Consider the following 144179-nt stretch of genomic DNA (forward strand, 5'->3'; position numbering starts at 1 on the left):
CTTTACTTAAAACAAATGCACCCTATACCAGTAAACCTGCGCCAACTACTTCGCAACACTACACTTTATGCCACTATACTCTACAACATTCTACTCTATACCACTGCACTCTATGCCACTGCACGTTACGTCACTCTGTTATACTCTGCATCACTGTACTCTACGTCACTGCTCTCTGCACCACTCTACTCTCCACCCCTACACACCACTTCACTCTACTCTGAAACAATCTACTCTACGTCACAGCACTCTATGGCACTGCACTCTACACCACTCTACTCCACTTTGCTCCACTCCACTCTACGCTACTGCAATCAATGCTGTGCCACTCTACAGTACACCACTCTATGTCACTGCGCTCTACCATGCACCACTACACTATACCTTGCACCACTTCACTCTGATCTGAAACGATCAACTCTATCCCACTGAACTCTACACCTCTCTACTCCACGATATGCTATTGCACTATACTCCATTCTACGCCACTGCTCTATTCACCTTTGTAGTCTACATTATACCATTGTACTCTAAACCATTGCACCCTATACCACTACACATACACCACCAAATTTGCACCACTGCACTTTATGCCACTATACTCTACAGCAGGGGTCTTCAAACTGTGGGGCGCGACCCCCAGAAGGGACGTGGAGTGATACAAAGGGGGTCGTGCATTCCCAGGCACACTTCTGCCCAGGCCCATAGAACTACAAAGACTTCAGCCCCCCTCCTCCCCGTCGTGTGTCTCAGCCCGGGCTGCTGCAGCTGTAGGCTGGGTAGTGTCTGGAGTCTTATCTCCGGCACGCCCGGGTTTTTGACAGGTCGTTAAAGACCATTTGCATATTTACATGCCTTTGTAAACTGGTTACCGAGGCTTAGTGTTTTTTCTGGTTCCAGCACCCCCTGGGCCCCCACTCTGCCTATTACTTTCATTAAAACAGTTCTATCACACAAAGTTGTGAATAAAACTCCATGAAGTTAAGAATGCCACAGTTCAACAACAAATGAAATTAACCAATAACATAAAAAACATTCATACATCTTCAAAGGTTTTTTTCTGTACACAAATTGTTTTTCAGTTTTGCCAATTTCTATTAGAATAATAATTTATCTTATAACAACATTATATACAAGTACCATTGCATCTCGGCATCTCATGAGAATTTGGTCCTGTGGATGTGCTGGAGTTGTAAAAATGTTAAAGCAATGAGTATGTAGGCTTAGGGAACCGGCCATGAATCCAGGCTTTTTGCCCACTCCTGCTCTGGGACCAAAACCTGTTGTTCTGCTGGACCAGAGCTGGAGTTTGATGAAAATGCAGATTTAGATTTAGATGTAGATAAAGTCCTGGAATAATTGGATAATGCATTTCATAAAAAGGAATGTAAAGTAAGGTTGCCAAAAGAAAATGCCTGTTGTGTGTTGTTTAGAGAGCCTGCAAAGACCTCCTCTTGACACTAATTAGAGTTATTAATAAAAAAGTATGTATTCATTTGTTATATGACTTTTCTGTCTTTGTTCTCTTTAATTATCAGTCATGGATCATTGAGGCAGCCCTAGAACACAATAAAAGTGATTTCTATTTCTATTTGCTGTTCTAAGTATGCACAGATAAATGCTGAAAATACGGCTTTAGGTGACTGCTTATTCTTGTACCGTCTGGGCCATCAAAATAATGAGCTGGCAACCCTAACCATAGGACTGAAAGTTTGTTGCAGGGTCAGAATATTATTTATTTACTCCACACTCGATCCCTGATTAATGCCATAATAGCAATAGTTTAACTTATATCGTAAGCCCTACGCCACCGTCAATAACATGCTGAGTTACTTCAAGTGTCTGGGAATGCACCCTGCATTCAGACAACTCACTCCTTATTCTCGCCCTTCACTTTCACGCTCACCCTGCACGCACAGCGATCACAATGCACTCACACTGATGACCATGCACTCACACCATTCACCCGCTCACCCTGCACTCACAGTGATCACTCTGCACTCACAATTCACTTGCGCTGTTCACCCTATACCTCTCCCTGCAGTCACACGAGCACACAACTCCCCCTGCACTCATGTGACACTTCACTCACCTGTCCACCTCTTACTCAATCTGCAACTCACTCAAAGAAGCCCATCACTAACCATGCATTATTTCATCCCAGACTGCACTTACATCCGCACCGAAATACATATGGAAACCCAGGAAGTGAGTGTGAGAGAAAGGTGAGGGCTACCGTTAAACTGTATGAGAAGATAGCTGAGAGATGATCTGTGAACTAAAAAGATAATTTGATGCGACCTGGGTGAGCGACAGCAGCGATAGGGGAAGAGAGGGAGAAGTGGGGTGGGTGCTGAGCAGTGTTAATTTGTAATAAAACCTATGCCAGGGCCCTCACCAGTAGGTCACTGCAACTTCAACCACCCGCCCATTGCCTTGCCTGTGCGGCCAGTGACAATACCTATGCAACTACCAATCATAACACTTGTACAAGTGTGACTATTCAGACTATTTCAAGCCCCCAAAGCTATAAGAATGGCATGGGTGTCAGGGGTGTATCTGCTCATCTCTAGATTACACAGACAGAGCCACTATGTGGAAGTCTGTCATAGTGCCAGTGTGCACAGTTAGGTGCCAGTGAGGAGCACCGGAAACCACCTGCTCAAATTAGGCACTGGTGCTGAGATAATGGGGGGGGGAGGGACGTTGGTTCAAGAAGGTGTGGAAGAATAACAGGGATATGTGAAAGATGAATAGGGGGACTGGAGAGGTGTAAGATACAAACAGACAAACATTTGAATGGAGAGACTTGAGGTGAATGAGAAGTGCTGAGGGGCGCGGGAGGTGACGGGCCAGAGAGGCCATGCGATAAATGCGAGAGTCTGTTAGAAATGAGGGCAGAGAAAAGACAGAATGGCAAGAGGTGATTAAATGTGAAGTGAGAGGTTGCATGGGGAGAGTTCAGAAGTTGTGAACAGGGGTGAAAGAAAATAGCCTGCAAAGTGAGAGAGGGATCCAGGGTTGGGAGACGAGAGAAGAGGGATGGAAGGGAGGGGGTGAAAGGAAAGCGGCATGGGTAAGCTGCTGAACTCTGCACAAGACCGCCAGGGTTTTAAGGGACCTCTGCTGCTCCCGGCCAGGGCCAGGTGAGCGTCAAATGTGGCAGCACGTATTCCTGCGGAGTGGAAGGCCCTTCACAAAGGTTGACTAGACATCTTTCTGATGTTAATTGCTGTACTTTGGTTATAAGCTGGTACTGATGGGGTGAAATCTTTCGTCAGTGTTACTGTGTGTAAAAAATGTCAAAATAATGAAGCAATGCTATCCCAAAATACGTGGCATAACATAACATTATTTACATTTTCTTCCCACACAATTTAGTCAAGCCTGTCGCGTAATTTGGTCCTCATCTGCCTCATAATTCTAGTAGCCCTGCCTACAGGTTTAGAAATTTTTGTCAGGAGGGGGTCCTTACGCCTGAAAATGTTGACAGGGGGTCTCGGCATCCAAAAGTTTGAAGACCTCTGCTCTACAGCATTCTACTCTATACCACTGCACTCTATTCCCCTGTCCTCTACTCCACTGCACGCTACGTCACTCTACACCATTGCACTCTATGTCACTGCACTATAAGTCAATGCCCTCTTTGCCACTTTATTCTAATTTGCACCACTGTACTCTACATCACTGCTCTTTGCACCACCTTACTCTGCACAATGCTACCCCCGCACTCTGACACGCTACTCTGCATAACTTCATTCTGCAAATTCACTCCATGCCACTGTATTCTACACTGCACCTCTCAACTCTGCACCACTCACCTCTATGCCACTCTACTGCACTCTACGCCAATGCACTCTACGCCACTGCACTCTATGCCATTGCACTCTAGGTAGGCCACTACACTCTACCCTGCACCACTTAAATCTACGCCACTCTACTCCACTCTGTGCCACTCCACTCTACACCATTGCAATCTAAGCCACTGTAATCTAGTCACTCTATGACAGTGCTCTCTACGCTACTCTGCAGCACAGCACTGCTCTCCACACCAATGCACTATACACCACTTTACTCAAAACCAGTGCACTCTACGCCACTACGCTCTAGGCCAATCTACTCTACACCACTGTACTTTACCCCACTTCACTCTAGGCCACTCTACTTCACCTTACTACACAACACTCCATGATACTCCACTCTATGATGCTCTACTCCATTAAACTCTGCTCCACTATGTGCCGCTCCTCCCTACAGCACTCTACTTCACTGTGCCATTCTACAACACTACTCCACTCTACAACACTCCACGCAACCCCCTCTGTGCCATTCCATTCCACTTTACTCTACTCTATTCTGTGACACACTACTCCACTCTACTCCATATGACACCATTCTATTATGATCTACTCCACTCTATGCCGCTCTACTCTACAGCACTCTACTGCATTCTATGCAACACCCTCTACACCACTCAACTTTGCTCTACACCACTCCACGACACTCTATGCCACTCCATTTTATGGCACTCTGCTCAGCTCTGATACTGTACTCCACTCTACGCCACTCAACTCCACGCCCGTCCACTCTAAGAAATAGTTGGACAGAGAGAGTAGGCAATCAATAAATAAAATATAAGAAAAATAATACAACAAATACGCAAGAAAGGACAGAACAGGGAAATGGGTAAAGAAAGTAAAAAGCTATCTTGGCAAGAAAAGAGGATGTAGTGGAAGAAGAAAATAGGAAAATAATTAAATATTAGCAGTGAAAAAAAAATTCTAAAAGAATGGAAATGTGGAAAATACAAAGACTATGAATTAAAGCACGAAAGAACCAATATTAGAAAGAAAGAAAGGGATGTTAGCTAAAAAAAAAAAAAAAGAAGCAATAGAAAAACGTAGCTCATAGAGAGAATTTAATAACCAGGAGAAATAAACAGAAAAGTGTATAGAATGTGTGTCCGTGCGTTGTGTCCTTACGTTGTGTAACTCACACAGATTTTGCGGCGTGGGACTTTTTTTAGCGATTAGGTTTATTTAACAGTTTATTAACCGATTGTTTGTCTTGGACAGATTATGGATTTGAAGCGAGGCCTCGACCGCTGTAATCCCCACACAAGACAGCTCCAGGCTCCCGCAGCTGGACTTTGTCTCGCCTGCGTGGGTGGTGGACACCGGGCCCGTTATAAATGGACCTCGAGCCGATCAGTGGCCAGAGCTGCAGCGGAGCCCCCCTGTGCCGCCTTCGCTATGTGGAAGCCCACGCTGCCCCACCTGTGCCTCGTCCTGGGCCTGTTCCATGTCTGTGGGACATCTCCACCACAGCCGTAAGTGCGCCCTCCTTCCACCTTAACGCGGCGCTCCTGTGCGTCTCCAGCCATCAGCCCACCCTCCGCATTACGCAGATGCGGCCGCATCGGCCCCGTCGGCGCTCGCCCCCCTGGGTTTACGGTTCTAACCCCTCCAGCCCCTCCTTGACCCGTTTCTTCTCCATGACTAGTCTCCTGCTGCAGGTACGGGCTGGCCCTTGCCCCAAACAGCGCCCCCCCTGGGCATAGAAAAAAATGTGCCACCTCGCTGCTGCTGGGGAATAAAAACAACGATGCCCTCCTCACAGGCCAGGCCTTGGCTGGAGTTGGACGCATCAGGCAGGGCCTTGCCTCAGAGCGCACAATTCTCCACCCCTCCAGCGCTCCTTATCACCCCAGCTTTGCTCCAGACTGGTTCTAAGTTGTTTGTTGGGAGGGGAAGGGGTGTGGTGGCAGGAAGGGAGTGGTGGTGGGCAGGCAAGGTAGGAGGCTGATGGGGTGCTAAAAACCAGTGACTCCATCACTGCAAAAAACATTAAAAGTACCTCCAAAGGAATCACTGGGTCTAGGGTTGGGGCCCTGCTTGTCGCAGGACCTTTAAGTAGACTGTTCTTTTCTCCCTTCTGGTGATTGGCCTGGACCCAGCCCGTCCATATCAAAAACTGGCCCTGGGTGGGGTGTGCGCTCAGTGAGCTGGAAGCCCCTGCAGAGAGCAGGTGTCCCCCTCAAGCTCACTGTAGGGGGGTTCTGTGCAAGGGACTGAATTAGAAAAATCAGGCAGAAGAGTTTGATGTTGTTCTACACAGGAGCAGTTTAATGATTTATTTATAGGCATTGGTTGAAAACAATAGTATAGTCTCATATTTTTCAAGTATTTATCTTATGCCACTAACCATTGACAAAGCCAATAGACCTGGTTTGTTGTAGGTGTAATGTTACTTGCTGTATTATATATCTGGATATAATGACAGACTATGTGAAATACCAGTCGGGAGGCACACTATGCTAAGCACACATTTTTAGCTTAAGTGTTTTTGAGCCATACCCTTAATTAACCCTTAATTACATCAACCATGCCTCTTTGAGAGACCCCCCCAGTGCTTTCATCCCACTTGAAGTCCTGTGTGCAACAAAAATCCATCTGGGTTTTTACAAACTCAGACCTCAGAAGCATCTGTATTTGGTGTTTTGGGCAGCGATCGAAGTGCATAAAAAAAAGTGTAGGAACTGATGATGCTGCAAGCAATGGGGGCGGGGTAAGTGAGCAGGGGTGGGGTAAAAGGCACAATCAAAAAATAAAAAGCATTTACAATGCAATAGGTCTCGTATTTGCGAGAGTTTAAGCTATTTGCATTGTAAATGACAATGCCTTTTATTTATGTTTTAAAGGCCAGAATTTACAATGCCAATAGTTCCAAGTTGCGCAAATGCGAGGCCAATTGCATTGCCAATGCTTGTTAAAAGAGGCTTCGGATTCAATAGAACGCTTAGTGAGATTCCATGCCTTAGAGCCAAGTAATGCAGAAGACCCCCCCCCCTACCCCCACCCTCCAGATTTCAGTCAAAAAGATGGCGGATTCAGGAGGTTTGCAGCAAGACCTGCTCTAGAATGCTGGCATGTGTGGTTGTGACCGTCATGGTCATCCTTACAGACATGCTGTGTATGAAAGGAAGCAAGCTGCCAAAGTGATGTTAACAATCAGGGAGGTCACCCCAAGGTTAAAGGGACCACAACACCCTCAGGCGTCACTTCAAAGCATCGACGGCTCTCCGCCTGTCCCACATTTCGCCTCAGAGACTGACCAAAAACAAGCAAAGATTAAAAAAGGAAAACTCACCTGGCTTTCACTTGGGATTTTTACATACACATGCAGACAAAAACACTCACACTATTGTCTCTATTTTAAAGGTTTTAGAAATGGTTATTTTATAGAATATTGGGAGTTATATGGTCCCCTCACAATCCGCTCTCCTCTCCCCTCCTACTGCTCCGTAAGCCCCCCTCCCTGCTTCTCGTAAAATGTATTTTATCCCTCGTGATTGTTGGGAAATCTGAAGCTCACATCCCCCCTTCCTACTCCCCCGCATACACTCGCATACTGACCAGGCTACGCCCCTGGTGGAATATTTGCAGTTTAACGAAATGAAAAAAAAAATGGTGAAGCTCACACGTGTGGACTGCGGAGTTGATTATCCTGTTGCGCCAGAACTAATGTGCTCCTATAAAAAAGTATTTGCAGTGCAATATGTCTCGCATTTGTTAAAGTTAGTGCTGTCGGCATTGAAACTGAAAATGTTTTTACTTCTGTTTTTTGTTTACAGTTGAGTAATTATAATTGCATAGCTGCTATATGTCTGTCCAACCCTTTTAATGTACTGATTTTTTAACGTTGCTATCTGTCTATCAATTTGAAGAATCTTAATTATGATATTGTCGTTGCATATTATGCCTTTTTAATGTTGCACACAATTGTAATCTTTTTTACCGGAAGTTCCCTTTAACCAAAGCTTTTATGCACCGTGCTATTAAACAAGAATTGTATTTCTGTTGGTGGTGTTTGAACTGTGCTTTTATGGATAGTTGTATCCGAATAAAGATTATTGAATTGAATATTTGCATAGCGATATTGCAATTGGTATAAAAAAGCAAAAGTAAAATACATTGTCATTTTCAATGCCAGCAGTTCTAACTTTAACAAATGAAAATGCTAGTTTCTTTATACCATTTTGGTCAGTAATACGTAAATCACCACAATCCGGAATATATGAGTAGCTAACTCTGCACTGTACTATCCCTCTTTGTACTTCTGTTGTAGTACTTGGTGTAGCACTCTCTAACCAAGATACAGGTTTTCAGCACTGGGACTTGTGTCTATGAGAGAATGAACAGGTAGCCGGAACTAAGAGTATATAGGTCCTCCCTGAAAGAGTTTATTTCACCCGAATTAATGTGGTTTATCTTCAATTACTGAAAAACAGTTTTCAAATACAAAAAAATGTAAGTTGTTTATGTTTTACATCCCACGTGTTTTAAGCATCTGCACCTTGCGCATTGCACTAATATGTATACATAAGGTATGTTTCTTTGTCTGCTCTAACAATGTTTTTACACGTAAAAAGTATAGACAACTCAACCACATGAGTGAATGCCATGAATCTTAGTTGATGCACATAAAGTATCCCTGAGGCATTGTTTCGTCAATCTTTGGGACTGAGGAAACTCTATATGCCAGGACATACCACAATTGGGAAAGAAAGGGGGAAGAGAAAATAGCTTTTGGCTGATTTCAAGGTCTCGGTTCATTGGACAGGAAGAAATAAAGTGCATAAGGAACATTCAGCATTTAAAAGTCAGAGGTCAGACAGTGTCTGAAGTTTGCTCTGAGTGGAAGATCTGGGTTTTATACAAGCTGATTTTGCCAGAAATTTCACCATACACTGTACTGAAAATCTCGAGGATGGGCAGGAGTTCATGCAAAAATAATAAAATCTAAGTGGAGCGCCATACCACCACCTTCCACAGCACACATTCTCTCGTTCCCTTAAGTAAGGATTTCGTATCTTGCGAACACCGAAGGGCCATGGTAAAGACTTGTGTGGTGCCCTTTCAGTTTCAAAGGGAGCTAAAAGATTTTTCAAAGTAGAAACATTGCAGTTTTGCATGCGAGAGGTGGAAGGGGAGGGCCTAGCTGCTAACTCTTCTTTTGGTTTTTATGCCTCGTGGTTTTAAGACAGGCACTATGCAGTTAAGAACATACTGGTAGGGCATGAATACATTCGACGAATTACCCCAGTCTCTTCAACTCAGCAAATAGATGCTTGTAAAGCGAAAGTAGCCCGTGTGTGTAACAACCTCACACCAGTTACTGAAAAAAACCTAGTTCCACAACTCTTCGCAAAAATTAACCGACTGCTAATTGTTAAAAAAAATGTTGTAAACTTATGTTTTTGAAGTTCCAAAACGCATTTCTCGCAGACACGTGTCCTATTTAGCAGCACTCCTGAGCTGATACACAAAGCGTGAATGCTTGGGGGAGGATTGTCTGAAAAGAAGGCATGGCCCGAAAGCCTGAACACCATTGTGAGGAAGGCGCCTCAGGCAAATGTTTGTGGGGAGAGCGCTAACCTAGCTGAAAGAAGGAGTTCAGTGCCTCTGTTTGTATAAAGAGGTCTACTGTTTTTTTTACCGTATAACTCATTTTAGATTACCTCCAACCTTGCTACTTGTTGACGGCGAGAGCGCGATGGGAACCTCCCACAGTGACCAGCTTGCACTGCATTCCAGTTGCTTAGCTGTTCAAACCTAAAGACTGGTGCCTGAGCACTGCGGCCATCCTGCACAGAAGCAAAGGGGTGGGGCACGCTCTCATCATCAGGTGCCCAGTTCGCGCGCCTTTAAAGCATGCTGCCTGTACACAGAGTGCGTTGCAGCAGCAGCAGCTTTCACAAGAGGAACAAGCCCAATCCTCCTTAAAACAAAGTCCAAAACAAAACTAACATTCTACTAAAAAAAGCCCAAATGACGGTCAACAGCGAAAATTGCTAAAAGACAAAAAAATATAACCAACAAAGAGGGAGGCATGGCGAAAGACATACCCCCAGTACAACTATGGAATTAGGAGGAGGTTGGAGGGAGGAAAACTATATTTAAATGTAATCAGCTATGGCGCCCAAACTACACACAAGCAAACAGAAACACAACAGGAAACCAAGAAAAAAAAGTAGTCCCCCAGAGAACAGATAAAGAACTGTAGTGTGATGAGACAGTACTTAGTCCCTGCTGCATGGTAACAACGGAAGAGAAAAAGGAAGGACAAGGAGGCAGGACCGACCACTGGCAAGCAAGGATTTTTGAAGGATATTGAAACAAACAAATCAAAAGCAGGGGGATGGATTTAAGCCAACATGAGAAATTACAACAGGTCTTGAATGCTCAACTTAACAATAAATTCAGTAACTTGTTCTGGCCTTTCACTTTCAGGTAACTACATATAAAGTAATGCACAGCTTAAATGAACAATTAATGCAAGTTACGTTAATCATTGCGAAATGCCCTATCGTGCAGTATGAATCCTCTATCAGTTAATGCACTGCAAAGGTCTGTGTCTATACCCAGAGAGCCACAACATTGAATCCTGTTTGGTATTGTGGAGAATAGTGACTTGTGTATGTTTAGCGCTACGTGTTCAGTCTGCAACAGAAAGTACTGTGAATATGTAAGTCATTACTTTACACTTGCATTACACACATTGTAAAATAGGCTTCTACAAACTATGTAGAAAGTTTTAAGATAAAAAAGTGCTTCCAAAATGTAGATTTTGGTAAATGTCTTTTAAAAGCACACGCCACAGCTCAGATTGTAACTTCCTTGCAATACCACTAAAAAAGAATAAATCTATGTCATCAGGAAGTTTCAAGTGATTCTGATAATTAAAGGCAATACGGGCTTCCAAACAGACTTTGCATTTGCAGATTGACCATTTGCGCACATTTACATTTCTTTCAGGCAAGCAGGCACCCTGGCAAGAAGGCTTATTTAGCTGTCTGCTCCTCCCTCACTTTCACAGCTCAAGAGTCTCACTACCTTACACTTCAGCTGAAGCATTTCAACTGTCGGAATTAACCTTCCTGGGAAGGTTGTCTTTTCATGAAAAGTAGGGGAACTATTCTTCTTAAATGAAAAATGTATAGGCACGTCATGCCCCTCAGAAACCACATACTTCGACCACTGGTTTTGGGAGACTTGGCAGGGTGGGGTTGCTCAGACTTCAACAATGCAGGACTCTAAACCCTGCCACCTACACTTGCCCCCACCCCAAAACCATCCTACCTACCCATGTACTCTACATGCCAGCCCTCCTATTATATATCCTCTTATTGCTGCAATCTATCAGCCAGCTATCTAGAGTGACAACCATCCATCTCTGTACTCTATCTGGTGGCTCTCTAGAGTGACAGCCCTCTATCTCTGTACTATATCTGGTGGCACTCTAGAGTGGCAACCATCTATCTCGGTACCCTATCTGGTGGCTCTCTAGGGTGACAACCATTTATCTCTGTACTCTGGTGGCACTCTAGAGTGACAGCCATCTACCACTGTACTTTATCTGGTGGCAATCTAAAGTGACAATCATGTCACTGTACTCTATGTTAGCCTTCTATAATGACAGCCATATATCACTGTACTCTTACTGCTGACTCTCTAGGCTAATAGGGATCTATCTCTGTTGGCCTCTATAATGACAGCCACCTATCAATGTACCCTACATGGCAGCCCTGTAGAGTGACAGCTACCTATCACTGTACTCAATATGCCAGCACTCTAGAGTGACAGCCACCTATCACTGTAATCTATCTGCCAGCACTCTAGAGTGACAGCCACCTATCACTGTACTGTATCTGCCAGCACTCTAGAGTGACAGCCACCTATCACTGTGAGCTATGTCACACAGAGCCCGTGCACAGAGCTGTGTCACACAGAGCCCATGCACTGAGCTGTGTCACATAGAGGCTGTGCACTGAGCTGTGTCACATAGAACCTGTGCACTGTGCTGTGTCACATAGAGGCTGTGCACTGAGCTGTGTCATATAGAGCCCGTGCACTGAGCTGTGTCACATAGAGGCTGTGCAGTGAGCTGTGTCATATAGAGCCCGTGCACTGAGCTGTGTCACATAGAGCCCGTGCACTGAGCTGTGTCACATGGATCCCATTCTCTGAACTGTGTCACATAGAGCCCGTGCACTGAGCTGTGTCACATAGAGCCCATGCACTGAGCTGTGTCACATAGAGCCCGTGCAATGAGCTGTGTCACATAGAGCCCGTGCACTGAGTTGTGTCACATAGAGCCCGTGCACTAAGCTGTGTCACATAGAGGCTGTGCACTGAGCTGTGTCACATAGAGCCTGTGCTCTGAGCTGTGTCGCATAGAAGCTCTGCACTGAGCTGTGTCACATAGAGCCCATGCACCGAGTTGTGTCACATAGAGCCCGTGCACTGAGCTGTGTCACATAGAGGCTGTGCACTGAACTGTGTCACATAGAGCCCATGCACTGAGCTGCGTCACATGGATCCCATTCTCTGAACTGTGTCACATAGAGCCCGTGCACTGAGCTGTGTCACATAGAGCCCGTGCACTGAGCTGTGTCACATAGAGCCAGTGCACTGAGCTGTGTCACATAGAGGCTGTGCACTGAGCTGTGTCACATAGAGCCCATGCACTGAGCTCTGTCACATAGATTCCATTCTCTGAACTGTGTCACATAGAGCCCATGCTCTGAGCTCTATCACAGTATCTCTGGATCTGAAAGGGATACAAATGGAATGAGTGGTTGAAGAACGAGGACAGGCTCCCTCAATGGAACCACAGTCTATATTGGGAGTTTGAAGACGGGCTGATTCCTGCTCTAGATGTTTTGTGATTTGCTTGACTCTGCTCCCGCTGCCTGGGAGATTGAGCGGTCCCTGCTCTTCCTAAAGAATGGGTGGCTGGTCTCCTACACCCTCCAGGCTACAATGAAGGATGTAGGAAATGATGTGTAGGTGGCATGTAAAGCTTTCCCAAAATAAAGTCACCATCTTGTATAACAGCCACCCAGACTCCTAAAGGACCCACTAAACTTCCCCATGCAGAGGTAATGATCTTTGTCACAAAGCATCACACATTCACACATTTACAAGTGACAGATAGTGTGATTCCTTCCAAAAGACACTTAATGGCGATAATGTGTGTCACACAGTATTACATATTCAAAAGTGATAGTGTGGTTCCTGGCAACAGACATTTACGGGAGATAATGTGTGTCACACAACATCACACATTCACAAGTGATAGATAGTGTGGTTCCTTGAAACAGACATTTACTGGAGATAATGTGTGTAACACAGCATCACACATTCACAAGTGATAGATTGTATAGATTGTGTGGTTCCTGGCAACAGATGTTTACTGGAGATAATGTGTGAGAAATAGCAGCACACATTCTCAAGTGATAGATAGTGTGGTTCCTAACAAGAGACGTTTAGTGTAGGTAATGTGTGTCGCACATCATACATATTTACAATTGATAGATTTTGTGGTTCTTGGCAACAGACATTTAGTGGAGATAATGCATGTCACACAGCATTATATATGACTAGGTATTGTAAAGCAAACAACACTACTTAAATGCAGTTTTTAAAAGGAACGCACAGTATCACATATTCACGTTATAGTTAAGATTATAGCATCACATATTTATTCCATCGCTGATTTGAACATATTGGGTCTCATTTAAATCCCGCCGGGCAGCCAGCCAGTTCAGGTCAGCAAAGACTGGGACCTCTGCTGTCCTGGCGGACACTGCCCTCCTACTTTAAAGACCCCCAGCTACCCAGTGCGGATACTTGTGCTTTCAGTGTTGAGGACCATGCGGCACCATGGAAGGAACTGACCCTATGCCAGGTGAGTGCTATGTTTGATGGTCCTGCTCCGCAGAACAAAGTAATGATTGTCTTGCTGAGCTGATAGCTTTCTTGCTGTACATGGATGGGTTCCATTGTAGGATTTCTGTAACCCAGGCTGCCACATTTTACATGTTGGTTGCCTCTCCCTACATATAGTGAGAAACTGCCTTTGTGATGTGGAGGTTCTGCAGTGGATGGACTGTTGGGTCAAGGTTTCCCCCGGTATGGTAGGACGCTGGGGCGGAGGCACTGTGAGTTTGGTAAAACTCTGCATGAGCTGTTTATGGTGAATGCCCCACTCAGCCAACCTCTAAATTGCTTCCATGTGTTTTATGTAGAAAACAAATCTGAGATTGCCTCTGTCTTTTTAAAAGAGCACCTGTACTCATAGCCCCTACCTGAGAGTACTCATGTGAGACCTCTCTGCAGCCTCTCCCAGTCTGGCCTTCTTCTCCTATCTCACATCACCTGCCCACACAGGACATATCACTGCCAGCCCCAGCCCACCTGACCACAGGTTTGGCCAAAGCCACTGTGAAGCAACATTTGCTTTGGCTAAGAGTGGAGGACATGGATTTTGCATGAGAGCAGAGGAGTCTGCACTCCCCTTACCTCCTGCTGGAAATGCTAGTCTTAGTTCAAGCAAAGGCTGGTGGTTGGGAACTAAGGAGTGGCACTAGTGAGGGGGAGGGCGAGGGCGAGGAGTGGCTACGTTTTAGGGGCCAAGGGGCGTTAGGGACACAGTGTGGCATTGGGCTCAGGACAAAGCGGTTTCAGCTAAACTAAAGATCTAACCAATAAGGACATTTGTTCGCAAGCTCATAGGGCTGCAGCGGGGGCACTCACAAGTCTCCTGAAGCACTTCATTCATCTCAATCCATATTAGGCTTTCGATGTGGGCCACCTTGACTTAGCTGTTGTTAATTTGCATGTCTTCATTCTTAGCCTCCTAGGTGGCATCTCCAGCAGGAAGGGGCTGGTTCATTGGCCCGTAAGGCAGCCGAAAAGTAGGATCCCTTCCTGGTAATGTCACAGCAGTAGAGTACAATCGTCAGCATTGCCTGGCATAGTGCTTATCCTCCAAGCAGTACTCAACAGAAATGATCATCCTCTTTCTTCACTTTCCATAATGAGAAAACTTTGCTTCAATCAAGATTCTATATTGGGTTTCAAACCATCAAAGGTACAAAACCTCCATATAATACATATATCAAATTTTGGTTCGTTCAGTAACTTGATACATAAGTATAATGAATGAAACAATAAGATTCAATCATAAAACCCAGCCACAGCAACCTTACGCAGCACAATTTCATTACCGATGTTACTCTCAACTAACAAGATAATCCCTCATGTTATAATCTTATCTCTGCAATAGTTTAAAAATTCTCCCCAGTTCCTAGTGGATAAAACTCATTGTGTATTAAAAGGTGCAATGTTCAGAAAAGTGTTTTTAGAGAAAAATAGCCAATAAATAATAACTACAAAAACATGTGTACATGGCGCACAAAAACTTAAGTTGTTTCCTCAGAACAGCCCATGCACTAAAAATGTTAAAATGTACAATACTTTCAAAAAATTCTCCCACTTAATCCAGATGTAAACAAGAACCGGCTTGCAGAAAAAACAACCGGACCAGATGTATCAGTCATTAATATTCTCTTCCTCTCTCTAAAACGTAGTACCCCCAAGGACAAACAGATCGGGTGCAACCATTTTCTGCACACACCACGATATTCAGCTCATACAAACATGACATGATCAAGGGTCTCAGGATTCATGACACAAGCTGGGCATGAATCAGACGAGGAGTTATTGTTCCAGTTTTTACTGAACGATCGAAGGGTCAAACAACCTATTCTAAATCTGATAAACAAGCTCTTGGCCAGCAGTGGTCTAAGGTCCATATAGTTGTCAAAAACTGGAATAGGCTTAAATGCCAAGAACTGCTCGGTACGCTAGTCCAGAGAGCCTCCACTTATTTCTTGCCATATTAGGGACCAATAGGTCAATTTTACAATGTGCGTAACTGCCCTACAAAGTAATTCAGATTAATCCCACATTCTGATTAAACCCAATTTTTTGCATCAGTCACGTAAAAACCTTAACCAAGGGATTACCATGGCGCAATCCATTATTCTTTAAATCACTCAAGGAATCCCTATAATTGCCTAATTCAGGAGTAGTCCATATACGAATCCAGAATAGTAGTGGTTTTTAGTGTGCCTGATCAGATACTCTTTTCATCCCCATATCAAAATAGAGTGGGACCAGGGGCTATTTGCAGGGACCGAGAGCAATGCTATGACAAAATGAATTCTCCATCACTGCGAGCATCGTGGTATTAGTGTAACCCCAAACTTTAGCGCCACACGGGCCTTCTCTCGATAGGCTTTCAAGGCCGGGGAGATAGAACGAAAATATGTGTTCTTCTGAAAGCGTAGCATGGCCTTAGATCTATGTGATATCGTGAGGGTGCCTTTATTTATTTGGTGGACCCACCTAAATGTGTCTGACAGGGTCACCCCCAAATAATCAAAGCTAAAAATCCTTCCCAAACGATCATTCCCTACAAAACTTGACAGCTTTTGCTAACATTCTTGCCAAAGACCATGAATTTGTTTTTTGCAGCTTTAAAGTCTAAACCGCTGTGACCACAGAACTCCCAAAATTATTTAGCAGATTCTGTATCCCCATCGGAGAGAGACTTGGGGGCATATTATCAAGGACGGCGTTAAAAATTATCGCCAGTTTAGTGGCAGAAAACTGTTGCTAAAGCGGCGATAATAGGCTACATCCGCCAGCACCAGCTGCAGGTTTCTGAGGAAAACTTTGGACATCTGCACTTACTATTTTACAGATTATGAACTAAATTGAAACTTCCTCTATTCACTTCTTCTCAAAGGTCAATTGTTCACAAGTAGCTTGGATCACCCCTAGCCCACAGGAAGCCGCTCACTGTACCGGTGCACACTGGTTCTTGAATACAGTTATCAGACAACACCAAAATAGCTAGTTGACTGATCCAACTAAACTTACTTTAAGAAGAAATAGTTACTTCCAAATTCAATGACCAGTCATTGGTCACATTTCTAGGGCAAATGGAGCCACTTGGCCACTGGAGTCGCTGGCTCTCATAAAGTTAGAGGTTAAGAAGATGTGAGACACAAATTCATCTACTTGTCCTTTAGCATACATTTTATGGTACTACCTCAGGGCACAGAGCATCACCCACAGACATGGCTGACCTGGAGGCCCCAGGGTTAATATCCATAGAAAAGTAAGAGCACCCTAGTAGGAGGAAGTCCAGTCCAATGGGAAGGGTTTGCCAACCTTTTAGTTTTTGCCTATCCTGACATTGCTATCCCAATATTTGATCTAAGTGCTGTAAATGACAGGGGTTACTATTATCCAATTTGAGGGCACTCAGTTTCTTGACCATGGAGAGGTGAATGGCATAGAAGGCAGGCTTCAGACTCATGTCCTCCAGTTCATAGCAGTGATTGATTAACTAATTCAGTTAACTTGGCAAATGTAGGAATGGTTTTCATATCAGTTGTTTTGAAGGCAAACACACACAAACATTAATTTCCATTGATCTGAAGCACAAACGTAATAAAAAAAAAACCAAATAATAGTAATAGGTGTATTGCCTAATAATGCAAATCTTGTTTGTGATACCAAGATAGTGCTACTCCTAGTATTAATGTTAACATTAATAAGGATAACACTTATTATAATATTATTATTGATGATCATTTTAATGCTGTCTCCCCGGCATCCCCTTCAGGCATTACATTCTGCTGGTCCCCACCGTGCTCCATGGCACGCACACTGAGAAGGCGTGTGTGGTCCTCACGCACCTGAACGAGTCACTCACGCTGAGCGTCACTCTGGAGCACCCGACGCAGAACGTCAGCCTTGTTCGTGACTTTGCGGCAGAGAAGGACTTAGAGCACTGCTGGGATTTGAAGGTACGTGTGAGCCTGTGGGGCACGTGGGAGCCCCTTGTCGTAGACTAGAGTGGAGAACAAAAGTGGGTTACTCCCTTACAATTTATATGCCTTGACCCCCTGCTTTGGCCTTGAATCTGGGATTAAATACCCTTCGTAAAGATGTGCTCTTGGCAATAATCTATGTCACATTATATGACGTGTCTCAGATGACAAACATGGCCCCATCACTCCTAACTAATGAAACCTGAGAGTTGTACTAGTTCATCAATCCACTCATCAGGCCTCGTCCCATCCTCTCTGGGATGCCGCCCTCAAGCACTTTGAACTGAACGTCTTTCCAGGGATGTCACAACTGGTCCCACTTGATCCACAGTCCTCTGAGTCTTCTGTCTCTTCAGCCTCCTCATGAGGACTCTGCAGACTGAAAGACCTTCATCCAACATGAAGTCTGCAGCCAGTGCCACATGGTACACCCTTCTAAATACCACACCTATCCTTCCATGTTCAGTGATATTCCGGCCCTCAAAGAGAATCCTCACCATGTGGACCCAGTTCCCCCTTCCTGGTCCACTGCTTCTCATCCTTTCCCATTCTGCCAGCCTCCTTTTCATCTATGGTGCATTAGCCAACAGGGTCCCTAAAGAAGTATAATTTAGGAATGCTATCACCTCTATAAATGCTGTAAAAATGTCACTGTGCTCACACCCAATGCAAAAACCCTTAAAATCTCTGGTCGCATTCTTTTCAGCTTAATCCCTGGCTGCTGGCTTGAATTACCACCCCTAAACATGTCTCAGAAGTAGGGGTATCTGTACCTCTGTCTACTGAACACCCACCTGCTCCAAAGCCACCTCTCCTGTTTCATTCAGTGCACACCCAATCCATGCAGTAGATTATGTTGTCTAAATGAATAAAGCACAGGTGCTGGACTCCCATCTCTTATCTCTAACCAAAGACACTGAGTTTATTCAGCAATGAACTGCCAGAGGTGTCAGCATGGTGGACAAAATGATGTGCCAAGAAAAGGCCAATTATGAGACATAATGCAGCACAATCTGTGAGGTTATTATCGCTTCATTTTGTCATTACAATATCTATTAATTTTATCTGGGCAAAGACACACCTCATTAGTGCTGTTATAGCACCTCAACAGAAACATAAAATTCATGAGATAACGTTTGTGAAGGGTCTGCCATTGCCACATTGTGGTGTTTTTTCAATTTAATTTTTGAACCATTTGAGCTTGAAAGAAATGTCTATTTGCAATAGCACACGGTTCTCCAAAGTTGGTCCTGAAAGGCCAGATTCTATGCCAGATATTTAGCATATCCCCATTTAGATAAATATAGTAAAGGGTAATGGAGGCGGCCCTCGAGGACTGACTTTGGAGACCCCTGCTCTAGCAGATCAAACACCTAAACAAGCAAAATAATAATAGCATAAAGTTAAGGTGCCAAACTAAAAATTGCATTTTGTAGAAATATTCCTGCAGTGAGACTGCTCATGTACTATGGAATGCAAATCAATAATCCCCGGGCAGAGATCACCGCCTCTACTATCTTTTCAGTGCAGAGGTCTCAGCCATGGTAAATGAGAGCTCCACACTTTTAAACCTAAGTTTTAGTAGTAAATATGGAAGGGACAAGGTGAAGTGGATGGAAAATGGGAAATACTTGTTACTTACCACTTCTACTTACTTACTACAAAATGGGAGAGGTTTTGGGAAACAGAAGAAGGAGTTTAGGGAATAATATTTACAAATTAAATTTCTAAAATATATATCTATATTTATAAATGCACAGACACAGACATATGCATATATATGTGTGTGTATACTATATATATGTATATATATATATATAGAGAGAGAGATAGAGAGAGAAAGAGAGCGAGAGAGAGAGATATTAGAACTAGAACTATTTAAATAAAATGTTACAGCACATTAACTCATTTAAATGTGTATTCATTCATAAATTAAAATATATACACATTTAATTTAATGAGTTAGTGTAACATTTTATTTTAATAGTTCTAGATTTGCAATAAATATTTACATTATTTAATATTTCTATTTGATATTAAAGTATATTCTGAATTTTTAGGAATAATAAATGTTAATATATTTCACTATACTTTCACAAAGGGAGATCCTCGCAAAGGTGGCAGATGTCTCTACATACATGAGAAAAGTGATTAGTAGCAACTTTACATTTGTAAATCCTGTTGTAGGCAACTCTTTCAGGGAGTCCAGATATGTCAATCTACACTTGAAAATGGAGAAAAGCAAAAAGTCAAGATTTAAACCTAGATAGAGTATTATTTATACATGTAAGCAAATCTTCTCATGTAAATTTATCTTTGTAATCAGGCCTTAAATCTAAATGGGCATTCAATCTGGAAAACCATAAGCGTCAATTGCAGACTCCTGTCCCCTCAAAGCTATCACTATCAGAATTTCCCTCAAAGGACACAACTGCCTTATAGTCCCACTGAACCCACGTCTCCACTAAGAGGGTGAAATGTGAGACAGAAGTGCTGAAGCCCATCTTCAGCCATCTGGTCGGCCAATCCTTTGTGCACTACTGACCATTACTGAACATCCCTAAACACCCTGAGCCAGCAGCATCTGAGAAGTTCTGTATAATCCACCCTAGGGGGTCTCCAAACAGCATCATTGGGCATTCATTTATTGTGCTCCACTGACACCACTGGCACCCTAAGTCCTAATGCCAATGTGCAGCAGTCTGGTACACAAACTGGAAGTCCAAGACTCAGACAATCAGGATGTCATCTAAGTAATGTGCACTTTATGTGACCCCATCTGAAATATGCATTGCCAGAATGTGTTGCAGTTCCCAAACACTGTTTACATCACTAAGCAGCCAGTAGACAAACTTTATCTGCAAACATATACATATGATGTGACAGTCTCCAGGGTCTCCTCCCACAGTGAGTCCGAGACAATCTGTCTCTGAGGAACACCCATGCATGATAAGGATTCAGAGCGGTACAAAAGGGGGTGGTGATGGACAGAGCATCAGAACCAATCAAACACTCACACCCAGTCAACAGATCTGGGTTTAATCCATCACCGTTCTTTAGCCCACTCAGCCACCCCAGCTCAGACATGTCCATATGCAAATCAGTCTGACCCTGTGCCTCATGGGAACAGTCCAGCCCGAACTGCCAAGCCATGCCTTCCCTGGACCGGAAACAAGCTTCCTGGGACTGGTTTCTGGCATTTCAGTGGTCTTCAGCCAGGCTTGCTTGTATCCAGTGGCAAAGTGAGCAAGGGACTCACGTCTGAGCATACCCTGCCAACTTATGACTTATGAGTGCTTGCAATGTTCAACACTCCGTCCATCATTTCCTTTGGTTTTTGCTTTGTTCGCCATAAGTTGGCAGGGCATGCTCAGACGTGAGTCTCTTGCTCACTTTGCCACTGGATTCAAGCAAGCCTGGCTGAAGACGGCTGAAATGCCAGAAACCGGACCTAGGAAGCTTGTTTCCGGTCCAGGGAAGACATGGCTTGGCAGATTGGGCTGGACTGTTCCCATGAGGCACAGGGTCAGACTGATTTGCATATGGCCATGTCTGAACTGGGGTGGCAGAGTGGGCTAAAGAACGGTGATGGATTAAACCCAGATCAGTTGACTGGGGGTGAGTGCTTGCAATGTTCAACACTCCGTCCATCATTTCCTTTGGTTTTGATAAGGATTCAGGGCTTTGTCTTTTGCTGCTGTAGAACAGGGACAGAAATAATGCCCTTACTTACCTTTGAGTTTAAGATAAACAGTTAAACAAGTGATATTTCTTATTGTCACAGGTCCCTGAGACAGAAACTTCCCAGGTAGCCTATGTCACTCTGCACGGGAAGGGAGACACCATGGAGTTCCACGGGAGGAGATCCGTCCTGCTCCAGCCCTCGGAGAACCTGGTCTTCGTACAGACAGATAAGCCCATCTACAAGCCAGGGCAGACAGGTGAGAACAGAGACCAACACATATGTGGCAGAGAGTCCCACACCGGAACTCTAGAAGTCCACAAAAAGCATCATGGAGGAGTAGTATCACTCAGTTAAAGCCCAGTGATGTGTGAAGGGTCAAGGTATGTTATAACATTCTGCCCACTCCTCAGGCGAACCAAGAGAATCGGACATGTGGGTGTGGATTTGGGAGAGAGGGTGTTCACTATGAGTTCTTGTGCAGAGGAGAGCTATGTGCATGTCTGATGCTATACCTAGGCAGTTAGGAGCCTTTCTACCCTCCATGATACACAAAGGATGCAAATGGTGTTTGCTTAGACCAGGTAGGGAAATTCAACTTCCCATCATCTCATGAGGGTGTTAGAGATAGTAACACTCCAGCCCACACAGAAATAAAATCCCCAAAGCCCACAAAAGATGGTAGACAGGACTCATTGGGGCAGATGTACGACAGCTTTTTGCGGTTACAAATGGGAATTCGGTCCTTTTGCGACAGTAAAATAGGTCGCCACATGTACAAACCCTATTTTGTAAGTCGGTAAACAATTACCGACTCGCAAAATGAAATTGGAGAGTTTCATTTTTCTTTTTTAAATGTGTCCCGTTTTCCTTTAAAAAAAAAAACTGCTTTATTTAAAAAGCATTTACAGACATGGTGGTCTGCTGACCCCAGCAGGCCACCATCCCTGGGAGTGCTAACCATTCCCAATGGGGTGGCAAATTGCGCTTGCCTCATGAATATTAATGAGGCATGCAACTTGCGACCCCATTGGGAATCGCAAACAGTGTCTGAGACACGGTTGTGCATTCACTTTTGTGAGTCGCAAATTGCGAGTCGCAATTTGATGCAATTTGCTACTCGCAAAAGTGAATAGTTGTACATCTGGCCCTCAGCCCCATTTGTTTTGATGAATGTAGCTAAGCTCCCCAGTGGCTCCATCACAGAGGGATAACTCCACAATGGCAAGTGGTTTTCCCTATCTATGTTGTACAATTTGCACTGTTTGTCAGTGAGAAAGAATGAACTTAATCGCCAGGGGAGGGTATAGCTGACCTCCTCCAAAGGTCCACCTGGGTATCTCTGGTGAAGGACACTCATCTCTCTGGCTATCCCTACCCCAGCCTTTTTGATGTAGCGCAGGCCCTCTAAAGGGGTATGCATTTCTCTCTGGAACCTACCATGAATGCTGGGAAAGTGGGGGTGAACATACTAACAGTGTGCTGCATGCTCACTCTACCCTAAATCTGTATACAACCATGACTTTTGTTAAGCAATGAGGCACCCGCGCCAGGAGGCATAACACAAGGAACAAAAGTAATGTGTATTCTCGAATTAAGAAATGGTGTTCTCCGTATTTGCTAAGGACTAGAGGTTTATTCTAGATATGGATATCTTTACTGTAACAACATGCACTAATGCTCTCCTTTCTCCATTTCAGTCCAGTTCCGTATTGTGTCACTGCATGATGACTTCCGTCCAGAGAAAGAGACGGTAGGTCTACTCACTAATGAAAGATGATAAACCATTACTGTTCCACTAGTGGCAAATCCTTTCCATTTGCAACACGGAGCCTGGATCCACGAGAGTCCAAGTTCAATTGTCTCTACAAGCTATTAAAGCATGGCATGACTCTTATATTCCCTTGAAACTCCACAGCAATGAACTAAGGCTAGAACAAGCAGAAGCTGCTCCACAGGCTATGGTAGTGATGCAGAAAGTCTTGACCTTGCACTACTTGTGAACAATGTGACCCTGCAGCCTCAAAAGCCTTAAGAAATGTCATTGTGTCAAGCAAACCTAATAAGGCATTGCAATGGGCCTACCTAGTTTCTGAGCAGATCTTCAGGTCTCGATTCATGATACCGTCATTGAAGGAAATTTGATGGCCATTCAGATTGATAAGCATGGCACAATCACAGCTGTAGTTCTTCCTGTGCAATATAATATCATCATTTGCTAGGTACTAGGCTCTCAAAATATCCTTATATAGTTGGTTGCAGTAGAACCTCTACCTTGCCCTGAATGTGGACAACTGTACCATGGGTGTAAAATCTATGGCTGCATCCAAACCACAGAATATTCTCTGTACAAGAACATATTCCAGGCAGCCATAGATAAGGAGCAAATGGAAAGTGAAAGTCCATTAGCCTATTTCAAATTGAGGTAAAGGAACTGAATATCCTCTGCTCACTGTCATTTACACGTGCTACCTGTGAAATAGCGTATCTCTTTCAAGGTTCCAAGCATACGTAAGCGCCTTTATCCTCAGGCCCGAGATAGCTGACAGAAAATCCGACAAGTGTCCTGTTGGTTGCGCCTTAGCTCTTATCAAGTAAAATTCCAGTTTCCTAAAATTAAACTGATCTTCCGCAGTGACTGTTGTTTTTCACTGTCACTATGGGAACTCTGGGAGAACTGTAGGGAAAGTGAAGCACTGTGTGATAGGGTATCTGGCAGAATTTGGACTCTTCTCAAATTTGTCAGATGTTTGTTTCTGTACTGGATTTTACATCAGGAACAAGGGAGAGAAGAGAGGACACCATCATTATGGGGTCGGGGGCCAGTGATGAGTGAAACTGATTGTGAAAGGTCAGTGAGACTTCTTAGAGTAAGAGGACCACAGATGGAGGAATGAGTGACACGTGTGGAAAGGGCAAGGGCAGTAACCTGAGTGATTGGATGAATGGTGTATGTATTAGTGTAACTCCATTCTAGTGTGAGCGGTCCAGTTTGTACAGAATGCCAGTGAATACTTGAGTACAGTGAGGTGGAAATGAGTGTAGCAGCATGGAAGGGTACAATGCCCAGCTCCACCGAAGTGTATAGTGCATGTGTTGTGTAGATGAGTGAGAACCCATTCATATTTACTACTTCCTCCCAATTTGTGGATTATAACACATGTTTTCCTCTCCCTTTCTTTTTTGATTTCCAGTTCCCTGTGGTATATATTGAGGTAAGATGTTACTATTTCATTTATTTCATCCAGCTGTGTCAATCTTTGCAGTGATTTATCTAAAGACAGGGATGCCTTTGCCCTGAGTGGTTGCACCCCACCAATAAACACTCAGGAGCCTCACATACAAAGCATTGGCTGATGCCCATTCCATAGGAGCACAAGATCCAGTCCAGGGTCACTGTAACAATCTGAGAAACTCAATGTGAACTAGTGCAAATCCCAGCAGGGCATGAGCTCCAGGTCAGGACTCATCATGTGTTACACATGTATGGTCTGTTGCACCCTAATCTGCAATGCCCTTCTTTTAGGATCCGCAGAGGAACCGTGTGGGCCAGTGGCGGGACATAGTAACAGCAGGAGGACTCGTCCAACTCTCATTCCCCTTGGCTTCAGAACCTCTACAGGGAACATACAAAGTGGGCGTGCAGAGGAAACGAGGATCTACTGTGGAGCATGTGTTCACTGTGGAAGAATATGGTAAGAAAAGTTTGCTATAAGTGTTTGTGCAAGAACTGTAAGCAAATAGTGAGGTTTATCGAGGACAACAGGATTAGGATAAGAGGTGGTGAGCAAGAACCACAGGAAAACACAGTGGAATGTTGAGGTGAGAGCAGAATAATACGTGAACTGTTAGGGGCAGATTCGCAAGCCCCTAGCAACACTTTTGCACTGCTGTTGCATCACTTTATGTGACGCAGCAGTGGCGTAAACAATGCGCCACATTGAGGCCCATTTACAACGTGATGCATATAGGAAGATCCATCACCTTGGAAAGCCCTGTGCCACATTATACCTGCGTCAGGTATAATGTATGCAGGGTGGGCCTTCCCACACAGGAAAGCCTCGTAGAAGTGATACAGAGAAACCGTTCCTAGGATGCTTGTTTCCAGTCCAGGGAGGACCTGGCCTGGCAGTTCGGGCTGGACTGTTCCCATTGGGCACAGGGTCAAGACTGATTTGCATATGGCTGGGTCCAAACTGGAATGGCATGGTGAGCAAAAAAACAATGGATTTAGGCCCAGATCTCTGTACTGGGGTGAATGCATGACATTGTTCTGCATTCTGTCCATCAATAGTTCTTTTTGTATCGTAAATACGGCACATCCATAGTGGCGCAAGGGTTTCGCAAGGAGGTGCATGGAAACTGATGCATCTGTACCGATGTGTCAGTTTCTTGTAAATCTGCCCCTACTCCTGCTTGGAGCAGGCATAAGGAGTGACGCAGTGTATTGGGAATAGGCCTCCCAATGTATTGCTGGAGTTGCGTTGTGCTTGCGACACGACTCCAGCAATGCATGACTTTTGCACCAACAGATGCGTCAGAACTTTCGACGCATCTGTCAATCCTTGCGCCACCATGGATGCACCGTATTTACAATACGGCGCATCCATGGTGGCGCAAGGGTTTCGCAAGGAGGTGCAGGGAAACTGACGCTTCTGTACAGATGTGTTAGTTTCTTGTAAATCTGCCCCTAAGGAGCATGGCGGTGGGACCAGTATAATAGGAGAACTCTTAGTTACAAAAGGTGGTGTAAGAACCATAAGAGAACACTAAGGAGCACGGAGGTGGGAAAAGTATATTAAACAAACTCTGAGGTACTGAGAGATGAGCAAGACGCATAAGAGAACACTAACATATATGTAGGTGGAAACATTATGATAGGAAAGTTCTTAGTTACAAAGAGATGAGCAGGAATCAGAACAAAATACTAAAGTATGTATAGGTGCTAGCAATATGATAATAGAACTGAGTTACAGAGAGATGACTAAGAACTACAAGATAACAGAGAAACATTTGGAGTTGGGAGTAGCATGATAAGAGAACTCTGAGTTACAGATAAATGACACTAGGAATATAGAGGTGGGAGGAGCATAGTACAGGTCGGCAAGCATGTTATGAATATGCTAATGCATGTAGATGAAGGAAGAATATGATAACAGAATTCTGAGAGATCAAGAGATAAGAAGAAAATGGTGAGAAAATACTTAGGTAGGTAAACTTTAAATGCATACAATAAGGGAAATCGTGGATGTTGAATAACATAACAGTGAGGAACATAAAGGCAGGAGGAATATTGTTGGATAACTCTGAGTAACAGAGATAAGGGTGAGAACTATACGAGAAAACTAAGGTATATAAAGGCAATTGGAGAACAATAGAAGAACTCTGAGCCACATAGACATGGGCATGACGAATAAGATAACGCTAAGGCGTATTCAACATGAAAGCACATAGTAATAGAACTCTGAGTGATGGAGAGAAACATGAGAATGATAAGAGAACGTTGGGAAAAAGATAGGTGGGGCATATAGTAAGAAACCTTTGGGCTCTAGTGAGAGAGCTGGGTGAGCACCATAGGGAAACTCAGTGGCATAAAGAAGCCAAAGGACTGCAGTGATTGTACCAGGAGTGATACAGATATTAGAAATGGCCTTAAGAGATCCCCAATAAATATAGAGATATAGGGGAGTATAAGGGAGCCCTGAGTTAAAAAGAGATGGGCAGGAGCTGTTTCCGAACGCTGATAGAGGAGGGTGGCATACTGTAACCGAAATGTGAGCTGCTGAGAAAGGATGAGAGCCATAAGAGAAGAGTGAGAGACATGCACAATGGAAATGTATGGTAAGAGAACTCTGATTTAAACAGAAATGAGTGAGAATGTCAGGATAATACTGCGGTTCATAGAGATTGGAGGAGTATGAGAAGAGATTAGGGGTGGGTAGAATATTTTGTTCCACTTGTGCGATTGCTGGAAGTTTGGTCTCTCTGTGTTACACTTTAACGCAGAGTTCTGGCCAAATTGTTCAGTCACCACGTGGCAGAATCTTTCTCCGGCAAGGCTAACAAAGTTCAAGCTGGCAAGAAAGATTGGGTGTCCCTTAGCACGATTTTCCAACATAGGTGGTTGTGGTCATAGAGCTGCTGTTTGGGTAGATTTGCTGCCTGTTGGGATAGATTTTCTTCTTGAGTTGCAGGAAAATCAACTCGAATTGCCGCTCACTCTGGCGGAACACATGATGCCACTCACACTGATTTTCAGCGCTGCTCGCACTACCGGCGCTAAACAGCAGTGCAAGCGCCATACTTTCCACCTGATGGTGGAACTACATGGAATCTCGCTGAGTTTTTATGTAAATCCACTGAATTCCACGGACTGAAACTCCACGAGTTCTGCCCACCGATGGAATAGATGAAGATAGGGGAGAACCAATCGAGAACACTGAGGTAAATGAGACTTGGAGGAGGAACTAAGGGCCACATGCATCAACGAGAAAACTGGTCGCAAACAGGCAGATTAGCAGAATCTGCCCCTTTGCGACCGGTATTTTTGCATTTGGGATGCATCATCCCAAATGCAAAAATCGCAATTTAAGGAATCTCTAAATAGCGATTCCTTAAATTGCGATTGCATTTAAGGAATCCCAAATTGAGATTCCTTAAATGCAATGCATTAAAGTTTAAAAATCAGCGATTTTGCTAATAGGGGGAGCAGATTACCATGAAGTTGAACTTCATGGTAATTTGAAAAAACTTTGAAAAATGCACTAAAGTGCATTTTTCAAAGTTCCATTTTACACACACACATGACCTTGGGGCATGTGTGTGTGCAAGATGTACTCATATGCAGATTTCAGGGGTGCAACAGGGTTTCCTTTTGACACCCTGGCACCCTCGAAATTGCATGAGCAATTTGCGATTCTCTAATTGAGAATCGCAAATTGAGAAAGTCTTCCCATTCATTCCTATGGGCCTCTAGGCCCATAGGAATAAATGGGGAGGTATTCCTTAATTGCGACTCGCAATTTGCGAGTAGCAATTAAGGAATGTTTAGAAATCGCTATTTTGTAAGCGATTTCTACATGCATAGCCTTTTGCTATTCCTTATTAGCGAATCCTTAATTTTCGCTATTAAGGAATAGCAAATGGCATTGTTGATGCATGTGCCAGTATGACACCTCTTGGCAATATAGAGATAAGCAAGAATCATAAGAGAAAATAGAGTTGTACACAGATGGGGCAGTTTGGTAAGAGAATGTTTGGTAGTAGAGAGATGAGTGAGAACCTAAGAGAACTTTGAGGAATATAGAGGCAGGAAAAGCATGTTATAAGAGCACTAGAGTAGAAATAGAATGCAAGAGTACAGTAAGAAAGCTAAGTTATAGCTAACAGTATTGGGTTATAGAACTCACTAAGGAATTAAACTATGCCTCGAGTATGGAAGAGAAATACAATGGTAGAAAGAGCTGAGAAGAACACAGTAAGAGACTTTTAAAGTACATAGAATGTACTGGGACTTGGAAAGAGACCTTTAAGGCAGAAACTGATGGCAAACGAATGGCAAGAGAACCTCAGATTAAAGAGTACAGTTAGCTAAAGGGGAGAGCAAACGTTAGGTAGCAATGAATCTCAGGGGAACCATAAAATACCATTTACACCGAGACAGATGAGAAAGGTATGGTGAGTTCCCTATTAAGAAGAACAAAATTGTGCAGTAAGGGAACTGTGAGGTGGTTTTATACATAAAGGAGAACAGTGCAAGGAGAGAACGCTAAGGTATATAGAAAAGGGGAGTGTCATAAGTGCACACTAAAGTCAATTGGAAGAGACGTAGCATGGATACTAGGGTGCACATGAAAAAAGAAGAGCTAATAGAGAACACTAAGGTCTTTCAGAATAGGATTACTGAGGAAAGAGAACATTATGGTATCAGACTAGGAGGAGTGCTAAATGAGTACATTACAGCATTTAGGGATAGAAGCAGTGCTGAAAGTGAACACTAAGGTGTATTGGAATTGGAGGCATGTAAAGGTGTATAGAAAGGTGGAGTGTTGTAAAAAACCACTAAGGTTGGAGTGTGATAATAAAACGTAAGGTACACAGGAATAGTTGAAGTGCATAAAGAGCATACAATGTTATATTGGAATAGGACGAGTGCAGTGAGAGCACACTAAGGCATATAAGAATTCAGAGCATAAAGAGTACATAAAAGTATCTTGGAATTAGTGGCAAGGAAAAGAGTACACAAAGGTTTCATAGAATGGGAAGAGGGGAGAAAGAGAACACTAAGGCTTGTAGTAAAGAGAGGCATGTAGGAAGGGGACACAAAGGCATAAATGAGTATGAGGTATGGATTGAGTGACCATTATAGTATATGCAAATTGAATGAGTGCATAAACACCTAGATCTCCTAGAATGCAAGGAGCCAGGGAAAAGAACACTAAGGTATGTAGGAATAGGAGAAGTGTGGGAAGAGATATTAAGAGACATAGATTGGTGCAGTAAGAGAGAACTAATGGGTCCATTTAGATCACAGAGGACAGTCTATACTCCATCAGGACAGCAGAGGAAAATAATCCATGCCTCTGATGGAGTACACATCCTCCGAATCTACAGACATTAGCCATTTCAGTGAGCACCGCTTGCATTGGCAGCAACCATCTTCATGATGGTTCCTATCAATGCATTGAAAGATTGACAGACGCTCCATCAACATGACGGAGCTGTATGGAAAATTCTCAATGTTTTTTATCCTTAAAAAAAAAATCCCAAAGTGGGATTTTGTTTAAAAAAAACAAGAAACAAAACAATGATTCCTACACTACGGGAGTTTATCACAATGTCAAGGAGTGAAAATGTGCACTTTGTTTGCCTACTCTAAATAGGGCTGGTGGACAAATGGCGAATCCTCCGATGGCCCTTACTCTATTGGGCCGTCGGAGGTGTATGTCTGCGGCAGAGGTGGAGTAAGTTGTCTTTTCCATTGACATACTGCAGGTGCACATGTCTCTAAATGATGTGGGCTGACTTTCAAATTGGAGGAGAGGGTTCTCTGTCACCTTTGCCACAGACTACTCTCTTAGCCAAACTTTACATTGGGTCCTAAGGTAAATAGGAAAGAGTGGAATGCAGAAAGAGAACACTAAGGTAAATAGGAAAGAGTGGAATGCAGAAAGAGAACACTAAGGTAAATAGGAATCAAAGGAATGGAAAAAGACACCACCAAGGCATATTGGCATGTGACAAGTGCAGTAAAGGCATATTACGGTTTATTAAAAAGGAGGAGGGCAGAAAGTGCATCCAAAGGAATATAGGAGTGGGATGCTAGCAGAAAGAGAACACTTAAGTATTTTGAAATAGGAGTAGTGTAGAAACCGATCACTCACGTATATATGAATGGGAGATATGTGAAAGTGAAAACTATGCTATTAAGTAACGGGAAGAGTAGAGAAAGAGAACACCAAGGTATCCTGGAATGCGATGAGTGAGGAAAGAGAACACTAAAGCACATAGGAATGGGAGGAGCGTGGTATGAGAACACTAATGTAAATGGGAATGTGACAAGTGTGGTAGAGAACACTAAGATGCACAGGAATGGCAGGAGTGAAGGAGGAGAACATTGAGGTAAATAAGAAGAGGTGGTGTGCTGAAAGAAAACACTAAGGTAAATATGATTCAGAGGAGTGTGGGGAGGCAACACCAAGGCATATCAGAATCAGAGGAGTTCACAAAGAAAATACTATGTTTTATCACTAAAGGAGGAGTGCAGAAAACGCCTACAAAGGCATATAGGATTGAAAGTAGAGCAAAAAGAGAGCATTAAAGTAATTTGGAAGGAGTAAGGTGAGGACTTTGTCTTGAACACTGTAGTCATGCATTGGACAGGGTGGTTGCCTGCCAGGGACGCGGAAGAACAAGGGCAGCGCTCAGAACTCATATGGTCAATATCCTTCAACATTCTTCTCTGTTCCTTCTTCCCCCTCCTAGGGCGAATGTGAGCGGCCTCCCACCAGTGACGACTAATCTTGGCTTATGTATGAGAGGACAGACGTAGTGATTCATAACTGTTATCCTATTACCGTGTCGGGGTATATGTTTTCTTTTAATGTTTAATGCATGTTTCAACAATAAGAGAATCCAGGATTTCGGAAGAAAGTATATGATAGTACTTGAATGCAAACCTATGAAAAGGCATTGTACTACTTGGAACATTGTAACTCTGTACCTTAATATATGTTGGTTTTATTACCTTGACTGACTTTCTGTACATGCTGATGCCAATAATTAATTATGATTAAAAAAGTATGCAGGGATTTGACGAATGTGGTAAGAGAACGTTAAGCTACACAGGCTTATTAGATGTCCAATAACAGAATACTAAAGTACATAGGAAAGCTAGAGGGTACTAAGATAACACCAAGGTACAAAAAAATAGATGGAGGGCAGAAAAATACCACAAAGCTATGTTGGAGTATGATGAGTCCAGAAGAAAGCAAATACTAATGTATAAGTACATGGGAATAAGAGCAGTGTAGAAACAGAAGACTAAAATACATAGGAATTGGAAGAGTTTACAAAGAAAACACTAACAAGCACATGCATCAAAAGAAAAATCGGTCGCAAACGGGCAGAATCTCAGAATCTGCCTCTTCGCGACCAGTATTTTTGCATTTGGGATGCATCATCCCAAATGCAAAAATCGCAATTTAAGTAATCTCTAAATTGCGATTACTTAAATTGCAATTGCATTTAAGGAATCCTAAATTGAGATTCCTTAAATGCAATGCATTAAAGTAAAAAAAATTAGCGATTTCGATAATAGGGTGTACAAATTACCATGAAGTTGAACTTCGGGCATGTGTGTGCGCAACATATGTGCAGAGTCCAATTCCAGGGGTGCAACAGGGTGTCCTTTTGACACCCTTGCACCCTGAAATTGCATGCGCAATTTGCGAGTACCTATTGGTACTCGCAAATTGCGCTTGCAATTTCCCATTCATTCCTATATGCCTATAGGCCCACAGGAATGAATGGGAAGCTATTCCTTATTTGCGACTCGTAAGTTGCGAGTAGCAAATAAGGAATGTGTAGGAATCGCTATTATTATAGCGATTCCTACATGAATAGGATTTTGCGAGTCCTTAATTGCGAATCCTTAATATTCGCTATTAAGGACTCGCAAAATCCTAGCTTGATGCATGTGCTAGTATGGAACATAAATATTTAAGGAGAGCAGAAAGAGAACACTAAGGTACAAAGGAAGGGTGAGGAAAGAGAACACCAGGTTCTACTTGGATGGGGAAGTACAGAAAGACAACAGTAAGTTAAATAGATGTGTTGTGCAGAAAACAAAATACTAAGGTAGACAGGAATAAGAGGAGCTCAGAAAGAGAACAATATGGTACATAGGAATAGGAGGAGTGCATAAAAAGAACACTGTGGTACAAAGTAAAAGGGGGAGTGCAGTAAGAAAACAATAAGGTTTGTTTGAACATCAGGAGTGAAGAAAGAGAGCACTAAAGTACCTAAGATTGGAAGAAGTGCAGGAAGTGAACACTACGCACATAGGAATCAGAGGAGTGCAGAAAGATAAAACTAAGGTAAGTGGAAACTTAAGGAGAGCAGAAACAGAACACTAAGATGTATAGAAATAGGCGATGTGTGCAAAGAGTACACAAAGGTACAAAGAAATAGGAGGAGCGAAGAAAAAGAACACTACAGTACATAGGAATGGAAGAAGTGCAGAAAGAGAACACTACAATACATAGAAGCTTAAGGAGCGCACAAAGAGAACCCTAAATTGTATAGACACAGAAGGTGTATGAAAAGAGAACACTAAGGTATATAGAAAAGGGAGGCGTGCAGAATGATAACACTAAGATACATAGGAACGGTATGAGTCCAGAAACAGAACTCTAAGGTACATAATAATAGGAGAAGTACAGAAAGAGACAACTAAGGTGTGTAGCACTAGGAGTGCAGAACGACACAAATATGGTACATAGAAATAAGAGGAGTGCAAAAAGAGAACACTATGGGACATAGGAATAGGAGGAGTGCAGAAGTAAGGTGTGTAGAAGTAAGAGGAGTGCAGAAAGAGAACACTAAGGTGTGTAGAAATAAGAGGAGTGCAGGACAATACTAAGGTACATGGAAACAGTCAGAAGAGTGAAGAAAGAGAACACTAAGATACATAGGAATGAAAGGAGTGCAGAAAGAGAACAGCACAGTACATATGAATAGCAGAACTGCAGAAAGAGAACACTCAGGTGTGTATAAATAAGAGGAATGCAGAAAGAAAACGCTAAGGTGTATAGAAATAAGTGGAGTGAGGAAGTAGAACACACTGTACAATGGAATCAAATGAATGTAGAAAGAAAATACTAATGTGCATGCAAACTGTCAGAAGAGTGTAGAAAGAGAACACTAAAAGCGAACACTATTGTACATAGGAATGGAAGGAGTGCAGAAAGCAAACACTACTGCACATAGGAATGGAAGATGTGCAGAAAGCAAACGCTACTGTACATAGGAATGGAAGGAGTGCCGAAAGCAAACACTAGTGTACCTAGGAATTGAAGGAGTGCAGAAAGCAAACACTACTGTACATACGAATGGAAGGAATGCAGGAAAAGAACACTAAGATATATAGAAATAGGCATCATGTGGAAAGAGTAAACTAAGGTACAAAGGAATAGGGGGATTGGAGAAAGAGAATACTATGGTACATAGTAATGGGTGGTGTGCAGAACGAGAACACTACGGTAGATAGGAATTGGAGGGATGTAGATAGAGAACACTAAAGCACATAGAAACCTAAGGAACACACAAACATAACACTAAAATGTGGAGAAATAGGAGGAGTGTGGCTAGAGAACAATAAGGTATGTTGGAATGGAAAAAGTGCAGAAAGAGAACACTAAGGTATATAAGAAAGGGAGGAGTGCAGAATGAGAATACTAAGGGTCATAGGAATGGGATGAGTTCAGAAAGAGAACTCTAAAGCACATTGGAATAGGACGAGTGCAGAAAGAGAACACTAAGGGGTATAGAAATAGGAGGAGTTCAGAAAGAGAACACTCTGGGACATAGGAAAAGGAGGAGAGCAGAAAGAGAATACTAAGGTGTATAGAAATAAGAGAAATGCAGAAAGAGATACTGTGGTACGATGGAATAGGACGAGTGCAGAAAGAGAACACTGAGGTGTATAGAAATAAGAGGAGGAGTGCAGCGAGAGAACACTACTGTACAGTGGAATAGGAGATGTGCAGAAAGAGAACACTGAGCAATATAGAAATAAGAGGAGTGCAGAAAAAGGGTACAAAGGGATTGAAGAAGTGCAGAAAGGGAACACTAAGGTGTATAGAAATATGACGAATGCAGAAAGATAAGACTACGGTACAATGGAATAGGAGGAGTGCGGAAAGATTAGAGTCTATAGAAGTGGGAAAAAAATCCCTTATAATTGAAGGGAATGTAGGAATTAGTGTAGTGAAGAGGAGCATACTACTCTGTAGTGTAGTGGGAGGATCACGGCAAGAACACTGGAGTACACAGAGGAGGAAACTTAGTCTGAGTGCACTCCGGAGAAGAGGGGCATTGCTCGGTTCATTCATTGATGTAGATGACTTTCTTTTAGAGGCCTCACCAAAAGGACTGACACCTGCATCTCTTTACCATTTCAGTTTTACCCAAATTCGAAGTCGTAGTCAAGATGCCCAAGTCCATCACCATTATGGATGAGCAATTGGAAGTAACTGCCTGTGCAAAGTGAGTGCCTCATATTTTTTTAACATATGTAAATGGCCAAGAAGTGCAGCTCGAGCCTCCTCGACCAGTGAGCTTCCTTGTCCATAGACTGAATACAGTGTAGACTGATGTCAGTGAGCTTCATCACTGCTTAATGATAGAAATGCACATATGATGAGGGTGCTCTCTTCAGATGGATCACCTATAGGATCTTAGGGAGACCTTGGCTTTTCATGGCCTTGTCATTCACCAATTGTCTCTGAAGAGATCACCAATAGAGGTTAGAAACATTTTTTATTTCCACACAGTAAGAAGTTGGGTTAAAGGATGAGGGGGTGAAACACTACTGAAGCAGCAAAACCAAATTCTTTTCAGGGTGAAACACAAGCAAACCACAAATTGACTTGTGCTCAACCCTCTGGTAGCGTGGCACAAGAGCAGTCAGGTTTAACTTAGAGGCAATATGTAAAGTATTTATGCAACACACAAACAGTAATAAAGTAAAAATACAACACAAGAAGAATCCCACACCAATTTAGAAAAATAGAGTACATTATAATCAATTATTTGACACTAAAACTACAAAAATACCATCGAAGGAACCGCAGATATGAAATTCCAAAGATTTACGGTAAGTATAGTGTCTAAAACCTCAAAGCGCCACTCATGATTATCTGATCATGCGAAACCGGGCGAAAGTCACAAGTTCAGGCTGACTGCGATGGAGTGCAGGCCAGATACAGGGATAAGGTAAATCCCACTGAAAACATTATCTTTTCAAGTCCTGTGCAAAGCGCTCAGATCGCAAGTTAGAGGGCCACAAGGATCAGCGAGAGCATTGCGGATGTTCATCACTGTAGCGCGAAGAGCATGCACGGTGTCTTTGGACGATCGTTGCTGTAGTGCGAACAACCTGTTGAGCGTCACTGATGGTCGTTGCTGGAGATTCTCATTTACGGTCACCACAGATTCTCAATGCTGTAGCATGAAGTGCAGGTCTCACATTGCAAGTCGTCGCTGGCAGTCACTTTTAAAGATAAGAGTTGGGTTCACTGGAGCTTCACGCTGGTGGACAGCAAGATCTTGGCACGAGCAGTCCTGTTTGTGGTTGCGAAGAGCCTAGAACTTCAGCATTACTTCTTTTCTTCCAAGAGGAGTTCAACTGATGCCACACCAAGGGTCCAGGACCAGAGGGACACCGCTTGGGGATCAGGAACTCAACCCAGTAGAGGCCAGCAGGGCTTCAGCAGATCCAGTTCTTGGGCCAGGCTGCAGGTCAACTCGGCAGATGCAGGATGGTCCATGGAGCTTATTATGTCCCTGTCAATCAGGGAGTGTTAAGCATGCTACTCACCCGTGAGGGTCTCAAGGCACTATAACTCTAACAGGAGGTCAGTCAGCTCAGCCTTGCAGTTACTTTAGCCCATGATGAAAAGTGCAGATCCGGTCTTCCTTCTCACCAAGCAGGGCAGGCTTCAAGCATCATGGAAGCAAGTTATCCTTCTTCTGTAGTATCCACCGGTCCAGGAGTGTACTGAAGAGTTGGTCTGAGGGTCAACTATTTATACCTTGTGCCCAATTTGAAGTGGGAGAAGCTGCTAGAGTCCTCTCCCTACAGAGGTGTCTAGAATGTCTTGCCCTGGCCCCTGCTTGTCTGGGGGCACAAAAGACTAGGGTGAAACCCTTTGCGAGTGTGCTGAGGCCGCATCTTTGTAATGTGCAAGCGTGATAGGTGACAGTTCGGCCTCCCTATCAATTCAGAGATGGCCCATCATCGCAACACCTATTCCCCCTTTGTCTCACTGTCTGGGAGCACTACACAAAAACCAACTGCCAGCTATACCTAGTCGTGTGACCCAGGATACAGGCTGCAGGCACCAAATAGTTGGGACAAGAAAATGCACATTTTCTGAAAGTGACATTTTCAGAACTGTGACTTAAAATTCAACTTTACCATTAAAGAGGGTTTTAAATTAGAATTCTTTAGAGACCAAACTCAACTTTCGTACTTGCCCCCAATTGACAGCTTTCTCTGATTGAATGTAATAAGGTAACCCACTGTTACCCTACGGGAGAGGTTGATCTTTCAGAAGTGAAAATGCATTTAAGAGATTTTCACTACCAGGCCATGTAAAAGCCAAAAGTACATGTCCAACTTTTTAGATACACTGCACCCTGCCCTATCAGCTGTTTAAGACCAACCCTAGGGGTGACTTATGGGTATTAAAAAGAAAGGTTTAGACCTCACAAAAGGTTTATTTGCCAGGTCGAAATGGTAGTTTAGAACAGAACACACAGGCTACAATGGCAGGCCTGGGACATGTTTTAAAATGCTACTTAAGTGAATGTCACTTCAAGTGCTGCAGGCCCAAAAGTATCATTTAATTTACATGCCCTAGGTACATGTAGTACCATTCTACTAGGGACATACAAGTAACTTAAATGTGCCAATTGGATGTAAAACAATTTCACAGTGTTTAAAGGATGGAGCACAAGCACATTAGCATTCGTTTGTAGTGGTAAAGTGTGCATGGTCCTAAAAGCCAGCAAAAACGGGTTCAGAAAAGGAGGAGGGTGAACCCAATAAGTTTGGGGATGAGCTTGCACAGAGTGCTAAGTGCAACACATACCCATCGAGTCGCTGGCTTCTCTTCAACGTTTTCCACACTTAGGATGACAGAAGAATGTTGGTCCCCATACCTATTCAACTCCTGCTTCTCTATGGAGAGTAACTTTTGAAGGATAGATGGGGAATTTCACATGCCCATAGTCTTCTACCATCTTCAAATGAAGTACCTCCAAGTAGTGAGAGGAGGTTTTTTTTACTGCTCTGTCTGCCCCTGGACTCTCTAGAAGAAGATCACCACGAGGAAATGGGCGATCAGACTCCTTGCAGTCTTTCTATTTTTTGGCTGCCATCTAGATGTGAGATTCAGCTTTTAATCCTGCATACCTGTTAGCTTTCCTATGAGTATGTAATAAGTACTGGCTTCATTGTGTGGAGTCCTCGTGCCCTTTGAGTAATTGACATCTCTGTAGAGAGGGACCTTAACCAGAAGAGAGGTTCGATTACACACTAGCAGCTATTTCAACAGCTTAAAGATGTTCTTTTCTAAAATAGCAAATAATCACCTCCTCACAGATTCGACACCTTCTGACTAGGGTCTTATGTCCAAACTGTGGGCCAGATGCATGAAACGTTTTGTGGCTGCAAACACTCTGATTAAGAGCTATTAATCGCACACGTTTTTAGGTGTATATAAAATCATTTTAGGAGTTCGACTAATAATGATTTGCTACTTGGAAGGTGTGTACTTTCTGCCTCCCTTCCTAATACCAAATTGCTACCAGATGTATCAGTGGTTTCCAACCATATTTCATGTCACAAACCACTGAAAAGTTACAGAATCCCAAGTTGAGGTGGTAAATGATAAAAAAAAGCAGGTTTCCTTTTGGACCCCTTTCTCTGTCTGAAATGAGGTAAACAATTTGAGGGAATACTTAGTGGGCCAGGGGACCGCTGCCAACTTCTATTGAAATTTTACAAAAAGAAAACTTTTTATACAATAAGCTTAATTTCCTTTATGAAAATGTAGTTACTTTAAACAAACGTTTTCTTTACTAAAAAACAATCCCAGGCATGATGGTCTGCTTACCTTTCAGGCTACCATGTCCTTCATTGTGATCAATCACAGCGAGTCACAATTTGTGACCTACCTAATGAATATTAATTTGATAGGTTGGGCTGTGACCCACTCTGATTCCTTAAACAAGTTTCTGGTCACAAAAAGTAGAGTCACAAATTGTGACTACTTTTTAACAACAGAAATTTGTTACATCTGGCCCTATGTATACTGCCCAATGCTTTAGCTCATCTTTGGTGTAGTTTGTTTGCACACACATTGTGCGACAGCAGGCTGGCAGCTCTGTTCATTATGTACCTGCAGTAAATATGATTCCTTGTCTCATGCTGTCTGCCGCCTATTGGGTTGGCATTAGAAACAACGAACATACACCGCACAAGTCCTGCAGTGGAATGTTCTGTGAGTATTTTTCTGCATTATGATTTAGGGTGGTCTGAAGTGCAAATTGTTTTTAATTCTCAACCTTCATCTCAGAAAACATTTGCAATTTCACAGGGTGTCAAAGTTTTACCTACTCTCCACAGATGCCTAGAAATTATGACTTTCATAAGGTAAACTTGCAGAGAATTATTCTGCATGAGTTTCTCATCGTGCAGAGGAATTGTGTATTAAAATTTGGGTTTCCTGTTGTCAGAGATATGCGCCCTGTCCAAGTGTAAGGCAAACCCTAAATTAACCTTAGCTCACCCTCTGGTAGCTTGGCACAGAGCAGTCAGGCTTAATTTAGATGCAAGGTCCAAAGTATTTGAGCAACACTTCAAACAGTTAAACAGTAAAAACACCACACAAAAAGATTCCACACCAGGTTAGAAAAATAGAACTTAATGTAAAAAATAAAAGAACAAAAATCCAATAAGTAGAACTTGAGATACAAATTTTTAAAGAATAAACTGTAAATAGCACTTAGAAGCAATAAGTGCCTATTTGGGATACCTGTTCGTGCGTGCTGGACTGAGGCAAAGTCAAAAGTTCAGGCCAACTGCGAAGGAGCATGGGCCAAATGCAGGGACCCACTTAGGTCCGCTGAACAAAAGTACATTGATCCTGTTTGCGCTGACTAAGATGAAGATGCAGCGGAAGCCATGCGTCGGTTCTGACAAGGAGAGATGCTTCGATTTTCTTCTCACAAAGGCGCTAAAGCATAGGTTCCGATGGTAATGTGCTGGTTCCGAATGCGATGCGTCAGGTCTACCTCTGCAGCAGAGGATGCGTCGATTCCGAGGTCGATGTGCTGGTTCCGAAGGCAATGTGCCGGGTCTGCTTTACACAGCGACGACAATGTGCCCGTTCCGACCACCCTAAAGCTGTCAGTTCTAACACTGTTCAATAGTTTGCAGAGAAAAAGTTCTGTCTACATTCTCCGTTTTGGCTGGGTTTGATTAGAGCGACACTTATCTTGGAGTGTATTGAAAATGATTTCACAATGCACAGAATGCACACAAAAAACTTTGCTTGGGTGAAGGAGAACTTAAACTATGCAACTTTGTGAACTGAACAAATGAAATAAACTGGAAACTTCGATAAATTTGCCAGTGTTAAAATAACGGAAAACGGCTGCAACTGAAGGGCATGAGATGTTAGAATTACGTGAGCAATGCAGATACTGTGGGGTCATGGACGAAGAACTGCCTACGAGGTGCATGAATTATTCATGTTTTGTGGTATGCCAGTCTTACACACAGCGCAACACTGCACGACTCACTGGTGGTCACAATGGCGACATGCATGTAGTAAGAACAAATTGATACCATATAATATACTCTATCATTCATTGAAGTGTCAGCTTGGGGTGGGTAGATCTTGCAGAATTTCACTCCACAGAATATCATCGAAGTTAAATAAAAATTCTGCGAGATTCAGTGGAGTTCCGCCAATGCATTTAAAAAAAGCACATTGCGCTGTTCGCTCTGCGATTTATCTCAAGTAGTGTATTCCTTGCTGAAAAATCATTGTAAACGGCCTCACGTGGGGGCAGATTTACAAGCCCCTTGCGAGACATTTACTCCACCGTTGCGTCACTTCTGTGACACAGCGGCGACGAAAACCATGCGCCATGTTGCGCTTTATTGACAACGCGACGCATCTAGGGAGATGCGTCACGTTGTAAAGCCCTGCGCTACATTAAACCTGCGTCAGGTTTAATGTATGCAGGGTGGGCGTTCCGTCGGAAAAAGCCTCGTAAAAGTGACGCAGTGAAATCTACAAGATTTCACTGAGTCACTTTTCCGACGCTGCTGCATCAAAACCCTGCGCCTGCTTGAAGCAGGCGTAAGGCATGACGCAGCATGTTCGGTATGGACAGCCCCTGAACATTGCTGGAGTTGCGTCGTGCTTGCGACACGACTCCAGCAATGCGCCGCCCTTATGCCATCAGATGCGTCACGCATCCGTTTATCCTTGCGCCATGATGCGCTGCATTGTAAATGCGGCGCATCTGTGGTGGCGCAAGGGTAAACTTGCGTGACGCATCTTTCCTGGCGCATCCCTGCTGATTTGCAGGGATGCGCCAGGAAACATAAATCTGCCCCGTGGTACGCAAGAGCGTGAGGCCATTCAGGTTGATTTTTCTGCCGCTTCAGTGGAAAATCTACTTGAAAAGCTGCCCTCTGACCGCTCATGTTAGAAAATCGCACCATAAGACTTCATATCGACTGGAAATCGTACTAGTGAAAGACAACTCTTGCTTGTGCTCACCAGCTTGCTAGCTGGAGCCTCACATTGTTTTTGTTGTCATCGCATTGCTAGAATGGTAAATAAATTCTGCCACACAGCGTTGGCTGAATTTGTCCAGAACTCTGTGTTAAAACAGTAGCACAGAGGCGCCAAAATCCTCCAATTCCATGATCGGATACACATTTCTGCCCAAGCCAATTTTCAGCACCATGTCTGGAGTTCTAAACGCTATAGAATTGCAATTACAATACAATGTAATAATGGGGATTTGTCAAGATATTTAATTGCAAAACCTATTTTAGTAATTGATGATGTTAGCATGTAACTAAGTAGCGGAGTTAAGTTTATCTACTAACAATGGCTGGTGGTGTGTCAATAAAACACCCTGACAAATGTCATCAGAAAAGGGAATTGGAATGATGGTCATAATATGCTACAAAACCTTTGATGTTCTAATAATATGTTTTTTTGATCAAACTTCAGACTACACATCTGCCATTTTTAAGTACTTTAGTTCATTTTCTCTCTTTTCTTCTCCCACCTCCCCCTTCCACAAACAGTGCAAACAGTGCCAGGCTCCAAGCAATCTGGGTTAAAAAAAATCCGAACGGGAAGCCTCTGAAATGACTACAGCTAGTGCAGGATAATCTGCACCCTCTCCCACCTCTGGGACCCGGTTCACTGCACCCGCTGCATCACTGCGAGTTACCCTCTGCCCACTTTATGATATTCAGGGCCAGATTTTCAAAAAAGACACGCATCGCAGCGCAGCACCCAAAGAGGCTGTGCTGCGTTGCATGACGGGAAGGGAGTAGGAGCGCGCCAGATCTCCAGAGATTTGTCTCTCTCCTCCCCTCTCCCCAGAGCCAGCGCTGATTTCAGCTGGCGTGCACCATGCACACACTCTTTCTGTACAAAATACTATGTCTAGATAAGTTTAAACACATTTCCCACTTTGTATGTGTGTTGCACAGTGCAGCACGCTTGCAAAGTCTGAAAAGAAAGGAGAAATAAAAACATTTCTCCTGTTAACGCCTCCTTTGAAGTGGTGTTAACTTTTGGTGTTAAACCCTGTGTACAATTGTTTGTAGATAGGGTTTTGCGTCAAAAGGCATGGGTGGTTGCATGGGAACGCCCATGTACCACCCATGTACCACACCCCTTGGTGCTAAGTAACACAAAGCAGTGCTTTGCGCTGTTTTGCGTTACTTTTAGAGTACTTACCAGCGCAAAACCAGTTTTGCACTGGAAAGAAAATTAGGAAAGAAAGATTTTGTGCTGGTTAACATCACTTTTGTGGGGCTAACCCAGCGCAAAATGTTTGTAAATCTACCCCTCAGTATATTGACCTTAGAATAATTAAAAGGCGAAGTGTGTGTTGCCAGGATTCAAACTCATGACCTTGAAAGCTCTGTATCTATTAGTGTTTAGCTCACTGAGCCATCCAAGCAGATATATAATGTATCTTCATAATTTTAACAGGCCACAGCGCTGCTGCTGACCAAGAGGCATCTAAAATTACAACATCAATGCCATCACTGTTGACATCACTAATTTAATCAATGCTAATGTCACAAAGGAACTGGAACAACATTCATCACAACCACACATGCTCCATTCAGATCTCATGCACGCAGGGGGCAGATTTCCTGACTACCACGTCAGTCCTCCCTCTTGATTGTTTTCACTTCCTTAGCCATTCCTATGCTTGTTTGCAAGACTCCTAAACTCTCTGCATCTAACACACGAGAGCTCAGCCCCAGTGACTATATGTGTCACTAGCCAGGTGAGGGTTTTATATGTCGCACCCAAAGTCACAGAGTGGCCACAAGGCAGCACGGTTCCTTTCTACAAAGTATTTTAAAACATGGCTACTGCACCTTCCGGTTTCCTGACACGCTGCATCACTCTTGTACTCACCAAATGAAAACTCCTCCCCTTTTCCCAGTTAACTGCAGCACTCACTGGCCCTTAAACAGTCAAGAGTAATATCTTCTAAGGGGTTATCAGGGGGAGGAAATGTCAGTGTTTGGATTCTTGGCAGTGTGTGTAACTGAGCAAGGAGTGGGTGATTGGGTGAGTGAGTAGGCTGAACGCCGAGAGGGTGAGTGCATGGGTGAGTCTGTGTATGAGTGCCTGGGAGAGTAAAGAGTGGGGGAGAGTGGGTTTAGCATTATAGTGCTAATAAAAAACAAAACAAGCATAAGCTAAGTCAACGAATATATAATTATTATGTTAGTGCCTGCAAACACTAGCATGCACACGCACATTTCTGTGATTGCACATTTTACCCCATTAAAATCCAATGAGTCTGGTAATGCTTGTTTGGAAAAATCTTTGTGCAAAAGAGAGGCCCCTGGGATAGAAGCGGCCAATACATCTGAAGCTGCTGTTTGTTGTGAATATGATCTCTACCAGGGTTAAAGCTTTATGTAGCCAGACCTAAAAAGGAGGGGGTTGTTTCTTGCTGTTTATTTCCTGCTGTGCCTCTGTATCTTCATTCATATCTTGTTTGCGGTGCTGTTTCCGGTAGGTATACCTATGGGAAGCCAGTGCAAGGTATCCTGAAAGTCAGTGTCTGCCGGAGGTACCGTCAGAGCCGCAGCAACTGCTACGGCAAAGAGTCAGAAGCTGTGTGTGAGGAGTTCTCGCGAGAGGTGAGTGGAACTGCGAAAGGAAGGGTGCCCCAATAACTCATGCTTCTTTCGAATAGATCCATCCTTAAAGTTCGGATGTAATTACATTTTGGGATGTCTAAATTATTCCATCCTTGCAACACTGGGAGTAGCTAATATCCCTCACAACACAATGGAAGTCAAAGTTTAGATGAGGAGCCAGGCGCAATGATTGTCCTTTTATTGAGTCTGCGAACAAAGCAATGGGGGAGCTGGAGCGGAGGGGAGCCAGTGAGAAAGGTTGCAAGGCCAGTCTGGCCCAAAGAGTTCAGAGAATGACTCAGGAACATGTGTTCAAATGATCAAACAGGACTATGAAATAAAAAGTAAGGGGTTGGGTTGATCTGGGATAGAATGAGGGAACATAAAACGAAAGAAAGGGCAGAGCAAAATGGCAAGTACCCAACTGGAATAAAGAAAACGATTGAAAAACACATAGTGCATGCAACAGTGGGACACACCTTAGAATAAGCTACCACATTTCTATTTGTGATGCTGTGCTTTGAATAATGTGTGTTCAAGGCAAGACTCATTTGATGTGGGGCAGCCTAGCCTTTCTGCAAAGAACATCAAATTAAAGGGTGGGACCATTACACATGTTATCTATTCTTTTAATGTCTACCACACGCATGCCAAGTCCTTGACCTACGGTATTGCTGTGCGGCACTTGTTTCCTCCATCTGGAGAAAAACATCAATGTCGACTATTGACAAACTAGGAGGATCTTTCAGGGCCCCGAGCTTGTCAAGATGGGTGCAAGGGCAGAGAATATGAAAAGCACCATAAGTTTGCCTTTTCATGGGTTTCCTTTCGATGGTACTCATGTCAAATAAACAAAACAGCCTATAGGAAGAGGTGCTTATTAAGCAATATTCTTGTAGGACCAGATTGTGAAACTAGGTTCGAGACATTTTTCGGTCTTGCCGTGACCTGTGCCTGAATTCCCACAGAGATAAAGCAACCTAGCCTAGATGTCAACAGTGATTCCTGAGATGAATCCTGAGATCTTCAGTGGTAGCTTGGCACAAACATTAAGGGCTTCCATGGAGAATATATAAGTGGTGTGAACATCAGAACATAAAAGTATTATTAATGTTAAGAGTAAAAAGTTCCATACAAGTTTAGGTTAAAAAAATAAAATTAAATGACTAAAAGGACATCAGTCAACACAAATTATACAAATCAGCAATGAATGAAATGTATAAAATTGGTATCTGTTATTAGAATTCCATTATTATGAAATATATTAAAATATTGTTAATACAAGCTTGCACTTCTCTTACTTGTCTTTTCTTTTGGAAGAGGGATGATAGGGGTGACCTTCCTGGGCACTCTCACTGCTGTCCACCAGAGCGTCTGGGTGGACAGAGATGGGACACTGAGTAATGGTGCCAAGAAGGAGCTATTGTGCAAGAAGAAGATGGAGCCAAAGAAATTATAGAAGGATGAAAAAGCACATGCCATAAAACACACTCAAAAAAGGCAAAAGAGTCAACAAGCAGGTATAATTCACAAACAAACAAGAACCAGAACACCAAAAATAAAAAAAATGTCTCCTGATGCAAAGAAACAAGTGACTGTCGTGCAGGGCACGATCACCAGGATGAAGATGGGATCCTCAAAGCATTTCAATAAATACCCACTTGCTCCCTGATATAGTGATTTGTGCTGCCAACTCTAGAAACGACCCGGTAGAACATTACCACCATTCTATCATGAGCAAAAAATGGTACTTCCTGGTAGAAATGGTCCTTTCAATATAGACCTCTGATCACCAGGTGTACCTACAGTGAATTAGTCAGATACATTATGCTTTCTACTCATCCACATCCATTTCCCAAAAACAGGGGACCGAAAAAGTAAAGGGCCTCCTGTGAAACAAAGTGTAAGTGGAGTGCACTTTCTCTTATCGTGTCTCGCAAGAGTGCATTCTGTTTGGTTCCATGAAGCCATGAAAGACCCCCAAGTTGTGGCTGAAAGAAACCATGACTTAAAACATGCTGGGAGATGCCCAGCGCAACATCACAACCATTTTCTTCCAGGGTGATAAACTCTGGTGGAGCCCCTCAACTTCAACATTGAACAACAGTGCCAGTGTCAACAGAAGGGTGGTTAAAGGTAAAAGGAAAATAATGAAAACTAAACACTAAAGACATCAACCGGCCATTGAGCGAAGTTGAGTAATGCTAGCAGCTAGCCTCAATCTAAAGACTTACCTTCTGACTTTGTTACTTTTATGGAAGTGAGTTCTTCCAGCCAGGCAAAGTGGTGAGCCTCAGGTGAGAGAGAGAAACTCCCGGAGGCTGTGTATTCTGGTTCCGAGATTCTGGTGAAGGTCCAAGCCTTGATGCAAAAACACCCAATGGAGCAAACCTGGAAATTTCCCACTAATATCGCATCTTTGCCAAGGTACCAGTGAACTTTGTCCCTCTCTTCCAGAGATGCAAACGCTTTGGAAGGTCAAAGTTAGACCTGTCAGCCTTAGGATGGTCTTACCTCAAACTTTGACCTCCGTCCTCCCATTTTTGCGTTCTTGTTTTGTTGGCCTTAGGACTCTGTGCAGTTTACCACCGCTGACCAGTGCTAAAGTGCTTGTGCTCCCTCCTTTAAACAGGGTGAAATTGGCTTACACCCAGCTGGCATATTTAATTTGTTTGTAAGTCCCTAGTAGAGTGGCATCACCCGCACACAGGGCCTGTAAATTAAATGTTACTAGTGGTCCTGCAGCACTCCTTGTACCACCCACTTAAGTAGCCCTTTAAACATGTCTCAGGCCTCCCATGCAGCCTGTGTGTGCAGTTGTAAACTGCCATTTCGACCTGACAAAATAAACCTCTTTCCAGGCCTAAACGTTTCTTTTTAATACAAATGTCACTCCTAGGGTAGGCCCTAATCAGCCTTTAGGGCAGGGTGCGTTGTATTTAAAAAGTTGGTCATATACTCTTAAGTTTTACTTGTCCTGGTAGTGAAAAACTCCTCAATTAAGTAGCCTGGTAAACATGTCTCAGGCCTGCCATTGCGGTCTGTGTGTGCAGTTTTAAACTGCCATTTCAACCTGGCAAAATAAATCTTTTCTCACAGAGTAAACCTTCCTCTTTAATACATGTAAATCACCCTTAGGAAGTGCCCTACACAGCCCAGAGAGCAGAGCAGAGTGCAGTGTATTTAAAAAGATTTAAAAAGAAGGACATGTACTTTTAAGTTTCACGTGTCCTGGTAGTGAAATACTCATATATATCAATTTTTCACTACTGCAAGGCCTACCTCTCCCATATGGTACCATTGGGTTAAGTTATTACGTTTAATAAGTGATAACTTTCAATCAGGAGCAGCTAGGAGTGTTGTGTTTGGTGTATTAGGACTTGCAATTTAAAAAAGCCCCTTTAATGGTAAAGTCGAATTTTAAATCACTATTTTGAAAATGCCACTTTTAGCAAGTTAATGAAAATGAAAGGAATATTTAGCTGACCATTTATTGGGCTGCCAACTATTTAAGCAGACTCAGAACCAAATCATAAATAAGATGGTCTACATCATTTAATTACACATAACCATCAGGGGAAGAGTTCCTATAAAAACATGTATAGCAACTGAGGGAAATAATGTGCTCAAAATGTATATCCTCTGTTGCGCGAGCCTGTTTCACTAAAATTCTTAATGATTGAAATGTGGGTTACCTTATTGTTGTTCTCTTCTGACTGGTAATAGTTTATATTGATTGTCATTTGCAATTTGTTTTGATGTTTTAATTTCTTTAGTTTTGTCTTGCTGTTATGTAATTCTGAAGTGTAGTCCATATCTCTCTTGTGAACTCAAAAAAAGAATAATAATGGAAAACATCGAATAATTTAATGATGTAGACCATCTTATTCATGATTTTGGCATCAGTCTGCTTAAATAGTTGGCAGCCCAAGAAATGGTCAGCTAGATATTTTGTTCATTTTGATTTAGTGGCCCAATCTAGCTGTGCGATATAGGGCCTACCCCTTTTCATAACTAATACTTTTAGAAAGTTGGCATTTTCTTGTCTGAACCATTTGGTGCATGCAGGTTGTATCCTGGGTCACATGGCTAGGTGTAGTGGGCAGTTGGTCTTTGTGTATTACTCAGAGACAGTGAGACAAGGAGGGAACAGGCGTTGGCAGGATAGGTAATGGGGCAGCATTCTTTCTTTTGTTAGGGTCGATGGCTCCCTTGCTATGTCACTGTTCTGTGCATTTAAGTGTGCTAAGTTCGAATGTGTTAGCACATGTTTATAAGAAGTGTGCATATGTGTGCACGTACTATACACAAGCGAGACCTATATGATTTGTAAATAAATATGAACTATCATTAGATATTTTGTTTAATATTAAATTATATTTATTTATAATTGTAATGATTTTCAATAACGTAATTTAATTTGACATTATTTCCAGTTGGGGGTGTTTAATACCCTACCTCCAGCATTGTTGCAGTATCAGTGGTTGTCCATATGTGGTTCTGGGTTACTGCGGTCTCTCTTTTTGGCAGTAGTTACACTTTGGGATGGAGACATGTAATTCTATACTTTCAAGTATCTTTACACTTGGATTTTGTGAATAGCTAATAGTAGTAAAGTTACTCAAAGTGTAATGTAAATTACAAGTATAAATTGCTCACAAGTGTAAGTTACCTTTGCGAATAGCCCAGTGTGTGTGGTCAGGGAAAGGACTTATTTGAAAATACAAATGTATTAAACTTATTTGATCCTTTCTGCATCCAGGTGGATAACAAAGGATGCTTTCATGAAGTGGTGTCAACAAAAATCTTCCAGATGAAGCGTTCAGGTTACGACAATAAAATCCGAGTGACAGCCATCATGGTGGAGGAGGGGACAGGTACAGCAAGCATAAAGTAGAACTGACAATAATAACAGTTGTGAATAGACTACTCACCTCAACCAGCAGAGAAGTTGAAGGAAAGGCACTGTAAACATAATATACAAAGCTAAAACTGAACAATAAATGTACAACACTTAGGGGCTGATTACGATGGCGGACAGACTTCAGTCTGTCTGCCATCATAGCGCAGATTGGGACCGCCTTCCTACAAGGCGGCGGTCCCATAGGGCAAATTACAATGCAACCGCCACTGTGGCGGTTGCACTGCCCATGTTTTGCATTGTGGCGGGTGCTGCACTCTGCAGCACCCACCGCAAGATAAAACATACATCTCACACATATCCCTGCACTACGTGGCAGGCACCATGTGGTGCCTACCACATGATGCAGGGATATGTTGGGGACACCATAGGTGCCCCCCAGTGCCCACAGTTTAGGGCCAGGTGGAAAGGGGGGCCCGCTATGGGCCTCCAATGTCCCTTTTGGCAAGCCATTCCATGGCGCATGAAACGCCATGGAAAGGCTGGCCGGAACGGACATTGTAATCCCTTCGATGGTGCCTGGTTGGCACCGCCACCATTTCTGGGATTGCAGGCCCTCCACCGCACCGGTGTGCTCCAGGACCCCGTTGGATGCATGGCAGTCGGTCTTTCTGACCGCCAGGGATCCGCCCGCCATTGTAATATGGCGGGCGGTGATGCAGTCACAGATGGCGGTGGGACCGCCATCAACGGGGTGACGGTCCCACCACCATAATAATCACCCCCATATTTACCACAGTCAGGACAGACTACAGAAGGAGACAGGTGAGCGTTATGGGGGATTTAGGTAGAGTACTCACCACACCAAGCTAAGAGAGTGAAAAGATACGCACTGTAAAAAATATGTAAAATTCAAATGGATAAAAGTTGCACACTGCTTATTCACCACAGCTTGGAAAGGTGAGAAAGGGGAACAGATGGCAGTAAGGATAAAGTATAACTGACAATAATGAGAGATTCAGATAGAGTACTCACCACAGCCAGCAGAGGGGATGGATGGGCAGGTATTGAAAGCACAATGTAAAGCTAGAAGGAATAAAAGATACCCATTGCTTATTAACACAGCCATGAAAGATGAGAGGAGGCAACAGGTGCAGAAAACCTAAAGTAGAACTTACAATAATGGGGGACTTAGATGGAATACTCACCACACTCAGCAGAGCGGATGGAGGGACAGTCACTGTAAACATAATGTAAAGCTATAATGAATAAAAGGTGTCCATTGCTTATTCACCACAGTCAGAAAGGTGAGAGGTGCTGTAAACATGATGTGAAACTAACAATAGTGAGAGATTTAAATAGTCTACTCACCACAGCTAGCGCAAGGAATAAAGAGACATACACTGTGAATGTGATAGACAAATGACATTAATGTGAGGCATATCTGGTTCATTTGCCCAAACCAGAGCAGCAGAAAAAGGGACTGGTAATGTAAACATACTTTAGATATAGCACTAATGAAAGATGTATATTCAATAAAGCTGTGTTAGAGGAGTATGGGGCAGTTACTATAGTCAGAATATAGAATTGACATAAGTAAAATATATGCATAGTGCTTTGCCACAACAAGGATAGCGGTGACAAGTACTGTCAACATAATGTAAAACTGACATGAATGAAATTTGTTCATATTGTATTCACAACTGACACAGGAGTGATGGAAGTGACTGGTACTATAAGCATAATGCAGCTGTGACATTATTGAAAGATGAATATTTACACAGCTATGTTACAACACCTAGAGACAGTTACAATAGACATAATGTGGAATTGGCATGAATAAAATAAATGCATAGTGCTTTGTCACAACAAGAATAGCGGCGACAAGTACTGTAAACATAATGTAAAACGGACATGAATGAAAGTAGCTCATGGTGTATTAAGATCACCCACATGAGTAAAGAAAGTGACTGGTACAATAAACATAATGCAGCTCTGACATTATTGAAAGATGCATATTCAACACAGTAAGGTCAGAGGAAAAAGGGACATAAACATAAAGTAGGTAAAATAGATTCATTGTGCCTTTCTTACAGACAGGATACAGCAAGAAGTGACAGTTAGTGTAAACATAATGTAGAACTGACATCTATCATATACATGTTTGGAGAGGAAATAACATACTGCTACTGTAAAGAAAAAGAAATGCAGACCTGGCATTAATAACATGTAAACCAATATATTCGCTAAGATTATGAAGTAACCCATATTGTATACACACTGTACCCGGAAGTGAATGATACAGTGCCACAGACTTTGAGCCACATTCAGAATGGTGGATGAGAGGGTGGGCACCACGATGTAGAGTTTGGAGATCAAATCAGATCAATATTGCAAACACCACTGCTGCTGCCTCACCAGATGTACAGCTGAAATCACCGATGGACTGCTTTGCTGCTGCAGGCAGACACCATCGTTAAAATGCTCTTTTTATTTGAATTGCCAGCTGCTGAATACATAAGTGGTTTACTCTGCAGTGCCCTTCAACCACAGCAGGGCTCACTGAGAGCGACAGATATTACCAGGCTGCTTCCAAACAAACATTCACTGTTGCCCATTCTCCAATATCTATTCTCTGTTGCCTAATGTCATTCAGTATGCTCCATTGTCCATTCCTCGTTCTCCATTGCCAATCGTCTATAGTCCATTTTCCATTATACATTGTCTATATTTCATTGTATATTCTCATTCTCCATTCTCTATTTTTGATTAACCATTCTCTAGTCTCCATTTTTGATTTTCATTCACTATTCTCCGTTATCCACTCTTCATTCTTTGTTCTCCATTGCCCATCTTCATTCTCAATTGTCTATTTTCTATTGTATATTCTCATTCTCCTTGCTTCATTATCCATTGTCCATTCTCTGTTCACCATTGTCAATTTTCATTCACTATTCTCCATTGTCCAATCTTATTGTCCATTTTCAATTGTCTATTTTCCATTCTCATTCTCCATTGTCCATTCTCTATTCTCCACTGTCTAATTTCACTCACTGTTCTCTGTTGTCCATCCTCCATTCTTCGTTCTCCATTGCCTATTCTCCATTGTCCATTATCTATTTTCCATTCTTCCCTCGTATTATCTATTCTCCGTTGTATATTCTCCATTTGTCTATTTTTGTTCACTATTCTCCACTGTCTGTTCTTCATTCTTTATAGCTTATTATCCATTCTCCATTATCTATTTTCCATTCTTAGTTGTTAATTGTATATTCTCCATTGTGTGTTCCCATTCTCCATTGTCCTTTCCCTCTACTCATTATCTTCCAGACGTTGAGATCTCTGGGAAAGGCTCCAGTGAGATCAGCACAACCATTACGAAAGTGAGGTTTCTGCACGCCGACCCATACTTCAAGATAGGACTTCCTTTACATGGACAGGTTGGTATCTCAGGTGTACGCATCCTGGTCTAAATGTTAACTTGCATGAAACCCTTCCACATGGGCTGAAGAAGGATGGTTTTACTTGTGTTGCTGTTAGATCTCTGTTATGTATATATTCTTTCTATATACTTGCTTTTTCATCGTTTGAGATAGACGAGCCACAGTGTTGACACATGGAAAACCCACTGGAGATACCAGGGTATCACTTTTTCAAATAGAAATCATAATAAATGCAGTACAATGTTCACAACGTTTGGTACCAGGGGTAATGTGTACTAAGTAATGTGATACCATGGTATGGTTTTCAAAATATTGATGGTCGAAATATGAAGAAGTCAAATATATATATAGGTAAGGATGTATTTATTATATTTAACTCCACATCCAGGTATCTATAACTCTACATCCATTTAATCTAGGTATACATAGATCTGCAAGATACATACATGTGACGTTAAGGATAGTAAATGTATCCCTACCTATACATAGTTAACTTGGCGATATTTTGGTCATCAGTATTTTGTCAGTGGTAATGTGGAATGGTGTGCCGGATAGTTAGATGCAAAAACAACAATTGATGGACAGAATGCAGAACAATGTCATACATTCACCCCAGTACAGAGATCTGGGCCTAAATCCATCGTTTTTTTGCTCACCATGCCATTCCAGTTTGAACCCAGCCATATGCAAATCAGTCTTGACCCTGTGCCCCATGGGAACAGTCCAGCCTGAACTGCCAAGCCAGGTCCTCCCTGGACTGGAAACAAGCATCCTAGGACCGGTTTCGGGCTTTCAGCCCTCGTCAGCCAGGATAGCTTGATTCCAGTGGCATGGAGAGCAAGGGACTCACGTCTGAGCATACCCTTCCCACTCGGGGTGACAAATGCAAAAACAACAATTGATGGACAGAATGCAGAACAATGTCATACATTCACCCCAGTACAGAGATCTGGGCCTAAATCCATCGTTTTTTTGCTCACCATGCCATTCCAGTTTGAACCCAGCCATATGCAAATCAGTCTTGACCCTGTGCCCCATGGGAACAGTCCAGCCTGAACTGCCAAGCCAGGTCCTCCCTGGACTGGAAACAAGCATCCTAGGACCGGTTTCGGGCTTTCAGCCCTCGTCAGCCAGGATAGCTTGATTCCAGTGGCATGGAGAGCAAGGGACTCACGTCTGAGCATACCCTTCCCACTCGGGGTGACAAATGCAAAAACAACAATTGATGGACAGAATGCAGAACAATGTCATACATTCACCCCAGTACAGAGATCTGGGCCTAAATCCATCGTTTTTTTGCTCACCATGCCATTCCAGTTTGAACCCAGCCATATGCAAATCAGTCTTGACCCTGTGCCCCATGGGAACAGTCCAGCCTGAACTGCCAAGCCAGGTCCTCCCTGGACTGGAAACAAGCATCCTAGGACCGGTTTCGGGCTTTCAGCCCTCGTCAGCCAGGATAGCTTGATTCCAGTGGCATGGAGAGCAAGGGACTCACGTCTGAGCATACCCTTCCCACTCGGGGTGACAAATGCAAAAACAACAATTGATGGACAGAATGCAGAACAATGTCATACATTCACCCCAGTACAGAGATCTGGGCCTAAATCCATCGTTTTTTTGCTCACCATGCCATTCCAGTTTGAACCCAGCCATATGCAAATCAGTCTTGACCCTGTGCCCCATGGGAACAGTCCAGCCTGAACTGCCAAGCCAGGTCCTCCCTGGACTGGAAACAAGCATCCTAGGACCGGTTTCGGGCTTTCAGCCCTCGTCAGCCAGGATAGCTTGATTCCAGTGGCATGGAGAGCAAGGGACTCACGTCTGAGCATACCCTTCCCACTCGGGGTGACAAATGCAAAAACAACAATTGATGGACAGAATGCAGAACAATGTCATACATTCACCCCAGTACAGAGATCTGGGCCTAAATCCATCGTTTTTTTGCTCACCATGCCATTCCAGTTTGAACCCAGCCATATGCAAATCAGTCTTGACCCTGTGCCCCATGGGAACAGTCCAGCCTGAACTGCCAAGCCAGGTCCTCCCTGGACTGGAAACAAGCATCCTAGGACCGGTTTCGGGCTTTCAGCCCTCGTCAGCCAGGATAGCTTGATTCCAGTGGCATGGAGAGCAAGGGACTCACGTCTGAGCATACCCTTCCCACTCGGGGTGACAAATGCAAAAACAACAATTGATGGACAGAATGCAGAACAATGTCATACATTCACCCCAGTACAGAGATCTGGGCCTAAATCCATCGTTTTTTTGCTCACCATGCCATTCCAGTTTGAACCCAGCCATATGCAAATCAGTCTTGACCCTGTGCCCCATGGGAACAGTCCAGCCTGAACTGCCAAGCCAGGTCCTCCCTGGACTGGAAACAAGCATCCTAGGACCGGTTTCGGGCTTTCAGCCCTCGTCAGCCAGGATAGCTTGATTCCAGTGGCATGGAGAGCAAGGGACTCACGTCTGAGCATACCCTTCCCACTCGGGGTGACAAATGCAAAAACAACAATTGATGGACAGAATGCAGAACAATGTCATACATTCACCCCAGTACAGAGATCTGGGCCTAAATCCATCGTTTTTTTGCTCACCATGCCATTCCAGTTTGAACCCAGCCATATGCAAATCAGTCTTGACCCTGTGCCCCATGGGAACAGTCCAGCCTGAACTGCCAAGCCAGGTCCTCCCTGGACTGGAAACAAGCATCCTAGGACCGGTTTCGGGCTTTCAGCCCTCGTCAGCCAGGATAGCTTGATTCCAGTGGCATGGAGAGCAAGGGACTCACGTCTGAGCATACCCTTCCCACTCGGGGTGACAAATGCAAAAACAACAATTGATGGACAGAATGCAGAACAATGTCATACATTCACCCCAGTACAGAGATCTGGGCCTAAATCCATCGTTTTTTTGCTCACCATGCCATTCCAGTTTGAACCCAGCCATATGCAAATCAGTCTTGACCCTGTGCCCCATGGGAACAGTCCAGCCTGAACTGCCAAGCTAGGTCCTCCCTGGACTGGAAACAAGCATCCTAGGACCGGTTTCGGGCTTTCAGCCCTCGTCAGCCAGGATAGCTTGATTCCAGTGGCATGGAGAGCAAGGGACTCACGTCTGAGCATACCCTTCCCACTCGGGGTGACAAATGCAAAAACAACAATTGATGGACAGAATGCAGAACAATGTCATACATTCACCCCAGTACAGAGATCTGGGCCTAAATCCATCGTTTTTTTGCTCACCATGCCATTCCAGTTTGAACCCAGCCATATGCAAATCAGTCTTGACCCTGTGCCCCATGGGAACAGTCCAGCCTGAACTGCCAAGCCAGGTCCTCCCTGGACTGGAAACAAGCATCCTAGGACCGGTTTCGGGCTTTCAGCCCTCGTCAGCCAGGATAGCTTGATTCCAGTGGCATGGAGAGCAAGGGACTCACGTCTGAGCATACCCTTCCCACTCGGGGTGACAAATGCAAAAACAACAATTGATGGACAGAATGCAGAACAATGTCATACATTCACCCCAGTACAGAGATCTGGGCCTAAATCCATCGTTTTTTTGCTCACCATGCCATTCCAGTTTGAACCCAGCCATATGCAAATCAGTCTTGACCCTGTGCCCCATGGGAACAGTCCAGCCTGAACTGCCAAGCCAGGTCCTCCCTGGACTGGAAACAAGCATCCTAGGACCGGTTTCGGGCTTTCAGCCCTCGTCAGCCAGGATAGCTTGATTCCAGTGGCATGGAGAGCAAGGGACTCACGTCTGAGCATACCCTTCCCACTCGGGGTGACAAATGCAAAAACAACAATTGATGGACAGAATGCAGAACAATGTCATACATTCACCCCAGTACAGAGATCTGGGCCTAAATCCATCGTTTTTTTGCTCACCATGCCATTCCAGTTTGAACCCAGCCATATGCAAATCAGTCTTGACCCTGTGCCCCATGGGAACAGTCCAGCCTGAACTGCCAAGCCAGGTCCTCCCTGGACTGGAAACAAGCATCCTAGGACCGGTTTCGGGCTTTCAGCCCTCGTCAGCCAGGATAGCTTGATTCCAGTGGCATGGAGAGCAAGGGACTCACGTCTGAGCATACCCTTCCCACTCGGGGTGACAAATGCAAAAACAACAATTGATGGACAGAATGCAGAACAATGTCATACATTCACCCCAGTACAGAGATCTGGGCCTAAATCCATCGTTTTTTTGCTCACCATGCCATTCCAGTTTGAACCCAGCCATATGCAAATCAGTCTTGACCCTGTGCCCCATGGGAACAGTCCAGCCTGAACTGCCAAGCCAGGTCCTCCCTGGACTGGAAACAAGCATCCTAGGACCGGTTTCGGGCTTTCAGCCCTCGTCAGCCAGGATAGCTTGATTCCAGTGGCATGGAGAGCAAGGGACTCACGTCTGAGCATACCCTTCCCACTCGGGGTGACAAATGCAAAAACAACAATTGATGGACAGAATGCAGAACAATGTCATACATTCACCCCAGTACAGAGATCTGGGCCTAAATCCATCGTTTTTTTGCTCACCATGCCATTCCAGTTTGAACCCAGCCATATGCAAATCAGTCTTGACCCTGTGCCCCATGGGAACAGTCCAGCCTGAACTGCCAAGCCAGGTCCTCCCTGGACTGGAAACAAGCATCCTAGGACCGGTTTCGGGCTTTCAGCCCTCGTCAGCCAGGATAGCTTGATTCCAGTGGCATGGAGAGCAAGGGACTCACGTCTGAGCATACCCTTCCCACTCGGGGTGACAAATGCAAAAACAACAATTGATGGACAGAATGCAGAACAATGTCATACATTCACCCCAGTACAGAGATCTGGGCCTAAATCCATCGTTTTTTTGCTCACCATGCCATTCCAGTTTGAACCCAGCCATATGCAAATCAGTCTTGACCCTGTGCCCCATGGGAACAGTCCAGCCTGAACTGCCAAGCCAGGTCCTCCCTGGACTGGAAACAAGCATCCTAGGACCGGTTTCGGGCTTTCAGCCCTCGTCAGCCAGGATAGCTTGATTCCAGTGGCATGGAGAGCAAGGGACTCACGTCTGAGCATACCCTTCCCACTCGGGGTGACAAATGCAAAAACAACAATTGATGGACAGAATGCAGAACAATGTCATACATTCACCCCAGTACAGAGATCTGGGCCTAAATCCATCGTTTTTTTGCTCACCATGCCATTCCAGTTTGAACCCAGCCATATGCAAATCAGTCTTGACCCTGTGCCCCATGGGAACAGTCCAGCCTGAACTGCCAAGCTAGGTCCTCCCTGGACTGGAAACAAGCATCCTAGGACCGGTTTCGGGCTTTCAGCCCTCGTCAGCCAGGATAGCTTGATTCCAGTGGCATGGAGAGCAAGGGACTCACGTCTGAGCATACCCTTCCCACTCGGGGTGACAAATGCAAAAACAACAATTGATGGACAGAATGCAGAACAATGTCATACATTCACCCCAGTACAGAGATCTGGGCCTAAATCCATCGTTTTTTTGCTCACCATGCCATTCCAGTTTGAACCCAGCCATATGCAAATCAGTCTTGACCCTGTGCCCCATGGGAACAGTCCAGCCTGAACTGCCAAGCCAGGTCCTCCCTGGACTGGAAACAAGCATCCTAGGACCGGTTTCGGGCTTTCAGCCCTCGTCAGCCAGGATAGCTTGATTCCAGTGGCATGGAGAGCAAGGGACTCACGTCTGAGCATACCCTTCCCACTCGGGGTGACAAATGCAAAAACAACAATTGATGGACAGAATGCAGAACAATGTCATACATTCACCCCAGTACAGAGATCTGGGCCTAAATCCATCGTTTTTTTGCTCACCATGCCATTCCAGTTTGAACCCAGCCATATGCAAATCAGTCTTGACCCTGTGCCCCATGGGAACAGTCCAGCCTGAACTGCCAAGCCAGGTCCTCCCTGGACTGGAAACAAGCATCCTAGGACCGGTTTCGGGCTTTCAGCCCTCGTCAGCCAGGATAGCTTGATTCCAGTGGCATGGAGAGCAAGGGACTCACGTCTGAGCATACCCTTCCCACTCGGGGTGACAAATGCAAAAACAACAATTGATGGACAGAATGCAGAACAATGTCATACATTCACCCCAGTACAGAGATCTGGGCCTAAATCCATCGTTTTTTTGCTCACCATGCCATTCCAGTTTGAACCCAGCCATATGCAAATCAGTCTTGACCCTGTGCCCCATGGGAACAGTCCAGCCTGAACTGCCAAGCCAGGTCCTCCCTGGACTGGAAACAAGCATCCTAGGACCGGTTTCGGGCTTTCAGCCCTCGTCAGCCAGGATAGCTTGATTCCAGTGGCATGGAGAGCAAGGGACTCACGTCTGAGCATACCCTTCCCACTCGGGGTGACAAATGCAAAAACAACAATTGATGGACAGAATGCAGAACAATGTCATACATTCACCCCAGTACAGAGATCTGGGCCTAAATCCATCGTTTTTTTGCTCACCATGCCATTCCAGTTTGAACCCAGCCATATGCAAATCAGTCTTGACCCTGTGCCCCATGGGAACAGTCCAGCCTGAACTGCCAAGCCAGGTCCTCCCTGGACTGGAAACAAGCATCCTAGGACCGGTTTCGGGCTTTCAGCCCTCGTCAGCCAGGATAGCTTGATTCCAGTGGCATGGAGAGCAAGGGACTCACGTCTGAGCATACCCTTCCCACTCGGGGTGACAAATGCAAAAACAACAATTGATGGACAGAATGCAGAACAATGTCATACATTCACCCCAGTACAGAGATCTGGGCCTAAATCCATCGTTTTTTTGCTCACCATGCCATTCCAGTTTGAACCCAGCCATATGCAAATCAGTCTTGACCCTGTGCCCCATGGGAACAGTCCAGCCTGAACTGCCAAGCCAGGTCCTCCCTGGACTGGAAACAAGCATCCTAGGACCGGTTTCGGTGCTTTCAGCCCTCGTCAGCCAGGATAGCTTGATTCCAGTGGCATGGAGAGCAAGGGACTCACGTCTGAGCATACCCTTCCCACTCGGGGTGACAAATGCAAAGTAGTAGTTAGATGGCCTTCAGGTTCTTCATCCTCTGCAGGACCATAAGTCCCTTCTGTCTCTGCTATCATGTTATAAATGAAAACTGTAAACAATCTAACTAGTTCATGTATAGACCTTTCCTGTTCCTATGGGACATGATGAAGTAGGGACAGGCTTGACTGTCCAGGATGCACTTCTGTCTCTTCTGCACTATACAGGTGGCCACTGTTGACTATTATCAGTGTATGACTCTACAACCCTCTCAACACTGTCTGAAAGGACTGCACTTATCCCAGGAGAAATACAAGAAAGCCCTTAAGTCCCATCTTTTTGTGCTGCATGGTATGTTGCAAGACCGACATGGTCGAATTATGAGGTCCTTCTAACTTCAGCATGTGGATCGGGTATATTTGGTTGACTATGTGTCCACTCTGTCTTCAACGTAGCTTGAGTGGGATCACATTGGATGAGCCAATAATTAATTTGGTCTTTCCAATATTATGTGAGAGAAGGGGCAGGGACCTGAGGTACCTTCTGTTTCAATGTCACATATGTAAGGATGAGTACAATATGATATGATTTATTTCATTTGCTTTGCCTTATAATGTAGCAATGCCCTACACATTGGACCTTGAATCTCTTCCTTAAGCACTATATCATTAAAGGGGATAGGTAGACACTCAATAAAGCATATAAAATATATGGTTCTCACACATGGTCAGAATTTCGTTCTTACATTATGAGTACCTTCTGCCATCATGTACATCTCTCCATTAGTCTGCCTCTATTAGGCAGCGTGATAGTGACAGACCTAATGAACCATAAGATACAGATCCAGGTGAGGAGTAGACACGTCCTGTTGTGGCCTGCCCCCGTCAACGTTCGGAGGGACCGTTCCAGTGGTCCGGTTACTACTCCCTTACCTATGAAGCTTTGAACCCCTCACTCTGAGGCGGAGCCTTTTATTCTGAACCATACTTAGGTCCAGTTGGTATGTGGTTGACCTGTAATACCCCGTTATAAGGAAACTGAGGTATACGAATTCTTTACTGGTCCCACGGTCCTGAAGAAGTGTCGCTCAATCTTGAGCACCGTGACACGAAACATGTTGACCCTTGTCAACTATAGGCTACCCTGATACCTTGCATCACAGAAGTAGCCTCCCTGGTTTTATTTAGTCCCAGCCCTATTTAACCTTATTAAAACTATTGAGGGGCCAGGGCCTATTTTAATTTCTCTTGAATCCCCACATTCTTAGGAGCTATTTCCCTCCATAATCATTTACATGGTCTTCATACAAAACGGCGTACTCAGATCAAAAGACCTCCGAAAAAGAAGCCACCAGGCCCGCCGGACATTGCACCGCCGGTCCGACGAGGAGCACGCCCAATGATGAAGCATGACACCCTAACAGGTGTGTGAGGGCAACAAGATCTGAATTTGAAATTTCCCTTCTCAGATCATAGTAACTACTACTATACTTCCAAATTGGCCAATTAGAGGAACTGCTCTTACCTGTCTTTTCCTACGTGAACCATAAGATACGTCTGTCACTCCATTTGTCTTCTCTTTTAGACGGTGTGATGGTGAGAGACCTCAGTAACCCTAAGTTGTGTCTGTCTCTTTCCTATTTTATCTCTTTTACTCACTGTGTGGATAGACCTAATGGATCCTGAGTTGCATCTTTTTCTCCTTTAGTCTGTGTCTTTTATACAGTGCAATGGGGATAGACCTGATGACCTTGAGTTATGTCTGTCTATTCATTACGTTTTATCAGATTTAGGGTTTGGTTGATGGGTACTCTGTCACAAACGTGACGGATGTCGTGTCTCCTTCATTACAAGTGCATTAGGATATAATGCACTTGTAATAGGGCAGTTTGGATATCCGTCACATTTGTGATGAGTACACATCCGCCCATCTCTAAATCAGGGCCTATGTCTCTCTTGCGCATTGTGTTAGGTGATAGACCTGATGGATATTGAGTTACTTCAGTCTTTACATTACTCTGACTCTTTTACAAAGTGTGATGGGACAAACCTGATGGATCTTGAGTTGCATCTTTCTCTCTATTAGTATGTTTTTTGTAGATAGTATGTTAGTGAAATACATTGTCAAGCTTGATTTGTAGCTGTCTCTCATTTAGTCTCTGTTAGAGTGCAATAGGAATAGTGGTCATGTTTCCCTATATTACTCTGTCTCTATTCCAAAATAAGATTTAAATATTCTCAGTCAACCGTGCGTTGCATCTGTTCTCCATTAGTCTGTGTCTTCTTGACAGTGTGAAGGTGATAGATCTGATGAACTTTGAGTTACCTTTGTCTCTCCATCAGTCTGTCTCTGTAGGCACTGTAGTGAGGGTACATATGTTGGACCTTGAGCCATCTGTGTCTTGCATTAGTCTGTCTCTTTAGACAGTGTAATGGGGATAGAGCTGATCGACCTTTATGTGTGTCATTCTGTCCATGGGACCCAATGTAACATGGATAGACCCAATGAATCTCTTCCTCCATTAACATGTTGAACCGTGTGGTTGGAACATGTAAAAAACAGATACTCCAATGATTGATGGTCCCTTGTGTCTCTCTAAAAATGTTACTACTCACCAAAAGATCAGGCACCCTCTTTTGACTCTGTCATTATGCAGACAATGAGTCTCAAGTGTTTCATTATTACTAATGTCAGAAAGGTGTAATTATTATAGTACGTAATGGGGTGTCAGAAAATAAGGATGTATCGCATCTTTGTCCATGTCTGATGCCAAGTACATGTTACCACAGCAGGAAGTGATGATACTAAAACATCGTCTGTTCAGCCAATAATTTTCTTGCTGCAGGAAGGCAAACCTATAAACATTTCTTTTCACAGCTCCTGTTGGAGGACTCTACTGGGGCCCCTTTGGCCAATGAGACAGTGATCCTTTCTGTGGGCCAAGGAGACACCAAATTCAACTACACAACAGACCAGGAGGGCAAAGCGTACTTTTCTGTTGACACCTCATCTCATACCACTTTGACTCTCTCGATACGGGTAAGCGAGCTCCCAGAATTAGAAATGTGGCAAAATCTAGTCAATCAAGTAAAATCATCATAGTATAAAGGCTCAGTGGATGGGGATGGGGATTTTAAAACGTAATTTGGTTAAACTTTACATGATGGACAAGTTCTTGGGAACTATCACTTAATCTCCCCGTGCCTGAATATGTTATGTAAATACGGTGCTCATGTACAGCGCTCCAACACCTTCGGGTCGAGTTCGCGGTATATAAAAGATGCAAAAAAAACCCACAAAAAAAACCAAACATTGTAAGCTGTCCCAAACTAAATATAGGCTCACTTTCCATGGGGGGCAATTATCTCTTTCTTGAATTTTCTAAATCTCAAATATAAAGTCCATTTTCCTGGTCATCATTTTGGAAAGGGTTATTGCCATTACCACCTGTCACCACATCTAGAATTTAATGATTTTGCTATGTCCTCCCTGAAAGAGGCAGGGCACCCTTATGATTTGTTGGCAGCCAAGAAGTTTAGGTAACATAACAGTGCTTTCATGGACACGGCAGAAAAACTTTCTAAAGTGCAATCAGCTAAACATTGATGTTGCATTAGGGGAAATCACAAAAATATTCCGCATTGCATGACAGACAATCTTTTGCCTTGCTTCCAAGGTCACTAAATGCCCCCATATTGAAATGTCATCTTTGAATGTCCTGGATGTATGTAAAATTACACAAAGGTTTGGATAAAGTCAGTGACACTGATGAGGTTTAGTCAAAATTCACGATTTGCCAACATTAACATTTCCAACCCATTGTCAAATGCACCAGGAGGTCCATGCCCTAACCAAGCTAGTAGAACAGCTGCAATATTGCCACCACTGCTTGTGGATCCATCAAAATGCCATCAAAGCAATATATGACTTACAGGCCATGCTAATCTCTGCATCTAGAGAAGAGGCTGCAGAAAAAATAGTCACCTGCATAGAGTTGGAAATTTAAACATGGTCATATAAGAGGAAAGAAAAGAAAAGTGAAGGTTAGGACTATAATCAAGGGTACACTTTGAACAGCACAAGATGTCCATCATCGCTATGGACTCTTACCTTACTGGTGGTGTCATGTGAAATGCAGTCTCTTTTTATGATCTTCCGATTCTTGTCAGTCAAATAAGTTCACATCAAGAGAATGTCAATAGCTTCACACATGACTACCCGTAACTGTCATTAGTGTAAATCCACACAAATCAAGGTGCATTCCTTCCATTTAGGTCTTGTATGTGGGATTCAAGCCAGATTTGTGCTAGTCAGCATCAACATGGGTCCTCAGGCAGTGCTGTTGATCAATGGAGGGAGACATTTCCTGTCCCCCTGTAGAATCTGGGATGTGCAAAATAGATGCATCTAAAATCCCTGCCCACATTTCTTTTGGGCTTGCATTAATGTGTGGGTATTATTAAGCAGTTGCTTAACTATGATAGTGTGCATTGTTTGTTATACGCCTTTCTACCTGATCTTTACTTTATCCTCTTACTGTTTATTATGTTCTTTTATGTTAATACTGTTCTGGAGCTGCCATTACACTTATCCAAGGAGCTCGTCTGAGGGTGACTCTTAATATTAATGGAGACCCCTCAGCTTAAGGCATGCAGCTGGAAGCTGAAGACATATGGCATTGTTTGTGCTAAAAGAGTAATGAAATAATTACTGAATTTTACCCATTGCTTCCTTCTCTTCACAAGCAATTGTTTCTGAGTTCAGCCTTTTGTCATTTGCAGCAGCCATTTGCTCTTTGTTATTCCAAATTTAATCTGGAGATTGTGGATATTTCTGGTAATACCACCTATTTGGCACAGTATCCATCAGGACAGCTCATGGTAGTTGTACAATTTTATCACTGTCAATTCTGTTTTGCTTTCCATTTTGTCAGGTTTCTTACAAAGACACAACCTACTGCAGAGATTCAGGATGGAGCTACCCTTCTTACAATGGCGACACTCACATGGCAAAGTACTTTTATTCTAAAAGCAACAGTTACGTGCAGATTCAACCCATCTATGACACTTTGGATCCCGACCACACACAGAACATCACTGTGCACTATATTCTGTCTTCTGAGGGCCTGGGAGAGAGCAAGGAAGTTGACTTTCATTACTTGGTAAGTACACTTTGGTGAGTATGGGGTTACTTTGAACAATAGAGTGGCATATGATCAGTTGCCATACCCAACACAAGACACTCCTGATAGAGCCTCTTAAAAGACTGCTGAACAAAGGTGCGTACTTTGTGTGTAAAGAAGGTATAGCAGAAATATTTTAATTGTGTTTCAGGTGTCTCAGATTAGCAGCTACCTGGAAAACTTCAGAATAAAACACGTCTATATTTTTGAAAAATTTTAGTTCATAAAAAACATCTAAACCAGTGGTGCCCAAACTTTTGAGAACCACGACCTACTTTTTAGAACAACAAAGTTCATGACCCACCTACCTTTAATGGACATAAGGGTGATTTTTTTAATGCAACTAAAGTATCATTTGGTATTGCACTGTCATTTACAGACAGCATATTATCCATTAAAATGGCCACTAACTTTGCACAGGCCTACCATTTTACTGATAAGTCTATATTGCCCACAAAAGATAATGTGTAGAAATTAGGTTTCTGTGAATATTTATCAATTGTGCATCATCAATAAAGTGACTTTATTTCTTTTGTTCCTATAAAAATCTCTGTTTCCAAGGCACTTCAGAATTATAAAAAATGTACTTCAGTTTTGCTTTCCTGGCTGCTAAATGCATTCAGTTAATTTACAGGTATTTACAGTTTATTGTGTGTTGCAAAAAAATATGACATCCTAAGATTGTAATATAAATTCCTTTAAACCCTCCTCATTTTGCATTAATTGAAAGAAAAGTAAACACAAATCGCATGTTAAAAGAATATTAGCAACAGCTTGTCAGAAGATATAGCCTGACATTTAGCCGCTATCTCATTTAAGCACCCCAAATGTGACAAGATAAACACAGAATTTAAAGGCATCATGAATTATTGCTTGGACTTTCACGACCCATCAAAAATCATCTTACGACTCACATTGATATTAAATTATATTATGAGAGAAGACTGCCTTTCAATTACAATGTTTTTCAAAATATTTCAACATCATTTACTCTCCTACGGATCACATTGGAATCACTCAGCAGTAATATTCATAAACCTTCTTCCTCCTCTTAATAAAAAAACTCTGCTTTTTAGTGGAGGATAGATCAATCTATTCTTTACCTGATAAATACAATTTTACAATCCAGATTTTACTAATGAAATTTGAGAGCGTCCTGATTAGCTAAATTGTGGGCTACTATTTCTACAAGCCTTTTGAACTAGATGTTCATAAATTCACGTCTCCCTCATGACTAAAGTCATCTAATTTTTTCCAAAACTTATGCAATGCTTTATATGGTTAGGTTTAATTGTTATCACCTGTAATATGGATTCCTTGTCAACTTTTGAAATGACATAGCACCCTCCACCCTTATTTTACATAAAAGGAACTGTGCATGGCAAAAGGTTTAGTCAAATCTCCATCGGCATTAACATCCTGATCCCCATATCATTTTTGTTTAGGACTAATTCTAAACTTCCTAACAGAGCGTTACAGATGGTAAACTATATTGGAGCACAATAATTTAAAGTAGGTAATAACTGAGCACAATAATCTATTTCTTATGGTATTTGAGCACCACAATTTAATGTTGGTAATACCTTATCACAGTATACTATTTTTTAAGGTAGAAAGGAGAAGAAACTTTATGATCAATGATTATTATTATTTATTTAGGAAGATGTCCCTTCCTGCACATAAACGATCATTTAAAAAATGACAATTTGTAACTTCTATGTGTGCTGCACAATACAGCACACATAGAAGTTACAAATCACCATTGCTGATTGTTTATGTGCAGGAAGGGACACCTTCCTAAACATAAATAATCATTCCCGCAACATGGACACCCTTGCACTATGATGCAAGGGTGCCTGCGTTGGTGCTAGGCAGCTAAGTCTGTGCCACCGCAGGGAGAAACGCAGGGGTGCACCGCATTCTTGTGAATACGGTGCATCCCTTGAAAGTGACGGAGCTCAGCATTTGTCTCCTTGGCTTAACGCCGCACTCCGCCACCTTCATTGTAAATACGCCCCATTATTTCTAAAAGTATTTATGAGGAGTCCAAATGTTGATAGTTCTTGTATTTAAAGTGGTAGGAGAATCTTGAGAACAATATTGACCCAGACCGCCCTTCTAGCTACACAATCAAACTCTGATGCAAAATCAATATAATCAACCTACAGTGCATTGATTTTCCTTTTTCTGTACTCTTCTTGGTAAAGTTACAAAAGCTGTGTGTTCATGCAAACTTGAAGCATTTTCCGAGAACCATGTGTGGAGGTGAGTGCATGTGAACAGTTTGGAAAACGGTGACAATGATCTGAGGATTGAGAGATAAGCTTTTAGTGATGGATGGCTTTAGATATGTGTGCTGGACTGATGACACTCAAAGGTCTTGCGATTTCAGACTTGGGCAAGACTGGAGGCATAGATCAAGAATACTACAAGAGCGAGTAAGAGTTGAATATCCACAGTGGTTATCTAGGCAAGCTGTTTTCACTAAAGGGTTCAAAGAAGTACTTTTTTCCATTCCATTCACTTGTGAGGGTGTGTGGGTAAGAGACTCACTAACACAAGGCATGGATCTCCAATTTCTAGGTCTAGGGAAGGATTGCTTCACTTTTGCCACCTTTGTGAAGATGCAGGGCCTGATTCACAAAGGGCCTCTGCACTAGTGGCGGAGGCGCCGCAGTCGAGGGGCAGTTTCTGCACTCGGGGCAGAATCTCCGCCATAAGAATTCTCATGGCAGAGTTTCTGCCCTAAGCACGCAGACTCCTCCATGACTGCGGGACCTCCGTCACTAGTGTGGAGGTCCTTTGTGAATCAGGCCTCAGTGTTGGAGGCAGCTGTCCTTGTCACCTATAAATGTTCTACCCATGCCTGAGCTGTCTGGTCTCTTGGTCGTTGGGTCCAAGGAATGCTTCTGCAGAGCATCGCAGATACATGCTTGAGCTGTTGGATTATCAATATATATGGGTTATCATCATGAATATGAACTAATATTCCACCAGAGTAAATATATTCGCTTCTGAAGCAAGCTTTTGCAGATGAGGGAGTCCACTGGCTCTTGTTACAAATAATATAGTTAAACTTCTTTCTGATGTTCAATGTTGAACATAAAGCCATTGCTTTGTGCAGACTCCAGTCCAATTCGTTAATCAAAAAGGCCAATCAGGCTGTGCTAGAAATTCTATGGTTGGCTTCAGCAACTGAGTTACACAGGTGAACACTTTGCTTGAGAAGAAACAGTGTTTTACAAGATTAGAGAAAAGCAGTCATGTGCCTTTGGGGATATGTCATCCAGTTAGATGATGTGGTGATGTACCCGAGTTTGAGACTCAGGTCCCTTCTCTGTTCCTTTGGCCTTTGAGGATTTAGCAGATTTTGAAGAATGTTATGATGCTGAAGAATAGCCAAGTATGGAAGAAGGGCAAGCATGTTTACAATCTCTTGAGAATGGATACATGGCAGGTTGATTGACTGTGTGCTTTGTATTGTGTTGGTGAGTTTCCCATGATTCTGTATTCCTCTTTTGGTTCGACCCATATCCTGTGTTTGTAAACATGTGGAGTATACTGCCATTTGGCATGTGAAGGTACTGTGCTTTGTATATGGGGTCTGTCATGGCATGTTTTGTGTTGTTATAGAGAACACATTACATTTAAATGTTGTCTTGCTTTCGTTCCAACTCCCTCAATGTTAGCAAGAACCTCTTTTATGTTTTTCCTTTTCTTTCACCAATAAAAAATGTTTATTAAAAAAAAAAAGAGCCACTAACAATTGTGATGTTTGAGAGTTCTATTGTAAACACTTATATTTTACCCTTTGATGGTTTGCAAGCATTAATATCCTACTAAAGTCTACTGAGGCAGACTGGAGATATTCTACTTCCCAAACCATTATTCTCCTGAGACTGAGACACGCGGTGTAGTAGCTGGTCCGCGGCAATAAGATTTCTAAATGCACTTTCAATGTCCCTGATTCATGCTTCTGGCACTTTAATGTTTTCTGGGCCAGCCTTCATTACATAAGAAACTCAATTTTATTTATTCTTCCCACCCATCCCTGCTTCCAGGTAATGTCAAAAGGAGGCATCACTGGACATGGCAAACACACCATTGATGTGGCACACAGGAAACATGGTGAGCCACTGTTGAGCTTCTTCTACCTTTTCCCACCATTGTTCCTTTACTGTCCTTGCCTTCCTGTGGTGTTGGGGTGTAGAATGTCTTTGGTGAGATTGGACCTCTTATTTCAATTTTAAAATACTTCTTCATTTATTTTATATCATGTGAGTTTCATAACATGGTGCATATTTGAACTGTTAAACTCTAATCAACAAGTACAATTGCACAGCATTCGCAAGCCCATGTTTATACCAAATCTTGCATATATAATCTAATTATATTAAACGTGTAGTCTCTATAGATGCCAGCATTTTCCAGTATGGTAATGTCAATGTCTACATTTGGTACTCAGTGATATGAAGAAAGGGTGGACAGTCATCTGATCCAATATGTGTACCTCTGCTGAAGTGTTTTAACTTTTCCATTTGGATGTGATATACATGGCTGCACATATAAGGTTAGCCTCAAATTGACAGGATCTTGCTCATGCATCTCAATGGCACTGCACTCATTCTGTCTGTTAGGATGTGATAAGGCCATAGGAGGGAGCTGGGGCATGTTAAATGTAGTCTATGGATCAACCTTAGCCAGCGCTATCATTATTTAAAGCTTTACCAGATGCAATTTTGATACTCCGGTCAATATTTCCTGGGTTCATCTCTTTACATACAAAGGCTCATTTAAAATTTTTACCATTCTAGAACAAAGTTTATACATTTTCTGAAGAAATCTTCCATTCACCTTCACAGATGTAGTATTGGTCTTTACTGTACCTCTACAGGTGTGCCTGGGACTTTCATGCTCTCACTGCATATTAGCACAGATATTGCTCCTCTGGCCAAGATGTTAATATTCGCATTCCTTCCCTGTGGTGAAGTCATCGCAGACACGGCAAACTTCATAGTTGCGAAGAACTTTGACAACAAGGTAAGAGTTTAGAGTTAGAGTGCAAGTGGGAAGAGGTCGATGGACTTTGAAGTCAGTCAGTACATATAGGGATGATTATTACATCCACAAAGTAAGAATAAAGAGTAAACAGAAGAAAAGAAAATACTGTTAATCTCTCAATTTAAGAGATCTGGTCATAACAGAGATGGTCATAGTAGTTCTGCGGTTAAACCTACAAAATAGCACAGCTCCAGGATTTGAGATAATGGGATGTTGAGCCTTCAGCCTATACCAATGGGTTTCCTTCCAGAAGTGGTCGAGCATTACAGATTCACCTAGTCCTCTATGGTTAGATGTAGCCAGGAGAGTAGCATAGGGATGCATACATGCTCCTATCTATGATTGAAAGAGTGAAAGGGCTGAAACAGGGATGCTTGGCAGATCAGTTTCAAGACTGGGTGGCACAAGGAATTTGTATAGCAAATGCAATCATTTCCATACCTGTGATTGGCTGACTAAGAAGATGAGTAGGAAAGGACATCCCCTTATATATATAGTATTTGTGTAACAAAGCCCAATCCAATCCAAACCTGCTTGTTGATGCCCTTATTTGTTGGCTTTGTTGGGGGAATTTAACACTCATTGACGGTAGGGCCTACAGCCTCTCACTTGTGGTTAAATGGCATTGTATAAAGAGCATTATTCCCAGTATATCTGCAATAAATACCCTAATGGTACAAAGATCAAAAAATAAGAATGATTCTTCAGTGAGATAAAGCTGAAAAAACTGAATTTTGTTTTCTTTTCTTTTTTGTAACTTTTGTATTCACTCTTACATTAGTACTTCATATAGAAATCCAGTATATAATTTTCTTTCTCGATGAGTACAAACAGTTCCAAGTACACAATTTGGTAAATATTAATGTTCCAGTATGTAGTCTCTGCAGATGAAAGAATTCTAGTAAAGGCTTTACAATTGGTGTTTGCAATTCCAGGTGAACCTACACTTCTCTCATGCGGAGGGCTTACCCGCCTCACTTACCAGTTTGAAAGTTGAAGCCTCTCCAGGTTCCCTTTGTGCTCTTCGTGCTGTCGACAAGAGTGTCCTGCTCATGAAACCAGAGAAAGAGCTGACAGTGGAATCGGTGAGACTTCATTTTATGGCTTACCTTTCAACGCATTTAATTGATTCAGAGTTTTGGGATGTACCACGTCATACCTTCTGTGTTTGAGGGAAGGCTACCACAGAAGGGAAGAAGGACCCAGTGGGCGCATGAGCCGGTTTGGAATGGTCTCCACATCTGGAAAAAGAATGTGTAAATGATATAAGCGGCTGCTGAGGCTGAGTAATGGACCCGCAATAATAAAGAAATGGTTCCTGATACATTTTCTCTGGCTTTTTTACAAACCCCTTGCGCCGCCGGTACGTCACTTTTTGTGACGCTGCGGCAGAGCATTTTGCTGCCCCATATTTACGAGGACACGTAAAGCTACCCTGCATGGCTTTTCGTGTCCTGGTAAACACGGCCCCTTTACACGCAACACTTTGCGCGAAAGGGGCGTTCCATGGATGTTGCTGTGGGTGTTCCCAAGCAAAACACCCATGGATGCTTACACATTCCCAGATTTATGAGAAATTGTAAACCTGGGAATGTGTCAGAATGCTATGTCTCGCCAGGGGCAGCATAGGGAGGAGCAACGAGGAAAATGTTTTCATTTTTCCTCTTTCTACGTGTGCTGGATTCTGCAGCACACATAGAAAGAGGAAATCAACTCTCTTGATTGTTTTTGTGCAGGAAGGTGTCCCTCCCGGCACAAAAATATTCGCCCTGCAACGCAGGCACGCTTGCACCGTGGTGCAAGGGTGTCTGCGTCAGCGCATGGCAGCCAATCGTGCGCCAGCGCAGGGGGGAGCACAGGGATCCGTCATATCATTGAAGATATGACGCATCCCTGTACTTTGTAAGTGACTCAGTGCGGTGCAGCAGAATGGCTTGCGGCCCCGCACTGAGTCACTTTGTTGTAAATAAGCCCCTCTGTTCCCAACTTTCGCTGCATCAGCATATGCCTTCTTGTATAGGATTTTATGACTTAAATGCGAAGGACGTCTTATCAATTCACCTATTGAGATATTGTACTAGTGTACAGAGGTTGTATACGTAATTAACTCTGTACTGAGCCTTTCCTGTCTAAGGGCAGTGGGAAAATGCCAATATGTGACATGTAAGTTTATTTGGCATGAAAGTGTGTGCACATGAAACCCTTCTTGGACTTAGTTAACCTCTCTCATGCATTATAAGGTGACTATAAAAAGAATAGTTTTGGTCACTATAGTCACTCTGATGCTCCTGTGCAGAGGAGTTAATAGGAAATTGAATGAGTGAGTATATTTGCACAGTGCATTTATAGGACCAAATCATATCAAGGTGATTTTTACTGCACCAAAGGACATCAATAGCTATAAAAGCGCAGCACATATTATAAACAAGCATTTGCAATGCAATAGGTCTCGCATTTACACGAGCTTGAGCTATTGGCATTGTAAATGACAATGCCTTTTTTAATGTTTTGGTTTTTAAAACATAAATAAAACGCATTATCCTTTACAATGTCAATAGCTTAAACACGCGTAAATGCGAGACCTATTGCATTGCAAATGCTTGTTTCCAGATGTTTCTGGAAAAGTTAGTTTTGTATGTTTCTAGTGGCTACTGTTTGATTAGATTGTATAAAAAAGTAAAGGAAGGAAAGCATAATCATTGCCTCCGAATCCTTAACAGAACTGAAATGCCCAGTTACTCACCGTCCTCTGTTCTTGGCTGCTGGAGATCGCGCGGAGACTCCAGCCACCCTGCACCTCCCATCACCCATTACGCACTACGCATTACAGACTACACAAAACGAACGGGCGCGCGGTCACGAGAACAGCCACGAGACGGTAACGCAGCATTAACGAGCCGCGAGTCTCGTGCTCTTGAAAGTGATTAAATTTAACAGAAAAGCGGACTTTGCTCCCGAGTAGGGCGGCCCGCTGATTGTGGATTCTGGAGGACAGAGCAAGGCCCTTGGGGCCCAACGGCATGAATACTGTGTGTTTTCCTGCTTCGCCTGGCCCCCGTCTGGATGCTTGCATAAAGTGTTTGGCGGTAAAATGAGACGGGAGAGCAGTTTGAGAGCAGTCTGGTAGCTGGCTCAGCTGGGTCCAAGACTGTGCACTTACAAGTTGATGTCCTTGGAATCACCGGCACAGTATTGGCATAGCTGGGGCACATTAGTGGAGCTGTAGCAGCAGGTATACGGTATACGGCAGTGGAGCAGTGGTGGGGAGAGCGCACGGCCATTGGAACAGATGTAAGTAGAACCAAATTACCTTGAGTAAAAAAGTTTAGGCAAGTGTACATGTAAGAGGAAGCACAATCGCCTCAGACCCCAAGCGGAGCCGTTGGTGTTAGCTATAAAGAGTTTTTAAGAGAGAACATGTGAAGCGCGTTCACAGACAGCAATCTGTGAAGCGCGTTCACAGACAGCAATCAACAATCTGCGTGTGCCCCAGTCTGTCTCCCTTGAGAGGCATCTCGGCGACAATAGGTCTCGAGAGCGAGACCTAAAAAAGAGTCATCTTTAGAAACTCTTTTCTGTAGCAGGATAACAGTCAGGAAGAACTTCATTCATACTAGGGAGAAGATCCTAGAACACAAAAGAGATTGTGATCTGCTCTAATTTTGTAGAAGGTACAGGCTTCAATGATCCTAAGACCTTCATTCCGAACCAAGTTAGTATTTCTTCAGTATCGTTTTTAAGGCGACTATGGGTTTTGCTTTCAATACTTTAATGGTCCGACATCCCGTTTGCGAGGACAGGTCATCTGGTTCTTGCAATCTAGTAAAGCAGTGGCATTTGTTTCGGTGATAAGTGCTACTCTCATCGGTTATCTGAATTAATGGTGTTGCAAATTCCTAATCTTAAAAAAGTTCCAAATTAACAGATTTCTTTTAAACAGGTAGGTGGGGACATCACATCTAAACCTCACAATGCCTACATCCACTGGCTCTATGATGAAGTATTTGGATTGTGCTTATGCATATTATTTCTAGAGTACTTGACTCATCCCCATGCCCTGGGTGGAAAAGCTCCCGAAGCGAGGTGCACCCACTAATGTGCTGAAAAATGGGTGTAGGATCACTGTTGTGTTTTGTCTACTGATGCTTGGGTCTCATCTCTGCCTCAGTATGTGCTCAGAAAATTCAAGATAAATTCTGGGGCAGGAGGAGTCTGATGGGAGCAGAAAGTGAGGGTTGTCATCCAATCACGCATTGACATAGAATAATGTCCTCTTTCTCCCTGTAAACATAGGTGTATGACCTGCTCCCAGTGAAAGACCTCACAGGGTATTACCATGGAGGGTGGTACCTGGAGGAAGTAGACTCTACACCCTGTGTGAATCGCAAGCCTCTCTTTCAGAATGGGCTGATCTACTATCCGTCACCCCTGGACACCGAGAAAGATGTTTCTGATCTTCTAGAGGTGAGTCTGATCTTTCCTCATCCTGCATGCTCCATATCCTGCACTGATTAATGCATTGCCTTGCCAGTGTTCTAAGGATTGTGAGCCTTCTAGTTTAGGTTCAGGACTTCTTGGTCTAAGAGAGCTCTTCTGCTGAGCACTACTTCCCTCTTATGATCTGTCCAGTCTCCCTATGAATGTGAATGCTTCAATATTTATTCGTGTACGTATATACACATGTATGTATGCATGTATTTCATGACACAGGAGCAATGTGATGCTTTACATATAGCAAACAGTGCAGTGTAATTTAAGAAAAGAACAATAGTACTAACTGAAAGCAGCAGTACATTTGAATTTTTTGAGAGGGTGATAGTCAGCAGAGGGTTGAGCAGGAGGGGAGAAGGGGATCAAGAGTACGGGGAAGGTATGGGAGTGGGCAGGCAAACTCATTTGTTAGACGGACTTCCGACATGTGAGCCGTATTTCCTGAAAGAGATGAAATTAGAAGTTTGATGGTTTCAGAGAATGGGTTCCATATTCTTGGATCTAAACAAGAGAAGGTCTGTTTTGCAGTTTTGCTTTTCTTTGGTAAATGAATCTCCAGGAGAACTGATTTGTCTTATATCTTCCTCTCTCTCTCTCTCTCTCTTTCTCTCTCTCTCTCTCTCTCAATGGTGTGCAATTAGCCCCTAAGGTATAGCGAAAATGCAGAGTGTGGCGCCCTATGAGATATGGTGGCTGTTTTGAAGTTGCTGCAGGTTTCCAATGGTCACCAGTTGAATTATTCTTTTCTTTTTTTGGGGGGGGCGTGGGCGGAGCATGACTGGACCTTTTAAAAGCACAAATGCTAAACCATGTAGGGTGTCCTTGAGAGGTCGTGATTGTGTTTTTGGATAGGCCAGGAAGGAGGGTCTTACCTCTTTAGAAAATCACTAGGGCTTGGACAGCTGACCTGATTTCTGAGGAGAACTTATGTGCCTTTCTCTTTAGTTTTTCACCTAGTGGGCATGATTAAATTCATGAGTCTCCTTTACAACCTGTGGTTCAAACCTTGCAGCATATTGGTAACCCTTCTCTCTATTATATCCAATCTCTCTTTACCGTTATACATTCGTGGTCACCATAACCAGCAGAATGGTCAATCAAACTTCACTAGTGATGTGCACAGAAATAACACAACTTATTATTTTCCCTGGTTATACCTCCCTCTTTACCTCTAACATTTCTATAGTTTGTTCTTTGACCTCAGCACTTCTAAATAGAGGATGTCAGGTATAGACTGCTTCTGTCCGGTAGGATATATTTCTTCAAATTTTACACTTTAGTAATCCAGGATCTTTCTGCACCAAGTTCCTCATTCTGGGTGACTCTGGCCCTGATTGAACTTTCATGGACCCAGAATTACTGATGCCCATGGTTTTTCCCTAAGAAATTAGGAATTACTGTGGCAGTCAGTGTTTGCACACTTCCCAGCGCTTGGTCATCCTCCACAGAGACCTATTGCTGTGTTTGTGCTATTGAAATGTCAGGGGGAGGGGTATCAAGTGTGTAATTGTATCACAGTAGTTATAACTCTCAATTTAGTGCCAACAATAGGAATTAACAATCAAATATGGAATAGTCTCTCACAATGAGGCCTGTGTCAGACTTTTCTTTTGCTATGTAGAGCTATTAATTGCCACCAGTAATGCCTACTTTATGACTTTCTACGCCATTCCTCATGTTTCTATTGTTTAAGGGAAAGGCCTCTGTAATTATGTGGCAGAAGAGTAACAAATTATGCAGCAGGGTTGATTAAATTATGCAGCAAAGAAAGTCAGATTATGCTGTGTAATGCTGCATATTTTGTGATAGTTTTACTTTTTCCTTATTAATACCAATTTAACGCCCAAATACAACAATAAGCAACTGAATGGTGACCGCCCAGCCAGCCTTAGCAAAAAGCCTTCCAGTGTGAAGGAACATGTGTTACTGCATTTTTAGTAAATTTGATTCATTTGAGCAAGAAACTATTTTTGGGGAATCGATACATAATGCAGCAGACGTTGGACTATGAGGCCAAAAATGCAAATTGAAAATGATGTGAAAAATGCCACAGAGGCAGAATCGCATAATTCCAGTGGCCCTGCCAAGAGTTACACCAATCACCTGTAATTAGCATGAAGCACAGACAGGTATTTTTGCCATCCCACTTGTCATCGCCTTTTCCTCTGAATGGAATCCATTTACCAAACACTCCGTTGCCAATTCTTCATCCACGTCAGTGACTGATGGGTGTGGCCAGAGATATGGGAATCCATGGGGAACACATGTGGGATTCACCTCCTTACTCTAAGGTGGCACCCAGAGACATGAGAATCCACTGAGCGGTCACAACTGGGATTCTCATTGCAGAATTTATGATGTCACCAGAAAAGACAAAAACTAAGCTAAATATGTCACCGCAGCTAATGACATTCATAGGGAGTGCAGAGCTCTGATTCAATTCCCTAAGTGCAAGGTTATGATCATGAGATCATGTTGTCAATGAAGACGTCCCTCCTGGGTGTAGTGTCTGCAGTGTAGATGCTGTAACTTAAATGATATGTCTTCTTTTTTCAGGGAATGGGTTTGAAGGTGGTAACCAACGGTGAATTTCGAAAGCCACATATATGCTCCATCGTCACCAATTCGTATGAACGTAGTTCTCTTGGTAAGGCAACAGAAGCATTTCTTAACAATGCTTGGAGCTCTCAACGGGGTATGGTGGAGGTTAAACTGTAATTTATTATATGTCAAATCTAGACTTCTTGTGGATCAGGAGCATCAAGCATGCATCTTTATATGCACCACAATTATCATTTACAAAACCCTCTACAATATGATCGCAGTCAGCACATAATTAGCTATGACAATGAACCTCAGTCCTGACCTTTAAATGGTGTCTGATAACTCAGTCCTAGGGCTACATACTTAGGGCCTAATTACGATGTCGTTCGGAAAGGCTCCGAATGGCATTCGGTTTGACCAAACCTGTGTAGGAAGCCGAGTTTCCGACTGACTCTGAAACATTTCTGAGCGGCCGATTACGATACCAGGTAGTCGGTCGGTTATTCTGAATCGGTTCCGACCGGCATTCGAGAGTCCGAGCCAAATCGTAGAGCTCTATGGGCCGTGTTTCCAACCGACCGATTACGATGTTGGATTCTGACAACCATTCCGACTCGGTTAGTCTGACATGGATCGGCTGTCGGAAACCGACTTCGGTGGCCCATAGCAGGCCCACTTTACCCGGAGGTCTCCAGTTGGGGCCTGTGGGGGTGCCCATGGGTCCCCTCTTTCCAACCATGCACATTGTGGCAGACACCATGGTGTGCCCGCCAGAGGGTGCAAGGTTTTCCGCACCAACCCCTTTTTTCAATGGGAGCCTGTGTTGTCGGTTGTAACACAGTCTCCCATTGAAGTCAATGAGAGTACGACCGAACGATGTTCGGAAACATCGTAATCGGTCGGTCAGACTCCCCGAACCCGTGTTGGTTGGAAACCATTCTGACACCGAGTCGGTCGGAAAGTACATTGTAATGAGACTCAAAGTTCTAATGAGGGAGCTCAGTACTGACTGGAGGAGTGCAAAATCTTTGTGTGAACTTGGAATGCAGATGCAAAGGGGCTGGTAATCGTGATTGAGGAGCGTTGATGCCATTGTGTGTGATCTCAGAAGTGTATTAGCAGGGGTAGATACTGGGCAGTAGTCGTGCTCATGAGCTAAGCAAAGTCTGAGGTCCACCTTTGGGTCTCACTTCTCCTGAGTTCAGATTCACAATCTATCATATTTTATAGTACATTGCTTGTTATGTAATACTTTACTGATTTGCTCTGCTCAGAGAAAGGCAGACAGTGCCACTATATGATAGACTTTGATAAATAACTGCAGGTGTTGACAAATATGTGCTGGTGTTGGGCACTGGCAAACACCAGCACAAATTAAGAAAAGTCTTGCACTCATACTGCTGGCTGACCTCGCCTTCAGTGCCCGCCCTGATCTAGCTCCAGTGATTGGGTAAGAGCTAGTTTATGTGCTGAACTTTCCAAATAATAGACACAACTCTACCACACAGTTACAGTGCATATGTAAGAAAACAGAAACCACTGAGGTCTTTCAGATGAAGGGGCTTTTACAGTGCACCCAACATGCAGGAAGGCAAACTACTCCAAACTAACAGTCCCACACCTACTCTGAGTAAATCTCTCAATGGAAACCCAATGCAACATTTTCAAGTGACAGGAACACACAGAGAGTTCATGTCACAAAAAGGGCAGAGTGCACCCAGGTCTGATAGGTCCCACTCACAGTCACTTCCCTGTAAAACAGCTCCCTAAGCAGCAGAAATTTGAGCCATGTGCCATCTCAGTTCAACACACAAATAGTTGCCGGACTCCACCATAGGGCATTGGTGATGTTTATAGCTACAAACTGTGTAAAGTTACCGAATGTGCCCTATAATGACAAACTTTGTAGGTACATTTTTAATGGAGGCTGGCTGGACACATGCAAATGGGTGCATCATCAAGTTGGCTGTGTGAGTTAGATCTGTAGTGCTTACATCTGTGTTTAGTGCAGGTCATGAATTGAAATTCTGGTAGGGACAACCTAGTCCTGCTTCCTTCCAAAGTCAAAAAATGAGTAACATGTTAAATTGTGTGATAGTAACACTTGCTCTTCACATTACTGAGAAAAAGGAACAGAGTTATAATAGGCACTTCAAAGTGGACAAAAGCCTGAAATAACTCTATAAACCTAGCTTCAAATCAAGTTGAGGCACTGCAACTCAATTGTAATAAGGAAATGACATCACTATTCTACTGTAAGTTATTACAGTTGAGTTGTGACATCAGATTCTGCTGCCAGAGCAGGCTGATGGTGTAAAGGACAGTCTTTTCTGCTACTTTTTCCTAAACATTTACAGTTTTAGCTAACTATGAGATATTTACAGCAGCACCTTTTTTTAAATTTATCTCGCTTCCAGCACATTCTAAACTACAACTGCTTTGAAAGTATCATATTTAATTGATTCTAATATATTTTATAACTGCTTCCAAGATGACTATAGACATTTTTACTTTCACAGTCCATAATCCACATTTATCGAGAATAACTGCAAATACTGTATCACTTTCATTAGAGGGAGCAAAAAAACACAGATTAAAAGTTGAAAAGGGAAGAAGTGTGAAGACTCAAAAAGTATTAGGAGAAAGATACACCCTTATCATGAGTTCCGCCTTAGTCCCCATTCCTCATTCTTCCTGTTTCTCTGTATAATCACATAACTCTGTAGGGATTTCTAATAAGCTTATTACATATGATAAGGGGTTCTTCATCCCATACATAACCATATTGGAATTAGCTATAAAAAGATGGCATAGAACAGGTCATGACTATATTGAAGTATTGTATGCAATCAGTGATTGCATTTATCAGTGAATTGTGTGTAACAAGATTTCAAAAGCCCAGAGTTACTCTTCTAGGACGAAATATTGTGCGTTTCCAGTTAAAACATGTGATATTGTTTTTTACTCAAATGCGCATCTATGCCAAAATGTATTTGTGTTGTAGGCGTCAGCCCAACGATGTTAACCCGAAAAGCTTTTCCTGGTGGTGCGATCACAGAATCCTCGATAGAGACAGTTCGGAGCTACTTTCCTGAGACCTGGATATGGGATCTGCAGACCACTGAGTAAGCAACATTCCTTCCTCTGTACCAGTCAACTAGAGCCTTACAATATCTCAGGATCCACTTGATCTGTTGAGAGCAAGAAGGTGGTAATGCAAAGTATGTTTTTACTGACCACAAATATTCTGAAGTAAAACAAAAGATGAATAGTCCCACTTCACAGATCAACATCCCTCTTTTCCACCAATCCTTCAGTCAACTCCTTCATATTCATGGTCGAAGAAATGCCCAGCTTCCTCACCTCTTTCTAATTTTTTTCTCTGAACTGCCTGTGCCACGTATGGCCTGGTATAAATGAGCTGAACTTCTGACTTTTGATGAGGAACTATACCCAGGTTTTTAGAATCAAACTATGATACCTTTCTCTTTAAATGTGACCATTTATAAAATGTGCTGAAAGAGAGAATTTGACTCAAAGAGCATCATCCACATGCCTCTTTTCAGCTGGTGCATCTATATCATAGTGGGAGGGAAACCACAAGAACTGCTGATGGAGGTACCTCCTCGCTACACAAAAAAAGAATCAAACTCCCACAGACTCTAAGCATTGTATAAGTCTTGTTAAAAGTAAATCATCAAAGAAATACAACAATAAACATAAAAGTCTTAAAAGCATGTTACCAAGATAAAACCGCACTATGAGCCCTGAATATTGAACGATGAGAGTAAAGAGTTTTTTTATTAATGAATTCATTAAAATGTATACAATCTATTATGGGACACAAATGCATGCTATGTGTGCAGGGATATATACATGTTGTCTATGACCTGGATAGAAACTATAAAAGTTGATAATGAAAGGAACCTGCACAATCAGATGTGAGGTAGAGAGCGCATAAGGTGAGTAGCACCATTAGTGAGGAAACCTCTCCAGCACAAACTACAACTCTCACACTCAGACTCCAAATGCAATCAAAGGACACCAGTCAAACAACCTTAGTCAACATCTAAAACCAAGAATCTTAACTAATACCTGATATAGCCCTTTCTTCCCCCATGCAATTGAAAAGGAAGAGCATAAGAAGGTAAAATATAATAAATTAGCCCACGAAAAAACTAAAAGAAAGTAGTAATGTGAAATAAACAAAACATTTAACAAAATAGTCCATCACATATATATTTAATTTACAGGTTAGTCTTGCAAGCCGTAAGAAGTTGGCCTGCAGTGCTTGTACAGGTGCTTCCCCATCACCATTCCTCATGGACACCCCTTCTGGTCGACCAAGTGATCCCCTTGATTTCACCACCCCCTCAATATCACTCGCACGCGCCTGTCCTACATCGATGATCTTAGACACGGGATCACCTCAAAATTAATACACCGAGACCCCCATTAAGAGTAACTAGTTTTATGTCCAATTATTATCACACACAATAAAAACCATCACCGAAGAATACAGAATTTAAATGTATCGCCTATTACAAGTTTTATCCTAAAATGGGGCAAAACATGAGGAGCTTACCAGCAGTGATGATGTATGAAGGAAGTGTCTATTTCGGATGGTGAGGCAGTGAGTTTACACTTGTGTTTCTGTTGAAGAAGCAGGATTAAAATAAAATACATTGCTGTTTACGAGTGAGAGGTAGGGAAACATCATGTATGTTGTCAAGGTTGTGTGAGGAAACTTGTATTACCAGCAGTGATGATGTATGAGGGAATTATCTACTGCTGTTGGTGATACAATGTGGTTTAGCTTGTGGTCCGCTTGAAGAAGCAGGATGAGGCAAGCCTGTAGTAATGTTGATGAGTGAGAGAGAGAGAAAGACTGTCTTAGTTACTCTTGTCAAGGCTGGGTGAGGAAACCTGTATTCCCAGCTTTATTTCTTGTTAGTAATACCTTAAGAAGGGACCATAGGGTGCGCCTTGGAAGGCAAGAAGAGAGGGAGAACTTTTAAACAGAAAACTTCTGCCTTCTTTAAGGATTGGATATAAATGTTTATGTTGCCGTTCCAGTAGCTATCACTTTAATATACTTGCTCTTACCCTTTACTCCAAACATTGGAAATATGTGTTTCACAAGCAATTTTGAGAATAATATTTTAGTTAATCTTCCTTTTTTCATTTCTTACCAGTGATACAGGGAATGTCGAGCTCCAGTGCACGATCCCAGACACCATCACTGAGTGGAAAGCCAGCGCGTTCTGCCTGGCGCCGGACACCGGCTTCGGCCTCTCCCCCACCACTTCTATGACTGCCTTCCAGCCCTTCTTTACAGATATGACCCTTCCATACTCCGTCATTCGTGGTGAGGCTTTCAGACTGAAGGTCACTGTGTTCAACTACTTGGACAAGTGCATACGAGTAAGGCTTTTTTTACAGTAATTTCTCAAAATTTTATTGAGTAAAGTGCAAGATACCAAAACACTTTGGCATATGTTGAAATATACTGGACTGCTAGTACAAACATTTATTCTGTTATTTGCCAATGTTTAGAAATGCCAGCGACATAAACAATTTTAAGAATTTATCAGGCAAAAAAATGAGGCCGTTCAAAGTCTAAACAGACATAAGGGTGGTGGATAGTTAAGATAATCAGAAAGTACTGGGTATATGTGGTACATAACATCATCAAACAGTCAGATAGCTGCATTCTGAGAAATGAACAAGTGCCAAATTAGTGTTGCTGATAAAATGGAAAATGTAGTGATAATTGGAACTTACCTTTGTTGACAACACATCATAAACAGTAGGGTTGTCTTGACATAAAATATTGGATATCCAACCATTTCGGTTGAGGTTAGTATTGAGGGCTGCCGCTGCTTTTGTACCTAGTTGCTATGTGATGTCACATAGAACATGAAATGTAGCTGTCACATAGAACTTGGAACATTGAATGCAAGTTAATCGCATGTTGGTTAACTGCCACTTATACTTAATGGATGAGGTACTCCAATAAGGCATCACTGACCTTAACCAGCAATTAGTGTATGGCGATGCTTATTTATACGTTACACTGGCGATGAGCATGGGATTGGTGATAAGAGCACCTCAATATCAGCAAGAAATCAAAGTGCAAGCTGACAGGCAAAGTGACGTCGAAAGTCGGTGCAGTGAAAGCCATTTATGAGGAGATTCGGAGTTGAGAGGTTATCCCAGACATGGCAGTGTGGCAGCAGCAGCAGAGAAAAAATAACACTCTTCGCAGTAACAACAAGAAGTGCACTAACAAAGTACAGTACATTGCGTGATTCTGGGCCGAGTGACAGGAGGAGGTGAATTCCTGTGGAAAGGCACGTACAACGACATAGATCATTGGGCAAGCGCATTGCTCAAAAGCATTGGTCTGGCCTGTAAAGAACGGCAATATACTGTAGATAATGCACGTAGTGTCCTGTGCCTGCAGCCATCGTAGGTGATGCGCAAGCTCGTTTGGAGCTACGGAGTGGCTCCGGGCGTTCATTTTCATAAGTTGGGCTCCTAGGCCAGCCTTCACTTTTAGTCTGGCTGTTTAATATGAAGTTGAGTGCATGCTTGCATTTCAAGGAACTGGCCCAAAGTTTGCAGAGTGCATCAGTGAATTGAGGGAAGTGCTCCAGTGTGTCACAGGGAGTATTTCTTCGACCTCTGGTAGTCCAGAATGCATCAGCTCATCGGGGAAAGTCGGCGGCCATTATGACATGTTATGCCGGTGGCTGTCACTTTGATATTTAGTTGTGCCGGGTGAAAGAGCCATGCTGTTCATTTGTGTCTGCTGCGGTGATAGGCACACCAAGTTGATAAATAGTGCCTAATGTGGTGATAGGCACACCTCTGAACAAGTGACAGTCAGCTATTTTTCATACGAGGTGCAAACAAAGTAGTTATTATGGAGGGCATCAGCACGCTGCAGAAGTACTTGAAGTCTGGCACGGTGACAGGCACACCTTTGTATCTTTGAAGGAGATTAAGAAAATTAGACAAGATCTTGCGGGGCTGAAAAGCAACCGAAAGGAATCTTTACTGTTCTGTTCTTCAACAGGCAATTTAATAGGATAGTAATAGATTGCAGAGAGTAAGATAGTGAGTGCACAGTGACAGTAAGAGTAGTTCTGGGTGTGCTACAGATTTCTACAATTACTTGTAGTCTACTTATAAAAATAAATAAACATGTATATATAACACAAAATGCAGAATGTAACTTCACCACCATTTGTCTTGAATAGCCCAGGAGAACCAGCTATAAAATGGAGCAAGTGGAAGAAAATATTTGGACATTATGCAAGGGTGTGTGGAACTAATTTAAGTGCAAGGCATAAATATTAATTGTCAATGCACTGTGTAGGTGGGGAGGACCAGAAAGTTCTAGAAATATTACTGGAACTGAGTGTGAAAGAACAGAGAGGGTCAAATGAGTTTAAAACATACATCTTGAAGCCTGACCGTCATTACTCACCCCAAGTCAGTACCATCTTGGATCGGTACCATTTCGGTCTCTGAAAACAATGTAGAGCAGAAACAGTAGAAGACTATATTATGTGTCTTAGATAACTCGTGTCCACTTGCAAATTTGCGGGGGAGGGTCCACAGAGGAACGTATAGTGATCAGTTTGTTGCAGAGACAACAAAGTCAGAGAAGGATTGTGGCTGAAGGATAAGCCACCATTGGAAGTGATCTTGGTAGAGAAAAGGATGGAACACATGATTAAGTGTGTATCTGAGTTGAAAGGTGTAAAAGTCAATCAAATTCAGGGTCTGAAAAGAGTGAGGAAATGGTATGCATTAAGAAAACAAATAAGGCAGTACCAAAGGAGGCACAGAAAAATACCACATGAAATTTACAGGGCAATGTTTTCATTGTGGGAAGAGTGGTCATCAAGGGAATGCAAAAATATGTCTGGCTCTATGTGTGATTTGTCATCATTGTGGGAAAAAAGGGCATTTTCAAAAATGTAGGAATAAACAAAGAAAAGAACAGAATAAGTAAGTAAAAGAGATCACTCAGGATATTGTATTTCAAATAAATTGAAGGGACAACTCAAGAGCATTCTAGTAGTCTTGTAAAAAGTGATGTTGTGGAGCTGAAAATGAAAATTGGCTCATGTTCCCTTCTAACTATTATCTCTATGGACATGTATGCACATTGGTTTCAAATAAAAATTAAGTTGCATGCCATGGACGTACAACCTGGTGGTTATGGGGGACAGCCTATAAGAATTTTAGGTTATTTCAATGCATGCATTGAACTGTGTAAGAAATATATGATTGGCTGGAAAGATTTATGTATCAAAGAGAGGTGATGGGCTGTTTGGGAGGCCACATCAATGTCTGTTGGGTATCACATTGAATCCAAATGCAGAACCTCAGGTACAAATACAAGAGGTAGAGTTAAAAATCTAATTAATTTTTGTTAGAATTTCCAATGCTGTTTAAAAAGGAGTTGGGAAGTTTGAAAGGATATAAACACGGTATAACATTTAGAAAAGGAGCAGTACCAACAGTGGCTAAGGTTAGGAGGGTTCAGGTTGCCTTAAAAGATAATGTTGACCAAAAGTTAGAGATATTATTCAGTCAGAAGATAATAACACCTGTGGAAGCCACTGAGTGGTTGGTTACAATTGTCGTAGCTAGGAAATCCAATGGAGACATTAGGCTGTGTGTGAACCTAAGGGATCTTAACAGGGAGGTATTAGTTGATACATTTCCCTTCCTAATGTAGGTGAAATAATCTTGTCTTTGGCACGAGCAAAATTCTTCACGAAGCTTGATCTCATGCAGGCATACCATCAGGTGCAGTTGTTTGAGAGTTCACCAGAGCTGATGGCATTATACCCCACATGGGTGCTTCCAAGTTCAAAATTGCATTTTGGACTTATATCGTCGACCTCTTTTTTCAGTGGGTTATGGCATCTGTACTTAAAGGGGTGAAAGGCGTCAAATGTTATCAGGATGACTTATTGATATTTAGCAGTACTCTATGTGAGCATAAATCCAGTGTAAAGATGGTGTTAAACAATTGATATAAGCAGGATTAACACTAAAGAAAGAAAAATGTTAATTTGCGGTGCCAGAGGTTAATTATTTGGGACATTTTATCTCAGAAAGAGGTGTTGCACCAAAAAGAGAGTTGGTAGACGCCAGTTAGAAATTATCCACACCATCTACAAAAGAGAAGGTAGTTTCATTTCTTGGAATGGTGGAATATTATGTATAATTTATAGAGAATTTAGCAGACAAATCTAACAGCATGAGACTCTTGCTTGGAAAGAACAAGAATTTATAAAGGTCCAGAGAGTGTAAACATGAATTTGAGATGTTAAAAAGGAGTTACAAAATGCATGCAATTTGCAAGCATTCATTACTGGTGATGAAACTATTATAATCACTGATGCTACTTCCAATGGTTTGGGGGCGATATTAAAACAAAAACAGGATGGTGAAGAGCAACAAATTGCTTGTGCTTCTAGGAGCTTATGAGGGGCTGAGTTGATTTATTCAGTAGTGGAGAAAGGCATTGGCAATTTACTGGGCATTGAATACATTTTGTAATTTCATTTGAGGAACTAGTTTTAATACATGTTCTCATCACAAACCTTTGAAAGAGATTTTTTTTTTTTTTAAAGGACTGGATTTTATTTCCTCTAGAATCAGAAGATGTGTTGTTGCATTACAGGTTTTAATTTTGTGGTGGAACATGTACCTGCAGTTACAAATCTGTTAGTGGATTGTTTATCTAGACTAGGATCAGGTGAAACAGAAAATGAGCTAGTTGAAGAACTGCAGGAAGAAAGTATATATGTGTTTGCAGTTACACTAGGAATTTTAACAGAAATGGAGTGGAAAGAAGAAACATTGAAGGATGGTGAATTGATGGATATCATACACTAGATACAGTCTGGGCAAGTTCATTTGAAAACCTAGCCTGAGCCATGGATCATCATTTCTAATAATAAATTTACCCTACTAGGTTGAGAAGTAAGTTGATAGATGAGGCACATCAGGGTCACATGAGAAACAAAGGAGAGATTTAGAGCACATTTTTGGTGGCCGGATAGATTTAGATATTTAATGAGTGGTCATAGCAGGAACAGTGATAACATTTTGACACCATGTTCAGTACCGGTAGTTTGCCGTAGACTGCTAGATAGGAGAACAATATATGCCATACTTGGGGGCATATTTACAGAAACTGGCGCATCCCTGCATATCAACAGGGATGCGCCAGTTATTGTGCGCCACAGCTCCGCCACCATGGATGCGCCGCATTTATAATGCGGCGCACCATGGGGTGAAAACGGCACAGATGCGTAACGCATTTGTGCCGTAAAAGTGGCGCATTGCTGGAGTTGCGTCGCAGCTCCAGCAATGCTCTGTGGAGGCCCAATCTTGCTAATGCTGCGTCAATCCTTACGCCTGCTTCAGGCAGGTGCAGGGTTTTGACGCAGCATGGGCCTAAAAGTGACTGAGTGAAATCTTTCAGATTTCACTAAGTCACTATTAGGAGGCGTTCCTGCGTCGGAACGCCCCCCCCTGCACAGGAACGCCTACATGTGGCGCAGGGCTTTACAACGTGACGCATCACCCAGATGCGTCACGTTGTAAGTACCCCGCACCATGGCGCAGGATTTGCGCCGCCGCTGCGTCACAAAAGTGACGCAACGGCGGCGTAAATGAGGCGCAAGGGGCTTGTAAATCTGCCCCTTGGTGGTTATGATATATTTATACTCCAGATGGCTGTAGATCACTTGTGTAAGAGAGGTAACTATGGGCGGTATAGTCAAATGTATGCAGGAGATATTGAAATGAGAGACCTTTCCTAAATCACTACTTGCTGAGATTGGTCTGCAATTCTGTTCCAAACAAATGAAGGACTATCTAGAGTCGTGTGGAATAGAGCACAAGACGTGTTCTATTTATCATCCTGAAACAAGTGGAGCAGTTGAAAGGTTCAACAGGGTCATAAAAGTGAACACTCAGTTATCCAGAGTGAAGTTTTGAGCCTGGAAGGATGAGTTGCAAAAATGTATACTGGCTCACTGCATGACACCCTCTCTAGTACTTGAAAAACCATTTGAGTTGTTTAAGGAAAGGTCAATTAACACATAGGTATGTCCAGGTTGGATAGATTGGGATAAAGGTGTCAAGTACAATGCATTGGAGTGGCAGAGATTGTGAGATGAAGATGCAGCAAAAGAATAAACATCATTTTGATGAAAGGAAAAGGGTAAAGCACAGACTGTGAGGCCCCAGTGGGATATATGGCTTGGTCAAAATGTACAAAACCCATTCAAGAGATAACACGTTTTAAGAATGCTATCAAAGTTAAAGATGGAAAGATATGGAATAAACTCTGTGTAGTTGTTTTGAAATCAGGCTTGGATAAATAGAAAAATTCATTAGCGCATGAATGAGAGAGTTATGGATTACTGAGGATGACACGGAAAATTAATCCTCTCCTCCCTTTCATTGCAAGGAAAGTGGTCATCCAGTCCCTCATTCTGTCCAGGCTCGACTATTCCAAAGTTCTTTACCTAGGAGCACCCTGCTCCACGGTCAAGACATTGCAAGTAGTACAGAATTGTGCGGCTTGCCAACTCCTGAACATTCCCAATCGACAGTCAGCACGGGCAGCGCTAGCCACCCTGCATTGGCTACCTATTCAGCAGAGAGTGCAGTTTAAGGCTCTCTGCATTCTACATAAGATATTGTCAGGTTCTGCCCCTTCTATCATTTGTTCCCTCGCTTCTTTTTATCATCCTGCCAGAACCTTACGTTCAGGCAATAAGTGGCTGGCCGTTGTTCCTAGAATTAGGAAAGTACGTGCAGGAGGTCGCTTTTTTTCATATAATGCAGCGAGGTTGTGGAACTCTCTCCCCCTAGACATTCAGTGGGAAACTAACCATCTGGGCTTACGGAAACGTTTAAAAACTTTCCTGTTTCCATAAACACTATTTGTCAACTTTGGCCTCTAGCGCTGGGATGCCTTTGGTAACTATGCGCTCTACAAATATTTTTACAATTACAATTACAATGACAGATGAGTGCATGGTGAAAAGGTTGGACTTGATCTTAATGAGAATCAGATGAGTGAGTGCAGAAGTAAATGCAGAAGTAATAGTCCATCATATCCTCTCTAAAGGATTATGTTAAATAACGTATTAGTTCCACAAAAAAAGAAAAGTATATTGTACATATAAAAAAGTCTTGCATATCTAGGTAATTAGAAAGGTGATATGGTTGATTAGACTTGTATTCTGTGAAGGTCAACAATGCATTATGTTTTTATTTTGAGAGGTAACTTGTTGAAGGGAGGAGAAGTGTGCTATGCAGCTGCAGATGCTTTTGTACCTGCTTGCTATGTGATGTCATATAGAACATGAAATGTATATGTCAAATAAAACATGGAACATGGAATGCAAGTTAAGTGTGAGTTGGTCAGTTGCCAAAGGTACTTGGTGGATGAGATGCTCTAATAAAGTATTACTTCCCTTAACCCACAATTCGTGTTTGGCGATGCTTGTTTACATGTTAAACATTGTATTGCACAACAACATTTATATAGTGCCTATCACCCCATGTGGGGTGCTGAAGCACTTGTCTACATGGGTAGCATGCTACACTCTGTAAGCTGGGTGTTTATAAGTGTGCTGTCTTTTTTATGATACTGTGAGCGAAGTGTTTCCATGTCATGTGTGAGGGTCTCTGAGGTGCAGTTATCATGTCATGAGACACATCGCTTAGCAGTGTAATGGATGAAGAAGTGTGAGAGACAGGCATGTAGTTTATGTTTTTCAGTAAAGGGACACGTTGAGCAGCTCTGCAGGTCCCTTTGTTGAATTTCTTACATTCATAGTTCACTTATCTGGATACTACACTGGTTCGTCCATTCTGAGATATTCTGTTTAAAGTGCATGGTCCTGAGCGGCAAATAGTTTGAATGGGGAAATGGTGGAGAAATCTGCTGGGATAGACTTGGCTAATATCATCCCATATCTCATTCTCTTTGTGAGGTGCCAAGAAGTGGTCATAGGGTGTAGCTCATTCGGCCCTGCTGTGGTGGACTAAATTCAATTTCTCTATTGGCCAAATGAATGTGGCCGAGCTCTTCAGTTATTCCATGCTTGTTCAGATGCTAATGGGTGGTTTATAGTGTGAACTGATCCAGTCCTGAGTGGTGAATATGGCTCTTATCAGCTTTGTCTTATCTGAGTGTAAGAGTGTGAAGCAGTAAACAAATTACCAAGCCTCTATGAACTACAATTGTCTGACTGCTGAATGCTGAAAAATCAATTTTAGTGTAGGTTATAAATTGTATGGCATTGTAATTGCATTTGTATGCTGATGAGAAATGTAGCGCTTTACACCCGGTAGCATGCTGCTGAGGAACTCGGGGTTAAGGGGGTTTTATTTTTTGCTTCTCAAATTATTTAATTTTGGGTTCAGAGAATAATTGGAGGGTTCTGAGATGTGCTCTCTTTAATGGTGAGGCCTTCATGTCTGCGTCGTCTTTTACTTGACAGGTCAGCATCACGCTGGATAAATCAGAAGACTATCATGCAGAACCTACTACAAACGAGGAGGAGGGATACTGCATTCCTGCCAACGAGAGGGTCACTGTCTCCTGGGACGTAACCCTAAAAGCCCTTGGTAAGGACTATTTCAAATACGATCTTTAATCGGGTGGTCATAGCATCACTTATCCTCACTGGTGTGGCTTGCCTTTTGTTAGAGAAGTTCTGGCACTAAACTAGAAAGACTAGAAAAGAGATGCTTGAATCTTTTCCCTGCATTGAACCTACTACCTTCTGTTAGAGGAGCTCTAGATGGTGATAGTAAAGATCCCGTTAGAGTAGATAGAAACATGGATCTTCATTCTACTGCAAAAATGTTGCACTGCATCTGCTGAGCATCGTCCTGACAGTGGTTCCCAAGGGTCTCATGTATCAAAGGACAGGTCACCAGTAGGGAGCGCAAATGTTGCAACTTTTGCAATGTGACTCTTTTACTAATCAGTCAAGTCACCAAATCTATATTCCTATAGGGTTGCAAAACCTTCTGCCATCCAAATATTAGTGAGGCAAGTTGGGTTTTGCCTCCCTCCACGAATGGCTGCAAAAACATATCTAGAGGCCTGTGAGGGATTGCGGACCTAAGCCTCCTGCGGTTGAGTCCCAGAATGTCAGCATTTTTTGTTAACAGCAGCCGGTGCCCATTAAAGGCATATGTTGGAAAACATCATGGGAGCTCAATCATCCAGTTTGCAAATTGGGAGATGATATCTCATCAAGGGTACATGTCCAGAGCTGCGGTCATAAACCACTGTTATGTCTCATGGCAATTCAGATGTAGGAGCCGGGTGCTTCTTTCATGCTTCTTCATATTTACAGTTTGGAAAGGGTTGTAAAGACAAACCCCCTTTTGCAAGTTGGAATCACTTTCCAAAAGGTCTTTTTACATTGTAAAAAGGTATTTTGCCATCACACACCCTGATGTTTTGTGTATTGAAGGCTTCTCCAATGCCATAGATCTTTGTTCTGTAGACCCAACATTCTCAAAAAAAGAGGGATGCTCATATTGTCTTCCTTTTCAGAGCTGTGCTGCATCACATAAGTAGAATCTTTTAATGTAAATAAATCTTCATGGAGTGGAAAGATCTTCCAATCTTCACCAGTATTCCTTCTGCTGCCGCTGTAAAGGTAATTTGCAATGGAATGGAGACATTTCTGCTGGAACAGAGATGTTCACCTCTCCTCTCTGACCAAGAAAGATCATGATGGAGAGGGTGTCACAAAGATAACGAACTCCTAATTAAATTATCTAAACACCATCAAGCCATGTGTTCCTAAATGATTCTCAAACCTTGACTTGGCTTTAGAGGAAGAAATTTGATTGTTCCTTCTCTTCGTCGCCATGATTTGCCTTTTTCTGTTGCTGCCTATTTCAGGAGAGGGGAATTTCACAGTTAGCGCCGAGACACTGAAGGGAGAAGGTCTGTGCGGGAACCTAATTGTTGCCCATGATGTGCACAGGAAGGATACAGTCATCAAATCGCTTCTGGTTGAGGTAATGTAGGGGTTACGTGTGCTCTTTACACTTATTTCAGTGGGATGTTTCCCTTATCTGGCATAAAATGCTTGCTGAGAGACCTCCCAGATATAAACTGACATTCCCTGCTGCTACCTTCCCAATGTATATAAATTTTCCATTTCTGCCTGGTGCAAATCTTCATTGTCTGCCCTGTGTGTTATTCTTTTTTGCAGCCTGAAGGGATAGAGAAGGAGGAGACTGTCAATGCTCTGATCTGTGCAAAAGGTGGGTTAATCACATCTGATGGGTATTACCCTTGTTTAAATTACCCTTCACACACAAAACACAATACTTAGGTTAGAGCTCTGCAAGTACTGAGACCCACACAAAGCTCAAGTTATGTACATCAATTCTATTCAGCAGCATCCTCTGTAATGACACATTTCTGATGCTGCTTTTTATCTCTGGCCCGAGGCAACTATACTATGCCGCCACTGTTTGTTGCACACAGCTCTTTCAATGGGCCTTAATCCTGTTTTCCACTACCCTCTGACATTCCTGTTCTGCAGCCTACATCCAGCTCGTTTAAAGCATCTCAACCCAGTTTTTAAGCCCCCTTTGAAATTTCGGTATTCCATACCCCATGAAACTCTTTTAATGCGCCTTGTTTCTGACTTCCATTACCCTCTGGCATTCTAGTGATAGCGATGAAATACAATCCTTTTAATTTAGCCACAGTCTTATATGCATCTTGCTTATCTATTGGCCCCAAACAGCCATACAAAGTGCCCGACGATTAAACCTTATCCCTGATGCTTCCATCCCCTCCTTGTTGGGCACCACCTCAAAATACAATTGTAGATGTGGAAAACAGTGTTTTATGCAGTAAACAATGTCTACCTTTATTCACACACATATTAGTCTATAGTCCAATGATTTGAATGGCTGCAAAATACTAATGTGTAATATTTACAGAGTTTAGACTGTATTGTTATTTTAAGCTCTATATCAGATCCTCACCAAGAAAGCAGGAAATGTGGATTTGCAAATCAGGATGAGCTCAGCTACCCTCTCCAACCTTTGGAGCACTAGATCTGAAAACACTTCCTATGTCTCAGACCATGTCTTATGTTATCTTTTAGCCGAAAGCCCTGTTTCCGAAAAGATTCACCTCAAGGTTCCCGAGAACATGGTGGAAGGATCCTCACGGGCTTATTACTCTGTTGTTGGTAAGTGATCGTTAAGACCCTCACACTTTCCTGTCCTTGTCGTAGAATGTGAAGGCACCTACATTGACCCATCAGTACTATCAGCCCTGCATCCTCTGTGTTACGCTTTCGTCCTGCTTTGACCACACAAATGTCATAAGGCTCTCAATTGGTGAATGGCTTCTGGTTGAGCTAAAGGTCTTCTCCATCCTGGCAATAGTGTTTTCAATCTCAGTCAAATATTGCTTGTAGCAAAGTCAAATTAAAACAAGAGCATGCAAAGTTTACCCCTGCTGGACAAAATGTAATCTCGAATGTAAAAATTATAAAAATTTAAAAGAGAAAATGATTTAAAAGTAACATTGTCCTAATTAGGGAAGGACATCTTTCAAGGTTGCTGTCTAAAACCTAGGAAAGGAAGCCCTAAATACATAATCAGTGTCGTGTAACTGAGCCAGAAAATCTCAATCATGTTTATAAAAGAGCAGGCTGAGTGGGCAACTTGGGGAATGTTAGGAAACACAGTTCCGGAGTCTGTGGTGCCAGGCCTGTCACCATTGTAAAACTGTGCACCATGTGAGCCTGTGGAGAGCAAAGGTGGGGTATTAGAGAGGGCAGGGTCCTGGAAAGGGTTGGAAGTTTGAGTCTGCCAAAAGAGCTGTGGATGAGCCTTGGAGTGGGGGATCCATAATGAGCAGAGGGTGTTTTTCAGCCTGACAGAGCTTGACCTGTCACTCTGCCCTCCAAAAACACACAAGTTCTGACACAGCCTACTATATCCTGGAGATTTTGAGAAACCTGTAATGGCGTACAACCATGCTGAGCCTCTCCATGCATGTACTGGAACCTGACTGTTTTCATCCTGTCCTATCAGCTCTTAACAGGGTGATCATGTAAAGAGTGCCGAAATCGTGTGATACATGGATGAACTGTATGAGTTGTCTTGTTTGGTGAGGCTCTTCTGCCGTCTCTCAAGCGCAACACATTCTAAAGGAATGAATATGCGAATGTGTTCAGAAAAGATTGTGAGTGGTGTAACAGGGAAAGTCAATAGGAACATAGATGGGGCAGTGTAATGTAGTGCTAGACTGTAAAAGATGATATAACAGACCTCTGAACCTTCTCCGTTTTGCAGGGGACCTCATGGGAACCGTCATCCAGAACTTGCACAAGCTCCTGCAGATGCCCTGTGGCTGTGGAGAGCAGAACATAGCCCTTTTAACCCCCATCATCTATGTCCTGGATTATTTGAACAAAACCGGGCAACTGACCGATGAGATAAAATCCAAGGCTATTGAGTACATGATAAGCGGTGAGTGATGGAGTTATCCATCCAGTCGTTTATTAGTTGAAGTGAAGGCTATTGTGCTCATATCAAAGAAGTCACCAAGGAGACATTTGCCATTAGCCCTAACATAGCACCTTCTTCAGGGTTCACGGGGCTAGAATATAGTCTGCTTTTGACAGAGGGCGGATGTCCTTTGATCTGTCTTTGTATTTTACATTGTGTGGACAAAATGTAACTCAGCTGCTCACACAACTGTTCGTAAATACCTTTGTTTTGTGCTAATTGTCTTACTTCCCCTAGGTTACCAAAAGCAGCTGCGGTTCAAGCACTCCGATGGCAGCTACAGTGCATTTGGCCCTCCTGGGCAGGGAAACACCTGGTGAGTACTTAGCAGTAGGTAGCAACCCAGGGACCTTCCCCTATATGACTGGGATACTAAAACATCACAGTCCTACCCAAGAAAGATCCACACTGGAGAACTCCCTCTCCCTATCCTGGGAAACCTTAGAAAGTAAATCCTTTATCACTCAATGTGATCCAGTGGATCTTCGTTCTGGCTCTGAAGACCTTCCTCCACTGTTGAGGCCAAAGGAGTACTGCGCGCAAGCAAAAGACACCTCTTTAAGTCTCGTCATCGGACAGCATGGTTGGTGTCACTGATAAGTAATTGCCTAATATCCTAGATGTGGAGTTTCCTTTATCCCTGTTGAGCTCCTCGGAGTGCCTTTGAAGAGTTTCACTCAGAAGCTTGATGCTTCATCAGAAAAGTGTTATGTCTGTGTTTCTCTCTTTCAGGCTGACTGCCTTTGTGCTCAAGTCCTTCGCTCAGGCCAGGACACACATTTTCATCGAAGAAAAACAACTATCAGAACCCCTGCACTGGCTCGCATCCCATCAGAAGGATAACGGCTGCTTCCAGAGTGTGGGGTCGCTCTTCAACAATGCCTTGAAGGTGACTAGTTTCCCAGGTTGCTCTAGTGTGGGGTGAAACAGGTCTTTTTGTATGAGAGTGTCTAAGGGTATGGGCCATAGTTCTGCTCAAAATGGAGCAATCAAGGCATTCGAGCAAGTAAGGTTTGGTAGACTTGACCCTCCCAGAGCAGCCATGTAAATCATAGGAGATCAGTATCCCACTCCCACAATCCTAATGAAATCGTGAACTGTCAATTTATGTACATTCTTCACTGAGTTTCAGAGGATGGTGGACTGGGACATGTTCCTTTCACAACCCCATGTGACTTGACAGTTTTGAGAAGACTTGAGCCCACTGAGTGGCATGCCCTCGGTTGCATCGATGTGTACGCTTAATCGGGTCAATTACAGTAAACCTGTAGAGTCTCAGCACAGGCGCTAAGGCTGACAGATTGCGCCAGTACCTAGGAGAGCACATTAGTGAAAGACAGAGCTGTGGTTTTAATGCTCTGCCTTTAATTGGACGCGAACTCACATTACTTTAAAGAGGAGGCAAAGTGTCTAAGGCAGTGCAAATGCCTGTTGCGCCACTGGGGCACTATGTATGATAGGGCACCTGGCGTAATTCTACGAAATTGGCAAACTCAGACTTCAGTGAAATTTGTTTTAATAAACAACTCCCAGTCGCAGAGAAACTTAAATTAACATTCACTTATATACACACCTGCCAGTGACCTCTTTGGATAGTGTTTGATGTCTTCCTTGGTGTTGGATGCTATGAAGCCTTGTTAAAGGTTGGGGAAGTCCTTCAAGCATGTTAAATCCCAAGCTTTTCATTACTATTCTCTGGTTTGGGCAGGCGTTCTAAACTTTATTCAAAATTGATTGGTAATGCACCCCTTGTTCCTAACTGACTGTAAACAACCATTTTTAGGTCTCGCCTGAGCCAACGCTTTAGTGCTGCTCTGGCGAGAGTTTTAGTAAGCGAGTTTTGGAAGTGCAAACTAGTGGCTTTTTTCAGGCCTCCAGCTACAGTGCATGTGCGCCGGGCGCGCCCACCATTTGTCAGCCTGCGTGCTTACTTCCGCGGCCACTTTGATGTTCTCAGTGAGCTGCGCAGCGACTGAGAACATCAAAGCGGCCGTGAAAGAGCACACCATTTGCCAGCCTGCGTGCCCCTCTCCGCCTTAGTGCGCGCGGCGTGCCCTGCCCCCCTCCCTTATCCCACTTATTATGTGCACCGTCTCAGGCTCCTCGGTCGCTTACCCGCCCACTCAACATTGTTTGTCTCTGTTGACTTCTCCCCACCAACCGAAGAGTGACAAGTAAACAATAGCACTGTATAGAGTGGGTCCCACACCCAGCCCCCACCTCATCCTTTGCTTCCCAAGTCGCTTCCATTTTATTATTCCTCCCCCGCCTCAGGCTCCTCGGTCGCTCACCCGCCCACTAAACATTGTTACTATTAAGTCTCGTTAGAATTTAAACCTTTTTCGGCAAAGGCAACTGAAGCACAACTTTTCACTAAAAAAATCAGCAAGTTTTCCATCGAACGGAATGTCGTCGGTATAAATACACAAAATGATTGTTGGCTTCTTGCCGCTCCTTGATGACGTACTAGATGAATAAATACTGGGTCCCTAATGATTTAGACAATCGTTTGGCAGCATCCTAGTCACTGTGCGTAAACACTGACGGGAAGTAAATCAAGTAAAAATGATAAACTGTAAGGCTGGATTGCTTCCTTTTTCTGGATTCTTACAAATTGTTTACATTGTAATTCCTCTCCCCCTCGGAACTCGCGCCAGTTCGGTTTCCTCGGCCTTGTTTGTGAGGTTTCTCCTTGTACTCAGTGCAGAGGTCACAACCCCCAGGCTCTATGCACTGGCAGTGCTGTGCCCTTGTTAATTTCTCCGAGCATAGGTCAATCATACAAAAACATGCAATAATGCCAAACAGTTAGCCAATTATAGATTATAAAAAAATCTGCTCATGTGAAAAGCATTGGCAAAGCCAAAAGGTCTTGCTTTTCAACCTATTGACTTTGAAATGTTTCTTCCCGATGTTATGTGGCTTCAGCAAAAATACATGCTTTTTACCACTGCGTTAGTGCAGCAACAAAAAGTACAAAAAATGCAAAAAAGAACGTGATGACATGTATTTGCGAGTACACATATAAAAGTCTAATTAAGCTATGGCAGTTTAGCATGATGAAATATCCGCGTGCATGCATCACCACAAATTGGGGATACACAGCAAAGTGCAAGCACCATTTTTCATATTTTTTCGGTGGTGTTCCAAAACGTCCAAAGCTACCTGGAGAGGTAAATTTAAACAAAAAGCATTGGCATAGCCAATAGGTCTCGCTTTTGGGACCTTATAAGTATTTAGTTGTGCAGCACAATATCCTTTGTGCAACAACATCAATTGTTGCATGGCTAAACACTTATAAGATCCCAAAGGCGAGACCTATTGGCTATGCCAATGCTTGTTTAATTTAATTGTGTGCATTAGGCTATCGCCGCCTGATCCTAGGCATAGACAAAATTAATAAGTTGCGCCCCCCCTTTCCCCTCCCACACAGAGAAGCTCCCCCTTCATGCACTACGTTGGTCCCTGATTTGTCAAACGTTTCCTTAAAAAATTAAACACTTCGTGAGTCAAGCGCTGGGTTTTCAAATGTAATTCAGTTGAATATGAAATTAATTTTGTTCAAAGCTGTATGCTGGTGAAACATTCTATATATTTGAAATTGTATATACAAGAAAATTCTTGATTCCAGAGCTTTTAATATCGAGATGCATTTAGGGCAGGCCCTTCTTTAGGGGATATGTAAGTAACCCTGTGAAGTGATGAAAATGACTAAAATTAAAACGAAAACTTCAGGAACAGGTCACAGGTCAATAGGTAGACCCATAGGTTTATACACAGCATGCTTAGAATCCCTTATGACAAAACATCTCTGTAACTACCTCTGTGTGATTTTGTAATGTCCTGAAGGGTGAACAGACGTGTGGATGTAATCCTCTGTGTGTTATAAAACAAAGCCAAAACAAAATCGTGCTGAAGCCATGACATTGCTTGTGTGTATTTCGAGTACTGCAGGCCAATGTAGAGAACCCATTAAGTACCCATTGGTTTAAACAAATCAGGTACCAAAGTAGTGCATAAAGGGGGCGCTTCCCCCGGTGTGGGGGGCGCAACTTATTCATGCTGCAATATTTCTTCCCACCACCATGAAGGGGGTGTCATAAATGGCTAGCCCATTATTAGGTGACATTATTTGTGAATGGGACTAAATACCCTGGCCTGGCTCACTCTAGCATTTTGTCTTACAATCATTTCGTGACTAAGATTTTTGCCTTTTGCTCAAATTTTGAACAATACACAATTTTGCATACCTCCAAATACTTCAAACAAGCATTGGCATAGCCAATAGGTCTCGCTCTTGGGACCTTATAAGTATTTAGTTATGCAGCACAATATCCTTTGTGCAACAACATTAACTGTTGTATGGCTAAACACGGAGAACAGCCATTACAACGCGGGTTTTACCACGCGTTGCTATTACATCGCATGCGTTACAACGCATGCGATATTACAACGCGTGGTAAAACCACGCATACCATTACATCGCATGCGCTTTTACAATGCATGCGATGTAATGTGGCGGCTATCCAAGTCGTTGTGAGGAAACTGAGGCTGTTTACTCACAACGACGTGGACCTCTGACGACGCAGGAAGCAGGAACCGGGAGCAGAGATGGCGACGCTGGACCCACGAGGAAAGAGGTAAGGCTGATTGTGCTTAGGGTGGGGGTAGTGGTTTAGGGTAGGGTAGTGTAGTGTAGTGTAGGGGTGGGAGTAGTGTGGGTAGTGTAGTAGTGTTTTATGGTTTAGGGTAGTGTAGGGGTGGGAGTAGTGTGGGTAGTGTTGTAGTGTTTTAGGATAGTGAAAGGGTGGGAGCAGTGTAGGTAGTGTTGTAGTGTAGTAGTGTTTTAGGGTTAGGGTAGTATTGGGGTGGTAGTAGGTTGGCTAGTGTAGTGTAGGGGTGGGAGTAGTGTGGGTAGTGTAGTCGTGTTTTAGGGTTTAGGGTAGTGTAGGGGTGGGAGTAGTGTGGGCAGTGTTGTAGTGTAGTAGTGTTTTAGGGTTTAGGGTAGTGTAGGGGTGGGAGTAGTGTGGGTAGTGTTGTAGTGTAGGGGTGGGAGTAGTGTGGTTAGTGTTGTAGTGTAGTATTAGTTTAGGGTAGTGTAGGGGTGGGAGTAGTGTGGGTAGTGTAGTAGTGTTTTAGGGTTAGGGGTAGTGTAGGGGTGGGAGTAGTGTGTTGTGTAGGGGTAGGGTTGTCACTTACCTTGCATACTTTTACCACGAGTATAGCTTTACCACGCATGCCTTTGCGTTGTAATGGCATGCGTGGTAAAGGCATACTCGTGGTAAAAGTATGCGATGTAATGACATGCGATGTCATTGACATCGCGTAGTAATACCCGTGTTGTAATGGCACGCGTGGTATCAGTATGCGTTGTATCGTCATACATCCGCTAAACACTTATAAGGTCCCAAAGGCGAGACCTCCAAATATTTCTGTTGTGGGGGACATAAAGTGTTAAGTATGATGGAAAGAGAGGGGCAAAGATGAAAAGAGGCGGAGCTCTGAGTAATAAAGCGAATAAAGACATGACAAAAAATGAGACATAAGATAACAAAACATTCAATAGCGCTAGATGAAACAGAAACGTAAATGATTCAGTAATAACGTTGGTCAGCCAAGAGTAAAATAAAATGGAATAACATGGAATCCAAATAGCTTAGGGAACAAGCTGGGATGATAGTGAGTAATCCAGGAAGGTTAATGAAAACGCAAACGTTGCTTGGCCTGATGAAATACAAGATAACAACACAAAACAGCACAAAATAAGTCTGATGGCATAAAGAAAATGTGGGTGAAGGGGTCACAAAAGAACTGTGGCGCAACTCACTGCACAATGAATGCAGTGCCCTGAGTCGGTAGAAAATACAGTCTGACGGAGTTCTGCCTCTAATAGAAGTCAATAGCGCGTGGATACAAGTCCCGCTAGGTGTTGATGAGAACAGGCATCCTCAAGTATCACAGGTGATAATAAAGTAGAAGAAGCGTTAAAGCGTGGCGGGTATGGGAGTCCCCAAGGAGAAGGTGAAAAAGAACAGTGCCATCATGAGGGAGAGGATTGGGGGTGTAAATCCAGAAACAATAAATTCCTGAATACGGAGCGCTAATGAGGAAAGAAAAGACGCCTGCAAGTGTATAGCATCACCTTGGTAAAGAGATTGGACTCTGCAGCAACAAAGTTGCAGTTTAGGGCGTGGTTTCAGCCGAATCCAGTGGATAAAAGACAGCGGGCGCAAATCGAATGATAGCGCTCCAACGTCTCTTAAAAAGAAAAACGGAGGGGGGGGGAATCAAAATATTAAATAACGGAATCCCTGTGAGAGAGGAACAGGCGCAGGGTCGTGCTCAGCAGCTCAGCGGCAGACTTACTGATAAGGAAGATGAAACAGCACTAAGATAATAGGCTGATACAGAGTTCGGGGTTCCGGGTGCTCGAGGCGCGAAAAAGGGAGCTTTACATATCCCGCAGGTGAGTGCCTAAACGAATGACGTTATGGCACGTGGGTGATCTCCGGCACCTGGTGGTTTGGTCAAAGTAGGGGGGGGAAAGAAAAAAAGAGAAAGTAACTAACGCCTCAACTAATGACGTGGAGGCACAGAAAATCGTCCCAGCCCCCTGGAGATTCCTTCAAGTAAGGGAGGTGGATAAACATGAAGGCAATCGGCTTCTGAGCTGCAGTTGAGCACAGTAGTAGTTTAAGGATGAATCACGTTGGCACGAAAGGGCAACATGGATTTTTTTTAAACCAGAGGACGAACGTTACCATGTTTATAGGAGGCATCAGATCAGGCTAGCTGTGAACCAAGGAGCGTAGAGCAGTAGAAACATCAACGAGGCAAACCAAGATATGGTCGCCCATCTTCTAGATTATGGTGAGCTACCTAGAGCTGCATGAAACGGAGGCAATACTCTGCAATATTCATGCCTTAACTCTTCTGAACTCTGCCGGCGGGGTATTGCTCTGGAACGACTTTGAATGGACTCCCCTCCTGATCTACGTTGCAATAACGTTGATATGTCCTGGCTTAAACTAACGGGAGGGAGATGATGGTAAAATTATACACCAGAAACACCTTTCTTTCAAATAAAGAAGACTGTGTGTGTCATATTGTTCATTTTGCACATGCTCAAAGCCAAAACACCGTCTCTCGCTCATGCGCGCTGACACGAGAGTGCGCACTAAGGAGACGCTAATACCAAGTCAGCTCACAGCACAAGCTCCAGATTGGGCCTCGGGTGCTGAAAGCTGCCGGCTGCGTGTGTGCATGCTCGCGTGAACGCGAGCGCTAGGCCGTGTGGTAGCACTTTGAAAACCCGTACACTAAATGTCTCGGTCAGACCAGCGCATGCGCTGGATCAGGAGAGACCTAAAAAGGAGCTCCTGACTGCACCAAGCCAGTCTCTACCCTTATAGCTTCCTAGGGAAATGCCCTGGTGCCCAAAAGAGTTGGTCTAGGTCTGATAGCAAACCACCCTCCCCCATTGTTTCTTTTCTCCACTATCTGATTTGCTCAGTTGTACACTCCCCTCGTTAAGGCATTTAATATTTACCTTCCTTTTGCTTCTATGTCTGCATTGGCACTGATGAACAGATGAAAGCAGGATAAAGGTCTTCATCGGGTAATTTGTTTTGAAGATTTCTGATAAGAGCGCTATAGCAGGACCAGCTCACAGGAGGCCCTAAATGAACAAAGAGAGGTCCATGGGGCAGGTCTGGTCATTAGGCACCTGTTGAGGTCTTCGACTGTATCTGATGATAAATCTTGCTTTAGCAAATTGTTATTATCATAAACATTATCACACCACTCTCTCATTTTCGGCTGTCCTCTTCCAACTCCAACAAGCATTGTCAAAAGCAATAGGTCCGGTTTTGACTACCATCCTTTTGACATGGGATTTGTAAACCTTTACTATTGGGGGAGCTGCTACCCTCTCTAAAACATGAAGAAAAAAAATATTGCCTAAAAGCAAATCATTTTTTTCATCTCAAAAAGTACACATTGCTGTAGAATTCCTTGGCAATGAAGGGAACCACTTTGTCTACAGATGTGCTCTTTGTGAAAGAGAAGACTGCCATAACTCGCAGTAAATTTAACCAATGGCTGAAGCGGGCAACCTATTACCCCATGATCTATACAGTAGTAGGCAGAATAAAAATGTGAATGACACAGCAGCAGACAAACGGGTGAAGTACTACAAAACCTACTAACTTTCTGCAAAGTGCTATTCACAAACTGCACTTTTGTAGTAATTTACGCTTTTGAGTAAGTTTACTACTTTTCTGTATTCACAAACTGCCCTTTTATAGTAACATACACTTTTGTAGTTTTGCACAATTTTCTAAGTCCCTACAGCCATTATTTTCCAAGAGAGGGTGTTGAAGTACCAGTGGTGAACATGTAGTGCTGAATTTACTACAAAAGTGTAAGTCACAACAAAAATGTGTTTTACTACAAAAGTGTCTCTTGTGAAAGTATAGGACAGGTATCATTGGAAGTATTAAGAGGAAGGACATTGTTGTCCCTAGGATGATAATACAGAGTGAATAATATTGTAGCAGAGCAGACAGAGTTATGAATGTGTGAGGAAGAGAACAAAGAAAGAAATAGCTATTAGCTAATAAATGTCAAAGTAGGAGATTGGATGAAGTCAGGGTTCAATGGGATGGTGATAAATTAAAGTATAGCTATTTACGGTGAAAATGACGGTTGAAAGACTCAAATTTCCTAAGAAGTGTGATTGCAAAGCACAGGAAGAAGTTGTTGTGTGATTGTAGAAAGAAAGTTTGTAATGCAGTAGGGGATGCTACAAGTAAGTGGAGGTGTGGAGGAAAATTGTACATGAAAAAGGAATATGGTAATACCAAAATGATGTGGTGACTCTCGAATGAAAGGGTGCAGGTCAATGAAATAATAACAATAATGTTCCAATTAGTGAATCTATGATTTGTGTCAGTTACTGTGTATAGTTTTACATGTGCATGGGGTTTGATGTGTTTTATCTGCAGACTAGGACATGGACGGAATGTACACTGTGGAATGCCTGGTGTAGTGCAATAGTGAGCGATTTCTGAGTGACAGAGAATGATGCATGATTTTTACCTTCTGTGGAGCAGTATATTCTGTGAATCAATGTGATAGTAATATGTTTGTGCTTACACTTATTTATTAAACATCCAGGACTCCAAGTACTAGAGAAATGAGGGAGAAAAAGAGAGAAAGGTGGCGAAGGCGTGAGAGCGATAAAGAAACAGAGAGACTGATGTATACACAGATGAACGATTTGTACGGCGTATGTAGATACATATAGTTAGTCAGAGGCATACACAAAAGAAGCCTAAAGGGCACGTAGAAAGAGGGGTGGACGGACGACAGACAAACGGCTCCATTAAAAAAGTGTTTGCGATCAAAGCAAAAGACGTGCGGCCGAGCAGTGCTAATGATCCTTGAATGGCGGCTGCGCGTGTGCATGCTCACGTGAACACAAGCGCTAGGCCAGCCTGTAGCACTTTGAAAACTCACCTACTAAATGTCTCTCCGAGCCAGCGCATGCGCTGGGCTCAGCGAGTCCTAAAAAAGCAAGCTGCGAGACGCGCTCTGTGGTGGGGGAGGGGGCAGGGCATTGTAGTGAAGCGCTCGCAGCAGCACGAAAAATGTAAAGTGATCGGGCGGCTGCGCGCAAGCGCTAGGCCACCAGGCAGCACTTGGAAAACCAGCCTACTAAAGGTCTCGCCTGAGCTAGCGCATGCGCTAGCGCTCAGGCAAGACCTAAAAATGCCACTACTTTTCATCCTGGACCTGTAACACACATAAATATATACATTGGTCTATTTGTTGCTCCGCTCTCAGTCTTTTGAACATGTTTTATTTTTGCTATATATTAAAATCAATGTTGACCTATAGAAATAGACTGGTGCATTGCTGGTTAAGTTTGACTGAAACACCCATCTAAGGGGACGATTCCGATGCGGGCAGGAAATTCTCCGTACGTTGGTCAGAGCCCTCTTGCACGCATATATTCCCCGAGTGGTCTGAATGAGTAGGATGCGTTCCCAATTTCCATCGTAATCCATTGGCAATTTGTTAGTGTTTTGTCAAATGTTTCTGTTGGTCTGTCTGCATTTCTGATTGGATTCAGAAGGACAGAAATGATTAACCTCTTCTGTGCCCATGACGAGATAGTCTTGTCATGGAGCACGGTCGCGCTGTGCCCATGACGAGACTATCTCGTCATGAAACCCACCCGCGTGGGAAACGCCCGGCACAGGAGGGGGAAAGGGCGTGGCACCGAAGGGGTTAAACTGAGTTTTGCTTCCTGTTTTTAGCTTTATCTTACTTTGCATTCCCTTACACACAGGGTGGTGTGAATGATGAAATCACGCTTTCAGCCTACGTCACAATCGCCCTGCTGGAGTACCCGCTCCCTTCAACAGTATGTACAGAGCTTGTTTGAATCACATTATTCACATTTATGTTTTAGAAACATCCACTTTACAAGATGATAAAAAATATCAGATTATGTATGCGAAAGGTAAAGATACATTTCCTCAATTGTTGCAATGTTACATACCTTTAAGCATGCTAGTGTTGGTGAGGTCTTTAGGACGCATGCAAGACTGATACATTTGGGTTGATTGTTAAATTCATAATAAAACCATATCTGAGAAAGTCTTAGAGATTAACTGCTCTCCTATGGAGCTAAAAGAAAACATTAAAAAGAGAAAGTTTGGTCCAACAATGTGGAAAGAATGTCCTCTGATCTCCAGAAATATTATAGTCCTCTGTGGTACTATAGTGGACAATGAACCTGTGATCTCCATGTTGAAGAATGTCTCCTTGTCCTCTTCTAAAGCCTCTTTTTCTTTAAACTGTGTAGATGGCCCACAGCACATCTGTTGCTTTCTATTTGGGTGGGCCGGTAAGCATCATGCCAAGATGTTACCAAGAGAAGACTGTTCAAAGCCCTTTGAAGAACATCAACTTGCTGTGTTTCTCCTTTTCTTACTCCACCTCTGTCCTAGCAACCTAGGCACATCCTCAGCCTCACCTTCCCTTTGCTAATTTCCCTTACTCGTGTTATGACCGTGGTATTTTGAAGCAAAGACCTTGTGGCTGTGTCTAAACCTGGTGCTTACATTTCAATACCTCTCTGCAGCACCCTGTAGTCCGCAACGCCTTGTTCTGCCTTGAAACGGCCTACCAGGAGTCAAATGATGTCTATTCCAAGTCACTCATGGCGTACGCTTTTGGCCTGGCTGGCAAGGACGATAAACGCAGAGAGCTTCTAGAGTCCCTGGATAAGGAAGCCATTGTGAAAGGTATGGGGATAGTGAGTCTTTAAGAATCTTATCCGCACATAGACTAAATCTAACCAGTTCCTAACTCCTATATTTTGAGGTTTTTGGTTTGCTTCTTTCATGGCTCACACCTCCTTTCCATTTATCTATGCATTGGTACTCCTGCCAACCTACTAACTTTATTCTAATATGGTTGGTATTCACATTGCAGCCGTAAAGTCAGCTTTTCTGCTGAAATGAGAATCGAACGATCGGTGTTAACTCTGGCCACAAATTCCATGCAAAAAGCAGTGCAGTATGTGTCCTGAAAATGTCCAAGCATGCACAAAAACATGCAGAAACCAGGCTAGTAATACCAATTTTATGTTTTTTCCATAGTTTACACATGATTTATTAATTATTTAGGCATATTATTTCCCAGATTATTTTTCATGTTGTTTTATATTTAGCAGACTGAATGAATCATATATTTTAGTTACCATATGTGCAATTTAACATTGATATGTTTGAAATAAACTTTGCATTTCTGCTTGCTGTGCATGACGATTTTTCAGTTTCATTCAGACCCCAGAGTCACAGTGTGCTCAATAGTAATACCAATTTATGCGTGTTTTCCCCTTTTTATATAATTCTGCAGGGGGATAGCTCAATTCCCCAGCAACACTGCGTCACGCTCTGACCAATACCTTTGACTTGGTAATAGCACCTGGAATCAAGCACCAGCTCATAATAGTTACTTAAATAACTTCCAAAACTCTTGTTTCTTTGTTGTGGTTCTTGCTCTGCTTCATGGCTCTATTGCCATGTCTCCTCTGACTCCTAGCTCTCTTGCCAATCTCCTGTCAGAGTGTTCTCACTGTTGATTTTTTACCTTTTACTCTATGTTTTTTCTTTTCTTTATAAGCGGGAGTTACCTCTGATTCTTCTTCTCATATCTTGGTTCTTTCTCCCTCTTTTGCTTTTATTCCCATTCTTTCTGAATGCTCTATGGACTTCCTCAATTCCTTTATTTTGCCATCTTCCACTTGGTTCACCTTCGTATTTCTTGGTCACTTCTTTCTGTTTCTTTGTGTTGACTAACCTGTTTAATTTGTGAAGTCTTATACAGCAGTTGTTCCTCATTCACGAGCTTCTCTTTCCCATGTCTTTGATTTCCTCTGTGTATGTAAGTCTAATGTTGGAAACTGAGTTTGAATGGAAGTAATTTAAACAGATTGACCTATTCATGAACAGCTGACACATACTGTTAATGTACAAAATGTAGGCACATTTTAGATATGACTGAAGAAAGCACATTTAATTTCTCATTATTTGTGGGCTTCTATCTGTGTCTGGAGGCGTCCCTCTTTAGTTCATAAAGGGGAAGTCCAGAATTATTTACCTTTAATAATTGGACACTGATTGGGGTTTCCTTCAAAGCATGACACACATGTACAACTACGTACCACTACATGCTTGTAGTCTTTCAATGGAATAGCTCAGAGACCACATGTGTACTTCTATATATCATGCTGTAGATCTCACCCTTTTCCCCTGTGAAGACATCTCACCAGTGTACAGACACCTTCTGATAGACAACTCTCTTTTAACTCCTTAAGATGGATCTGTCCACTGGCACCGCACGCAGGATACCAAAGAAGAGGAGCCGTTTCCGTATTTCCGATTCCGTCCACGGGCGCCCTCTGCTGAGGTTGAGTTGACATCCTAGGTGCTGTTGGCTCACCTCGTCAAGCATCCCATTTCTCAGGACGATCTCACCAAGGCTGCAAAGATTGTGCATTGGATCACGAAGCAGCAGAATCCAACTGGTGGTTTCACCTCAACGCAGGTACGGGTGCGCATGAGTGTGTTCGTGTGGGATTGTGTGTTTTGCTATGTGCGTAGATGTGGTTGGGTGTGTCTCCATGTGTGCAAACATGGTGCATGTGAGTGTGTATCGATTGGCTTATAAGAATTTGCACTACCTTTCACTTTGGAGAGAGTAAACTTTCTGTCTTTCAACACTAATGAGTGGGATACCCCATAAGATTATCTTCTTTTTCACATGAACTTCTCTCTTGCCTCAGGGCCCAGTATTTGTTCTGCTCCCTTTGTAGCTTTGTAGTTTTTTTTACCATTAGAGCAGAGCCAAACCAATCTCATCTCCAGTGTCTGGACTGAATCATGCAAAAGCCATCGCGGATGTGGTCTTGTGCTTTGCTCCTTACATAATGTTTTGCTGAGACCAGGGAGAAAGAGGTGCAGGTAGTATTTAAATTAAACTGGAAGCATTGCTGGATCTCACAGGAACCACTAAGAGCTATAACTAAGATGGAAAAATACAATTTGAATGTCATGTTACTGCACTCCTGAAATTTTAAGCTTGATATCCGGGTACCCGACATTCTGCATTGCGCTCTTTATTATGTTTTGAGTGTGCCTTGCTGTATGATTCTGTAATTCCATTTAAGATCTATGGGTGTAAATACTGCCTAGGTAAGTCCTGATGGATAGTGACAATTGGGACCACAAATGATACTCATGAATACATCATCCAAAGAGCAGATATATATGTTTGACTCCTACCTTCATATGTTATAAGATATCAGAAATTGGGCAAATAATAAACACAGTCTGCTTGGGTTATAGAATAGAAGAGAATCCCTGATAAAGCCCTGATAGTTACCACTCAAGCACTAGGCATTTATGCAGAGATGTTGGTGTTCAGTGCAAGCAATACCAAACAACATTAAAGTCCATTCACAACATATATCAATTATCAAACCAATATAGAAATTCTAATAAGAAAAAAGTCATCAAAACAATTAAAGTCATATATAGGAAGATATGTATTTTTAAATGTATAATGTAACACTACCAAAAATCTCAAAGCGTCAATTAAAAAACACAGTTCAGAATTACTGGGATCGAGGAGCAATTTCAAGCTGATTTGGATGGAGCAGAGATCAGGTAAACCAAGCAGGTTGCCCTGGTAAAAGTTTTTACCTCAGGGCTTAAAAAGATTTTGGGGTTTTCAAAGTTCACCAGGTCAATGCAGAAAGCTGAAGTTGGCAAGGGTCCCTTAAAGGCAGAAACATTGTTAATGGCCTTCTGCTGAATCCTTCAGTTTGGCTCCCAAAGCTCCAAGCAGGGCAACGTAGGATTTTGAAGCCATCAAGGCAACTTCATTGCTGAATAAAAGTTTCTAGCTTGCTCAGGTCATTGGTTTCTACCTTTACATTTAGGCATTTTTCTGGCTCTTCAATTTCTCCAATGGGGTAAAATTGCAAGTTGTAGCTGACCACGTCTCCACAAGCCAAAATGCCTTCACTGCAAGATTCCACTGAAGTATTCATCTTCAGAATAAAAAGTGATAATCAGGACGAACCTGGAAGTCATGCATGCCAGGGTGTGCCATCCCTGGGCAACTTATCTCAATTTTACGAAGTGGAATATTTTTCTCCAGATTCTTCTTACTGCTGGAACATATTCTCCTAGTAACTCCTACAGCCCCAGGGCCCACAGAGTAGGCTTCTAAGTGCAGGCCTCGCTCCAGGTAGTTCTCTCAGTTTCCAGATTACCGTGATCAGTTGTTCCTACTGGGAATCAGGGACTAGGTCTGCCTTTTGAGTCCCTGTAGTAGCAATCAGAGGCTGACCGCATAAACCTTGGAAATTGGTTCCAGTAGGAATCAGGAATCATTGCTGGCTCTTTCTTTCCATAGTTAATCTGTATTCTTTTCTTCACATATTTTTTCCAGTTCCAGGAATGCTTGGGAAGGTGGTAGTGAGGTGCCAGTCTTATCCTGTGCACTATCCAGTGATTGGAGAATGATCTACAACCAATCCTAATTACTTTCTTGTAAAACTACTGCTTACTTTTTCAGCACTTCTGAAAATTCCTTATCCTAGATATTCCTGGCCCTCTTCAGGCAGCAGGAGCTTTGTCAATTCTTCTTGACACACCCGTAGAGAGATGAGGTTTCCTCCCTCCTGTCAATGTTGGATCTGGTTTTGCCTCCTGCTTGGAGCACAGGCAGAAAATCTGGACAGTTTCTAACCTTCAGCGGTTTCAGTTCTTCACATCTCCATTTGGTATCTCCATTTCAAAAGCAAGAACTCTGAAAGGTACAATTTGTGTTGCCAGCTTTTCTTTCCCCCACCCTGATGCCTAGCCCATGCCAAGAGTCCCATGTTAACATTACCCCAGACTTCCTGGCGCCAGAGTATAATGTGTGTGGTATTAATACACCATGAAGGCCACATATGACATTTACCTTCCACGCCACTGGTGCATTGCTGCAATATCTACCATGGTCCATGGTCTACCTTGTATGTTAAATAAACCATTTATGTGGAACCAGTGCACAGTACATGTCGGAGAGGGAAAGCACAGGTGCTGTGACACCATCCAACATTGTCATAGAGCAGAAAGTCTTAAACCATCAAAACTAAGCAGATAAAAGTGGGGAGGACGCTGCAAAATGGATGTCCTATCTTGCCGTATCCATCTGTGCTGTTGAACCATTGTTTGGGAATCTTGTTTGCCTATTACCATAAGGGTTATAAATGCTGCTTATTTATTGATGTGAGAGCCCCCCAGAAGCTAGAGCACTCCCACATAAGGTACAATCCCCCATCATTAGAAAAGATAGAAGTGAACTAGAGTACATCCCGGTCACCATGGAGGTGAAAGTTCTGTCCCTGGGTGGAACCGGAACAGCATTCGCCTTATCCCTATCTAGAACAGTAATATATTGGCCTTTATATTGAGGCCGGAATTCATTTCCCATTAGAAAAGAATCTATCTAGAAACTCAAAATGGATTAAACCTGGTTCTTGTAACTGTCCATTGCCTATAAGGATTCCTTCTTCTTAGGGGGCTGTTCCGTACCACGGGTTTCTGTGATCTACGCATTCAGTATAAATATATAAACATAAACCGTCTACAACCCACTGTGCTACTGAATATTGGGTGCTCCTAGAACCCCAAATACATGTTGTGAAACCCAAAGTCTAGTGCTGTAAATGGCAGTTTGGTCACTCTGTCAAGTTTGTCGTTAGCAGGGTATTTCTACGTGGATAGAGTAGAGAGTATCTCTATGTGGATTTCCTCCTTTATTCATCCTTTCCATGGACTCTCTTTCTTCTCCAATCTTCTTTTCCATTTTCCCTGAAATCTACACTGGTCAGACCATATTGCTCTCTCTCCTTCCTGGTCTAATGACCAGTGTATGCTTAGTTTTTTTTTACCAATAGATTCTCTCTTCTCATAGGGCTTCCATCGCTGTTCTCCAAAAATTCTTCCCACTAGCTCTTTGCAGTACCAGCATTAATGATGGTCGCACATTATTCTTAAATATAACGGTTGAATGTGGATTCCAGTGTTGAAATGTGTGTATGTGTTCCTAAGGAGAGATGCACAGATCTTAACCATTGTTGTTATGGAGAATGTGCTGTTGTACCTCTCAAGTGAGTAGTTCTCTGACTTTACAAACAGTCTCCCAATCCTGCATAGCCTTCACTCCTTTGATTGCAGCTTTTTTACTTTTCTACCTCCAGCATCAACTGATCTATACAAAGGGATGTACCATTAAATTGTTTTATTCATCACTGCTTCCTTCTCGTACTCTCTGTTCACTTCAGGACACTGTAGTGGCTCTTCATGCGCTCGCGACATATGGCGCTGCCACATACGTGAAGAACGGTGAAAGTTCAGTGAGAGTGAGCTGTGAAACCAAAGTCGAGAGCCAGTTCCACGTAGATGATGGTAACCGGCTCCTGCTCCAGCGTGCCAAGCTGCTGCATGTGCCCGGAGACTATAATGTGGAGGTGACAGGAAATGGCTGTGTCTACACACAGGTGAGTCATTGCCCATGTGCACAAAGGGAAGAGAGCAAAACCAAGCATGGGCACCATGGGTAAAAGTCTGGAACAACAAGGCTCATTGCTAGAATGTTAAAAATGTGATAGGGTCGGTTTTAATGCACACATTAGTTCTTACCATCAGCACCACCCATACAGTGTTAGGCAAGTAGCCATTCTGTGAAAAACAATTCTGTGTCTGATGCTCTCAACTACTGTCAAAAAGATGGAGTGGGTTTCATCAAAACCAAATGATTTGCATCTAGCAGTGTCCATTCATGCCCTTTTCGTGGTGCATGTCTGAGTGCTGCTGCCTGAAGCGAGAGAGGGATTTAATGAGTCGCAAGTCGGGAAGGAGCAGGGAAGAAGAAAGATGTTTGGGGGAGACCGGCATGAGGGTAGAGACGGGTGATGGGGTGTTTGTAGAGATGGTGGTAGCATAAGGAAGAGGTAACTAGAGATGAAGTGATAAGGAGTGGGATAAAGAAGGATAATTTGGAAGGATTGTGCGAGGATAGATATTTAAAAAGTTAAGTAATAGGAGGAGCATAGAAGAAGGATATTGGTGCAGACTAGCATGGGGAATGAATCCACTATTTTTATTTTGCTTTTTCTATATGTGAAGCTGGCCTGTTTAATACGTTTGCACTTGTTAAGTTATGCTTTAAAGTGGCATTCCAGCCCCCTAGGAAACAGAGAATGATTTAGTGAAAGAAAGGACAAGAGACAATATTTTAGTTCTCAATGAGTCAGGCAGTCAGAAATAGTCACATACCCAGATGACAGATTCCAGAGACAAGAGAAGCTCACCAAAGGAATGATTTGCATAAAGCTGCTGATGACAGGACACAAAGTAGACAAAAAGACATAGCAATGTTCTGTAATTATCTTGTAGTCCACCCTCCGATACAACGTTCCTCGTCCAACGGGCGATGCTCCATTTGATCTGCATGTCTGGACTGTACCCGATATCTGTAACCAGAAGTCTGAGAAGACCTTTGAAGTCCATGTAAACGTCAGGTAAGTTTGGGTTGGTCTTGTCTTAGGGTAGATTACAATTTTACATGAGCAAGAACATTCATAGCATTATCCTTGTTCTGAAGGATAGCAATACTATCCCAAGGTCAGGGGTAGTTTCCTCAGGGTCGTCTCCGTTTCCTAACAAAACACAGTGTGCTGTGGTGCTTCAGGCTTTGAGTCCACTTTGCAGATTGACTACCTGACAGGTGGTACTATTTCCAGGTTAGAGTTTGGGGATTTGACTGGTGGTATTGAGTCCTCTTTGCAGCTTTTGAATACCTTACTGGTGGAACTGAGTCTGCTCTGCAGACTGCAGACCTGATAGACGGAATTGAGACAACTTAGCAATATGAGAAGGTAACAAGTGGTACTTTTGCAATTTAATGGCCTTAAAGATAGTAATGAGTTACCGTTGCAGTTTGAGTACCTGGTTATTTAGTCATTTTGCAGCTTAAGGGCATTTTAGGTGGTAATGAACCCACTTTGCAACCTGTCAAGTGGAACTGAGTGACTTTGCAGCCTATGGTCGTGTCAGCTAGTATTGAGTGCACTTTGCAACCCGTGGACCTGCCAGGTGGTATTGAGTGCACTTTGCAGCCTGTGGACCTGTCAGGTGGTATTGAGTGCACTTTGCAGCCTGTAGACCTGTCAGGTGGTATTGAGTGCTCTTTGCAGCCTGTGGACTTGCCAGGTGTTATTTAGTGCACGTTGCAGCCTGTGGACCTGTCAGGTGGTATTGAGTGCTCTTTGCAGCCTGTGGACCTGTCAGGTGGTATTGAGTGCACTTTGCAGCCTGTGGTCCTGTCAGGTAGTATTGAGTGCGCTTTGCAGCCTGTGGATCTGTCAGGTAGTATTGAGTGCACTTTGCAGCCTGTGGACCTAGCAGGTGGTATTCAGTGCACTTTGCAGCCTGTGGACCTGTCAGGTGGTAGTGAGTGCACTTTGCATCCTGTAGACCTCAGGTGGTACTGGGTCCAGTTTGCAGTGTAAGTCACTGACAGGTGGTACTGATTCTCCTTTAAAGCATAAAGATGTGACTTGTGATACTGATGCATCTTGAGCCACAGAGAGGGGGTGACTCCACATAACTCCTTGTTGGAGCATGTCACATACAGCTTTAAAGCAGCAATACAGGTTAAAGAAGAGGATCATGGAAGCTGGACATTAGCACCTTCACCCAGAGTTACATTCTAAGAACCCTTTTTACAGTGGTGTGAAATTGGGAAATCCAGCAATTTCTGAAGGAAATGCTAAATTCAAAGAAGAAATGAGCTACGTTTTCACCTCCATAGGGATAGTATGCGGGAGGAGATGTTGCTGGTAGATTTTCATAATAGCACAAGATTAATACAACCTTATAGCCTGCCATTGGAGGCTGATTTACTGGCCACTAAAAGCGAGAGTGGGACATAAAGGGTCTTTGTAGCCCGCTATGGCAGACTTTGAGGTTATTATAACATTCCACCCCTTGAGGGCAGAATGTCTTAATTAAAAGCAAAGGCCGCCCTTGAGACAGAGGGGGTAGAAACGCCCACAGACCAAACTCTTTCTTTCAAAGATCTCACTGTGTATGGTAGGTAGGAAGGTTAATGTTTATTGCATAATTTAAATTAAAAATCAATCCAATACAATACATAGTAAAAAGAAACAACCAAATAGATACTATTAATAAAGTCTAATCATTCATCAGTTAAGAATTCATAAGAAAAACTTTAAGAATTTAACATGATCAAAGTAAATTATTCTGCGGGGCGTTTAGGCGCTGCCACACCAGTGAAATAAATACCTGCTTCTCGAAAGAGAGGTTTCAGATACCTGTTTCTCAAGTCCTGTAGAGAAGGAAATAGACAAAGGACATGGTCTATAGTTTCAGATGATGGGTGCAAAAGTGACATTACCTATTCTGTTCCCAGTCTTAATCCATGAATTCTCAAACTGCAAAACTGTGATGCCTAAAATTCAAAAAGTCATTTTTGGGCCATGAATTTAAGTTAGAGTCTAGATAAAATTTCCTTTTATTTGAGAATGTACCATGTGTGTAATAAAGGATCTTATAGATATATTTGGCAGCTACTTCACTCTCAAACAATAGAATTTTCATGTTCCTTTTAATTACCGCTTCCTAGTCATCTTAGTAATTGGGGTAGGGTTTTTACTGTAGGCAGCTGATGGTTTCCTAACACGAGCTCCAGCTCAGTTTCAGTGCCCACCTCTCTTGCCCTTGGGTGTATTTTAAAGTGTTCTTTAATCAGGCTTTTTAGACTGGACAGTGGTGCGTTATGAAAATCATGTAATTTATTGACTACATTATATGATTAAAAAAAATGCTGACTAAGACCAAATTCAAGTCTAATCAAAATGGGGGGGTCAAATATCTTAAATTACAAGTTTTATAAAACAATTTTAATAAAAATGGTATTTAAGACCTCCATCATTTGTTTATTAAAAACGATTGCCCCCTAAAGCAAAGTTGGACACATGTTCGTCGTTAGAACCGTTAGTGTGGGGCCTATAGCTTCTCCCCCATGTAGATGTGCAAAGCATGCAATAGCTGAAACTGTTTTATTTCTTCCTTTTTATCGATTTTTATACAGACAGTAAATACAAGTATATAAACCAAAAAGCAGCATACAGAGACCTTTAGGCAACGACTTTTGATACATCATATTGTTGGCGGAGTCCTCAGAAATCACATATGGGAAAGAGACTGAGTGAAGGAAGTCTACATATTTTACCATCTCATACTGTCTCGGCACAGAGTGTGTCATGTATACCACGGTCCAGCCCTGGGGTGGGCCCTAAATCTAATCCCTATAGGCTCGCCATCCTGCCCAGACCTTCTCCCACTTGTGTTGTCAGCCCCTTGCCTGATATATTGGCTTCTCATTTCTCACTTCCCACTTTATTTACTGCTGGTTGGTCCAGAAAATTTGGATCATTAGACACGTCCACAACGCGTGGAAGAAGGTTCCCTCAGTTCCGCAGCCCCTCAAACATAGGTCTGTGGAGGTGCACCCCATGTGTCTGAGAGTTCTGTGTGCAAAGTAAGATCAATGCAGTATGCGCAAAACAATCAATCTGAACCCTGCATGTATGGCAACCTCCTGAAAGGTCCCCAATGCCTCTTCCCATTCTCCGTCATCACATTCTCAGATGTCGGCCTCCCATTTGGATCTCAACTCCATGAAGAGGTCGGGAGAGCTGGTCCGTAATTGTTTATATATCAGTGAGACTGTCTTTTTTCGGTAATGCTTCAGTTAGGACTCTGTCCTCTAGGGGGGAGGATTCTGGTAGGAGGGTCTCCCCAGAGATATGTGATCTGAGGGCATGTCGAAGTTGGAGGTATCTAAAAGCCTAAGTGTTAGTCAGTTCATACTGGGTCTGTAACTCTTCCCAAGTGAGCATATTACCATCCTTCCAAGAGTCCCCCAACACAGAAATTCCTATTAAGTCCCATGTTTTAAAACCCCAAAGGTTACGTATCTGGGAAAGTGCATCACTATACCATAGGGGGGTCATATTAGTAAGCTTCCCCTTCCATCCCAAAAAGGATGTGACGGTACGCCATATCTGAGCTATTGTATATGCTTGGGGAAATACGTTTTTACCCTAAGGTGAGTTGGAAAGAATGGCTTGAAATTCTCCGGGCCCCATGAAGAGTCACTCTAATCTGTAGTTTGGGTCCTACCAGGGGGCAAACACCCAATCATTCACTATCGCTAGGTGCGCCGCCCAGTAATACATTCTTATGTCTGGAAGGCCAATACCTCCATCATATACTTGGAAAGAGCAATCCGTGGTGGCACAGCATGCCACAACAGTAAACGAAGAAGGGATTCAATGGATTGAAAGAAGTTACCTGGCACCTGATGCGGGGTATTCTGCACATGTAAAGCATTCGGGGTAGTGACATCATTTTGAACCTTGCCGCTCACCCCAATATTGAGAGCAGCAAAGTTTTCCAATGCTCCATGCTAAATGTAGTTGATAAAACAGGACGGGGTCCATGGTGACAAGAACTCCTAAGTATTTAAAGTGTCCGGTTGACAAAGGTAGCTCCACGCTTCTAGGTAGTGTGTGCATGGGACCTGTTATTAGGGATTTTCCCCAGTTTATCCTGTAACCAGAGTACTAGCCAAAGGTGCAAAGGATGCGTGTGAGGCGGGTAATCATGGGGGGTTGGACACATAGAAAAGAATACCATACCCATGCGTTCTTCCCATGATTCTCCCCATGTGACTCCCCTTACAATTGGATCTTGTCGAACCCATTCTGCCAAGGGCTCCAATAGTTGTAACTGTTGATGTCAGTCTGTTCCTAATTCTTTCTAAATGTGACAACTAATTTAGTTATGAGTCAAAAGTTAATCATAAGTATATTTCTGTGACCGTTCAACGATTACAGTGGTGCGCAGGGGAATTTCTGTTACCTGTTGAACAAACACAACAACAGCTGTGAAAGGAGTTTTTTCTTGTTCAGCCGTGCCAGGGTGACCCAAGCCCTGAGCAGAATTCCCCTCCTTCCTTACGAGGTTCCAGTGGCACCGTGAGCCCCGGAAGGAGGACATGGGAAGGCTGAGGATTATGACATTGTAGTGTTGGAAGCAGTGGGCCTGTCCCAGTGTTTATAGACTGCCATTGCTCCATTATCTTTAAAGGAGCTCTAAACATTCCAGTCTTTTAATATAGGAGGAGTGCCAGTCACCTTCTGTTGGAATTTTCCTAGCATGAGCACAGCACCTGTGGCATTTTTCTGTGGTAAAACCCCATGAGTGCAGAAGAATTAAGATCTGACCTTCTGCTGGAATATCCTAGCAGAGTATGAGACCACTCTGTCCCTCTCTGTGGTAGCATACCATAGACAAAGAATGAGAGAGGACACCCGCTGACATCCCTTTACAGATAGTGTGACCACTCTGCCCCTCTCTATGGTAGCACATCAGAGACAAAGAATGAGAGAGGCACCCCACTGGTATCTCTTTGCAGACAGTGTGGTCACTCTATCCCTCTCTATGGTAGCATGTCATAGACAAAGGAGGAGAGAGATACCCCTATCATATCTTAGCAGAGCGTATGACCTCACTCCTTACCCCATGTGTATTCAAATATGATTATACTCAGTATTACAATACACTGTGGTATCTAATGACTGTACACGCACCGGAAGAGAGAGTCAATACCTTATTGTGAAATCTAATGAACTAAAACTGAGGTTCAAGTGTTTGGGGCTTCAGTAGTCTTTTACAAAACATGACCAGTAAATTTACAAGCGTCAGTGATTGGATAGGATTCTGTCAAATACAGTTCTTGGTTATTTGCTGTCAGAGCAATAGACACGCCTCTTCTTTTCCACTGTATGTGACGCCTGTTCTGTTTGCTATGCTGTCGATTTCCCTTCTGCAGTAAACCCCTCTCACTTTCAATGTTCCTTCCAGTTACATCGGTAGACGTCCATCGTCAAATATGGCTATCGTGGATGTGAAAATGCCCTCTGGCTTCATCCCTGTAAAGTCTACAGTGAAAAAGGTAACCTTTCAATACCAGTTTAATGTTCACTAGTTTTTTTTTTATAATGGTTTGTGGAGTCTTTTGTGGTTATGAGTGCAGCATCACTGCATTCCAACACATGACTGGATCGGGAGTCTTTTAAGTTGGCATCATTATCTGATCATGCCAGGGGCAGATACTGTGTTTGCATATCCACACACTTCTTGGAAAGGTGCTGTATTATTCTATGATGGGTCCTGTTTCCCTTTATGTTGAATGACCAACTTTCCAGTTCTTTCATGTTCCTGTGTTTAAACCTGGCTTCAGCATCTGTAGGTTTCATTCACTATTATTACATTGTGGTTCTTAATTAGCTTATATTCCTCCTCGGTTATTAATCTAAGGTTTCTCACGCAGTTGATAATCATGTTTATTGATTAGATAATTTTGCATATTTGTAAGGCCTGAAAAATTGTTACAGAGTTAGGGCACCTGGAGAGATGGCTGGGCAAGGACAGAGGGTACAGTAAGTGTACTTAGAGTTCAGAGAGGTACTTTAGAGGGTGGGTGGAAGAGTTTATGGATTAACACCAGGACTTTAAATTGGCATCTTTCTCTGGCTGAAAGCCAATAGAGAGCATTCAAAACAAGTAAACACCTCTCAAGCCAGCAGCTTTTTTACCTGCAAAATTCTAAATAATTTGTGTTGTAGTTTCTTGACTAGGGAATAATTGATGCTCTTGATAACAGTTTAGGATCAAGGATGACTGAATGATGATGCTGATATCTTAATCAGAAAAGTGGTCCTTCATGTTGGAAATCCACTTTATTATGAAGTTGCCATTTGAAAAGATACAATTGATGCATGACTGAGGGGGAAAAAGTACAGGCAAGTGCAGATCCAATCCTTTTACCCTTAGTTGAGGGGATAATGTTGCATCACAAGATCACTTGAATGTGGCAGGATGTGCAGAAATTGATGAGATCTATAGCAGAACTGAAGTTTGAGAGTTTAGGCAAAGTAGTTTCTCATTCATCGTTATTAAGGATGACTGAGCAGAGAATACTAATATTGATCCATTATGAAGGCAGTGCATGAGCCACTGAGTGGGGGGTACTCTAACCTCAGATTGGCAACAGTGGTAACTTCAGTTAAATGTATATAGCGCATACTACCCCTGATGAGGCGTTGAATCGCTTTATGGCAAGTAGCCTGCTGCTCCGTAACCAAAGGTTAGTGGTTAATTCACTGGTTATTGTTGGTTATTGGAATTAATCATGTGCTCTCAAGAAACAATCGTATGCATATACTCCAGATACTTTGTGATATATTATTACCAGGTAGGTGTGATCATTAGTGGGGGGCTATGTGGTTTTAGGTGAATTATTGGTAAGATCGATGGGTTGGTGGTGATCAGGTAATGCCAGATTACAGGGAGAGAGTTTTGAAGAGAACTGGCTGTGATCTATGAAATGAGGTATCAGCCAGTTATAGAATTATAACAAGAAGGATTGAGGCAAGCAGGTATGAGACTGAGAAGGGGCGAACTTCAATTCTTCATGCAGAGTTTTAGGAGTGTAGTGGGAGAAGTCTTTCTGAGACAGCAAGCAGTCTCAGAATGTAAGCTGCAGGGAGAAATAACATTATACATAGTGGTCCATATCCGGGTCAGACAGCTCAAATATGTGACCCCTGAGCGTACACATCATCTAATCATTAAGAGCATTAGTGGCAAGAACTAAGAATGACAAACATTGTTGTGGATTCACATCTCAATCCAGATTTGATATGTAGAGAGCTTTTTTAAAATTCTTTTTATTGAAAGATGGTTGCAAAGCGAATACAGTTAATGACCATTTGATACAGTACATGTTCACAAATTCAAATCTTCCACTTAGTAGGATAAACGTCAGTTGTAATATCACCACAGTTATCGGTAGCATGTGCAGTATTCCTCCACCCTCATTGTTCCCCTTGCAAGGACGAACCATCAAACGGTATGCATATCATCCCCATGCTTTTGTTCCAATTCCCCCAGATCTTGGTCCACTTTTGTGGACAACCTCTTCCCTCGTAAATCACTCTTTCTGTCTGCATACACCAATCCATGTCTGCCTCCCACTCTCGGAGCCTAGGCCCAGTCACCCCTCTCCATGTCTTTGCAATATTGTGTTTCACCACCATACATCCTAGGGCGACCCAGGTTCTTTCTTTCAATGTAAGGTCATTGTTGTCCCAGACATTAAGGAGGCACCATCAGGGCAAGGTTGTTACATCCTTCCCACACAACATTCTCTCTGTTATTTTATCCTCGTATTTCTTGATATTCGGGCAGTCCCACCATTGATGCATAAAGGTTTCCACCTGACCACAGTTTCTAGGGCAGAGTGATGGGCTGGAGGAGCGCATTTTGAATAGTGTCGTACTCAATGTAGTATGTTCTATGCAATACCTTTAGTTGTATTAATCTGAATCGAGAAAGTATAGCCACCCCCCGGGGGGATGCCAGCGCCTCTTGCCGCTCTTCATCGCTCATGTCCACAACATCATCTACCCACCTAGCCCGTATTTTTCCCAAATGATCTGGCATATTATTCAATACCTTCCTATAAGTTAGCGATATTGCTTTCTCTGTTAAGAAATCATCTAAGAGTTTATCTTCTAGGGGGGAGGAGGCCGGGAGTTCAGTACCATTGGAAATTGCCTTTTGTAATGCGCTGTGCACCTGTAGGTATCAAAAAGTTTCTCCAAATTCAAGTTCATAGTCCCTTTTGAGGTCGTCCAAGGGGGCTATCTTCCTTTTCGCCCATAAGTCTCCCACCCTGGAGAGACCAATTAGGTCCCATTTATCAAACTCAGGTTGTTTTGCTAATAGGCCCAGTGGCACAGATACCCAGAGTGGAGTAGCCAATGCTGCTGATGCAGTGTGCCATAGTGCGATTGTTGTTGATGTTGGTGTGTGCAGCAGCGTATTTTTCTGTCCACCATAAATCACTCTCAGGCAATTCCCAGATGACATAGTGTGTCTGTCCGTCCTATATGCTGGATCTGTTTGTGGCCAATGCACCCAGTGGTTTGTTACTGCAAGCTGAGCTGCCCAATAGTAATATTGGGTTACCGGGAGGGCAATACCTCCATCGTACCAGCTTTTCGTAAGCTTAGCCAGTGATATACGTGGGATACCTTTGTCCCAGAGGAGTATACGAATCTCTGATTCTATCACTTGAAAATATTTTGGTGGAACCAGATAGGGAGTGTTCTGCAAAATATAAACAAAACGAGGGAGCCCCATCATTTTATATAGGGCGGCTTTGCTGAGTAATGTGAGGGGAAGTGTCTTCCAATGTAGCACGTCTTCTTGTAGTCAACGTAATGGGGGGGCTAAGTTTCACTCATAAAAGACTACTGGGTCTGTTGTGACATAGATTCCTAAGTATCGAAACCCGTCAGTTACTCTTTGAGCCACGCAGACCCTGGGAAGATTGATGCCTGGGCCGCAAAGGACATATATGAGCGACTTGTCCCAGTTAATAGTATGTCCTGAATATTTTTTAAAGAGGGTGAATATATGCAGTACTCTGTGTATGGAGGAGTGTGGGTTAGCTAAGTAAAGTAGTATATCATCTGCATACAGGGAGATTCGGTCCAGCCACTCTTCTGTCCATTTGAGTCCCCTAATGAGCGGATCCCCCTGATCCATGTTGCTAGTGGTTCAAGCACCAGTGCAAATATTAATGGGGAAGTGGGAAACCCTGCCTTATCCCCCTTTGCAGTTCAAAGATCGATGATCTTCCCCCCATTCACTGTGACTTGTGCTAGGGGCTCTGTGTAAAGAAGTCGTATCCATGACAAGCATTTCTCTCCAAATCTAAATCTCTCCAAGGCTGCAAATAGAAAAGGCCATTCAATCATATCAAACGCCTTTTGGGCGTCTACTGACATTATTACTGCTTCTTCACTAATATTTTGGGCCCTACCTAGTACTCCATTGAGGCGCCGCAGGTTGAGCGTGGTGTTTCTGCCTGGCATAAAGCGGGATTGATCAGCGTGGATCAAGTTGTGCAGCAGGGGAGTCAGATGAGTTGCAAGGATTTTGGCAAGAATCTTGACCTCTGCGTTCAGCAAGGATATGGGTTGGTATGAACCACTGTTTTCGGGGGTTCCCACTTTTGTGTATTACAAAGATATTGGCAACCCTCTGACTTTCAGGTAGGGTACCTCACGTTACGCTTTCTATGTACATCTTCATCAAGTATAGAGCTATTATAGATGCAGTTCGTTTGTATAATTCTATCGATAAACCACTTGGGCCCATTACTTTCCCTGTCTGTAGCGCCCCAATTGCCTGTACCACCTCTTTCTTGGTTAAATTTGCCGCTAAGCTTTCCCTATCTGTTTCATCTAAGGAGGGTTGTTTGAGAGTGGCAGGCAACTCTTGAGCCCCGGTCTGTGTGGACATCCCGATGGTGAGTTTAGTGGACTAAAGTTTGCTGCGAAGGCCTCTGCTATTTCTTGCTTATCTCTAAGGGGTGTCCCATCGCTTGATGTAATCTCGAACACCCATCTGTTGATTTGCGGAGAGTTGATCCAATACAGCTTCACAGGGTCTGGGGAGATGCCCTGTGTGATGTTTAGCTCGTCATGGAATACCATAATACGCTGGGCATCACACACACTTAATAGTGTGTAATATGGTACTCCATGAGAAGCGTTTATGAGGCAGGTAGCTGTGCAAGCACTTGAAGAGCAAGATAAGTCAATAGCTCGTCTTCAATTTCTTAATCTGTCACTTTCACTGTCACCCTTAATGGCTTTTTTTGCATTTGTTTCTAATTGCTCCTGTGTTCGTGTTTTGCAAGTATGATATTGATGATAATATTCTTTTTAAGAGGTTAATGTCTTATTTTCCAGTGTGCTGTTATGCCTGTGCCTAAGATAGTAGAAGCTGAATGACTTTTACCCAAGTGTCACATCTTGCTTTAAAATGCATGCAATTTGAAAGTAGGCCTTGGGAATGGTGCATAGTTTTAGGTCTCTTTCTATGCCATCCTATGATACATGCTCTGATATATTAATTATAGGCCATAGAACCTAAAAATCTGAATTTGAATGCTGAGTTTCCCACGTCATCATAAGTGGGTGATCTTGCCACACCATTCTGAATCCCAGATCCTCAGATGCTCTGTATTAAGATATTGGGTGACATCAGAAAAAGCCAATGGCCAATATCAGATATTATGTAAATAAAAAACACTACCCATTTACATTTAACATATGATCAGTAATCAAATTCAATATGTCCACCCTTGAGTTAGTAATAATAATTATAAGTAACTAAAGAATCTCATAAGTTCATGATGTTCTGTGTGCTGTCATGTTTTTCTTGTTATAGATTTGGAGTTAATTTTTGTCGCCAATTTTCCTTCTGTACTATTTCCATCTAGCTGAACACCTGGCCGGGCATTGGACGGACAGAGGTCCACCCTAACAACGCCATTATTTACCTGGAACATGTAAGTATTTTTCAGTTCTGCGACCGAGAGGTGGGCAAACAGGAGTATATATTCACATTTTACTGTCAAGAAGGCACATAAGTAGCCACCAAACCTTGTTGCCTTTATCTTTCTGAATACTATTTTACAAAAGCATTAATGTAAATAACACACATGAAATCAGAAGAAAAAAGAAGAGCAGTCCCTTCAGGCCCTGTAGGGAGGTCCGCTGCGCCACCAATTTAGCTATGGACATGGCTAGATTTCTCTAGTGGAGGACCACCCACCAAGTTTAGTAATCCCTGCCTGGCCGCTAGGGCTCTCTAAATCCATCAGTACAGCCGCTGCCAAGGTAGTTGCCCTGAAGGCAGAGAACTTTGCGAGTAGGTGTTGTATTTGTTTTGAACACTCTGCATAGTGGGAAATTGTTTTTCAAAAATATCATTTGTCCTGATGGAGATTTGTCTCTATGAATTGGGACCATTAATAGTTTTGCAACATGGCAGACTCAGGCAGGGCAATCTAGTGACTCTAACCCCTCCTGGGGTGGGGCGGCTATTACTGATACCTAGTGGCTTCCAAAGCCAGAAACCCATGAGGCACGGCTGTCGAAAATCCAACAGCTTCTACACCTCTAAAGTGGGTGAAAGTAGTACACATTTTTGCGGATGGAGCATCTGTCATTTATTTGGTGAATGCTGTGTGGTCACCAAACTCTGAATTAACATCCTAAATGTTTGGCTTAGTCATATATTTGTACTTCAAGTGAATTGTTATTTGTATTGATTTTAATTGCACTCATTTGTCACTGGTACATTACTTTGGAAAACATAACACACTGCTTGTGTGCTTCTGTCACATCCTTGCTGCTTATCAGGGGTGGGTTCCATCATTAGACTACTGCTCAATTAGATTTCACCAAAACTTTATATCACAAGGTGAATATCCCTTGAAATCTCATGCAAGACTTTTTATGGGCAAGAAAGGACTGTGAGCCACAAAAGCTTCATATTAATTTAATTGCAGAACATATGTGAGTAACCGCAGTGAATGTTGGCTTTATGAACATCCAGAACAGTGACACGTGTAGCCCTTGCTATATTTAATTTTTCTCCCTATACTTTTAAACTCCCAGACCAAATAGTGGCTGTACATGACATTTGGTACAGTGGCAAATCTAACTCCCTACACTACTCATTATAATTTCATCTATTTGGTTTCTGATGTAGGTTCCAAAATCTTCTGTACTCACTGAAAAATCAAGATTCACAAAATGAAAATGAAACAAACTTAATCCAAAAGCAGTGATATTATGCTGGTGTCCATTTTGTCTTCTGTAGGTCTCCAATGCTACCATATCCTTTTGGTTCTCAGTTGAGCAAGACTTTGAAGTGAGACACAGGAAACCGGCTATGGTCACAGTAACTGATTACTATGAAACAGGTAGATTTCTACATTATTTCACCGGCTTGTGCTTAAGGGTACCATTAATCTCCTTTCGTGTGGGAAGCAAGATGCTGACTGCACCAAGAGGTTGTTTTATGCAAATTACCTCCAGAAGAAAGTTAAAGGATATTACCGGATGCAGGGATGGTTGACCTTTAGATACACAATGCTAATTTACTAGTATGAAAAACCCTTAGTCTCGGAACCTTCTGAAGGCAGGTTTTGACTGCTTGAAGAATGTTTTAATTTCAAAGATACTCTAAGTGGCATGGGGCATCATTTCCATGGCGCCCACCACTCATTGTGTTATGATGCAGTGTCCTGACAAGACTCTAGTTATGATCACCTGACTCTCCTTGACTCATCATCAAACAATAGAGACTGGTGGATAGCTCTTCTGCTTGGGGGGGGGGGGGGCTTCTCTGGCAATTTGTACCTTCTTAAATGTGAAGCCCAGGATCTGGAAAGGAAATCCTTTCAAACAAGATCTAGAATCTTCCTAGAACAGTTTTTTCTTAGTTGCATTTCCTTAATTGCCCCTCTTTTGTCACTTAATCATTCATGTATATTTAGTACCTGTTAAGCGTTTATTGATGAACCTTTAAAATGAGTGAGAATTTTGTTTACTTGATAAGGGGATCTTTTCGAAGGATCACCCACCTTGAGACATCGGAGAGGACTGAAATTGTTTGAGAAACCAATCACACAATAAAGATTCCTGATATCTAGCATTTCTTGACCTATACGGGAAGGGAATGTGGCAGATCTCAAATGTATTGCATTAATATAACCAGCTTTACACCCCTGAGTAAAAGGACTGTGGATGCTCCCCCTTTCTTGATAATGCACTCTTCCCTAAAAGATGCAGCCTCAGAAAATTCATTTTTTATGTCAAGGATCATGTTCTGCCCTTTACAGAATAAATCATAGTTACTCTCCAAATGAATCAAAAGAATATGGCTTTATTTTCTATCTAGTGGTAAAATGGGTGATCCCACCAAAGCTAAATAGAATGTGAGATGTATAACTCCATAAAGTTCATAATATTTACGTAATTAAACACATAATATGTTATCTGCTCTCTAGTTGTAAAAATTGGTAGATCTGAATCATGTCTGTTGCAGTTCTAAGGGGTCAGGAAGTAGTGGGTGAAATTGCTGAAACTTCCTTTTTGTACAGAAGCCCAACTTGCTGAATTAAGAAACAAAATTAAGCTTCTTTGCTACACTTATGACCTGCTTCTCTTTGTTTCCTTAATCTTTCAGATGAGTTTGCTGTGGAGGATTACAGTGCCCCCTGCAGTACAGGTATGCAATTGGGTAAAGTCTGACATAATTCATGAGACCATGATGCTCCGGTTAGGTGTGTAATACTTTGATGATGCCTCAGAGCCTTTTTAATCAAGAGGTCTTTAAACCGTGGAGTGGGAAACCCTTGTAGGCTGGTAAGAGATATTTAGAGGGTCTACTGCCCTAGCAAAAGTGAGAAATAAAGCTGTCTCAAAATGTGCCTATGAAAGATTTTAAGAAGCCCTCATGCACACTAAGGTGGAGGTGAAGGGATCTCTAGATGTTGGAGTCATGAGAGGGCAACGTTCTTCCACTGAAACATATGTACTTGATAGTACTCATGAAAAGCATGTTCTGAAAGGCCACCCCCAGGCATCTGGTTGATTGATGTGTGTAGATCTTGGTTAGCGGACTTGGATTCCTCCTTGGAAGGGTTTTTGTAATCAGGGCCCAAGTCTAGACTTGAAAAAACTGCCAAAAATATAACATAGCCAACAAACAGAACCATACTTGATAAAATAACTAACCCTTCCTTTACATGCTTGTCTTTCATCTAGATCATGTGAAGGAGACCCATCACTGACGCTCTGTATGCAATGAGGTGAAGAATCACTTTCTGGAGCTCAATAAATCTCTGACAATAAACCAAGATGTTCTGCTGCTGAGTTCTTTTCAGGCATTTTTTCTTGCATTTTTTCCCTTTTCCATCCTCTCTTCAGTTGTGCTTTGGTATTTGAACACTTTTTGTGCATTTCATAGAATTAATTACTAGTGTCTTTACCTAAATAAATGATAAAAATAGTGTCAATGATTTTTCCTTAATATAATAGATGTTCAATGTGTTTACAGAGTGTCGCCTAAACAGTGGGATGAAGGGTTGAAAAGGTAACTGGATTATGACTAACTAATGTTGATAATGGTGACAGGATGAATAATTGCATTGATAACGATTGTCTGTTAGTACTGGTGGTGAATGCATGAAGAGTTAAATGGTCTTCAGCCATCGATGTTGGGCACACATGAGCAGACAGATTGTTATTGAACAGATGAAGAGTTAGATGGTCATGAATGTCAGCCGTTGAATGTTGGTAGGGACATGAAAGGGTTGATAGATTATTTTCCTCTGCCATTGTTAGTGAAGAGTTTACTCAGTCACTGTTCTCTGCCATCTATGGCGCTGAAGAGTTAGAGATTGAGATGGTTCATGGTTCTCTGTGTTGATGTTGGTAAAGAGATGAAAGTTAAATGGATCATGATCCTCTACCATTGATGTTGTAAATAAAAGAACAGTCAGATGTGTTATTGTTCTTTGTCATTGGTAGTGAAGAGAGATGAGGAGTTAGATCCATTGAGTTTGTTTACAGTGTATGATGGTAAAAGGAATGAAGAAGTACTCGTCAAAAATCAGGTTCCTCCACTCTCTTTAGAGCTCAGAGAACTGTTGTGTTTCCAACAATAGAGCTAACATTGGCTCTGCTAGTGGAAGTCTTTGACTGACAGCCTGTTAGATATTTGGCCTTCAGTCAAGGTACTTCATATCAATCTCCTCATTGCCTCTGACTTGCATTTTTTCCCCTCTGCTGAACTGCCATAGAAATCATGACTCCCCCTCCATCCCAACAAGCTGAGAAAAAATGCTAAGTCAGGATTATGATTTTGTTGTTGTTTGTGGAAACAAAAACATTTCTGTAAGGGCAAATTGAGCATGGCACTTGAACAACAAAGATTAAGCACCTTCAGCCAAGCTGTTTGATAATTGTTCTGCCGAGACACAGTGATATCTGCCTGCCTGGCAGAGATCTCTAAATAATATGGAGAGATGTTTTCAGACAGGGCAGTGGTGTGTTTCCCTCCTCTAACCTGGCAGAGCAGAGTAAAGCCCACCAAACCCTAAATATGCTCATTAGATGAGTCATTGTTTTCTGCCATGAATGGTGGTGAAGATGTGAAGAATTATTTCAGTTGTAGTTCTCTGAAGTTGGGGTGAGTAAAGCGATGAAGAGATAGTTGCGTTTCTGCCATTGATGGTTTTGAAGTTGTGAAGAGTATTGAGGCATGAGTCTTATATATTCCTGTGCTGTACATAATTGCACTATCTAGTGGTTAGGCTGAACAAAGATATCTAGTTTGTAGATCCCCACCCACACCAGTGTTTTCAGCATCCATGAAAAAATTCATGAGGAAATGTTTGTTGTCGGTGTTGGTCAAAAATTTGTGGCTTTCCATTCCCACTGATGTACATCGCCCACTAGTCCAGAAAAAGGTACTCAACTTCAATATGACTTTGAAACGTCTTGTGCTAACATGAGCCCACCAACAGTGGTTCTCACAATAGGTAGTAATGTTGCAGGCCAAATGTCCAAGTATCAAAAACCATATTGTGAAGGGAAGGCTGGAGATGCCAACTCTGAGATGCTGAATCTCACAACATGGCCTAGGAGATCACAGAAGCTGTCCATCTACAACTAACCAAAATATACAACACCACTTTTGTGGAACTCACAAGAACAATCACAAGGAGTGGTCACTCTCTGAAGTTGACAGCATTTGTCTACTAGTGTAGTAATAAGGTCTTGTCATCTATACAATGCAGCAGAAATATTCAGAAAGCTGAAATAGAATTTCCATAAAGAGGACCTATTTGTTACATCTGCATCAGAATGCACCAGTTGCTTTTGTTTAATTTCTGTGCACCACAATGCTGTTTGTACACACAATAAGCAAGTTTTTATTACACCTTAAGATTAGATCTTCAGCAATATGACAGCCTATAACCTTGTGAGTTCATAATGCAGGTTATCTAATCCCATGCACAAATGTAACATAAACACAATTTCTAGAAGGTCCACTTAGCTGTGGCAGTCATTAGTCTAACCATGAGGACTCCATATTATTTTTCATGAAACAAGATGGTGCTATTGCTGCTTCTCTCTTTCTTTGATAAAATATTATTGTTAATTCGAATAAACTAGACCAAACCCACAGCATTTATGTGGAAAAAAGACTGAGCACACTTCTCACCACTCTTGAAAAAAGCAACGCTTGAACCAGCTTGCCCAAAAAATTACAGGCCTATCTCCCTTCTACCCTTCCCCTGTAAAGATCATAGAGCATCTGGTCAGTAGGACACTTTCTCAGTTCTTAGAAACTAACAATAAACTAGAGGACCCGCAATTTAACTTCCTTCCAGGACATGGAATGGAGACCGCCCTAGTGACCGTGTTGGACAATCTTCTTTGAATGCGAGCAGACAGGGGACAATCAGCTATACTGATTGACCTGTCTGCCGCATTTGACACGGTTAACCATTAGATCCTTCTGGCCAGACTCGAAGAGGTTGGGGTAGAGGGTACACCACTGAAGTGGTTTCAATCCTACCTATCTAGTAGGCAACAAGCAGTGGCCCTCCCCCTTATCAATCTGAGTCTAATAACATCCTGCACGGTGTCCCTCAGGGAGCTGTGATCAGTGCAATACTGTTTAATGTTTACATGAGTCCTTTGATTGCCATCATAAGGGCTAATAATGTTAATCTTGTAAACTACGCAGACGATACTCAGCTTATACTATCTCTAGAGGGAGACCAATCCATATCATTGGAAGAGTTCCACGCATGTATGCAGGACACTGCACATTGGCTGAGAGAGAACTCTACAATTTAATGCCAATAAGACATAGGTTCTATGTGTGCAGCTGGGAAAGTTCCTTCTCTACTCCCAATTAATTTTTGGCCCCTTCCTACAGCCACCCCATTGGTACCTTCAAAGACGGTGCACAACCTGGGAGTTAGGTTTGACGACAAATTGAACCTAGAAACTCAAGTAAATACAACAGATGGGAGTTGTTTCTCCCTAATTAGAGTACTCCGGAATATTCCTCCGATGCTACCATGACACGCTAGATCATTGATAGTAAGAAGTGTTATCTCTAGCCGGCTGGATTATTGTAATGCTCTGCTGCTGGAGTCTCCAAAGTTTTTGATTAGAGACTCCGGGGAATCCAGATAATGGCAGCTAGGTGAGCCTTAATAAAGGCCACGATGTTCATCTGCCTCTCAGACTCTCTCGAAGCTGCATTGGCTCCCAGTATCGCAAAGGATACAGTTTAAGTCACTCTGCATTGTGTTTAAAGCTCTGCATGGTGCTGGACCGAAAACAATGCAGAACAAATTTGTATGGTATGTTCATACCCGGAGCCTCCGTTCTTCTTCTGCCAAATTGGGGAAAGTGCCCAGATTTAGAAGAACAAAATCAGGGCCTTTAGCACTGCAGCAGCGGGACTCTGGAACAAACTCCCAACTGACATCAGACAGTTGGAAGACTTAATTCAGTTTAGGAAAAAAAATAAAGACATGACTCTATCCTAGAGCTTGATTCCTATTTTTTAGTCCTTCTTTGTTTACATTGCTCACTGCCTATCTTTATCATCTGCTGACCAGTTGGGCTCACGTATCATAAGCGCCAGGGTACCCGTAGGGTGATAGTGCGCTTTATAAGTGTCGATAACATTAACATTAGATAATGACCAGTTCATCTGATATCAAAGCCATAAGAATACAAACATATAATGCCTTTTTGTAGCCTATGAATGCTGTTGTGTGAAAAATGCAAATGAATAGTGAAGTACTGGGTATTCTAGACCCAGCGGTGCAGGGGCACACACCCTATGACTTCTGGGTTCACCCTGTTCCGGACCTACAGAAACACAGAGTCTTCTGGGTGAAGTCAAAGAATCGTTTATTGGCTGCAGACCAATGACAGGTATCCTAGAAGTACAACAGCGTGTATGTTCTCAGGAGACTGCTGAAAATCATAGGAATGGACTCCATCTTAAATACCCCTTTTTCCTGCCTCAAGCATACATTCCTAGGTTTTATGATACGGCAATATGCAAGTGTACATTACAAAGAAAAGGCAGAGTCATGATGACCATCCCACATTCCAGTTCGGCCAGCCCACAATGATTTACACAACAAGGTTCAGATCCCACATTACATGTAAACAGATCCCCCCAATAAACATGAGCATCTCCTGTTTTGGGAACCAAGTCATAAAGCAGGAACAGCCAGGTGCGAAAGAGATTAGCCAGGGGCTTGTGTAGAATGAAAGGGTTTTATGACGGGTCAAGCCCTGATGCTAATCACAGGTGGAGAGAGGAAGGGGAGCTCGTGAGACCAGTTTGACCCGGGGCAGCAGAGCCAGCTGCCCAGGTCACAGAGAAGTCAGAGAAGAAGCCCATGTACTGTGAGGCCCGTATTTGCTCCATTATAGCCTATGTGAGGGCAATGACAAGATGGCCACTGCTTCCAAAATGGAACCCGCGTAGTTGAGCAGAATAACGTGTACACAGTGCATTCGTAGCTAGAACGGCACATAAAGCACTCGTACGTGCCGCATTTACCATTTGCGGTTCGCTAATACCAAGATAGACAGGGGTAGGGCCCTGTTCCCTACGCGGTCCCGAATATTAAAGTACGACAGACCCTCCTTTTGCCCTTACATAGGCAATCACTACACTCATCTTAATCCGAGTCTAGGTCAATGTTCACGAAGTCATGGAGATGTTGCTGTAGCATCATCCTATTACTTAGCTTGTCCCTCGATACAGGTTTCCTTACACATAAGGTAGCACAGAGGCCACATATCGCAGGAGCACACTGTATACATAGACAGAACAGGAAAAGAATGGCTAAGATCATTCCAATGACCATCAGAACTTTCCAACCCCAGGCAGATATCAGTTCCCAGAACCACCCCACCAGTGACCAATCTCCCTTATCCACGTGTATGGATTCAGATATTTTATGGAGTTTGGAGATGGCTTGATACACTGTTGGAGCATTATCTGGTATGAAAATGCAGCAACTGGATTGGATAACCCTGCATACCCCACCGCGGTCTGCAAGAATAACGTCTAGAACCATGCGGTTCTGCAAAGTCATAAGGCGATCCGCTTGGAGCTCAGCTGTCAAATTACCAAGGGCACCAGCCGTTACATTAACGGTGGATTCAACCACACGAGTCAGCTGTCTCAGGTTCCTACTATTGACCATAGGTCCCCAAAACGGCAGGAAACCCAAGAAGAAGTCTCCCGCTTCCTGACCGGCAGTGTCCTCCTTACTAATCACACCTCTCACAACTCTGGTCTTGTGATAGTCAGAGGCGGCAGTAAATGTCGGCGGTAGCAAGTTCGCAATATAACATGTGCCCGAGAAATCAGGGGGCAACCATGTATATGCTCGGTCATTACAGATGAAATATGTACCCTTGGCAGTTAAAAACGCAGGGGAAAACTGTGACGGGAAAGTGTACGTTTCAGTGCAGTCACTCCTTCCCAGTTGAGCCCTAGGGTTCTGACCATTACCCTGTAAGCAGAACCGACCCATGTGGGGTACGACCCAGATTGGAGATGAGATTTTTCGCTGTCTTTCACCCAGACTAATACTATACCCCGTCGCGTTCCATCCTACATAAGGTCTCAACTCTTCTTTGGGAATGGATGAGTATGCATCAATATCCCTACTCATATCGGCAATTCCTCTCACTAAGGCTTTATTATTTGTACCAGGTCTGATGGAACGCGGTTGGCGAGGGGAGTATGTCTCTAGGGCGTAGAGAAACATGGTCTGGAATGCCCATGACGATCCATTATAACTATATGGCAGCACCAAATAAGGAATACCCTTGTTAATGGTATGTGGCATTAACCCACAGACCCAGCAATTGGTCGTATTCACTACTAGTTGGTGCTGGTGCAAGAGCTGGATAAACGAGTTATTTACGAACTCTGATCGTCTGGTCTGTTCGTGTTCAGGCAAAGGGTGAAAAGAGTGAGAGGAGGCAGTAGAAAGAGGTATAGGCTGTTCAGTGGGTGCAATGGGCTTTTGAGTGGAGAAAAACACAAATCCTATAATAAACATCATAATACTACACAGTGTAAAAAGGCACAAGAAGACAAAACATTTACTTTTTACAATTCTACACATTCTGGTTTTAAAGTTCATTTCCTCAATCGGTCTCTCCATCTTGAAAAACTCCATCCTCTACTCGGGCCGCTCGCGGCGGATGAGTTTCTTCTGCTAAGGAGTACGCCTGTCAGTCCAGGGAAACGCCCTAGACCAACCAGAACCGTCGACCTAGTGTCTTCGGCCTGTACCCCAAAGTCTTGGCACCGCGACCCTGCGGCAGAACCCGGATGGTGGTTCGAAAAACAAAAATCAAGAAAGTCCTTCAGATGGGAGAGCAAAAAGTGTCCAAAAAGGAAATAGTAAGGAAATCTTTATTTGTCCATGGGCCTGGGTCTCAAATTATAGCGGAGATGGCCAGGTGCCGTTTGGTCTTGGAACAAAAGTTCAGGCTCAGTGGTGTCCAGTCGATTTGATGGTGGCACAGCTTCCTGCAGAATATTGTCACTCTCTTGGACTGAAGCTGTGTCTTTTAGGCGTGCGTCACTGAATGGTACAAAACGAGGTACAATGTCTGTCTCTGAGTCGGTGATACCCTCGTTGACCCACTGGTCATATGGCAGAGGCAAGGGAACTACCTTGCAGTGAGTACCATGAATCCAGTGTTTCTTCCCTTTCACTCGCACTGCTGATCTTGTCGAGAGAAGAACAAGATGAGGGCCAGTCCAGCGAGGCTCGTCGTTGCCCTTACGCTGGAAATTCCGGACCAGGACCCACGAACCAGGGTTGATAGGGTGTCCAGGAGGTTCAGAAGCTTGGGGAAGAGTATCATGTACCTGTTGGTGCAAAACACGCAGTTTAACAGTCAAATCATACAGGTAATCGAGCAGTACTGGATGCTCAATCTCACTGAACTTGGTGGGCCTTGGCACACCCCATACATTGGCCGGGCGACCAAAGACTACTTCATAGGGACTAAGTCCCACTCGTGAGTGTATGGTCATTCTGGTGGACAGGAGTGCTAAAGGCAGAGCGTCAGGCCATTTAAGACCAGTGCTCGCCTGGATTTTGGCCAACTTGAGCTTTAAGGCTCCATTGTAGCGCTCTACTAGTCCAGCTGATTGGGGGTGATTTGCAGCGTGAAACTTCTGCCTTATGCCTAAGCCTTCACATACATTCTTCATCACTTTACCCACAAACTCACTTCCATTATCACACCACACCATTCTCGGCATCCCAAACCTGGGGAAAAACTCTTTCACAAGGGCTTTGGCAGTGGATAGGGCAGTGTTATCTTTCAGAGGATAAGCCTCTACCCATTTGGAAAAAGCACAAACAACCACCAATACATATTTCAGGTTGTTGCATCTTTCCATGTGAATAAAGTCCAGCTGCAAAACTTCGAATGGACATGATGGGGGTGCAAAGTGACCGGCCGGAGTTGGGGTTCCCCTACCAGGGTTGTACTTCAAGCATACTATGCAATTCTTGACCACATTCTCTGCACACTTGGGAATCCCAGCATTCTGCCATACTGGAGCCAACAACTTACAGATACCTTTCGTACTGATATGTGCCATTCCATGTGCCATAGTAACCACTGGAAGCACATATGCATCAGGCAACAACCATCGCTTATGTTCTGTCAGATCAATCCAACAACCATTCTCATCCAACTTACCCATACTCTCTCTCCACTTGCTTAACTCTTCCTCTGTGGCTTCAGCCTGAAGCGACTTCACACTCTCTATTGTGTTCTCACACATTCCAACATCATTAACCCATCTTGCAGGGCCTGCAACATACATTCTAGTCTTCACATTCTGTGCTGTTTCTTCCGCCGTCTCATCGGCAAACGCATTCCCACGTCCAACATCATCTGTAACTTTCCTGTGCGCACTGCATTTCATGATCGCAACTTGCAACGGTAGGGTCAGTGACTCAAGGAGATCATTCACCAACTTGCCATTCTGAATTTTAGCTCCATGTGACGTCAGGAACCCACGCTCTTTCCACAGTCGTCCAAAATTATGAGCCACGCCAAAGGCGTACTGGCTATCTGTGTATATATTAACTCTCATTCCTTCAGACAACACGCATGCTCTCGTGAGGGCAATTAATTCTGCTGCTTGGGCCGAATTATGTGGCACTCGTGCAGTTTCCACGACCGTGTGTAAAGTCGTGATAGCATATGCAGCAGTCGTGTCACCATTAGGGAGCTTAAAACAGGACCCATCTACCCATAAAGTGCCATCACACTCAGTCAGGGGAGTATCTTTTAAATCTACTCTCCCTTTCGTCTCTTCTTCTGTCCTGAACAGACAATCATGCTGCTCAATCTCATCTGAGTCTGCTGGAATTGGCAACAATGTGGCTGGATTCAGTGTATTACATCTCTTTATGTGTATGTGATTAGCTAACAGTGTGAGTTCATACCCTGATAATCGTGCACTAGTCAAGTGTTGTGTCTTGGTCCTATTTAATAATGTGTCTACAGCGTGTGGAACCATGACGATCAATGTGTTGTCCATTACCAGACCAGCAGATTGTCGGATAGACATCGCTGCAGCAGCTGTCGCTCTCAGACAGCTTGGCAATGCCCTCGCTACAGGGTCCAAGGTGGATGAAAAATACGCGCATGGGCGCGGTCTGTCGCCAAAAGGCTGTGTTAACACTGACAACGCACATCCATCTTTCTCGTGAACATATAATGTAAAAGGCTTGCTATAGTCAGGAGTGCCCAACACAGGTGCTGAACACAATGCATTGCGCAATTCCACAAAACCTTTCTGGCACTCTTCAGACCATGGGATAGGATTCGGTGTGTCTTTGCATGTTAAGGCTACTAAAGGTTTTGCCAACAAAGAAAAACTAGGGATCCAATGCCTACAGTATGAAGTAATGCCCAAGAAAGCACGCACTTCTCTCTGTGTTTTCGGCACACTCAACTGTGCAATGGCTTGAATTCTTTCTGGGGTCAGTCTCCTTCCCTCCTTCGATAAGAGATGACCTAAGTAGGTCACTTCTTGTCGACAATATTGCAGCTTAGAGAGAGACACTTTGTGATGGAAAGCAGATAAATGGCGCAACAATGACAATGTGGCTTCTTTACAAATCTTTTCAGTATCCGCAGCGATTAGTAAATCGTCCACGTACTGAATCAGGATAGCGCCACTAGGTAAAACAAGTGCATCAAGCTGCGCTTTCAAAGCTTGACTATATATGGATGGACTCTCACAGTAGCCCTGGGGAGCGCGTTTGAAGCGGAAGCTTCGGCCTCCCAGACTAAAACCAAAAATGTCTCTGCTCTCTTCTGCAATTGGGATACTAAAGAAAGCATTCTTTAAATCGATCACCGAAAACCATGCAGCAGAGGCTGGAATCATCGTTAACAAGGCAGTTATATCGGGGACAACCGGAAACTGAGGCACAACAATCTTATTAACCTCTCTGAGATCGATCACAAATCTGTAAACAGGTGGCTGTGAAGGGTCCGTTCGTTTTAAGACAGGTAAAATCGGACTATTGCAAACGTTGCCTCTTGTCTCCTCAATCACACCCTTATTAATCAAGTCGCTGACAATGTCTAACAATGCTTTCTGCCCTTCATTAGAGATCTTGTACTGGGGAATACGTGGCAGTCTGACATTCGCCTTTAGAGTCACCACATATGGTGGTATCTCCAAGAGGCCCACATCATTGGGACCAGTAGCCCAAAGGGCATCCGGAAGGGATGACAATTCAGGTGGCATTGTGTTTTTAGACAAGTACATTGGGGAAACCACTTTCTTGCCTAATGTAAGTTGTACTCCTGAAGGAGAACAATACAGTGTAGCGTGCAATCTCTTCAACAAATCTAATCCCAACAAATTCTCACCACAACCAGTTGTCAGGATCAGGGGCGCTTTCAGCTCGCAAGGTCCAACAGAAAGTGACATGGGACTGGAAATCGGGTTCTTAACAGGGGCGCCAGAAAAACCTACTGAAACATTTATATCGCCAGACAAAGGTGCGCCAGGGAGTTTTGAATGCATGATTGAACTCTTTGCAGCACCAGTGTCTAGCAGAAAAGGCTCCGTTACATTTGCTGTAGTCACCTCAACATACGGTCCACTCTGATCCACTGGCACTGAAACAACTCCCTCTCTCTGTCTATGGCTGTCCTAGTAACCATTATTTTCTGCATCGCCATCCTCCACATAATAATCATTATTGTAATACTGTGCCGTATTACCAGTCGCGTTAGCTTGCTGATCAAAACTATTAATGGCGCTTTGGGGCGGAAGAGGACGCGCGTTTTGGGGAACAATTCCACGCCCTCTGCCTCTAGGAGCTTGCTGACCACCTCTACCTCTGGCGCCATACGTATTACCGTTCCGTTGCATTAATTTAGGGCAACTATATTTAAAATGACCTTCCTCTTTGCAGTATGAACATTGGTTGGGACCTACAGGGACACGTGGGTGATAATACCCATTCATTTGCTGATTGTTCTGAAATTGTTGGGGTTGGTGATAGACACCTTGGGGTTGTCTATAATTATTATGACCTCCACGTGGTGGATAGGCCTGCTGTAAAAGGACCTTTGTCTTTAGTTCCTTCGTTTTCTTCTCCGTTCTATCTTTCTCGTCTTTATCTCTGTTTTCATAATACTGTGCAGTAGCCAGTATTTGCGCTGAAGAGGAAACGGCCCAAGAACTCTCTGAATCTTTCAACTTTTTACACAGGTCAGGAAGTAAATTCTGCACAAACTTATCCACAAATAACCGTTGGCCACCCTCAGTACTCATATCCTGCCCACTGTGGTCAATAAACGTTTCTTCAAACCTAGTAAAGAAGTCTGACACTGTCTCATCTTTCTTCTGCTTACATGCAGATAACTTGTCCCAATTTACGCGCATCGCAGGCATTAGTGTCTTCATATACGTGATGATTCTACCAGGCAATTCAGCTACTAAAGGTTCTGGTTTCGCACCACCAGTTTGTCTAGCATCAGCAGCGACAATGTTAGCCCATGTATCCCCTAGTTCTGCATTGTGATCTACATTACGAATTGATCCCCATAGAGGCTGTGGAACAACATTACCAAACAACATGTCTATGTCTGCCAAATTCATAACGCATGATCCTGCTGTTTGTGACAACTCTTTATAATAACCTGCTGGGTTTTTACGGGGATCAGGCAATGTCTGCTTAAGTGCTAACACCTCAGAGCGCTTCCATGGAACATGCACCCAAACACGTTGGAAATGCGCTGGCACAGCGGGGTTATTGCCGACAGCTGCAACTGCTTCCTTCCATACCGGGGGAACTTCTCTCATAGGGTATTGTCGCGCTTTTGCCTTTTTCCCCACAAGGACCTCTTGTTCAAACAATGACTGTTGGCAATCGTCATTCCTTAAGGACAATACAACCGCGACTGCTTTATCTACTTCGCGGTCCACGATTATACCAGTTCCAAAATCGAACCTCACTCTACACAATTCCTGCGGGTTCGGATTTCTACCACTATCCTCCAATTCTTCACAGAGAATTTCGCACATTTTCTCAAACACATATCTCTGTTTCGGGGCATCCCATTGATGGAAAGTGTTAACAACCGATTCCACATCATACAGTGAAGGAAAAACGATCCATCTACGCGCCATGTGATCTATTACCTTTTTCTCATCGGGGTTAGGCAATTGGCTACGCAATTGCTTACGCCGTAAACCAGGAGTCGCACCAGACGACTCAAAGAGAGGCGACATTAATGTAGTAACCACATTAGCTAAACGCTGTCGCGCTGAAGGAGAAGTTGAAGCGGAAACAGGGGGAAAAACAGAGGGAAGAAAAGAGGATGTAGAAACGGGTACTGGAGTGGTGCAAGGAAGAGTGTTAGGGGAGGCAGCTACTGGATTAAGCAAAGTCGCAGGAAGTGCGGGGGCAGTTGGAAACACAACTGGCAACCCTTGAGAGGGTTGCGCTACAGGGATAAGAGCCGGCTGCAAAGCAGCTGGCGGTTGCGGCAAAGCTTGCGGCATATTGACTGGAGGAGGCATATTCACAAGCTGGGGAGGCGCCGTGGCATTTTGCGCATACGGGGGTGGCGAACTCAACAAATGCGACATCAAGGGATCTTTCTCCTTTTCTTCTAACTCATTCTGCTTAGAATGTGGTAAAGCTGGGTAACATTTGTCAATCCCTAACTTGCGCTGCCTGTGCAATTGCTCATTCATTTGCTCCTCTTCATTGTCTTTAAATTGTACAGCTGCTTGCATTACTGACATACCTCTCTCTCTCTTATTCTTTTTCGCTAGCTTAATTTCCTTCTGTTTGGCTTCCTTTCGCCATAAGCGGAAAGAGTCAAACATCGCCGGCCGGGCTTTCTTCTTAAACAATTTAATTTCCAAATTATCTAAAATATCGGTATCAAAACTACCATTTTGGGGCCATTTTAAAACACCGTCTTTCCTGGTGTAGTGGATCCACACTTCGTTATATGCAATGGGGCCTACGCCATGTTTTACATAGAGTTCATACGTTGGAGTTCCAACCGGAGGAACCGGGCATGATTCTTCCAGCTGGAAATCCCTTCCACAACCCAAACAAAATATTCTACCAAATATTCTAGAACCAGGCATCTTCGCTCACTAGTCTAGATCCAAACGTCAAAGGATTATCGATTACGATATTCTCGTGAATACACGAGTCCTCTGGCTTTGGGGTTTGCAAACACCAAATCACCAATTACCAAATCAAACCATCCCGAAGGATACCAAAACAAATGGGAGACGCTCCACTTATACTTAACTGAATATTGCAGATCGATGACGTCACCAGAAGACTCTCTCGATTGTTTCGCTCTCTCAAACTCGTCAAGGGTCCAAAACAGGTCGATTAATCAGGGCAGCAGTCCTTCGTAGCCGTCGGGACGCGGAGAACCTCGCAGAAAAGACTTTCGGACCACGTCGACATGCAGGGGTCGATGAAGTGGCGGCCTTCCTCCGGAATTTCCACACGAAGCTCCTCACGAACCTCTGGCTTGGACTGGTACCGCTGAAATCGTCCCGAGTTGGGCGCCAAACTGAAGTACTGGGTATTCTAGACCCAGCGGTGCAGGGGCACACACCCTATGACTTCTGGGTTCACCCTGTTCCGGACCTACAGAAACACAGAGTCTTCTGGGTGAAGTCAAAGAATCGTTTATTGGCTGCAGACCAATGACAGGTATCCTAGAAGTACAACAGCGTGTATGTTCTCAGGAGACTGCTGAAAATCATAGGAATGGACTCCATCTTAAATACCCCTTTTTCCTGCCTCAAGCATACATTCCTAGGTTTTATGATACGGCAATATGCAAGTGTACATTACAAAGAAAAGGCAGAGTCATGATGACCATCCCACATTCCAGTTCGGCCAGCCCACAATGATTTACACAACAAGGTTCAGATCCCACATTACATGTAAACAGATCCCCCCAATAAACATGAGCATCTCCTGTTTTGGGAACCAAGTCATAAAGCAGGAACAGCCAGGTGCGAAAGAGATTAGCCAGGGGCTTGTGTAGAATGAAAGGGTTTTATGACGGGTCAAGCCCTGATGCTAATCACAGGTGGAGAGAGGAAGGGGAGCTCGTGAGACCAGTTTGACCCGGGGCAGCAGAGCCAGCTGCCCAGGTCACAGAGAAGTCAGAGAAGAAGCCCATGTACTGTGAGGCCCGTATTTGCTCCATTATAGCCTATGTGAGGGCAATGACAAGATGGCCACTGCTTCCAAAATGGAACCCGCGTAGTTGAGCAGAATAACGTGTACACAGTGCATTCGTAGCTAGAACGGCACATAAAGCACTCGTACGTGCCGCATTTACCATTTGCGGTTCGCTAATACCAAGATAGACAGGGGTAGGGCCCTGTTCCCTACGCGGTCCCGAATATTAAAGTACGACAATAGAAAGCGTAGCACAATGGCTGATGCATTCAGTAGGTCAATATATAGGGCACATGTCCCCAAAGGTTTTGGGGGTCTTGCTGCAATCTTTCACCAGAAAGCAGGTCATCCAAACTCTAGACATTAGTAGCCAAGGTGACCCTGTACATACATCGTAGTCTGGAGTACAACATGTAGTTCAGAGACAGCATATGGGACATGGCAGATATAAGTTCTTGTAGTACACACACACAAATATACACACATGTGAGGTAATGTTACTGGATCTTTTTCACTATCAGCTAGGACAAACCCTCCCTGATTGCAGATAAATTCCCAAGAATGCCCCACCCCTTCTCTGGGGTTTAGCACAGTAAATGGTGAAGTGGCATGAAGTAATTGCAAGCAGGAGTGAGGTCAGCCCATCTAAAGTTTTTTAATACCTAGCTTGAAGGTATGAATCGTGGTTAATTTCTGTGGGTCGACGTCATGAGTCATTCCTACTAACATAACAGCAAGAACAAGATTGCACTGAGCATCCTAAATTCATCCACATAGATTTGGAGCCCAACTGGAGTGGCTCGTAGCACATCGCCCACTCACTGCTTGCACCCTAATCAGCTCCCTGGGTTCTGGCAGCTCCAACACGTATAGTTGTTGTGAGTCTGACTACCAGTTGTTCAGACCCTGCCCAGTACCAGACCAGATCCTGTCCTTGGTTCCCCAAAATCTAGGTACAGCCACAAGGAATAGACACCACTTATTTCAAGACTGCTTCTATCTCAACAGCTCCACCTTGAAAATACCCATTTAATGTTATATGTAGAACAATTCGTATGTATTCGTACCACTTGTCAGTGGGGAAATGTCTACTGGTGATTCAATATTCAGTGTCAAACTCTTCAAGGAAATTAATTCATGGAGTATCTACACTATCATATGATCATCAATTTGTAATGTGAATGTACCTCTGGTATTACAGCACCAAACTCCTGTGTGTCGCTGGTAAATGGAACATTGGAGAGAAAGAAAACGATGATCCATCTGAGAACATAGAGAAGCAGTTTATCAATAGTAGGTTCCTGAAGGTTCATGGTGATGTCATTCTCATGATGCTGGTGGAAGAAACACAAGAACAATTAAAAAAGTATGGAAACCTTTTTGGTTTTCCAATTTGTAATGAGAATAAAGCAGTAGCAATGTGGAGTGCAATTTTCAATTTTCATGGATTCTTCGATTCGAGACCGAAACTAAGGTATGTGTTGAGGATAATTATCAGGCTGAGGTAGGTTCTCAATATAAGCATAGGAGGAATGCAGGAGATAAGGATCCAGGCAGATCCGACCAAGTTCCAAAACTATCTACACCGATTGTCTCCTAAGAATCTCACATCTAGCTCAGCCATTCCCCTTCACATAGAAATTCACCTACCCCACTCCAATGTCCCATTTTTAACGTTCTCACTTTTTGCCGTTCACTGCTCACTCTTCACTCCTGGTCATCCTCTGTCTATTCCCACAACCATATATCACTTGTTAAATCAAGTTTCCAGTTCCTTTCCCAGTGATGTATTTTCCTTGATCCTGAACTCTAGAGTGTACCTTGGCTTTCCACTGCCCTGATCTAATGATTAAGACTGCTCCCTGCACACTATAACTAGTTCAGCATTCACACTGAACCTTTTACAAGTCCCCCAGGGCCTTCACCCTCTACTCTATTACTATTCCCCTGTCCTTTTCCTGTCCCAATCATCAGTGCAGAGGACTCCAGATTAGCAAGTAACCCACTTTCAAATGCAGTTAGACCTGAAATATCCCCATTGTCTACCTGATGTGCTCTGGTATCCACCACCGGCCTGGGATTGTCTGCTGCTCCTGTAAGTAACCATTTTACAACCTAGAAGCCTAATGTACTCATCACTTGATAGTACAGACCCTGCCTCACTACACCACAGGTCAGTGTCCAAGAGTTCTCCATCCCACCTCCAATTTGCTGCAACATTTGCAGTCCTTCTCCACTCCAATGCTGTCCAGCCTCCACCTCTAGTCAGAAGGACATGTGTCCAATCTAATCCATGTCATAATCTTCCTCCGCCTCTCTGATCTCTTCCTAAAGACTTGCTGTAGGAGAGTAGGGTCTGCAATCCTATGATCACCCAGATTTTTTGCTTTTGCTTCATTGGTTTACGACTTTCCCCGGCTGTGGGCCTGCCAATCAGACCCACAGCCTAGCTGTTCTCTCTCGAAATTAACACACATGTACATTAGGTGCATCCACCAATTGGAACTGGACCGCCTTGTCAGTCCCTGTCTCAGCATACCACAGGTATCCAGGGCATCGGTGTACCCAGGGCCTACCAGGGGCTGCAGCATGTATTATGCCACCCCTGGAATGGCCGCCCAAATCTGACACAACTGGCTGCACGACAGCTGGGGCAACGTGGTGTAATCACCCGTTGCTGTAGGTGTAGTATTCCTACACCTAACCCTAAAATGGACACATGGATTCCTATCAGTCACTCCTATGGCAGGCCTTATCAATCCTGAAGGCAGAGTGCAGGGAATCATGTGGGACGGTGCTCTGGCGCAAGCTGAGCCCGTCGACGGCTTGCGGAACCAAGTCCTAATAGCCGTTCCATGGTGACGCGGGCCAACTACTTTTAAATGCATTATAATCCTTGCGGTTATTTGCTAACTTTGGCATCGCATCACCTACACATGTCGAGTAAGGTGTCATACAAATTGGAATACGAACCCCTCGCCAGTTCTGGCGATGGGGTTAGCATTCCCCCCTTCTAGAGGGGCACGACATGGAAGTAACCTTGAACCCCGGTTAAAGTTGACTCAAGCCTCAGCATCACAAAATGGATGCTGCCACCAGACACAAGTCTGACCTCCTGCTGCTGGGAGACCTTCCAGCGAAGGGAGCTTGGACAAAGGGTTTCCTGTCGAGGGCGGTGTTAGCACCATCCCAGACAGGGTTTGTGTATCCCAGGTAGGCAGGGCTGAAAGGAAGGTGATTGCAAGTGGCACCCCGGTGCTCACTGTGCATAGCCCGGCTCAAACCAGTTTCGGGGGCACACCAGCCCCTGAGCTGGGGCGAAGCCGGACAAAGG

The 144179-nt window shown here is 43.2% G+C and overlaps 1 protein-coding gene across 1 annotated transcript; it reads left to right on the top strand.

Moving 5' to 3' along the window:
- The first annotated feature begins 5174 nt into the window (after positions 1-5174).
- LOC146812900 (alpha-2-macroglobulin-like) lies at positions 5175-111434 on the top strand. The gene is made up of 30 exons (XM_085619971.1): positions 5175-5329; positions 17545-17728; positions 21537-21693; positions 23135-23187; positions 24629-24649; positions 24961-25129; positions 35117-35201; positions 44031-44154; positions 48917-49031; positions 52346-52455; positions 62356-62517; positions 64412-64639; positions 68722-68788; positions 69555-69700; positions 70657-70806; positions 74015-74185; positions 76769-76859; positions 79761-79881; positions 81952-82180; positions 90316-90442; positions 91740-91858; positions 92056-92107; positions 92965-93051; positions 94166-94342; positions 94619-94697; positions 95114-95270; positions 104736-104810; positions 105534-105696; positions 107274-107503; positions 111300-111434. Exons 1-29 carry the CDS (start codon positions 5253-5255, stop codon positions 107381-107383), a joined length of 3606 nt encoding a protein of 1201 aa, XP_085476097.1. The 5' UTR covers positions 5175-5252; the 3' UTR covers positions 107384-107503; positions 111300-111434.
- Positions 111435-144179: the final 32745 nt, after the last annotated feature.

The sequence above is a fragment of the Triturus cristatus genome, chromosome 7 (assembly GCF_964204655.1).
Source record: "Triturus cristatus chromosome 7, aTriCri1.1, whole genome shotgun sequence".
Classification (NCBI taxonomy): Eukaryota; Metazoa; Chordata; class Amphibia; order Caudata; family Salamandridae; genus Triturus; species Triturus cristatus.

Coding starts and splice junctions, on each gene's coding strand:
- LOC146812900 (XM_085619971.1), top strand. CDS start 5,253: ATGTGGAAGCCCACGCTGCCCCACCTGTGCCTCGTCCTGGGCCTGTTC. Junction 23,188..24,628: donor TCCGTCCAGAGAAAGAGACG/GTAGGTCTACTC, acceptor TTTGATTTCCAG/TTCCCTGTGGTATATATTGA. Junction 93,052..94,165: donor GGCTTATTACTCTGTTGTTG/GTAAGTGATCGT, acceptor TCCGTTTTGCAG/GGGACCTCATGGGAACCGTC.